The sequence below is a fragment of the Catharus ustulatus genome, chromosome 11, assembly GCF_009819885.2.
Source record: "Catharus ustulatus isolate bCatUst1 chromosome 11, bCatUst1.pri.v2, whole genome shotgun sequence".
Taxonomy (NCBI): Eukaryota; Metazoa; Chordata; class Aves; order Passeriformes; family Turdidae; genus Catharus; species Catharus ustulatus.
Window position 1 is genome coordinate 4,701,042 of NC_046231.1, and position 121,897 is coordinate 4,822,938.

General features: G+C 46.1%; 1 protein-coding gene across 1 annotated transcript; it reads left to right on the forward strand.

Moving 5' to 3' along the window:
• The first annotated feature begins 25,555 nt into the window (after positions 1 to 25,555).
• On the forward strand, positions 25,556 to 104,849 carry LOC117001523 (hydrocephalus-inducing protein-like). Its single transcript, XM_033069938.1, has 67 exons — positions 25,556 to 25,723; positions 35,703 to 35,819; positions 36,895 to 37,014; positions 38,894 to 39,016; positions 41,162 to 41,296; positions 42,688 to 42,887; positions 45,382 to 45,506; positions 46,778 to 46,982; positions 49,497 to 49,686; positions 50,771 to 50,870; positions 51,719 to 51,837; positions 53,015 to 53,238; positions 54,614 to 54,681; positions 56,855 to 57,087; positions 57,874 to 57,974; positions 58,824 to 58,959; positions 59,407 to 59,727; positions 60,447 to 60,599; positions 62,374 to 62,612; positions 63,686 to 63,926; positions 64,184 to 64,324; positions 65,649 to 65,789; positions 66,250 to 66,566; positions 68,116 to 68,278; positions 68,761 to 68,856; positions 69,560 to 69,769; positions 70,614 to 70,742; positions 73,027 to 73,204; positions 73,733 to 73,917; positions 74,643 to 74,776; positions 75,733 to 75,869; positions 76,944 to 77,065; positions 77,153 to 77,344; positions 77,741 to 77,893; positions 78,961 to 79,200; positions 79,453 to 79,657; positions 80,117 to 80,284; positions 80,584 to 80,748; positions 82,343 to 82,659; positions 83,103 to 83,231; positions 83,531 to 83,735; positions 84,787 to 84,928; positions 86,160 to 87,348; positions 87,828 to 87,986; positions 88,421 to 88,608; positions 88,783 to 88,965; positions 89,201 to 89,320; positions 90,531 to 90,690; positions 90,796 to 90,968; positions 91,097 to 91,295; positions 91,961 to 92,060; positions 93,037 to 93,136; positions 93,628 to 93,796; positions 94,085 to 94,311; positions 94,624 to 94,681; positions 95,298 to 95,502; positions 95,876 to 96,108; positions 96,688 to 96,839; positions 97,771 to 97,963; positions 98,518 to 98,626; positions 99,220 to 99,474; positions 99,805 to 99,947; positions 100,287 to 100,508; positions 101,677 to 101,837; positions 102,336 to 102,436; positions 103,014 to 103,785; positions 104,563 to 104,849. The coding sequence occupies exons 2-67, from the start codon at positions 35,748 to 35,750 to the stop codon at positions 104,723 to 104,725; spliced, it is 12,708 nt and encodes a 4,235-aa protein (XP_032925829.1). The 5' UTR covers positions 25,556 to 25,723; positions 35,703 to 35,747; the 3' UTR covers positions 104,726 to 104,849.
• The last annotated feature ends 17,048 nt before the right edge of the window (positions 104,850 to 121,897 follow it).

A 121,897-nucleotide genomic window follows, 5' to 3' on the forward strand; every position in this document is an offset into this window, starting at 1 on the left:
TGCTTGTGGTAGACATAGTCCCTTATCCCACCCAACGTTATTGCTGCTGTGTTAATAAGCACTTGGAGACCCACATTGCAGCAATTTTCAAAATGAAAAGAACACATTGCTAGGTGACATCAGATATAGTCCAGCTGCAGTATCCAAAGTCCTCATATTTTCTCTGAGATCCAAATCCTTACATGTTGTCTCTGCAGTGTGATGACTTTGGTGGTTACATTAAAACCATACAATCCTTAGGTATTGCCCAGGGCCTTTAAAACTACAAAATAAGCCCAATAGAAAGGTACCCATTCTCAAATAATTTGTCTCTACTTGCTAAAGGACCTCTACAGCAGGAGCAGCTGTTGATCACTCTCCTAGGCACTGAGGTATTTGCAGCCTCTAAAGCTCCACAGACACTTCACAACAGCACTTCAGATCTCTCAGATTTTAGGTCTCGTCAATCATAGAACAAAAACATCACCCTAATGACTGTGTTCTTTTCTTACAACATCTTCCAGTCTTTAGGATTGGAACTGACTAGTTCATGTCATGAAGAGAAAGCAGTCATCAAAAAACCAGCAATCTGTAAAGAACACTGAATAGGATGGGCTTTTCTTGACCTTGGAAAACATTCTGGCAATCATAGACAAGTGACTGTTAATTACAAAGGGGTTTTTTTAAAGAGTAACAGCATGGTAAAGATCAACATGAATCCATTCCTATGGAGCTGATTTGGGCATCAGAAAAATAAAAAACAATCAACTCGACCAGAGGCTGCCAGGACTAAGTTAGGCATGTGACTATAAACAAGTTAGTTATGAGAAAAGCCTTTTATTATGTAGTTGTCTATAGAATTTTCCTTCCCTCTGCCCGTAGCAAGGGTCACCATTTGCATGCTAAAATGCAGAGAATTGTTGACTCTTCTGGGTTTGGGTTTTTTTTTTTTTTTTTTTTTTTTTTTTTTTTTTTACTGGAATAACATCAGTAAAACTCTGCAAGCCTGAAATTTTTCCTCACATTTATACCCACACCCCAAGTGTCAGCTTTTGACTGTTGTGATAAATGCTGAGACCTGGAATTCTGACTCTTCTGAAAAATCCTCAATCTCTAATATGATGTATTTGCCAATTATATCAGTTTAAACTAAGGCTGTGCTTCTCTGACCTTTGTCGCCTCACAGGACCAGTGTGATAAGCTTTCTTAAAACATATCTTACAGATGAGAACTGCAAAAGGGAAATGATCCAGTGAAATACATTCCTTTTAAGCAACCTACCTTCCCCTGTAATTAAAGGCAATTCCAAATGCAACAGTGTAATCCAAGGAAAATGCTGCCACTCCACTCACTTGTTAAGCATACAAAACCCTGCAACCATCTGTCACTTACAATTATAACTGTGCTTTGTGCTGCACTTTTTTGAAGTACTGTAGGTTATAGATGTCAATTTATATTGTGTCACCCATTACAGACTCAATGCATACATTTTCATGTCAACAGAAGGCTGTTTGCTTTAATGGGCATCCCTACAACTGTGAAAACACAACTCTGCAATCAAATGATCAGTGTCTGTCTGAAGCAAGATCTCAAACTCCAAAAATTTGCTTACAGATGGCATTCCAGTAAATTTGTTTGGTTTGCCTGATTGGTTGGTTGGAATACTTAGGGGTCTCACTTGTGGAGTTTGGGTGTGATTTGGAAGAATGGAAGCTTGTTCGTATTTACAGCTACAGATGTGCCTGTCAAATCCTCTCTCAGAAACATTCCAAGGTTTACAGAATGATTGGTAGAGCAGAGAAGAGCTCTCACACAAGACTCACCTAGGGAATGATTTCTGCTAAGCCTCAGTTCTGGTCTTGGCTCTCCCTCCTCCTGCACTGCCCCTGCTGGGGTTGGCCATGGCATCTGTTCAGCTATGTTGGTTTAGAAGCCTCAGGGATTGTGCTCTTCCCACTGTTCAGTTTTTGTTCAGTGCAGGGAAGGTTTTGCTCAGTGATTGCCCCTGGATATTCTGCAGTACCAAATCATTGCCTTTCCTCCTCCCAAAGCATAGTTCCTGCCGAAATAACCTGAGGAAATGATTGAGAATGTTTTCCTCCAGGAAAGATTGAGAATCCAGGACCTCAGCAGCTCAAAATTCAGAACCTAGGCAGGGAAACGCTTCTGTTTCATAGCTGAGGGTGACTGCTTGGGAACCCAATGATCCTTGTGTTTGGAACAGCTGGGATTGGCATTTATTGACAAGCGTTATCAGGGCCTGACATGGCTTTTCTTGAACTTCCTAACAAGGCTGTACTTGAAAAATCTCCAAAATATTGCCTTCAGTACTGCAAAGTCTTTGATTTTATATAATTTTATCCTTGTAATAGTGGTGTTTCTGTGAAATTAAATGAGTATAGAAGAGTCTACAGAAACCAATATAATAAAGACACAGTGTTCACAATAGATGCAGGATTTTGGTACAATAAAAGGTAGGTATTTAAATATGAAAAAAACACTCTTTGTTTAATTCTATTCTAAAACTTCTAAGGTATGATTTGTAGAAATATATATACATATATATATAGCAGTGTCTAAAAAACCCCAAAGATAACTGAATTTATGATGTAAGATTTTTGGAGAAAGAAAGACTTTAAGGGTTGAAATACAAATGAGCTGATGTAATTGGTTCAGTTTCAGGTAATTGAGAAATTCAGTATGTGCTAAAGATTTAACACCACCACTTTGTTTAGTTTTTTAAATATTTTATTTCCTTTTACTTTCTATTTTATGGTTAACTGTATTGTGTTTGAATTGCTTGCTTGACATGATGGCATTTCAGTGGGGGCTCGTGGGGGAGTTTTATAACATTTTAAATAATTAATAGTAATTAATAGAGTACCTTAAATCAAGCTCTCCTAATATTTTCTATAGCTTCTGTGTACACCAATGTTTTCACATGAGTTTAGCTCATCTTTTATGGCATTTTGGGCTATTTATTTTTCCCCCATAAAATGTGAAATACTTTAGGAATCTTATTTCTGTAATATGTTGTCCTTTATACTCCAGAACAGCTTCAAATGCATTGGAGACATTTTTATATCCCATTTAATTTTTAATGAGAATGCCACACTGGAAAAATAAGCTCTTATAATTTGGGAAAGCCAAATTTTGTCATCCTTATATAAATAAAACTAACTGATACTGATTAAATAAGTGGGGATCTGCTTCAATTCATTCTTATGGTCTAAACCAGATCATGGAAGTCCAACTTTTACTTCCTGCTCAAACCCACAGAAATCAGCAAGCTTTGTTATTGGTGGAATGGCCTGAGATAACCCAATTGCAGTAAGGAAATCTTGTACTTGAAGCTAAATCTGCTTGGTGTCTCAAAGTCACTAAAATTTACTTAATTATGATTTGCCAGAGCCTTGACCCACTGTATGTGAGTATTTGATTAAACTGCATTTACATGTTCAGCCCTGGGACTTCTTTTATAAAGTGCTTTCCTACATTCAGCTGAAACATCTGATAGGAACCCAAAGTTTATTCCTGGCCAGTAAGATCTTTAAAATACTTGCCTACACTATTGCATACAACCACCTAATAACTCATATTTCTTTCACACAAGCAAAAATAAAGTGACAGAAAACTCCCTCTCATTTTGTCTTTCTGGGTGATGTTTATAGTTGAACTTGGAAAAAATCTAATTTTTCTTATTTTCAGATGTGTTTATTATAATCTACAAGGCATTCATGGAGTATTTCAGCTGTCAGATTAATTTTTGCCACTGGTAAAATATTGGATGCCAAAATCAACCGTACTTTCTTAAAACTACAGATCTCTGTTTATATAAACTGTATTACTATTTTCTTGTGCTTTTAAAACTCAGAGATTAATGTACTAAAGGCTCAAAGGCGACACATGTGGGTAACCTCAACATCAAGGTCTCTCCTGTTTTCTTCAGTTTTCAATAAGGATACACAGGGTCTTTTCTGAGTTGTTTGTATTTCCTTATTTCTTGTATTTCAAAATACACCTCTGTCCTACTTTCCTTTTTTTGTACCAAACTATGCCTACATAATATCTCTTTGTTTAGTAATTAAAGCTCCTTACTAGAATAAACTTGAAGAATAAATAATAACATCTGAAAAGTCTGTGTAGCCACATTCAACTCAGAAAAAATATCACTCAATCACAGAAAAAATTCAGTCAGTCACAGAAAAAATTAGATTGAAAGTGATCTCATGATGTTTGCAGTCCAACCTCTTTCTCTAAGCAAGACTAATCCCAAAGTTAGGTCATGCTCTTAAGGGCTTTGTCCCATCAAGCCTGAAAATCCCCACGGATGGAGATGCAGCATCTTCTTCAGCAATCTATTCTGGTGCTTAACCACACACATGGCAGTGAGATTTTTCTTATAGCCAACTGCAAAGTCCCCAAGCTTTTTCATCCTCTGTGCTTCTTTTGAAGAAAGAAGCCACAGACGAGGAAACAGAAAACTAGGAAACAATGTTAAGATGCTTCACCCAAAAATGAAATGCTGAAAAGACTGTTTAGAAATGCTTAATGAAGTAAAAATCTATGAAGTGGCATGAGTTCTTTTAAATTAATTTAATTACAGAATCATGGAATCATTTGGGTTGGAAGGGACCTCAAAGCCCACCCAGTGCCCCCCCAGCCATGGCAGGGACACCTCCCACTGTCCCAGGCTACTCCAGCCCCAGTGTCCACCCTGGCCTTGGGCACTGCCAGGGATCCAGGGGCAGCCACAGCTGCTCTGGGCACCCTGTGCCAGCCCTGCCCACCCTGCCAGGGAACAATTCCTGCCCAAGATCCCATCCATTCCTGCCCTCTGGCACTGGGAGCCATTCCCTGGCTCCTGGCACTGCAGCCCTTGTCAATTGTTTCTCTCCATCCTTCCTGCAGTTCCCTCTGTAAGGACAGAAGTGCATTTCCTGCAGGACCAAGGACTGAGGTCAGTCAGGTGTACCCCAGATTTAAAACACCAATTAGGTTGTTGAAAGGCAGAGGTACCCAGAACTGACATAAGAAGTGAAAAACAAAGATAAACCTTCAGGTCCTGTGACTAAGAGAAAAACAGAGCAGCATTTTATAAGAGGTTTTCAGACTTTCATGAATATGTGTTGTGAGTGCTTGGGGTATACTCAGTCACATGCCAGTTTTCCTTAATATAGCCTACCTTTACATTTTTTGCCAAGGTAAAGGGATCTTTCCCTTGAATACTTCTTTTCTTGCAACACTTAAGTTCATCCCTTTATCAGAACTTTCTTTTGTGTGACAGAATTCAGACTTTGTTCAGCTGCCTCATCGACTTCAAATTGGAGAAATATTTAATGCATTGCTTCTATTTTTAAACAATGCTGCTGAATAATTTGAGTGATTGGATGCTGAGCAGAGCATTTTTTAAAAATAACACTTTTCAAGTGGTATCATTAGAAAGAGAATAATCCCTATAAGGTATCACATATAAACTCATCTCTTTTTTTTCAACTTGCAGAAAATTCAAGCAAGCCATTGTTCACAAAATGAGTGTATACATAATACTCTGCTTATGAATATAAAGCAAAAAACCACTGAGAAAATGGTCTGTCTCAGGATGAGTTCTGCATCTCCCTGTGATTTTATGCAGCTTCAAAAATAGTGCAAAAACAGGAAATCTGTTTCTTAATTTATGGAAAAGATGGCTTAACTTCCATCTTGATATAAATAGGACAATTTTTAGAGTGAAATAACCATTCCCTGGAACAACCTCCCCAGGGAGGTGGCAGAGTCCCCATCACTGGAGGTTTTAAAATGTGATGGGATAGTGGGATAGATAAAACTCCTTTTCCCATTAAAGTCTGAGCACAAGGATCTTTCAAGGTCCACCGCAAACATCAAACCTGGGCTGTTTTAGGCTTCTAGGAGTTACCACAGCCAGTTTCACCTGCTCCCCTCTTTCACCACAGCCACCTCCAGAGTAACAGGTATATGGGTCCTTAAGTCTTAATTACTCCTTAAGTCTTAATTATAACCTTCATTAGACTAAGAAACACATGGCTACCAGAAAGATAAAAGAATAACCTGAATTTTTGTCTGCACTTTGGCCATTTCTTCTGGTTTTCTTAAAGATATAAACAAATAAGGAGGTAACTCTCCCTTCAGGGATATGTGTAAGATCTCCAGGCATAATTTTTAAAATTAAAAGCTGCACCAAATTCTTCCTTTTACAGAGGAGGTATGCTCAGAACTTCAGACAACGTTTTCAGGCTCCTGGTCATGTACAAGTTATAAATAATGGCACTGATGGATCAGCTGAGCTCAACAGCCATGTAATTGTTGAAAATTACCAGACATCCCAAGGAAAGAGCAATGTCTGGAATGGTAGAGAAAAAACAAAGGCAAACAAACCCAGACTGAAATAAGAAAGTTGGGAAAAGTGGGCGTTTTGGAAGGGTGAAAGATACAAAGCAATGAAAAGAAGATTCTTGTAAATTGTACCTGATTTTGTCCACCCTCTTTGTCCGTGTTGCTCAGAATTGTGGGGTTTTTTCTCTGAATTTGTCACAATATTTTGCAAAAAAAAACCTTAAACCCAGATTGACATAATCATGTAGACCCTATCATCAGTTACAGCACACGTGGGGAAAACATTCTATCTCCAGCCCCGTGTTTAGAACTTGCCAAGGAAGGGAGTAAAATAATGCCACAGAAGCTCCCTGAGGAAGGACAGCTCCTCCTTCCCTGCTTTAAGGCCCAAGCTCAATTCACAGCCTGGCTACATAAATTACAGGCTCTTTCCTAGCAAAGTCAACAAGGGGAAAAGACAGCAGCCATCTATCTGTGAAATGTAAAATACTAATGGAGAGTATATAAGGCTTTTTTACATAGACTACACACCATTAACCTACTCTCCTCCATATTATTTTATCATGCTAAATTCAGCTGCTGCCTTTACTCAAATGTTTTTATTTGCTGTTGCTCGCTTGAAAGAGGGGTAAAATACCAGGTTATCCTAATCACCAAGGAAAAAAAGCTGCTTTTAAGGAAGTCAAAGTTCTGAAGACTGCCCTCATAATTCATATGATACAAAAGGCATTATAATTACAATATCTCATTCCTTTGACAAAGATTATAGCAAGGACAGAAAATGCCCATGGATTAATCCATCATTCTGACACCATTTTTAATGAGTGGGAAATGCCAAAAATATGATCCATTACCTTTAAAATTCAAAATATGTACTATCATGGACCAGTTTGAACTACTTAGATCTGGCATTCCTGCCCAGGAGCTTGCCAGTCATCAGACTTTTTAAAACATATTGCACATCACCCTGCACAGATTAGAAATTAGACATGCATGATTTTTATTGTATTGTACAGCAAGAACAAGAGGATTTTCCATCTTCATTGCTTTTGAAATATCTTTCATTTGAACAAAACTGTAATGTCCCAGTGTCCCCTAGTGGGCACATGAATTCAGAGGTAACAAGCTCATTTCATACCTGTCTGTGCCCATCAGCATCAAAACCTTCAGAAAAATTGTGTTGGGATATTGCATGAGTTTGAAACTTTTTTCCACTATAAAAACACACCATGAAGACTAGGACTGATAAATTGTTGTGAAGAAATAGTTAATTCAGAGAAGACAAAACCAGATACAATTACCTGGGGTATCCAATGGGACAGGAAGAGAGAATAGATTTGAACAACTACTTCTGTTTACTCCTCTATGTTGGTTAGGGTGATCTTGGGAAGGTTATTTCACGTACATGGGTTTCAGTTTTGCTTGGAGATAGAGATATTTACAGACTCTTAATAGATCACCTTCTCATGGAAGCACTGCACTGTGGCTATACTCTTGTTTCAGTATTAGGTGCTGGTTAAATAACAGTTACTCTATTTTTTCAAGTGTGTGTCAATCATCTTCCTTCTCACTTGAATTACCTGTAAGAGTCTGGACAGATCACAAGAAAGAAGCCTAATGAAATGTTTAAATTAATGATGACTGAAATAGGGATCTATCTCAAAACTCACTTTTCTTGTACATGAATGTAGTCCTTATGAATTTGAGGAATTCAGAAGTAATTTCTTGATTAGGGGAAGTGAACTTCTTGGGCTTCCAATTGCATTGGAACTCTCAGATTCTTTTAAGAAACTATTTTCAGTCATATTTGAGTTTCACTAGCACAAAATGGGCAAAAGTAGTAACAATCAAGTTCACAACTTAAAAGTAGCACAAATATTCCCTTGTGTCTTTTCCTTTTGGCATCCAGACATAAATAGCAAAGTTGCAGTCTCCCTACCACTGGGTGAAGAGCTGGACCCAGAGTGTCAGGGATGGGTATTGAGATGAAGGAAATTCAGGATGTGGATTTTGAAGAAATTCAGCATTATTTTCACTGAAAATCAGACACAGTTTGGGAGTAGGGACTGAACAGCCTTCAGTAGGATTTACCTCAACAATAAAACCCAAAAGCGCAACATGTCCTGGCTATGTGTGCTGGGACCCCAAATGCCCCCTGCCCTGGGCTGGGCCAGAGTGGGCAGCAGGGCAGGGGGGATTGTGCCCCTCTGCCCCTCAGGTGAGACCCTGAGCACCTGCAGAGCTGCCCCAGCCCTGGGCCAGCACAGCAAGGAGCTGGAGCTGCTGCAGAGAGCCCAGAGGAGGCTCCAGGATGAGCAGAGCATGGAGCAGCTCTGCTGGCAGGAAAGGCTGGCACAGCTGGGATTGTTCACCTGCACAGGAGAAGCTTTGGACTGAGCTCAGGGTGGCCTTGCAGGGCCTGAAGGAGCTGCAGGAAAGATGGAAAGAGACAATTGGCAGGGGCTAGAGGGACAGGACCCAGGGAATGGCTCCCAGTGCCAGAGGGCAGGAATGGATGGGATCTTGGGCAGGAATTGTTCCCTGGCAGGGTGGGCAGGGCTGGCACAGGGTGCCCAGAGCAGCTGTGGCTGCCCCTGGATCCCTGGCAGTGCCCAAGGCCAGGTTGGACACTGGGGCTGGAGCAGCCTGGGACAGTGGGAGGTGTCCCATTGTTGAAATTTCTTTCAGCTGGGGTGAGGTGATTTTTAAGGTCTATTCCAACACAAACAATTCTATGATTCCATAATAAGGAGTAAAAAAAGCACAGATTTCTTATTCCCAACTTAGCAAATTCTTCTCATGCAATAACATTTTTACAAACATAGGGAAAAAAGCACATATAATTAATGTCACAATTTTAATGATATACTTACACTTCTAAATACTTCTAAAGCAAATACTACCTGGTAGAATGGCTCCTCAAGAATATTACTCTCAAAACTAATGTTGAGGGAGATGCAGATTAAGACTTTCTCCCTAAAATCCCTTTGTGTAAATCATGGTAAAATAATTTCATCTCTCTGGGCATCAGTTGTGTCCTGCAAATTGCATAAAGCTTCCACTGCATGCTTTTTAAGAGCTGCTGATTTTGTGTGCTTTTGAACTCTCCAAGCCCTTGGTTAGGATCTGGCTCTATGCAGGTACACCAGGGGAATCTGTGCCTATGCATCAAATAATAGATAACTTTCTCCTCAGCTTATTTCTTTGACCATTGCTTTGATATTCCAGCATTTATTTGTTTCACAGGAATGGCTTCATCTGCCTTGCAAGATAACCTTCAACCTTCCCAAAGCCAGAACCTCAAACCTGTTCAGTTACAAATGAATAGCTACAGCACTGCATGCACATTCTGCAGTCACAGAAATCAATACAAGATAATTTCAACATTTCTGTACAGAAATGGAATTCTGTTCAAACATTCCTATCAAAATATGTTTCATTACAAAAGAAAGCTGCAAAAAGCCAACATTATTGTTCTTCTGAATTTATACATGTGCTAAATCACCTTTTTTTCACAGAGGGTATCTTTCTAACAGAAAACACAGTTTTATAAAGAGATGAAAGACAGGAGAGCAATGAGTGAACAGCAGAAGTGCCACTACCTGCCTTATCTTGCATCTTTAACCTCTCAAGAGATTAACCAAGCCAGGAAAATACTGCTGGGTCACAGTCCCCAGTCATTCAAACTGGGCTTAGTCCAAGCAGGGAACCCTTGCCAACCACCCTCTGTTGTGAGACACCTCATGATCAGTGTGACATAGCCTCAATCTTACAAAGATTAATAACTTTAAAAGGATCAAAACACAGATATCGAGAATCTTCTGAGCTCAGGGTGACACATTTTGTTCTGTAATCCCAGCACAGAGAAGAAATCCAATAGTAGTGGAGGGCAATTGTTCTCTCATTCCCAAGGAAAAATGCAGCAGGTTCTCTCTTTCCCAAGGAAAAATGCAGCAGGTTCCAGCATTTCATCAAAACATCAGTTACATTATATTGCCCTCCTAATCACACTTACCTGCATCCTGCATATTCAAACCATCTTCATATTTGCATATCTGACAAAGTGCCCCTCCAAGGAGCCATAACGAAGATATAACAAAGCCATAATTGTGCCAGGGTGGGGAGGGGCAGACAAAGCACTGAGGGCAGTAATGTGGATTCCCAAAGAATATATTCCAATGCAAAAACAGCAGTAAAAGTGTCCAGGCTAGCTTTAGTTATTATTAGAAGTATCTAGACTTGATATCTAATATGTTTGACAACCAGCTGCTTTGTTTAAAGAGTTTGGTCTTGATTCCAGACTCCTCACTAAATCTACTTTCAGAACTCTGTGGAATATCTGAATGTCTTTTTCCTTCCAGTATGGCATGCACTACAGTGTTTATAAAGAGGAAAAGACAGTTTTAAGTATCTGAGATTTTAAAATTTGTTCAGAGTTGAAGTTATAAATTAATAGTGCAACACTTTCCATAAGAAGTTCCATATCTAGTGACAAATCCTTCCAGTGCAGCTTCAATGGAGTTAAACTCCCAGTTGGAACCCTTCACAGTCTGAAAATACCACTCCCTTCCCAAATCTGATCTGCCTACCAAAGCAAATTTGCTCAATAAAGCTATCACATACCAAGAGGAAAACAATCCAGGCTGGTGAGGGTGTTCTGAGAACAAATTGTCTTTGCTTGAGATTAAGTGATAGAGAAAAAACTCTTTCTGGCATCATAACCAGAAAAGGAAGCAAGGAGAAAAAGACAAAGAAAATCATGGTCTTTTTAATTTCATCACTCACCAGATTTTGAAAGACATTTATAACCTGTACAGCTGATTTTAAAGGAGTGCTTTGTGGTTGCTACTGAGCACAAGTGTAAACACAAAAACAAGCAGAGAGGACTTGGCGAGGGAGGCAGAGATGGGTGGGAGAGTGAAATGAAACCCCTGCCAAGTCCATCCTTGCTCTATTTTCTGGATTACCCTGGAATCCAAATATGCTATTTACTTTTTGGATGAAGGGGCAGGAAAAGGACAGGTAGGGTTAACACATCCATTCTAAATGACTATTTTTTTTCTCAAGTACACAAGGAAATATGCAATAGGTTCTCAGTGTTATTGACCCTTTCCTTCCCACAGGAGCTGAGTGGTTTAATGAAATCTCCCCTCATTTTTTTAACGTTAACAATCCTTTGATTAAACCTCTATTTGTGTCTTTCTCTCAAATCTCTGTCTAATACAGAACACCCCAGTCTCCAATGAAAATTTATACTTCAATAACGAAACAAGTTCTTGTACTGTGGGTGAGTCAGGGTCTGTTCATAATTAAGAAACACTAAATATGACAGATTACTTGCAATTAATTATTACTTCATCCCCTCAGAGAATATAAACTAGAACAGAATTCTTTCACACAAAGACCTGAATTTCTGAGCTCCCCAACTGCTACAAACTAATGCATTTTGTTTACCTACTGCCTATGAAATAGGTTTGTTTGAAACCTGACCTGGGAGATAAAATTGTCCAATATCAGTGAAGTGCTGTAGCCAGAACAGAATGCTGATTTTTGGGGGTTTTTACATAAAATGACATCTTTCTGCCCATATAATTATTTTTAAAAGACAGGAAGAAAAGAAAAATAAAAGGCAGCAGGATCTAAATAACTTTCTCTCATCATCTTCTCTGCAGTCACTGGATTATCCAGCCTTCTGAGGTTGAATCAATGTGCATTAGGAATGCTCCCAATTTCAAATACAAAAATACCAACGTCAGAATGGGAGAGTACCCACAAGAGTCTAAACTGAGGCTTGTCCAAATCTGTTTGCAGCAGAAGGGTCATGGAAAGCAATCGCCTTCTGCACACTGGCTCAGAGGCACTGCAGTCTTAATGAATTTCAGGCTCAGACCAGTTTACTTTTTCTGGCACTTGATACCTCAGTGGCATCTGGGGGGGGTTATTTATTTATTTTGTAAAATTTTCTCTGCAGCATAAGCCTCAGTAAATTTGCAAGGTTTTTGCAATTAAGTTTGAAGGACTAGTTCACTAGACCTTGAATTATCAGTAAATGCTCAAAATTAGTTGTCAGTTTCAAGTAGCATAGAAAATCCACTGGCATTGGAACAAATCCTAGTCCTCAGTGCTTTGAGGGCACTCTGGAAGCTTTGAGCAGAGTACTTCTGGGTTTCCAGCTGAATTCAGGGAGGGCAGTGTTGTCCAAGCTTTTGCTTCATCACTGCACCTCAGCAGGAGGAGAGATCTGTCATCCCACAGAGCAGCCTCTGTACTAGTGGTGGCACAGGCAGTTTGGCCTTCATTTATCAAAGGAAAACATTTACCTTCAGCCTTTTAAATCTCCTGCACAAGTCATTTTTGCTGAATTCACCTGTTACTTCTCTTACTGTTTTCTCCAAAACATCATCTCTAGTTCTAATTCTGTAACAGCGGGAAAGAGTGCAGTGGGATATTGAAGATGAGAAACAGGCCAAGAAAGGCAAATTCATAAATATACGCTACAAAACATCAGTGGTAAACACAGAAAGGCCTCAGTTACAGACTCATGTGTGAGGATGTAAATATTAAGTTTATAAAATCAAGACTTAGAAGCCAGGAAGTGCTAGAATTCACCTCAGCCTTAACTTCTTCTATTTGAAAATATATATCCCACTTTCTGTATAATTCATAATATCTGGTAATGTCTGTGGTGATATTAGAATTTAATGTCCTCATGTCTAATCTCTTCCAAAAGACCAACTCCTCCCAAAGTCTGAGTTCAAGTTATTGGACTTGAGGAACTTAAATATTTCCGTGTTCACCACCTAGATTATCAGAATACTTTCAGATGTACATTTTTTTCTAAGCCTTACAAACAGCAATGCTGCTTTGGCTAAAACCTTGCAAACACCTGTGGAGGGAAATCCCTGAAAAAATTACAACTAAAAATATGCAGCAATACACATGAAGAGAAAGAAGTTTAAAATGCATGGTTTAAAAAAAAGCGGGGGAAAGGCAGCACTGCATATATTCAAAATATTTTAGCAAGCTAATCCCAAAATAGCCCCTTAAAGTTGGTAGAAAAATGTGAAAAATGGTAGCAGACATCAATTAAATAACTTAATCATGCAGTCCGTAACAAAGGAGATGTTGCATTCCACATTTCTCCTGCTCTCAAACCAATGTCAAACCAGATCCCAACCGTGGTTGCAATCTCTTTAAGCTACATGAAAAAAACAAAGGATATCTATACAAACAGAACAGACAATTAAGTCTGAAAATACCCATTTCACATTTGTAAATGCATCCTGGTGAGGTTTCAGGTAAACAAATTTTTAGAAAATTGGCAAGTGAAAAATCCCTCCGAGCAAGTGGTAATTTGGTCTACCTTGGACACTTTTAGAGCTATGGAATTGTATGTCACCGCACTGCAACCTATAATTCACTATATGCTCTGTTTTCCATAAGTGTTTGGTAAGGCAAGGAAGCACACAAACAGAACAGCAAGTAGGATCACTTCTCATTTCAGGCTTTTATATCAGAGAATTATATTTTCAATCCCAACATAGGTCGCAATAGTCAAAATGGCAGTTTGTAACTTGCTTTCCAGGCACGTCATGTGGTTGGGACTTTTACATAATCAAAGTTGGATATTTCTAGAGAGATCAAAAGAGTCTGTGAAGTGGAGAGCAAGTGTTACAGATATCTTAGAGGATCTGATAATGCAATTAACCAGCAAATGAGCCTTGGAAAACCAGTCTTGCTGAACAGATGAGCACAATAAAAGCCACTGAGAAATGAGATGGTATCTTGGTTTGAAAGACAGGTGTCTGTTAAGGAAGGCAGAAGCCTTTTTTGAAATGGAAAATGTAAACCTTCCTCTCTCCAAATTATTATAATTTTGAAATTAAGGAGCTCTTAGACAAAGACACAGGAAGAGGAATAACAGTTCTTTACTAGGAAAATAAAAAAAGATAAATACAATTTAATGCAAAGTAATGCAAAAAAAAAAAAAAAAAAAAAAGCACTGACATTGTCAGAATACAACCTGACACCCCGTCAGTCAGGGTGCTGGTAAATGGTGGTTGCATCCTCCTGCAGTGACAGATGTGATTCAGTCAGAGCAGTGCTCCTGTACAAGGTGCAGTTTTCCTCCAAAGGTCCAGTGATGGTGTAGAAGGGTCTGGTTTTCCTCTGGAATCCAGTGGAAAAGGCTGCTCTCATGTTTCAAATCTCAGATCTAGGTAGGAAATGCTTGGCTCCTCCCTCGGCTGGAGCATCTCACAATGGGATGATGTAATTTTATCAGTCATACAGTGGGACTCAATGGCCCATTAGCAGGAGACATCACCTTGGAGGAAGGATGGGTTGTGGAAAATATAAAGAACACTGCCCCACCTGGTTTAACAGCTGGTGATAGAATACATACTTTTAGTCACAGCCCACATTGCACCCAAGACGGATGGCCAAAGCACACTAATAACAGCAGAAGCATAGAGACATCTGCCCTGCACCTTAACCTTCAGGAAAAGCGAGCAGATCCCACACAGAGAAGGAAGTAGGGACAATTACATAAATTTCTGGGGCTCCTGGAGGAGATGGAAGTTTATTGCTTGCTTTCACAGAGGCTTAGTTTAGCAGAGCACCCCTGGCTTCTCTCTGTTGACTCCAGTGGATTGGTACTTGGGATGGCTGGTGCTGGAGGAAACGGGACAAGTGGCTTCCACAAGATTATGAAACCCAAGTGGTTTTACCCCTCAGCATTTAGGCAGCAACTTTTCACAATTATATTCTGACTGCCAGCCTTAAAGTTGAGCAGTGGGAAGTGTTTAATAAGCTTTCTGGAAATCTGCAGCCTTTAACATTTGGACAAATGTAACATGGCTCAGGACAAATTAAAATAATCCATTTGAACAATTTCTGCTGATCCCAAATTTCATACAGGGCTTATTTCAACAATGGAAAAGTAAGGTCTCAAACTTTGAAAATAGGTCAGACTTTCTATAATTCAATTTTTTTCAGGCTTCTATAATACACACTGCAGTGGCTTGTATTTACAGGGTACTAATCACAAAAACCATCACATGTCAAGCCTAGTATGGATTTTATAGGCATTCAGGTTAAAAGGGGGATTTTCTGCTCTGACACAGAGGATCTCTGACAGGGCCATAAAATGTGCTCTCTTATGAAGAGAGGAAAAATTCAAAATGGGAGCATGGGAATGAAGTATAATGTCACTCACCTTGGGATGGGCCATGAGATGCAGGTGGACCATCAACTTTAAACTACAACTGCTAAAAAATGCTTCACAATATAGAATTACTGAATATCTTCTTATTTCAGCTTCCAACAACTCTGAAGCCTTACAGAGCTTTGTCTACCTCACCACTTAAGCTTGCTGTGACTTGCTGAAACAGGAGACATAGGTGGGGTAACCTCCAGCCCCACCAGCCAGCAGGGCCAGGTTGTGCAGCACCCCTGGGAAGATGAAGTAACAATTATTTTTTAATCCTTTTGATTTGTTTGCTTGATCATTTTTTGCTACATTTTTAAGTGTGAGGACCTGGACCTCAGGTTGACACCAGATAATTTTTCCTTCCCTTTTTTAAAACTAATGATTTTTAGCACTTCACAGTCTACAAAATACACAGAATTTTGTTATAGTGCTCAAAGGATTCTTAAATAGCACCTAAGACACTTCTGAGCCCAGTTCTTACATACTTCCCACTACTAGATTTAAGAACTTTCTCCCGCCTTGGTTAACCGTGTAGCGATTCAAATATCCCTCCCTGAACTGAGAATGAGCTTCACAGACACCCTTATGTACAGTAAATTCACGAATACAAGCCGCACGGAATATAAGCCACACTGCTGGTGTGCTGGCAACATTGTTGCCTTTGTTAATAGATAAGCCGCACCCGGAATATTAGCCGCACTTTAGTTCGCAGCGAACTTTCACAAAGTTGTCATTTAGTAACACAATCGCGGGATCGCCGGGGCTTACTGGCTTACTGCCGACCTCGGAAACATTGTTTCCAAGTGAAAAAAGACACACCCTTTATTTACAAGCTGAAAAAGACAGGAACAATAGTGTGGTCATTTTGCGAGCATTCCCAATGGATCCGCGTTGCCTTTAAACAGCCGCTCAGCCGCGCGGGCAGGCAGCTGAGCTCCGAGCGGAGCCACATCTCCGTGCTGGCACAGGAGCAGCTGTTGTAGCCCTCGCAGCCCGCGGGGGGGAGCGGCCGTTGTAGCCCTCGCGGCCCCGCGGGGGAGCGGCCGTTGTAGCCCTTGCAGCCGGGCGGGGGGAGCGGCCGTTGTAGCCCTCGCAGCCCGCGGGGGGAGCGGCCGTTGTAGCCCTCGCGGCCCCGCGGGGGAGCGGCCGTTGTAGCCCTCGCAGCCCGCGGGGGGAGCGGCCGTTGTAGCCCTCGCAGCCCGCGGGGGGGAGCGGCCGTTGTAGCCCTCTCCCTGCGAGCTGAGTGGCCGTTCTACCCCTCTCCCTCAGGGGAGAGAGGCTCCCCCAGCCCTCTCCCTGCGAGCCCAGCCAGCCCTGTAGCCGCACAAGACTGAAAACACTTTAAAAAGTACAGAGAAATATCACACACTTTTATCGAACTGCCGAGGTAACTCACCCCGATAACAACCCCCGCCCCTCAGTAACGCCGCCATCCACAGGCAGGCAATAAGCTGTTCTCTGATTGGTTCATCGTCGGAACAACGGGAAACCATGGATTTCAGACTGTTTTGGCTCGGGACTGGACCAGCATGATACTAGGTAAGGGCAGATATCACATTTTTGTCCATAGATTAGCCACACCGGAATATTGGCCGCATTTCCGGGTTTCCACCAAAATTTTAGTCTTCTTGCTGCGGCTTGTATTCGTGAAATTACTGTAAGTTTGTTGGCTTAAATACAGCTGAACCTTAAATTACCATATCCCTGGTGAATGGAAGTGTCAAACCATGTGCTGCCCCCAGCTTTGAAATGCTTTATTTTCATATTGCTGTTTCCACTTCTTTCCATTGCATGATACGCAGTTTGAAAAGAAATTGCTATTTCCACTCCTTATGCTTTTCAGTTTGTTTGTTTGTTCTTAGGTTTGTTTGGGGTTTTTTTGGGGGGAGTGGTTCTTTGGTTTTTTGGGGGGGTTTTTTGTATACGCTCAATAATTTATTAAAACAAAGATAGCAGTATAGCACCAGTGACTTCAGAGATCCTCACTGGCTTGGTTTTTGCAGTAGGATGGTTAAGGCATGATTATTGTCTCCTGTAATTTATTAAGAATTTAAAGAAAATTTAAATCTTGCAGCCATGAAATTGATATTTAGAGGTCATAATTTAGAGGCACATTTAGAAAGGCATTCAGAAATAATTTCTGATTCATGCTTGGAGAAAAATCTTACCCTTATTATTAATTACCACCATGCGACGAGGAATTCTCTTCAGGTTTTATTTCTTCACTTGTGGATAAAAGTCTTAAATTTAATTCACTCATTTTCACTCAGAGGTAGCTGTCTGGGCACTGCTTCCCTGAAATTACCCCTTCTCTCAGCATTGCTTTTCTACATTTTTCCTCCTTTTTTAAATATGTTGGTTTGGCAAGGGTGTAGCTGAAAGGAATTTAATGTCCATGAAACATTCAGGGTGCTTCAGCAACTACAGTTACATTTATCATCACATTGTAATTTTTCACTCTGGCCATCACCTCTTTTAATTTTCTACTGGTTCCTGATTTTTTTTTCCTTTTAATTTCTTTGCTAATATTGATGTTTTAAAGATCTGGACAATAAAAAGGATCAATTTTTACCTGAGTCAAACACAATCATGTGGCCCTGGCACTTCTGCCTATGATGATTATTTGGGAAGTAATTATAATGTTTACTCCTCCAATTATGCTGTGTATTTTTTCAGAATTCTCTGATGTGAACCAACACAGCGGCGCCTTTGAAATAAGAACTAACATTGAATCAGATGCAGAACCCACTACTTTGTTCACCCTTCTCTTAGAATGTGAACATTTAGACCCAAATCACAGTGAGTTACATTATATTGGATTACGACCAATTCTTACCTTGTTCCTCTCCCATGGCATGTCAAATTCCCATGAACACTTCATGAAGAAAGAGTGCAAGAATTCTATTTCTCAGTCAAAGACAAAAGAGTGATATGGGCTTCTGCAAGAGGAGGAGTTAATCTAATCACACTCCTAAAGGGTTGCCATGGATTGGTTTGAATTCTCCTGAATACCAGCAGCAAAAAGTGACTCCTTGGGACTGAAGAGAACAGGAATTAGGTAGAGTGGAGGTCACACATCACACCTGTGCAATTCTAACTTCTTCCTGATGATTAAAAATATTCTGTATTTCAATATATTACAGATTTTGATCAGTGTTTTCTTCCATACAATTTCTTCATCATTTGAGATTTAAACTGCTTCAATCTGAAATCTTTAGGGAGAAAATATTAACCCTGCTAGAGGGAAAAAAATCAAAATACTGTAGGAGTTCTGAAAGTAGTTGTCCCTTAGGTATTGCTCTTGTATATAATGATGACAGATTTTGTTGGAGAATTCCAGAGTTTCATTTAGGCTGCATAGCAAGGTCTCTGTGGTGCTGCAAGTGGGACGTTGCCAAGCAGTCATTGCAGCCAGGAGACAAATTCAAATAGACTTTAGGACTGACTCAAGGTTTGTGAGCAGAGAACAGTGATCAATGGGAGTTTTTGGCTCTTATCAGATATGACATGTCATATTTATCACAAAGATAGAAATCACTTGCCCTGTTTTCCTTCTGTCTTTAATCTGATTCTCTTTATGTCACTTTTCAACTTTTGCATGTGATAACACAACAGAGTTGAAGCCTTCTCTTCTAGTTCCCTACAAAAATATCACTAAATTCACATTGGTGCTGGCATTGTAGCTGCCTTGTCTTCATCTCTCACCTTCATTCTAGAAGCAGCCCAAACCACTAGATAGCCAGCGTATTATTAATTGTGTTTTCCAAAGATTTATTAATTGAACAGGGGAGCAGTACATCTGGCAACATTTACATTTGCAATTAGGAAATCAGATCCTCCATAGCAGAAGTCTAATTTTATTTGGCTAATCTTAGACATAGCTGGCTCAGATATGAAGAAATTTGCATTACTGAGGGACAGAGAAATCTGAAGACAAAGAATCTATTCTTTTTGTAGAATACACTGAGCCAAATTTGTTAAATTTATGCACATTCATGGCACCGCATTGGGTCTCTAAAATGCTTCCATACACATTTTTTCACCTTCTGCTTAAATTGATTGCAGATCAGCTTAAAGTACCAGACATGCTGCTGGCTTCCACCTTTTTCAGACTTCATATATATGATCTGGGAATAGTAGCTTGACCTCTGTGTTGTTTGGGCAGGTATTTGGATAGGGTTACATTTTGACCAAAAATAATACAAGTATGAATTGAATATTAATTAATACCAATGTAAATACAAGGAGGGGTGGAAAGAAATGGTATTTAAGGTCCCTTCCAGCCCAGTCCTCTCCAGGATTCCATGATTACAAAGTTAAGAGTGATCATGCTTGGGAAAGCAGGACAGCACACAGCAAAGAGGAAGGTCTATCTCCTCCCTAATATGGCCTAAAACATGGACAAGTCTGTCAAACTTCTCTCATAATTAATTTCAGTTGCAAACTGCCAGGATATCAGAGAAGTCAAAATGAGAGCCACCTTAGGCCAAAAATCCATCCCTAATCATCTGCCAGGATGTGGGAGTCACCCCTGTTAGGAGGGATATGGGAGATAAATTAAATTGAAGCACTTTCTCCTTCCCTGTCTTTACACAGGAACCCTGTTCAAGCACCCACCCACACAGAGCTCTCAATGGAAATTTCATTCCAATTTCACTCTGCCAGCTCTTTGTCACCTATGTTGCACACACCTCTGTCAAGGTGTGTATGTATTACAACATGATATGTCACTGCTGCCATAGGAGATCCACAAATATGTGTTTCACTGTTGACTGAAGAACATTATAGAAGTCCATACAGCAGCCCAAAACACTCCTGCCTATTCCAGTTTTTATGCCACCACATTTCCATAAGTGCTTGGCCTTCTCTGGTCTTTAATATTTCAGATTGTCATGAAGTCTTTTCAAAAAACGCCTGAAAAAACACTACAATAATATTTGATCTGTAATTTAATTATCAGATTTGATTTAAATTGATGAGATGTAGCATGGTTAGAGTGAAGGTTTTGGAATTATCCCCCACCATGTATAGGGAATATAATTCAAAGCCTTAAAGAGATTAGGCTTGAATTTTGAAGGCGCCACAGACTTGTTTTATTCAACCTAATCTCTAGAAAAGTATGTTTGGCATTGCTTTAAATGGAAAAGTGCCATTTGTTTCTCAGATCCAAGTTTTGTTCCTCTGGACAATCTTTAGATGCACCAAAGAGTGGGGAAAATAGTGTACTGATTAAAACCAGGGTTTGTGATTAAGTGGGGTAATGGTGTTGAAATTGATAAAAGTGAAGCACCCAAACATCTGATAAATCCTTTTAAAAGGAACCACAGTACCTGTTTTAATCCTTCCCACACCTAACACCTGGAACCTTGCTAGGGAAGGGTTTGATTAATACATAACACAGTCCTTAATATAGGTAATATCTTTCAAATTTAAAGCTTTCAGAAGTTTCTTGGAAGTAGGCAGGTATGAAGATGTTCTACCTACTGATGAAATGTCCTACAACATTTGTATAGAGCAATTTCTACCAGACAGAAATTAATTAATTATTTGTAAAGACACCAGATTCCATGATTTTTTTCCTTTGGTTTAAAAGAAACAATCGTCAATACAAACAATAAATATATGTCTTTGTCCGAAATAAAACCAACCCATAGCTTATAGTACCTGTCACTAATGCATCAAACATAATTTTCTGATTTCTTACACTTTCCCCCCCATTTGACATTGATCAGACCTGATGTACTCAATATGGGTATTTTCAGGTTAGCACTGCTTCATAATTTTAAATTATTTTATTAGTAGAGATGGATAATTCCCAGTACTTTCCTGTCAGTTTGATCATTATCCTTTATTCAGCTGGTTAAAAGCCACAGTTCACAAGTAACTGAGTGGTCAGCTTGTCAGTAGCTCCTTCTCTCAAGTGATTGTCCCATATCTGTTCTTTATTAAAACAGAACCCTGCAATTCAGCCCAATTTTGATTTTGTCACCAGGTTATAACACCTGATTTAGCAAAAACATTATTTCCAGCAGAAATTATTTATTTTGTCCCCACTTCAGATACACCACTGGGAAGTGCAAAACTGAATTAAAACCAATCAAAAGCACAGAGGATTTTCTTCTAAGCCTTTACTTGCCACTTAACCAAGGCGTGCAAGTCACAGGATTGGGCAGCAGCTTTTCGTACTGTCCAGTCACTCAGGACATGGCAGCAAACCAGGGCTGTCCATCAGCAGTTCTGTTTCAAACTTTCTAAAAATTTCATTTAGCTCTTTCTAAAGGCTACATTATGAAAAATAACAGTATTAAGAAACCAAACAAAACCAACCAAACAAAAAAACATCCTAAACAAAATCCAAACCTCAAAAAAATAGTAACTTGCATCAACTTTTGTTTGCTATCAATAGGATTCCTTAACCAAACAGCAATTAATTACTATTTTATGACTAAGTGTTAGAAGATTGAGGGAAATCCACTAAAGTTGAGGTACGGGTATTTAGCTTTTCAGTATTTACAAACATTTTCTTTTTAATATTCTCCATTTGGATTGCCTTTTTCTCCTTCTGTCTCTGTTCTTCATCCGGCGGGGATGGTTTTGACGGCTGAATACTAATGAATGAATTTTTGGCCCAACTTATGACTGTTTGTTCTGAATTATTCAGTTTGAAAAACATCTGAACTGAGTAGGAAACAACTGAGATAACCTCATGCAGGGCCAGTGGAAGATGCTGACGGAAATGCATGTGTGCAGAAAACACTTGTGAATGTGCAATATTCTGCCCAAGGTTTCCTCACGTTTTCCTCTTGGATGCACCTTTTCCAGCAAGAACATTATCTGTGTTCCTGTTGCTTGTGCAAGCTCCTCAGTATCTCCAGTACTTTTCTTGAAATGCAGCAGAGAAATTAAACATCTGGCAAGTCACCAAGCCAGGGTCACTGGGAAAAGCTGAAAAATCCTTTGGAGAGGAAGCAACATCTGCTCGATAGGCAGTGAAAAATGAAGTAGCAATAAACTCATTTTAACAGCAAATAAAAGGTACATGAGTCTAGGGGAAGGTTTTCTAGAAATGCTGATTACTCACATTATGCAATTAAATTGGCATTATTGTGTTTGACAGTTATAGAAAAGCAATTGTGAAAAGATTATGTGCTCAAAGAAACTGATATAAGGACTCAATTTTCTACTCGTATAGCAAGAAAATCTGCCTTTTAAAGTCTCCTGTGTATTTTCTGGGCAAGAACCTATGAACTTTATCTACTGCAACCCCGTAAAAGCTGTAAAAGAAACACTGTGCTCATTTGGGTCTGAACAAACACCAAGTCCAAATGTTCCATGTTCTGTAGAAATGCTATGTCAAAAGATGAAAAAAAATAAACCTCCACCTCACTTAATGAACAGATCAGCTAATTCACCACTTAAAATTAAAGACAACTAAACTATTATCATTTATTGCAAAATTCACCATGATTCTAGATAAATTAACTGGAAACTATTTGTGTGTAAAAGCTGTGCCCAGTGAGGGTTATCCAATGGGAGATAAATGCAAGAATATAGAAGTGAGTAAGCGGACAATACTTAAGTTATGTACTTAAGAAATATGCTGAGTGATAATAAAAAAATCCAAACTTCCTAACAAGGTACAAGGTGCTGTTTTTTTCATGCACAGATTTAAATCTGTTTGTGCTGCAGTTTGCTTAGGAATCAGCAAGTGAATCCTTTCTTTAGTAACATGCTATGAAATAAGGCTGAAAACTGCAAGGAATCATCCCTAAATCACAGCTACGTCATTGATTTTATCAGATTTGCACCTTTGGGTTACATGGGAAATGTGTAGAAGAAATGGGATCATGTCCTATAGAACTGCAGGCTGATGCAGTTGAGGAAGCACAAGGTATGTCAAGAGACAGTTCTCAAAAATCAAGATGAAAGTTTCCTTTGCACTGTTCTCGTGAATCACTGTATGACCATGAACAAGGGCAACGTAGGATGTCCAGCACTCATAAATTCCACTGAAAAAGGCAAAGCAGTGGGAAATAGAAACTGTCTGAGGAAGTGCTCACAGCTGAACACAGACAGCAACAGGAGCACTGCAGCAGTTAAGCTCTAAAAAACAGCACCCAGGGTTCTACCTTCTCCCGATGCATTTAATTCCTGGGCAGTCATGAAGATGTCTTAAAGGGGAGTCATATGGGAAAACCTTATCCTGACTGCCAGAGGTCTCTCACCATAACTTCAGAGGCCAACTATTCTTCATAACCACCATGAAATGTTTAAAAGAAAGCAGAGACACCACTCTTAACTGCAAGAAGCCAGTGTGTTTCATTAAGTAAAATGACCTTTAAGAACTGAGACTACATTTCTGTCTTTTGAGTTCCTAAAGGTAGTCCTATTTCAAGAAATACTGATTCATTTCTGAAACCACAAGTTTTTTTTAAAGCCTGGAAGTACTTATGAATGGTTAATGTGAGTTAGTTACAATAATTTCTTACTTCAACCTACATTATTCACTGAAAGGATCTAAATGAAAAATTTCTCCCACACCACATAAATGGTTCATTAAAACTAATTTCGTTACTTGGTTAGTTATATGTGAACTGATGGATTTTGTTTGTACTTGGAAGACAAAGAAAAAAGTAATTTTTAAAAAGATCAGTTAATGATTCTCATTGATCTGAACAAGCTGAGCCACACATAAAAAAAGGCCTTGAAAGGTCCGAATGAAAAGATGAAAGCTACAATAGCTGGCTAGAGATTTATTTGTGTTAGTGGCATTTCCAGCTACCTGCACTGGGCAAGCAGCACAAGTCTTTTATGCCTATAGAAGGCACAGAGATCAGGACTGACAATGGGTGCTATCATCATGTGAGGAGATGTGGAGAGCAAAGAATTAATCACATTCCAGACCACTCCTGCAGTATATTGGCATGTATAAATCCACTGTTCCCACTTATCCCCATCTGTTACCATACTGTTCTGACCAGAACAGCCCAAAGTCACAGGTTGTTTTAGTGGCTATATAATCATGAAGCCTTCCTTCCTTAATAAAAACAATATTGCAGTGTACTAAAACAAAATTATAATAATAAAAAGATAAAAGATTTAGAATAGATTTAGAAACCAATAGATTCCACACAGGATAAATTGGCTTCCAGTTTACAGAAAGCTCTGAAATATATTTTTGCCTTTTCAACATAAAATAGATTAAATTCTTCACAGTGAAAACCTGGCAGAGGCTTTTAAGACAGGTTTCTTTACCTTGCTGGTATGCTTTAATTCTCTTGTCACTTCACTTACCACACCTAAAATTGTTGTTATTGATACATGTCACCGTTCTGATTTAAGGACTCCAGAGAATTCTGCCACAGCGATGGAGATTTTAGCTATTCCTCTGAGTGAAAAAAACCATTTAACTTTAGTGGATGAAACTGCCAGCAAAGACAGAGACACTAAACACATGTGACATTGCCCTTGAAACCACGAGTAATTACTGCCACAAATGCCACTCATGCACTAATATGCAAGAGACACTTATATGAAAATGCAGTAACAGACCACCAAGAATATATACAGGCAATCTCCATTAGAGAAAAGAAATTTAGTAAACCTTTCCCAGCTAAAAATCCTACGTGAGGTAACATATTTCTCTGTGCCCTTGAATTTGAACTTTTGCCTAAGGTTCACCTGTGTATCTGAGCACTGATAACACCAGTCATATTGGCAGATCCCTTGGACTCCAAAAAGTATTGAGTAGTGGTTTAAGATCGAGGGGAGACCGAGGGGTGAACGAGGCGAGATCGAGAGGGGAACTCGGCGCTATCGAGACGGGATCGAGGGGGAAACGAGAGGGGAACCAAAGGGGGTGTGAGGCGAGATGGAAGGAAGGAGCGAGGCCCGCCCAGCTCCGCCGTCCCCAGCCCGGCCCGGCCCGGCCCGGCCCCGCCCCGCCTGCCGGGTGCCGTGGTTGCCCGGTTACCGCGAACGCGGCCCCCGCGTCTGTGGCGTCCCTGCGGCCTCCGCTCCCGCTGAACGCGCTCCTGGCTCGCGGTTCGCAGCCGGAGCGTGTGCGGGCGGCTAATCTGCGTCAGTTGCCAGTTGTTCTCAGAGCTTTGGTCTCTGCGAGCGAACCATGAATTCGCAGAGCTTTGGTCTCTGCGAACGAGTCCTGAATTTCACTTGAAGGTAAAGACTGACTAAAGTTGTACTTTTTGGTTTTGTCACATCTGTGCTCTGAAAGAGAATGCCAAAGGGAAATACAGGATGGGATAATGCCAGTCTTTGGGTGCAGCTGTTCAGTGGCATGTACAGCTGAGTGGTCTACTGATAAGGCTTTTTTTTTTTTTCACTGAAGGAATGCAGTATTTCCTAAATATACTAGTCTATACGTTTTTTTCCCTATAGTGATTACTTAAACTGCTTAAAGGTGGATGAGTTCTGTTCAAGTTTCAGTGGATTGCTATGATCTGGTTATTAAAATTATTAAGGAGATGCCTCTGAATTAAGGTGCAAATGAGACCATATGCCAAAGTCAAAAGTCTGAATTTTATGAAACAGTAAATGTGAGTGCCAGGAAAATTAATCCACAAACACTAGAGGTTTATGTCCCAAAAGGAGACAGAGGCGTCCCTTTTGATTTATTCGAATAAAAGGAGAGGCCATGGGGCATCCCCTGGGATCTCTCAGATTTCTGGAGGATGCAACCTCCTTTTTATCTTGTTTCCCGGGCCGCATTTCCGTCTCTCTTTCCCCTTTGACTGAGGTACTTGAGAGGCACAGACTTCCCAGAACGCCTGAGACCTGAGATTGCCCTCTAATGTATAACCCTTCCTTTTAATTTTTAATTCTTATAGAATTCATGGTTTCCCCCCATTGTTTCTTTCATCTTCCAATACCCAGTTTCATTCATCAACAAACCTACAGTTGTTTGTAAAGGCAAATGTCTTTTCCCATTCATCAATCAGTGGAATAAATCCCATTGTTTCTTCTGTCTCCCAGTGCTAGTCTTATCTACCAGCAGACCCACAGCTTGTTTGTAAAGACATGAGGAAGAGAGAGAAAGAAAGAAACTGAAAAAGATGGGGGTGGGGTTGGAGGGGGAGAATAGGAAGGGAGGGAGAAAGAGAGTGATAGAGACAGATTAAGTAGAGAATATCACCTTTCCATGGATCCCACTGGCATACAATTAAATCCTCTTCTGGTCTTTTTTCTGGTGAGGTCCGGCAAAATAGGACTCCAATGGATTAGTACAGACTTGGGCAAGGTGGGACTGCCCACGTACCTCCCTGGGGTGGGGCAAGTTTGGCTGTCTCTTGCTACTTTCAAATAATAAAAAATCTTTAGCACCAGTACATCTGGAGTCTGCCATGAATTGGGTTCTGGATTTTCAGATCTGTTGTGTTGCTTTGCATTCCATGCAGTCATCTGGTCCAAGGCCTCAGGCATGGTCTGGGGGCACTGTGATGGGTTATGACACCCCCTCAGCTGTCCCTCACGGGAATGTCCCCTGGATGTGGCCTTCTGGGGGTGGGGAATTTTAGAGCCAAGCCAGTTTGTGTGAGGGAGGATGGATGTCCGCTGCCTGTTACCAGAGGTTATGCCACACACCCAAAATTTCCTTCTTCTCCCTCTGTCGATAAAAGGTTCATGTACAAACCTGGTCTCAGCAGATGAGTCTGTGGCTATGATTTCCCCACCCTGAACCCAGACAGAACTGATTTTCAGGACAGCTGCTGGGTTTGGCTTTGTTGTGGATAACTGACGGCGGTGTAAAAGAAGGGACGCGGTCTTCATGATTTGCAAGGTGCCATGAAGCCGTTTATTGATTCACAAAGCAAAGTTTATATACTTTTTCTATTGATACTAAAAATAGCCCACCAATAATATTCGTGTAACTAAGGTATTTTGCTTACATGTAACTAGATAACATTGCTCAATCTAGGCTTCATCTAAGCTAGCCAGGTAGATAAAATATTTCTCATAAATCCCCTAGAAATTGCAGGCTAAGCACTCTGTACCAAGCACCTTCTTATCTCCTTGCATTCCTTCTCCAAAATCCCACTTTCTTCTGCCAAGGCTTGGCCTACTCACTCCTGCCAAGGCTTGCGGCCTACTACGGCTAACAGATCCACATCAGTAGTGACCAGCTGAGCAGTACTAGCAGTTCTACTCTCTAGCAGTATTCCCACATCTCCCCCTTTCTGTTCTACCAATAAGATTTTCTTTGTTGACTTATCAATCAGTTTTTGCACACATTGCAAGATACAGGGCAAACATATAACTAAAAGAAGTAGCATAGCTAATACATAAAATCCAGTTTTTACTAAATGCTTAAGCCAGCCAGTAAGTCCCCACCCTCCGAGTATACTGCCAAGCTAGTCATTGTCATCTACAACTCTTAGTTTGTTAACACTGTCTCAGAGAGCTTGTATACTAGCATGAATGGACAGAGAGTTATCAGAAAGATTCATGCAGCACATACCTTCAAAATCTTCACAGCCATGCCCATGCGCTAAAAGTAAAACTCAATAGCAGCTCTATTCTGAAGTGTAGCATGCCTTACACTATCAACATCTGTTAGTAAGCTGGTTAAAGCAGAGCTAGTAGCATTAGTTTGTTTTGCAAGCCAACAGCCAAGATTATTTAAAGTTTTCAAAGCATGTGCAGTTCCAATGGATGGGATAATTGAAGCAAAAATTCTAGCCCCCAGATTCCAAGCTTCTACATTATCATCACAATTTGGGCTGTAGGTGTGGGTGCTGCGCTTTTCTTGCACTATGCTGTGCAGAGCTGTCAGATTATGTTGCAGGGTATGAAACATGGTCAGTCGGCCAAATGTACAAGGCCCTCCTACAGCCTTTCCTGGAATTCCTTTCCAGGCTCTATTTCCACATATTAAAAAGATGTTATCAATTAATCTAATTGCACCGTTTCCAGGTTAAATGTGCTGAGGCAGAATGTGATTACACCAAGCAGAAGCATTAGAGTAAATTCCAGTACCTGTGACATCAAGGCCAAATCCTAGTTGGGCAGAGGGTCTACCAGAAAAATCAAAAAAGAAACATGCAAAAGATTGCATGTATCCAAAAATGTCTAATTCTTGGGGCTGCAGGGGTATAGGATAAAAGTCTCCTATTTTGTTCACACCTAAATAGCTCTCATTTGCTAAATACCATCCAGCTGGTTCACCCTTATTCTTTCTGTGTTTGTCCTGACACCACCCTATGGGTTCCATTCGACCTGGGGCATCGCAATTTTTGTGCATAGTTAGATTATATAAAGCATCCCATTCATATTTTTCTAAAGGCACAGCTATTAAGCAAGTTTGAAAAGGATTACCTGGAGAAGTCATAGATAGGCACAGTGTAGATTCATTTAGAGCATCAGCAAGCGTAAGCCAAACATTACGTTCTGGAAGGGGTGGCAGTATTGCCACTTGTCCTTCGTGAAGGCCGAGTCCTAATATAAGGACTAGCTTTAGGAGTCGAATACGGCTCCCAGAAATATTGATGCGGAAGCCAGCCATGGTTTTGCCCACACACAAATTTCAAGACAGCACAATTACCAAAGGAATACCGCAAAGGAGCACACTTAGGACAATGACCACAGCGGCGGCTGGCAACACAGTACCGCTGTACATGGCACTTACGACACCTGCACAAAACCCACACCTGATGCCAGCTTTCCTTACAAATAAAACAAGGTATAGGGTTGCATTCAAGTCCAAGTTCCCGCTCTAGCTGTTCCAGTTGTCGTTCTCGACGAGTTATCTGTATTTTAATGATGTCTTCAACTGTGTCTGGAGTCAGATGATCACGGAATTCAAAGAGCAGTGTGAAGTTGATGAGCCCTCTCATATCAAGGAGAAGCTGATCCAGACGATGGTCCGGCAGGATCTGGGTTTGGAGCCGAGGATGGCTGGGTCGGGATCTCTGGTGAGATGCCAGGACTACAGTGGTCCTCTTTCTGAGGAAGTTACAAGGATTCTCGGAATGGTCTCACGTTCCTGGCCGGGATCCACCTTGGGCCATTCTCTGTGGAAACACAAGCATACCCTTTTCCCCAGGTGACAAGGGGATAGGGTCCCCTGATCTTACCTGTTTCTGGGTCCTTTATAAGGACTGGAGTCTTCTGTTTGACCTCTAACTGAGGATTGTTGCCAAAATGCCTAACAATTGGAGGATTAGGATCCATTAGAGAGCAATTTAAAAAGTTAAAGACATACAATGCTTTTTGCAACCTTTCAGCTGGGGTGGCATTCCCCATTCCCCCTTTCTGTTGTAACAAAAGACGCTTAAGTGAACGGTGAGCTCTTTCAATGATAGCTTGGCCTGTGGGGGAATGAGGAATCCCTGTTTTGTGAGACACTCCCCAGAGAGCAAGGAAACTTGCAACTCTTTGTGAAATGTATGCAGGGCCGTTATCAGTTTTAATTTCAGAGGGAATCCCCAAGACTGCAAATGCATTCGCAAAGTGGCGACATACATCTTTTGCAGATTCTCCAGTGTGGCAGGATGCAAACAAGGCATCGGAAAATGTGTCAATGGAAGAATGAATATATTTAAGTCGGCCGAATTCAGGAAAATGAGTAACATCTATTTGCCAAATTTGAAGGCTTTGGAGACCTCTAGGGTTAACACCTCCTGCAAGGGAGGGAAAGGAATGTCTTTGACAGTCTGGGCACACAGCCACAATACTGGAGGCTTGGCAAGTGCTCAAATCAAAGGTGCGTGCAAGTGCAGCAGCATTTTGGTGAAAAAATGAATGACTGAGTTTTGCTTGAGCAAAGCAGTCTGGTAATACAGGCTGAGTTGTTTGAACTGGCATAGTAAGTAAATCTGCTTGCCGATTCCCTTCTGTAATAAAACCAGGTAACGTTGTGTGAGAACGAACATGCGTTACAAAATATAGATGTTGTCTAGTATCTAAAAAGAAAAACAAGCTGTTGTAACCATTGAAACAATTCTGCATTAGGTACCTCCTTAAGTACAGCAGCTTCAGCTCAACTCCACAAATCCTGCAACATAAGCAGAGTCAGTTACTAAATTGAAAGGGGTAGGAAATTTTTGAAAGGCCCGCACAACAGCTGCTAATTCAGCTATTTGGGGAGAACCTGAAACAGTAGTAATATCTGAGTTCCATAGTTTGAGGTCATCATCCCACCAAAGTAACACTGATTTGTGGGTGCGGCCAGATCCGTCTGTGAAGACAGTTAAAGCTTGCAACGGAATCTCGCTCCTTTTGGGCTGCATCAGGAGATTGAAGCTTGCTGTCACGAGCTTGTACTTTGGTGGATGTGAAGAAAGCTGTCCGAAAAAATTTGCAAGAGCCATTTGAAACGTATCCGACTGCTGCAGTAGCCACTGCAAATAAACATTAGTAACAGGTAGACAGATTAGATTGAAATCCACACCTGCAAGTGTGGTGAACCTGTCTTGAGCTTTGATAATAAGTAATGCCATCATTTCATGTTGAGTACTGATTGTTTTGGACATTTGATGTGACAGAAAAATCCACTCAATAATCAACAGTGGGTCTGGCGCTTTAGGATCCCATTGAAAAATTAAAGCGTGTGGTTGCTTAGCTGGATTTAGAATGATTAAAGAGAAAGGCAGCTCAGGGGCCCATCGGGCAGCTTGCCTGCTTGAGATAGCATCAGCTACTTTCTGCAGCGCCTGGCAAGCCTCTGGAGTGAGCTGACAAGGGGACTGGAGATTTGAGTCTCCCTTTAACAGATTAAACAAGGGGTTTAGGTCTGCATTTGAAATTCCCAATAGGCAACGAACCCAATTAATTGTTCCCAAAAGTTTTTGAGCATCATGCAAAGTACGAATGTTTGTGTGAATTTGCAAAGGCTGAGGAGTGATGGATTGGGTCCTAATGCGCCAGCCGAGGTATTTCCAAGGAGGTAGTTGTATTTTTTCTGAGGCAAGACTAAGTCCTGCCTGCGTCACAGCAACAATGACAAGGGCTAGGGTTTCCTCCATCACCTCCTGTTTTTCTGCTGCAATTAGAATGTCATCCATGTAGTGATACAACAAAGCAGCAGGCATTTTTTGGCAAACAGGACTGAGGACTTTTGCAACAAACCACTGGCAAATAGTAGGGCTGTTTTTCATTCCTTGTGGAAGCACAACCCAGTGGTATCACTGCAAGGGAGCTTGCATGTTTGTGCTAGGTACAGAAAAAGCAAACTTAGGAGCATCATCAGGGTGCAAAGGAATATCAAAAAAGCAATCTTTAAAATCAATGACTGTTAAATCATGGTAGGGAAGGGAAGGCTGGGCTGCAAAGCCCCCATTTGCTCCATCACAGCAATTTATTTTAAGGAGTTCCTGGAGCAAACGCCACTTGTCAGATTGTTTTTTAATTACAAACACAGGGGAATTCCAGGGACTGGTGGATGGGACTATGTGTCCCTTTTGAAGTTGTTCTTGGACAAGATCAGTGAGTGCATGCAATTTAACTAATGGCAGGGGCCATTGATCTACCCAGACGGGTGTTGTGGTTTTCCAGGTTAGTTTCAGGGTGTTGCACACCTCAATGGCCCCAACTAAAAATCAGACTGAATTTTGAAACCCCATTGAGAGAGTACATCACGTCCCCATAACACCATAGGTACAGACAAAACAAATGGCTTAACAGAAGCAATGAGACCTTCTGGTCCTGTGATTTGAATGAGATTTTGGCTTTGAAAGCTTTTGCTGACCCCCCCAATTCCAGTGAGGGCATGGGGTACTTCAGTGAGGGGCCAATTAGAAGGCCATTTATCTTGAGAAATGACAGTTACATCAGCCCTGGTATCTATGATACCAGTGATTACTACTTTTTGTCCCTGTAGTGACAGGGTGCATTTGCAAGTGGGGCACTTATCAGAAATTGTCTGTACCCATAATATTTGTGAAGTTCGCGTAGGATTAGATTCTTCCCCCTCCTCCCCTTTTTGTGCCCCAGCAGCAAGCCCTGAATAATGTGAGAAAGGGATTAACTGTGCAATGCAGGTTCCCTTAGGGATAGTACAGGGGGGAAAGGGTGTAAATGCCATGATTTTTATTTCTCCAGTATAGTTAGAGTCTATTACTTCACGGAGAACAAAAGGTCTTGCAGGGTTACTTGAAGCTTTCCCTATCAGCAAAACGCCTTTTTGCAGTCCAGGTGATACGAAGATTCCTGTAGGGAGGAAATTAATAGAAGAATCAAGTAACGTTACTGTGACTGATGTGGCCAAGTCCATTCTGGCACTACTTGAGGCTGCTGGTCGAACACTTGAGGAGACGCTACGTGGGACACCTGCGGTGGTGGCACTTGTGATGGCATCTGCTGCGGTGGCACTTGCGATGGCATCTGCTGTGGAGGCGGCCGGAGCATTTGTGTCGGAGCGTGGCGGCGCCATCCCGCGCTTTGGGACCAGTTTCCCTGGATCGGGCGACCTTCAGAATCATACTTAGAATGACATTTGTTAGCAAAATGCCATCCCTTTCGACATCATGGACACAAAGTTGGTGCTTTTTTCAGAGCCAAACAGTCTTTCTTAAAGTGGCCAGGCTTGCCACACCCATAACAGACTTCTGCAGACTCAGAGGGACCTCTTATGACAGCAAGAGCTTTGGCCATAGTTTCATATTGATGTTCTAAAGTCCCGATACTGTTAAAGTTGGGTTTTGATTTGGCAAAGACTTAAGGAGTTTTTTGCAGTCTGTGTAAGCATTTTCAACAGCAAGTTTCAAAAGTAAGATTTCACGAGCTTCTGCATTTTCGATTTGGCGTTCGAGTGCTTGCTTAAGGCAGTCCACAAAATGCATGTATGGCTCTTGTGCCTCCTGAGTGATGGAGGTAAAAGCTTTCTGGGGTCTTTTAGTATCAGGGACCTTAAAGAACGCCTGCCGAGCTGCTTCCCGGGTTCCATCTAAGGCTTCCCTCGGGCAGTCTCGGGCTTGGGCAGCAGGATCAGTATGTGGCCCCGTCCCCATGAGCTGTCTGATTGTGAGGTTTGCCAGAGCCGTATTAGCATGACCCACATAAGTAACAAGCAAATTCTGCACACCTCTCTCCCACTCTTTCTTCCATAAAGCAAATTGGGCAGGTGTTAGCAGCAACCGAGCAAGTATCCTTAAATCATGCGGGGTCATTGTGTGGGCAGCAAGCACGGATTCCAGAATGCTCGTAAAAAATGGAGAGCCAATGCCATGATCAGTAATTGCCCGTCGGAGCTCCTTAATTTCTTGGAAAAAAAGTGGTTCCCATTGGGCTGTCTGCTTTCGCGTTCCCGAATAAACAACCGGAGCAACAATATTTTCAGCAATGTCCAGATCCCCCTGTATTAATGCTTGTTGTTTCAAACGAACCCAGTTTTCGTGAGGGTCAGGGGGAAAAAAATTTGGCTCATCATTAGGATCAACAGTCCCAGGATCAAAGGGATCCTCCTCTCCTTCTTCTTCGCTGACCTCTGGGCCGTAGCCAGCAGCAAAAGCCCCAATGGCTTGTGAAAAGCCTCTCACCCTTATGGCTGGGCCAGTGGGGGCTGCGAGAGGGGGTGCCGTGGGTTGCGCAGAGAGAGATGGAACAGTCTCTCCTGTCTCTGGATTGCGAAGAGCTCTGAGTGTCTGCGGCAGAGGGGGTGGGAGCATCCCCCTTATTTTGAGCCTGTGATTTTTCTTGGGCTTTTAAAGTTTCAAAGACGACCCTCCAAGAGGGAATCATATTTGCAGCCACTTTGTCTCCTTTAGTTACAGCATTCCAAAGTTTCACTCCCACTTCATTCCACAGATCTGTTGTAAAGATTGTGGTTCGGGAAACTCCCGGCAGCTTTAATGATGTCCATTTTAATAAAGTTCTTAACTGATTTGAAGGCAGATATCTGCCATGCTGCTGTAACAGTTTTAGCATAAGTTCAAAAACGTCCCTTTCATCGCTGGACATTGCCTGTCCCATGTGTCCCCGTAGCAAATTAGAATTCAGGGGAACCAGCCCCTGTGGCTCACCTCTTTTCCAGAGGGGTTGAAGACTTGTTGCTGGCCAGCATCTCCCGCTTCTCTGAGCGTCTCCCGCTTCTCCAAGCGTATCCTCCCTCCTGCTCTTCCGAGCGGAGTCTCGTCCTACTGGGGACTCCGCCATCCGGTAGTTGCAGTCCTCACACAGGGCACCATTTGACGGCGGTGTAAAAGAAGGGACAGGGTCTTCATGATTTGCAAGGTGCCATGAAGCCGTTTATTGATTCACAAAGCAAAGTTTATATACTTTTTCTATTGATACTAAAAATAGCCCACCAATAATATTTGTGTAACTAAGGTATATTGCTTACATGTAACTAGATAGCATTGCTCAATCTAGGCCTCATCTAAGCTAGCCAGGTAGATAAAATATTTCTCATAAATCCCCTAGAAGTTGCAGGCTAAGCACTCTGTACCAAGCACCTTCTTATCTCCTTACATTCCATCTCCAAAATCCCGCTTTCTTCTGCCAAGGCTTGGCCTACTCGCTCCTGCCAAGGCTTGCGGCCTACTACGGCTAACAGATCCACATCGGTAGTGACCAGCTGAGCAGTACTAGCAGTTCTGCTCTCTAGCTGTATTCCCACAGGTAACTTTTTCTCCCTCAGCCTTGTTTACTTCTCCCCAGACCTGAGATAATAGGACCATAGTGTCACTGTTATCTTGGCTTAAGTTCCCTTAGGCGGCTTAACTCACAGTCCAAAGTTCCAGTCAGGAGGCATTTTCAGGGAGGGGTGGGCTTTGGTGGTCACAGCTTATTTTTTACACTTTTGTCACATTAAGCAAAAAGTCTTTTATAACAATATTTAAGCCATTAGGCATAACATTCCAGTCTCTCACAAGTCCTGTGAGGAGCAACTGAGACAGCAGGGGTTGTTTAGCCTAAAGAAGAGGAGGTCCACTTAAAAATATTTAAGTAATATTCAAGTTACAGCTTTGTCTGTTCTATTATTAATGTTCAGGTCCAGGTTTCAGTATGATCCATCTTTGAATTGCACAACATAGCCATATAGTTCAAATAAAGTCCAACGAGAGGCCTAACAATACTATCTACTTACGCCAAACAAGTACTTAGCTACTTTCAAATAATATAAAATTTTTAGCGCCAGTATATCCCTTGAGTCTGCCATGAATTGGGTTCTGGATTTTCAAAGTTCCATTATTGCTTCTTCCAGGTTTGTTGAGGCATTGTCACTCATCTGTGACATCCTCCCTCCAAAATGGCTTCTGCATTCCCGAAAAAGACACCGACACCTCGACTTTTGTCCAGGGAAAGACTGAGCTCTCTTACTGTAAGTACCCACTGGGGCTGTGTTGAGGTTGGAAACTCCCCCTGTGAAGCTGCAGACTCCTTCCCCACCTCTCTGTGCCGTGCTCCTGTCGGTGGGGGCTGTCCTGCTGCAGTAGGGAACACCGTGTGTTGCTTCAGGGACAGTCCAGCACCTTGCCTGGCTGTGCCACCGGAGCCAAGTTAAGCCAGGTTCAGCCAATGTAAAGCTGAAGCCCTGAGCACATGCTGCTTTCCCTTTCCCTTTGTCACAGTAATTCCTTCTGTCAGACTGGACACTCACCTGTGCTGCTCTGACCAACCTGCCCTCGGGCATGTGAGACGGGGGAAGCTCCAACTCTGCCCAAAGCCTTGAGAGACATGGCTGGTCCCAGCTAGAAGAGGTTCCAAGCCAGCTGCTGTCTCTCATCTCCTGTGTGGGGCACAGATCCAGCCCTGCAGACAGCAGTGGAGTCAGGGCCATAAAGGTCCCCTGGGTGGCTGGAGCTCACTTGACTGAAGATGCCCCAGTGCTGAGGCTCTGTCAAGGAGATGCCTTTGGTTTCTGCTGTGGAGGGGTCTGTGAGCCAAGGAGGAGAACACAAATGCTAATTAACAAAACTAAAACTTGGACACATTCCTGTGCGCCTCACTCTTGATACAACTTTGCTTTCTTGTGTCTCTTGGACTCACCCAGCAGTGCTCTCTCCTCGCTGTGAGTTTTGAGTGTTGTGCAGGGATGGATTTAGGGGAGTTCTGAGAGCTCCTTCCCACTCTCTGAAAAGGTCACTGCCTCAATGCAATGACACTAAAGAGGAAACAAATACCCAAAGAGCAGAAATCCCCGAACGTGTCACATCAAATCACGGGGAAGCCAATGGGACAGAGCCATGTGGTTGGAGTATGTGCATTGCAGTCTGTATTATTAATTTATTGATGCTAAGTATTTCAGCAGGTAACTTCCAGGGCTTCCAGAACTGTCCTAGACAATGAGATCACAAATTACTCATCAGTAGCAAGTGACCAAGAAAAGCCTCTGTGATCAAGGGCATTGCTGAGGCTCTAGCTGGTTTTGGTTTGTTTTTTTTTTTGCCTTTCAGCTGCTTCCCTCTGCCTTCCTAAAGGAGAAGTTTCTCAACAGGAAGAAGCAGGCCAGCACTGAGGGGAGTTTTCTGCCCAAAATTCACTCACTTTTAGAAGCGAGTAAGACTGGTCAAAAGGTAGGCTTTTCTTGCTCTTTTCCTTTCTGTTTGATACGGAAGTTTGAAGAGGGTGTGTGCTTTTGACAGGCTTGCCTCCAACAAAATACCTACGTGTCCAGGTCCTCTTGTCACTGCAAACTGCAGGTAGTGGTTGACTTGGAGTCCTGATCTGCACTAAGCCAACACAAATAACCTCTGCTGAAGCTGCTGGGCTTTGCTGGAGAGTTGCTGCCATTGCTAAACCAATGAGGGGAAGGCTGGGGACACAAAGATAGAGACCCAAAATTGCCATTTGCCATTCTCCTGCTGAAATAGCCACCTCTTGCTTTGGTGTGGTCACCATCAAGGGACCTGCAGGAATTCCTTCAGATATAACAGAACTAATTGCATTAATGCTTTGGGTTGGAACAATGTATTGAGACCCTGATGGGGTATTAGATTTTGCAGGCTGCCAGGGGACTCACCCTGGGCAGAGAGGAATAGATGTGCTTTATCTGGATCAGTGCCTACTTAGAGGTGTGTTTAAAGTGCTTTTCTTGCAGGACTGGCTCAGTATAAAGTACTGTCCAAATAGGTAGATGTCTGAGGTGGGCTGTTGAGCAGGAAATTGTCAGTAAGAGACATGTAACACACTGGTTAAGGATTGCCCGGGACAGGGGCCTTAGGAACACCTCAGAGAGGGGCACAGCTAAGGGACAAGTGTGCTGCAGCCACTCCCTTCAGCAGACTGTGTCTCCTGTGAAATCACACAGGGGACCTGCTTGTGTCTGGAGTGACAGCAGTGTGGCTGGAGAAGACAGACAAAGCAGGGGAGTTTTCTCCAATGTTCCAGAAGCATTTGCTGTTGTTGTGTCATTCCACATGTGCCTCCACAATGGTATTAAATAAAATGGCCACAATCGATTATAAGAGAGCACCCACTTAAAGTTCATGGAAAAAGGAGTACCAACTCTGCTTTTACCCAAGTTGCTGACAAAAGAAATGAACCTTATTTCTCAATCAGCATTCACTTCATTTGTCTTTTTCCCAACTTCTGTGTTACTTTATTTTTGCCTTTGCCTCTGTTAGAAATGCAGTAACATTTAAATATAAAGGGAACAAAATCACAGAAGCAAAAGAAAACTGTTTATTAGTAACGACTCAACTGAGCCGGGTGTGTCTCCCTCCTCCCCTTTGCCATTGGATGGCTACTGGGGAACTCACATTCTCTCGGGCCTGCCAGCTTTTTCTGTCCCCTCCCCTCTCATCCTACTTCCTTTTGGTCAGGTCTTCAAGCCTGTCCCTCTCCCAGCTCACAGCAACACCCAACAAACCAACCTGGACAAATCCAAACAATCCAAACAACAACACAGAGAACCAAAAACTTTCATTCTTTCACTTAACAACGTTTTAGCTTCAGCAAAATTTTGCCTCATCTCTCACATCTCCTCTGGTACTGTTCTCTTCTTACAAATGTCTAGATCAAAAATGGTATTTGCAGTTGTGTGGGCCTAGGTTTTCCTATGTCAGAGTACAAGACATCGCAAAATCGTTTCCCATGGAGTCTGATGTAAATTGTGGGTTTTACTTGCTCCATGAATGCTCAGTCAGTGCCCTAGAACTATGTGACCACATGGGCACAGAGCTGTGCTTAAGGTAAGCGCTGCCTGGCATGCTGGAGAAGGAAACCTGGAGAAATACAAGCCAAAAGAGCAGTTTGGCTTGAGCTTTCTCTGTGTGGCCCAGCAGGTCTTGATCAGCTCAGAGTGGAGGTGGGTGAGCTGCTGTTTCTCCAGTGTGGCCTGGGCAGATATGCTCACCCAGAGTTTGTACTTCACTGGGGATTGGTGTAAGATTCTCCTTCATGAACCTTCCTCCCAGCAGCTGAACCTCTCCCTGCTCTCTTTTGCCTCTCCAGTTGTCATCAGCTCCCCTGAAAAAGAGCTGCTTGTTCCAGGTTTCCCCATCAGAGATAGTATTTCAGAACTTCGTCGCTCATGAAGTCTCTGAAATGGTACTGTTTCTCATAAATAAGGACAAGGTAAGTGCTGGGATGTGGAGTTTTAACACTGTGCTGAAAGAGGAGAGTGGTATAATTCCCATAGCGTGCAGCAAAGCCAAGTTATCTGCTGCAGCACATCCAGAAGAAAATGTCTCGGCACCTTTGTTCTGCAAGATGGTGGAAGTCTTCCTGTGCTGGGAATTTTGGCATGGGCCCAGGAACAAAGACAAAAGGAAAGTGAAAGGTCCAGGTTTAAATATGGGGAACAGGGGGCAGAGCAGAGCATCAGGGCCAACGGGCTGAGTGCTCAGGGGTGGTACAAAGGCAGGGCAAAGGGTGACAACCAGTAGGGTAGAGGGGATGGGACACTGTAGCAAAATGGGCCCAATGGGTAAGCAGAGAAGGGAGAACATTCTAGGGAACATACATATAAGGGGAAAAGGGATGGAGAGGCCAGTAGGCCAGTAGGCCAGCCAGGGAAGTACAACTGGGGTACATTAACATAAAACTGCAAAGGACTGGGGGAAGAAGCTGTTCTTCTCTAGACCCTTAATGTCCCTCTCACAACTGAGGGCCTTTCTCTCCAGAACATGGAAATTACTGCCTCTCAGGCAGGCTCCAGGGCCTCCAGAGTTGATGACATCTATCCTAAAGGAGTGTCCTTCTCTTGAAAGCTCTGAATTGATAGGAATGTTGAGGGTTGTACAGCTCTTACATGTCTTCCTACCTTGCCTTGAGTATATACCACATCCTGTGTCTCCTTGGCTAGTCTTAGTTCCTGGTAGGAATCTCTGCCTCTCTCAGCCTGTCTGGCTCCCTTTGTGCAGGTCACAGTCAAAGCTAAAGGGGCTCCACTTTATGCTGGAATCACTTATAATTAATGGCATTGGTACTGCAGGAAATGTGTTCTGAAACAGTTCTGGAATCAGATTGATGTAGCAGAAGCAGCAGGAGGCCTTTAGGTGCCACTTCAGGCTCTTGCTAAGCTTCATCCAACTCTGCTCAGGTTTTCCAAAAGCAGCATGGCTCTCTGCTTTCCCTTTGGAGAAAAACAGCACATTCAAGGCTATGTGCTCCTGAGGTTTTCACCTTCACTTGAAGAAATTGTGATTGTTTTGCAGTTTCCCAAGCTGAGAGGGAAAGAGCTGAAAAACATCAACAGTTATGTTCCAATGTAAAAAGGAAAACTAAAAATCGGAGACCATTTGAATTTCAGTAATGGAAACATTTTCTCAAATGAGGCTTGTGCCAAGAGTGGGCTGGTGGGAAGAGACAGGAGAGAGTCAAATTCATCCAGTTTAGACTTTTTGAGAGCATTTTGGTGCTCAGAGTGTGACAGCTGTGTGCTAGAAAATGTATGTTTGCTGTGTCTGTGTATCCTAAAGGGATATCCAGCAGCCCAGCTAGGCTGCATAGGCAGCAAGAACCCCTGGAGAGCCAAGACTGGCTTTTAATACTGGAACCACACTGTGAGTGAGTGTTTCTCCAGGCAGAAAATGCCTTTGAAGCTCACAGTCAGTAGGCATAGCCTGTCTGTGTTTTTGTCACCTTTGGCAAGCTGATTGCTCTCATTGTTTTGTGATTCTTCCTTGCTACTTTATTGCCCATTTAAATTCTCTGTTCCAACTCCTTGTTTTAGGAATTGTCTTGCTGTGTTCCTTCTGCTTTTAAGGTTTGCTTTTATTCCCAGTAAGGCCACAGTGTTTGGTCTCCTGTCTTGCTGGTCTGCCTGCATGACTGTATCCCAAGAACTGCCTTACCCAAACCTGATCTGCTAGAAGGGAATTTCTTCCTTCCCCCAGGATAATGTGCTGTTTTGCTTTCAGGTAGCACATTCCTCCTTTGGAACACAACTGTTTGACTGACTACAAACAGAAGCCAGCAGGTTTTTTGGCCTTGTTGAGTATGCAGATTACTTGGTTCTGGTGCTCTGTCTCCATCCTGCTGGTGCTGACCTGTTCAGCCCATCCTTCCTACCAGGCACTGCCCTACTGCCCCTAGCCAAAATGCTGGACCCAGACAGAAGGGATTCAAGTTCATCCTTGTGAACTACGTGCCTGTACCTCCACAGCTGCAAGTGCTTTGGAAAAGGGGTCAAGGAAGGATGTCACCAGGGCACAGACAGGTCTTCTCTCATCCTGTTTCCACAAGAGGCAAAATCTTCATTTTATCTCTTTTCTGCAGTTTAATCGGCTGGTGAAGATCTCCATGGCGAGATCGCCTTATTTCGAGCTGGCGTGCCCCAATGAAGCATACCACATCATACCACCAGGCACATCTTCCCCTGTGCGCATCCGCTTCACCCCTCACAAGAACCAGGTGAGACTGGAGGAGCCAAAACAGAATTATCTCCAAAGCCAATGTTTTCCTTGCACTCTGGGTATGGCCCATCCCATGCTGTGAGCTTAGCTCCAGGCTGTGGGCAGGCAGCCTGCAGCCAGTCACACCTTGGCTTGTGCTGTCAGGCACTGCACCCAGGCCTGACAGGCTCTGCCTCCCCTCCTTGCACATTGCTGAGCATTTCCAAGGGAATATGCACAGGGAACAGTATGAAAATGACAGAGGTGTGTTGATAGATGTTCGGCCATCTCTAGGTACAGTGAAAGGGGTTTAATTATTATGGAAAATAGTAGAGGATAAAAGAGGTCAGAGAACTTTCCTCCTTCCTGACTGGCACCAGCTTCCCTGCCTCGCCCTGGGCTGGAGCAAAGAAGGTGCTTTTTCCCACCCTCTGTTCTCCCGCCTTGCAGTTGTTCTGTCCCAGAGCACAAGCAACCATGATACAGCTGCAAGGCCAGGGCAGAGGATGTGCTGTGCCCGTGAACCCAGCCTGGCACAGGCACACTGAGCTCTAGGGGCCCTTAGTCAGCAGGAGGTTGGTGAGCTTCAGGAACTTGGACACCTGCCTGAAAGAGCTCGTGTAGTGCAGGTACAACCTGCAGGCAGACCTGTGACCCCAGAGCCTGTGACAGTGACACTGCTGTGGCTCTGTCTTCGTGCCTGTCACTGTGGTTGCTGTTAACTGGAACCCATTCCGTGCCAAACGTGCTTTTGTGTGGAGGTTTGAATACCAGTGCTGAGGCCCTGGCAAGTCTGATCTCAGTGCTATGATCTGGAGGCTTGTTCATGCAGAAGGATTTAGGACGTGGCATGGAAGGAAAGAGGGAAACAAAGATAGGCTCTTTGGTATCTCTTAGCACTGTTCTTCTCCTGCCTTGGTAGGAGAGGCAAAGTTAGAGGGGAGTTCTGAGCCAAGTGATGTTTCTACACCAGGCCAGAGGTGCAGGAGCTCTTTGGGTACAGCTGTTTTCTCATCTTCCTTTTGCTGCTTAGAGTCAGTTTAACACTTTGTCCTATTCTCAAACAGCTGGAATATAGAAACCTAAAGAGGAATGTCCTGTGCTCCCTAGCTTCATGTTCCTTAGAAGGGACTTAGGAATTATTTAACATCATTAAAATATAGAGTAAAAATTATGGTGGCCTAAGGCAGTTCTCTGTATGACCCAAGTGACACAAGAGCTTAATACCACTGAGATAGGTTTTGTAAAGTACATTGGTGCCTTTAAAATGTGACATATTAGTAGAACTTAGTGTTCATTTTGGGGTGGAATAGGTAAATTGATGCCCTTGAAGGGTTATAGGAAATGGGGCTTTTTCTGCCATGGGGATGCACTGAATGCCCTGTGCTGAGCTAGTTTCTTTTCCTATAGGATTATTCCCATGAGCTCATCTGCATCACTGGAATGGAAAGGATAGTTGTGCCAATTCGGGCCATTGGTACCCAAGCTACGCTGGAGATCCCTGACCAGCTGGACTTCTCCAAGTGCCCAGTCAAGTACAGCACCCAGAAGACTCTGATGGTTTACAATGATTGTAACCTGGAAACTCAATACCACCTGTACACCGAAAGGTGAGGCAGCTCATCTGTCCTTGTGCAAAACACCTTTGGGTGATAACGGAGCTGGTAAAGAGAAACAAAAAAAACAGAGCATGCTAGCTGCTGCCCTGCAGCCCTGGCTGGGAATGGGCAGGACATGTGGGGTTTGCTGTTGCTTCTCATGTTTTATGCAGGATGCAGCCTTTGAGCTTTCTCTGTCCCACATTTCTTGGAGGCTGCTGGACCATGTGCCCTCCTGGGCACAAGCAGCTTCTGAAATGGTTCCTCACCTCTGTCAGCCAAATAGACCCATTCTCTGGGAGGCCACAGGCATGTGGCTTTCCCGTGGTCCCTGCATCAGATGCCCAACATGAGCTGTGTTGTGGGCAGCCACTGCAGTTCCTCTTACTTAAAGATGATCTGATTTCCCTTGCCAGCCTCTTCTGTTCTATGACGAACCTTTAAAAGGCACTTCAAAATTTCAAACAGATTATTGAAGTCTCTGAACATGGTCATGTCCCCTTTCATTGAGATATCTTTTTAAATACTCTGAAGTTCCTGTGTTTCTGCTGTTTTTTCATTTTGGTTTTGTTCAATGTTTGGCAAAAGATCCTGAATTCTTCACTGGGAACTTTCATAAAGGTTGAGCTCCTGTTATTCCTATCAATATACTACATGCCCATAGGTATGTGCACAGGTGTATAGGAAATATGAGACATTTAGTGAATATGTGACAAGCAATTGGGCTGATTTAGAAGATAAAAGTATAAAATAACTTTTGCTTATTTTGAAAATAAGAAGATATGTTCTTTCTCAGGCAACCCCTGAATTTCCCCCCAGGACTGTTATTCCCATCCTGCCATCTGAGGGCAGGAGTAGGTAACATGGGGCAGGAGTGGGAATGGAATGGAATGGAATGGAATGGAATGGAATGGAATGGAATGGAATGGAATGGAATGGAATGGAATGGAATGGAATGGAGGGCAGAAGTTTGGCCAGGGATTCCCTTAACTGGCAGCTTCTCTGTTTGGTGAAATTTCTGGTAAAAGAATAAGAAAAAAATCCTTGCCCGCTCCAAGCCCCATCAGAGACCTGTAGCAGTCCTGGCGTCTCCCCAGGGCAGGTGTGGGAGCACACACAGTAATCCGGCTCTGGGGTTGGTGGGGCCTTGTCTTTCCTCCCCTCTCTCCAAAGTCTCTCGTCCAGCACATAAACATTGGTGGCCTAAGGCTTCTCCATCAGCCAGTAGTGATGTTCTCACTGGTGGTAATGGGAACAGGTCAGGCCCATAACTGCAGCAGTAGGTCCTTAATGACCAGAACCTGAAGCAAGTTCATCAGCTGTCACTGCTGACATGAATAAAGTTCAGCTTGCCAGATGTTCTCTTTATTTTTGCGTGTGATGCATTCATCACCAAACTCCACAGAACACACTCGTAAGTGACAGATTGACCACCAGCAAATCCCCAAGGCCAGGAACTTTTGTTTCCTCAGTGGGGCTGTAAAAGAGCACAAAGCCCAGCAGCTGCTGGGCAGAAGCACATTTCATCTGAGCTGTCCCTGAGCATCAAAGAACGGAGTCTTGTGTTTGTCAGACAAGAGCTGTTTACCTGGTGACCAATCCTAATTGCTCCTGTTAAATCCAAAGTGCACACAACAATTTGCATAATTATTTCCAACACATTGCACAAAGTTTGTCTGGTGGGACAAGCAAACAGTCACCAGCCTGGATGAGAACCCAGAGTCCCAGACTGCATTGCTGGTAAATACACAGTGTTCTGCTTCTTTGATGTGCTCCTGCTAATGATGCTTCATTTAGTTGGGATCTGTCCTTCAGACTGTAAATGACATCCTCCTTTTGGGTCTTGTTTCCATGTCACTGTATTGCTCTAATCTGCATTTGCACTCTTTCAGAGTTTTGATTGCTCCTTTTCTTAGAGCAACTGTCATTGACATGCTGATAAAATGTGCCCTTTTTAGGCTAAATCAGGATGTCTTCAAGGTAAAATAAAGCAAAGAATCACACTACAAATTCAACAGTAACTATTCCTTGGTCTTCAAGGAAAAGTTCCTTCTCCCTGTCTGGTTCCTAACCTGTAATCTCACAGGACAGGTAGTGCCCTAATATTTGCATCTCTTGAGATGAAGTTTAGAGACAGCAGAAAAAGAGAAATTCCTGAGGCAGTCAGTGTCAAGCTGTGCATGCAGATAGCTCTTAACCCTCTCTGTGCTTTTCACAAACCATTCTCTGATGGGATTCCTGACAGTTGCACCCTTGAGTCTCATTGCAAAGGGCTGGATGCAGAGTATGGGGAAGATGAGGTCATTTTATCCCCCAGGATCTTCTGAGGGCTGAATCTCCTCAGAAGTGGGTCAGTAGCTGTTTCTGATCCTGTCTGTTCTGTCTTCTGTTGACTGTGATCTGTTTGCTCCTTGCTTGCCCAAGCAAGCTGAAGGGACCTGCACTGCAGAAGGAGTATCATCCCCAGATGTGTCTCTGAGTCCTGATCCCTGTCTTTGTGTTGCAGTCCTTTCTCTGTGGATCCAGACACAGGAACTCTGGGTGCTGGTGACACCATGGAGGTGACAGTGGAATTTCACCCGCGGAAGGTTGGTGACCATTCCGACATCCTGGAAGTGTACCGCGTCATAGGTGAGTGCTGGGCACTGCACGGGGCACAGGACAGTTCTCCACCATCACTCCCTGTTGTCCCATCCCCCTCAATTCCCTCTAGATGTACATCCCCTGTTCCAGCTTTACCCCAAAAATACTGAGAACTCATTGGTGCTTAGGGGGTTGATAAATTGGATCCCCTCTAACAGGGCTAAGATTTTTGGAATCTTGTTTTGCCGGGAGTTGCTAAGTGGAGGAAGGAGGAACCTTGATTCTCCGCTACCATGTGGCCATGCCTGGGTGAAGTTTTATTTTATTGCTGGGCAGTGCTGTATGTGAGGTGTGCGGTCTCCAGCAGATTCTCTCCAATGCAATGTATTTCTTGCACACCTCTGTCCTGTATGCTGCCTCTCCATTGGCTTGTCACAGACCCTTTTTCTGTGTTGCCCTCTACACATATATATAGTTTCTGTCTAAACATTTCCAGGCCCTCGAGTTCCTGTTTGGTGACAAATTTTTTCCACATCCCCATTTCCCAGGCCGTTCATGCTGTTGCAAACCTCATTTCTATCTCCTATTTGATTTCTAGACTGAGGAATCCTATTCAATTTCCATATAGAAGCTGCTCTGTACTTACTAATCTTTCCTTTTGTCCCTTGTTTATTTAATTTGAAATGCTCAAGCTTGGTTTTTGTGATCAGAACAATATAATGTATTTCAAGACTGATGTGTCTGTGAGTTTGGAGAGGGAGATGATGATGATTTTCATGGTGTTCATATTGCAGAGCCAGCTGGTTGTGTTTCCTTGCCTATGTCCCCTCCTGCTGTGGGCTGTCCCTTCACTTGTTCCTCTGGGCTTTCTTATTCAGCCCACATGCTCCCAGGCATAGTTGCTTGTCAGCAACAAGGGCTCCAAGGGATCAGGAGAGACAGGGGTCTCATGGGATGCCCAGAGCAGACCCACCCATGGCGAGCCAGGACTGGAAAGGGCTCCCCAGCGTCATCTGAAGGACTTTGATGCAGAAATTCCAGAGATCTGAGTGGGTGACCTGAGCACATCTGACCAATCTCCCTGTACATACTGTCACCTTGGGGCCAAATCTCTACAAACACACTCAGAAATAAGGTGTCTAAGGAAGTGCCCGTGCTGTACACGCAGAGCAGTCACGATGTGATAAATGTACTGATCCATAGAACTGCTCATTCAGCTAAAAGCTATGACACTTTCTTCTGTAATCTGTGGTTTACTCTGTTCCTTGTGCTTCCATCAGCAACTAAGCTGAGCAAAGACTCCTCTTTGCTTTTTCCAGATGAAAAATGCATCCACACAAAAGTTCAAGGAGAAGCTGTAGATGTCGACGTTGTGTTGAGCACAAATTCCCTGAAGTTTGGGAAGACTTTCATCACCACATCAAACTACAAAATCATGTTAATTGAAAACAGGAGTAACATCACAGCCCACTTCCAGTGGAAGGCTTTTCTTACTGAGGAAGAAGAGTATAAAGAGAGGAGGAGGTTGGTTTGAAAGATGCATTTCAGTGTGATACATGGCCCAAGACTAAAACTAATGTATGGCCTCAGGGGGGTGTTGGTACTTTTGAATGGTTTAGGCCAAGTAAACCATCCCTGGCACTAGGGTGTGTGTTCTAGGCTTCAGGAGCTCAGCACTTAGCATTGCAGTTCTATTTACATTCCAACCAAGGATGGCATTTTAAGAAAGGTTGATTGCAGATTGCAATAACTGGATTTCCTCAAGTTCTAATTGGGCTTTTGCCTCTCTAATCTTCTTCCTACCTGACCTGGCAACATCCTTAAACATTTCCTGAGTTGCCAGACCCCCTTTCCAAAGGTGATACACCACTTTTTTTTTTTTTCCCCCTTAGTTCCTTCAGAAGCTTCTTGCCCATCCAGGCTGGTTGTCTTCCCTGTCAGCTCATCTTTCAGCACACAGGGACAGTCTGTTCCTGTGCCTTCAAGACTTCTTTCTTGAAGTATGTCCATCTTTCCTGGACCCCTTTGTTCTTAAGGGCTGTTTCCCAAGATACTCATCAAATCAGTCTCTTGAACAGGCCCAGGTCTGCCCTCCAGAAGTCCAGAGACGAAGTTTTGTTGATGCCCCTCCTTGTTTCACTGAATATTGAGAATTCTATTATTTCACAGTCACTGTACCCCAGACAGTGGTGAACAGATGAAGTTAATTAGTTATTAAGGAATCTCCCGGTGATATCCAGTACCTGGATCCCAGGGAGGCAGCAGAATTCCCTGTGGAATGGATCTGGTTGATACACAGGGCCCTCAGTTCCCCTTAGAGGGGAGTCACCTACTACCACTACTGTTCTTTTCTTAATACTTGAGGCTGTGATCAGCTGTGATCTATCTGACAGATGAAGTGCAACTGGGAGACTCTCCAGACAGAATTTTTTCTTTAGTGTCATCTGCCTGACTCTCTGGATCCAGGGGCTGTCTCTTGCACTATCCTCTGATATTAACACCAGGCTCAGACCCTCCCTGCAGCCAGGGGCCTGGAAGGTTCTGTTTGAGTTAGTACACTCTTGCTGGCAGCAGCAGCAAAGGCTTTTGATCATTTCTAAACCATTGCTGGGAAGAAAAAAAAAAAAAAAAAACCAGAAAGAAGAAAGAAAAAATAAAAGGCAATTACCTCACTACCAGCCACCAAAAGACACAGCGCACTACACAAGGAGGGTAGGTGGCTGCACCCTTTCTGCTCAGCCTGCTTGCATGAACTGCTGTGCAAAAACTGGAAAAACACCACGCAAACTGCCGTGCCAAAACTGCTGTGCCCAAATTGCCATGGCAAGCCCCTGTTTCCTTTGGGCCAGGTCGGTCCACTCCCCAGAGCCATTTTAAATCACCTGCAAAGGACCAGATCCACCCTCATTGGCTTGAATGGCTGGCAAGAGAGTCCTTTAGTGCCCTGGGCTTTTTGATTTTCCAGTGTTATCTATCTAAAGTGTCTGACTTCCATGCAAACTCTCTGTGTTAAAAGAAAATCCCATTACCTTTCCTGGGCTGCTTATTTCCATTTTTTCCCACTTGGCTGCCTCAACCTGCACCCCAGGTGATCCAGTTTTACCTCTGAGACAATTAAGTTTCCAAACTTCAAATCAGTTTTGGTTTTGTGGGGCTTTTTCCAATTACCTCTGTTTTCATGCCAATTTGTGTCCTAGACTGTCACCAGGACATTTTGTTCTTCCTTACTTCCAGTCTTAGGGATGGTTTTAGCTCCAAGGCCACTGCACTCCTGTCACAGAAGCTTTTGAGATCTCAGAGCAGAGAGGATTTTTTCATGAGAGGAGATAGTGGAGGATCCTTTCCCTCTTAGGGACATTCTGCCTCCATGCACTGGGATGGGACCCAAAAAACTCTGGATCATGAAAAGGTCTCTTCAGGAGTTTGCTGTCTCCCTCCTGCACAACAAAGACCCTCCCCCTCTCAGAGCCTCTGTTTTCCTGCCCATAAAACCTTGAATGTCACTGAAGGGATGTGGTGCCTGAATTAATCCATTTCCTTTGGGAGTGCTCTGGGATGCTCTTGTGAAAGACAGAGTAAGGAACAAGGGAGGTCCAAAATGGAAGAAACAAAGAGTGATGCTGGTAACAAGTAGCTACAACCCAGCTTTGTCTCCCCTTCCCAGGGAATTCCTGCAGTGGGTGCTCCGTGATCTTTATCTGCCTCCCCTGAGCAGCTCAGTGGTAGGAAAAGCCAGCTGAGGTGGCTGGTGGATTCTCCCTCGGTTTTGGCAGAGGCTTTGAGCCAGGAGGTTCTCTTGGGGAGTGCTGGCTTTCCAAAACTCTCCTGAGCTTGCAAGTTGGAGTAAAACTACCTGCTGTGCCAGTGAACAAGTTATCCTCTGATCCATTTAGGGCCCCCATGGCTTGGGGTCAGCGCTTTCTGGGGAGCTGTTGCTGCTTCTCCCCCAGAGCTTTGCTGTCCTGCACTTACACTTCTCTCTGCAAATATGTGGCTTATTAAAAAATCTGCTGGCTTTGTCTCTCCCTGTGGCTGCAGGCAGCGCTATTTGCTGCGGCCACAGAATAAGGTGTGGCTGGAAAACTTCATTGAGGAGGAAAATATAGAGAAGAAGGACTACGGTGAAGATAACACTGCCATCCTGAGCCACATGGTCCAGGAGGAGACAGCAAAGGTGCAAGAAGACCCCATGCTGTTCTCCGATGATGTTTTTTCTATTGAGCCAATGGTAAGTGATAGCTGAGAGCCTCATTTTCCTCCTCTTCCTCCTCTTCCTCTTCCTTCTCCCACTCAGCATCCCCCCAGATGCAGTCACTTGGAAGATCCTCAGCTGGCTCCATGTGCTGAGAGGGAAAACATCAAGTTTCTGGTTCGGCTGCAGAGCTCGCTGCTAAAAGCATTTCTGCCCTGCAGGCTCAAGGCAGGACTGGGAGCCTGACAAAGCTGAGCTCTGCTGCCAGGGCTCGAGCTCAAGGGCACTCCATGTGTGTCCTTGCAGTGCCCACAGGGATCAGTTATTGGAGGTAGGGGCTCCCCTGGCACGTGGTGTGTAGGGTTTAGCAGAGGGTGTTGGAGCACTGCCAGTTCACATATTGACCTGAAGTATGCAATGGTTCCTTGGGAAAAGGAGGCCAAATTCAACCCAAGGTTAATCATAGAAATGCCAATCCCTTCCTGTAACCATGACTTGCACTATTTCTGAGTCTCCCTTCCAGGGTCATCTGTGAGCCTGGACACAAGGGTGGAAGGTTTAGATGAGCCTTTTATATTCTCCTGCACACAGGGACAGAAAACCATTTCCTTTGCTGTTACACAAGCAAACCCCCACATCCCCCCATCACCCATCACCCAGATTCTGAGTATTGGCATTGCGAGAGATGATGAACGCCTGGTGTCTGCACAGTGCAAAATCCCTTCTCATCTTGGAGTAAATCCTAGAATAATCCCAACCTCTGCTTTCTTTCAAAACAAGTTAAACTAATATTTTTATTTCCAAGGAAAGGGGATCATGTTCTCTTGTTGGGAAGAGCCACCAGTGCACAGTGGCAGTTCCACACCACTGTAGCTGACAGCAGCATGATGTGACCAAAAGCTTGTGTCAGAGCAGTAGGAATGTTGTGGAGAGTGGGAGCTGATCAGCTGAGCATTAAGAGCTTCCAGCAGTGTGTTGAGCTGGGTTTGGAGTGTTGCCTTGGGCTCTTTGTGTTGTTCACTCATTATTGACGCTCTGAATAAAGTCTTACAGGACTGTCATTGAAAACAAGAAGTTTGAAGTTTGAAGAGAAATGTTTTGCTGTCTGTTTCTGTTTTAGGAGGGAGAGATCGGGCCGAATTGTTCGGCTGAAGTCAAGGTGACCTTTAAACCCCTAGAAGCTCTAGAGTATCAATGTGTGGCTTACTGCAACATCTCAGGTGAGTTAGAAATGTGCTCCCTGACCCTGGATCACATCCCACTGTCCAGACACCACCACACCAGAGGTGGCTGAACCCTGGCTGAGCCATAGGTGTTTGTAGAAGGACCACCCTTAGCCAGCAGCTCCTTCTCTCCCTATGTGGGAATTGTCACCTTGCAGTTCTGTCTGTGGAAATAGAACACAGTGCTGAGTGTCAGAAGTTGAGGACATTGGCAACAAAGTTGTGTGCTGCTGGGCCAGGTAGTTTGGCAATTGCCAAACTCTTTATGAGCTTTGTGCTTTCACTGAATGGATTTCAAAGCTCCTCTAAGTGCATAGGAAGGAAACCACAGAATCATAGTACGTTAAGGATGGAATGGACCTTGAAGATTGTCTGGTGCCAAGGCTCCTGCTATGGGCACGGACACCATCCACTAGACCAGGTTTCTCCAAGACCCATCCATGCTGAACTTTGAACACTTCGGGGCTGGAATCTCCACAACTCCCCTGGGGAACCTGTTCCAGTGTCTCACCTCCCTCACAGTAAAAAATTTCTTCCTAATGTCTAACTTAAATTTCCTTCCTTTCAATTTATACCCATTACTTCTGTCACTACAAGACATCAGAGATGTTTTAAACTCAGCAAACTGGTGGCTAAAATTGGAAAGCAACCCAAGGAATGGGTTAGAAATTGGAAGTCAGCCCCAAGGGATATCTCCTGAGGGAAGAGAAGGGTCCATATCTTCTCCTGCAGCATCAGGAGCTGGTTGCATCCAGCTCAGAGTCAGGGCCTAGCATGGAGGCATCCTGGAAAATACAGTATAACAGAGGGAATTATTGTACTGAAATGGACGTCTCTCCCCCCAGGCCGTGAGAGCAGGCTGCCCCTGCACCTCACAGCACAAGGTCAAGGACCTTTGGTTGAACTCAGCTATAATACACTGGACCTTGGGGACATTTTAGTCGACACCTGCCACATCTCTGAGGTGAGCAGCAGGGCTTGGGACGGATCCTGATGGCTCCTGAGGCAGCCTGGTGGATCTGTGGAATTCCTGCCAACCTGGGCAGTTGTGAGCAGGGAGTATTTGATGGACTGATCAAATCTGGGGGGGCAGTCAGGAAGGTGTGTCTGTTGTTCATGAAGCCCCAATCCCTGCTTTTGGGCAGCCTTCCTTGGGGATCAGCCGGGAGGCTTCCTGCAAAACAATCACCTGGCATATGAAAACAACACTGGGTCAAAAAGCTGCATGTTCAGAGGCTTTTGTGGCAAGTCCAGACACAAGGCACCTTTGTGCTGAGCTGTTCAGAAGCAACTGGAACAAACTGGCTACGTTTGAGCTTCAGTCCATTGCAAACAATTTTCAGTCAAGTGTCTCCTGCTTATTCCTGGAAGCCACAGGAAAGCTATCCAGCTTCCTGGCTCAGCACTGGCCCTTACAAAGGGCTTGGGAGTTCTTCCCCTTGCTGACCAGTCCCTCGCTATATTTCAGCCTTGGTGCATCTCTGGCTCTGGAAAAAGAGTGTTCCTGGGAATAAAGCAAAGGATTTTTCTATTTGCCTCTCCTGCAATAGTATCAAGTTTGGAGGAAAAAAAACAAAAAAAACCAAAAAAAAGAGAGCAACTGAAAGAGGTAGAAAGGGAGGCACTACATCATGCCAGACACTTTCAAGAGCTTGGCTGTGGAAGAGAAAGACATGCTGAGTTTTCCTACCAAAAGATGGTGCTGTCTATACATTTTGATGCTGATGCCTCATATCAATGTATTGTTTTCATGATATGGGAGAAGGTGAATGAGTAGATGGTACTGTTGGAGCTGTGCTAACTGGGGCAGCAGCAGCTCTGTGGTGATTCACTACACAGCTGCGATCGCCCCATGTTGCTCTCAGGGCCAGGTCTGAATGAGCTCGGTGGTGCTGACCAGAGGTGGACTGCTCTGTGTCCATGGGAAAACCCCAGGGTAGCTCTGCTTATGTGGAGCTACCACTGCTTTGTATGAAAACCCAAAGGCAGAACTTGTCCTGTTCTATTTTTTGACTTCTGGCATTCAGTAGCACAAAGCATCTTCTGCCTTTTCTGGGTGTTAATTGCATCATTAGACAATAATTCACACAAAGAGAAGAAGATTCCACATGTATTTCCATTTTGCTTTCTTGCTGCTGCAGGTGAAACTGATTAACCGAGGAGCTATTGATGCTTCCTTCCGCTATATCCCTTCAACCAAAAACTTGGGCTACTGCTTCAAGTTTGTACCTGAGGAGGGCATCATTGCACCAGGTCGGATCCAGACCATCCAGATCTCATTCAATGCTACCACAGTGGGGACATTTGAGGAAGAATTCCAGTTCAGGGTGGCTGGATCTCCTACTCCTGCTATCCTGACAATCAAGTAAGGACTCTAGGAGCTTGCTGGGCACATCTGTACCTGTCTCTGGGACATGCCCCCCACCCCACCTCATTCTGTGGTGGAGCAGAGAAAACGGGTGTTGCCTGAAGTCCTAATCTTGGCTCTGGTTGTGGCATCCCTTTAGTGTGGGGATGCCTGCTGCTCTGTGTGGGTACCCGGGAGCTGGAGTGACTACTCCCTGCAGGGATGTCTCCTGCTTAGGCTGTGGCCCGCAGTGGGATGGATCAGCTTTGGGCAGTAGCTGCTCTGGGATGTCCCACCTGAACAGCCAGCAAGGCCCCCAGGGCTTTGGAGATGGGCCAGCCTGGGTGATTTGGCAGCAGCAGCAGCAGCAGTGGTTTTCAAAACTTCCCTTAATAATCCATCGCCAATGGGCAGCAGCAGCCTCACCTCACCTCTCATGGCCATGCTGTGGGGGACAAGCTGTGCTCCCAGCTCCTGAGCAGGGAGTGCTCTGGTACCTCCTTTCCACAGCCAGGAAAGGGCTGATGTGGGAGACAGGGAACTGTGCAGCAGGAACTGTCCCAAGGACATGGGCATCATCCTGTGGGCTCGTGCCAGTGCAAGAGGTAATCCTGGCCCAGCAAAAGGGAGAAGGGGAGATAATAGGGAAGCAGATCTCAGTCCTCAGGACCACAGCAGCATGAGGGCTTGTCCCTGCCAGTCTGAGCCATGTGCTAGTAGGATAATGTAGTGTAAGCAGGAAAGCTGATGGTGGCTGCTCTGGAGCTTTGGAGCTAGGCTGTTTCTGTTGGGAGGCCCTGGATCAAGACAGTAAAGAAACGAAAACAATCTGCACTGGATTATACCAGCAAGATAAGGGAGATAGATTTAAAAAAAAAACCCAAGAAAGTTATTACTTAGCAAGAGAAAAGTGGCGACTAAGTCTGCTCATAGTAGAAAAGCAATTATGCCGGCTTTGTTTTTGTAAGAAAAGTGCTTTTTTTTTTATTTTGGAAATAAGATGGAACCTTCCACCATCAAATAAACGCTGGTTGCAGAAGTTTGTGGGGACACCTTTATGTCTTTCACATTACAGATGGGGAAACTGAGGCACGGAGCCATGTCTGGGTGTGTGTTCAGGGTCCTTCATGCGACCATCAGCTACTCAGGGGCTTTTCCCACCTGACCTGTGCCCAAAGCCCCATCAGTGGCTGTTGGCTGCTGGCCACTGGGCTTTGGCTGCTGGCCACTGGGCTTTGGCTGCCTCCTGTCCACATGGACACTGTGCTGGTGGTGTGTTGATCTGAAACCCACAATGCCCCTGACCAGGTTTTATGCCCTCAAGCCATGACAGCTGGATGCTTTGCAGTTCCCTTTAACCAAGCCATTTCCTCCTCTGTCCTCTTCATTGCAGGGGATGTGTCTGTGCAGCAACTGTACACTTCAACATCAATGAACTGGACTTTGGCAACGTTTCCTTTGGTGAGTGCTCCCTGGGCTTGGACACAGCATGAGGGATCTGAGCGTTCCAAAATGGACCATGTGAGCATGAAAGCATCTGTCACTCATGTTCTGCCACAGCAGCCTCTTCAGGGTGCGAGCTCCAGGGCTGCAGGTGCCTCAAGTAGCATTTTGCCATTGTGAGATAAAATAGTACCAAGGAATAGACAGGCAGTATTTTCTGGTGTCTCTGTCCTGGTTTAAAGGACAGATGTCTGCCAAGAAAGGCGGGAATCTTCCTGGAATGGAAAGATGACCCCCTCCCTCCAAATTATTGTACCTTTGAAATTACAGGGCTTCCAGGCAAAAATATGGGAAAAGACTAACAGTTCTTTACTAGAATATATCAGGACAGCACAGACAACAAGGCAATAATAGAAGTTTCCAGCCCACCAAGTACTGTTTTTCCCTTTTGGTGTAGTTACGATCACAGGCAGCAGGAGCTGTGGGCTCTGGCAGGGCAGTGATCCCCTCCCAGCTGGCACTGGCAGGGAAGGCAGGAAGGAAGGAAGGCAGGAAGGAGGGAAGGAAAGAAATTGCTGCTTCTGCAAACTCACGGGCAACAGGAGATCTCGGCAGTGCCAAATGGCAACAGGCAGAAGCGGGGAAGGCAGGCAGGTTCAATCACGGTGCTGAGCTGCAGCCTAGTGAGGTGCCGGGGCCAAGCACACAAACCTCCCTAAGCACCATGGGGCTGGGTTTCCCTATCCCTGAGCAGAAGGAAGGAGAGGTCTGCTCCCTGCAAAACCTCAGGTCCAACTTCACAACCGCCCATGGCATCACGCCACAACTCCCATAAAACCCTGAACAGAAAAGCCAACCCCCAACAGCCAAAACCCCCCAAAACTCTATCGCCCTTCCCAGACCAAGGGGAAAATTCACTACGTAGCCTAAACCCATAACAGTGAAGTCCATGAACTTTTTAAGAAAACCAATTGCCTTTCCTGAGTTGCTTCTTACCCACCCTCCATCACCACTGAGGCACTTAAGTTGCCTTTTGAATAAATGAAATAAGAAAGGCAACAGGTAGAAATACTGTTCTGTAACAGGAGATTCATCCTGCTTAATCCGATTTCATTCCTAAGGTCTCTTCAGCTGAAGGCAGCTATTTTATCTTTGCTTCTTTTTAACTGCTGATTGTTGTCTGCATATGGTTATTTGAGGTTTTAACATCCGTGTTTGTCCATTTTATGCCTCGCTTGCCTCCCTGCTGCAGTCACTGCTGGAACTGGCAGTGATCACTGTTGATGGTCACTGGGAAGCTCTGGCCTGTGCCTGCAGTTGGTTTTCCTTCCATCTGTGTTCAAATGACTCTTGGTGAGCAGGCCCAGGGAGAAGTCTCCTCCACACAGAGCTGGCCAGCCAAACCAGATGTCCACTGCAGAGCAGGTTGTGGCTGGTGTCTGGGCTCTGCAGGACATCCCCACCATGCATGGCTTTTCAGTATGAAAAGCAAATCTCAGAGCTAAAGCCGGGTAAACCCTTGGAGGCAGCAATCCCAGTGAGCAGTATGGGTGCGATGTCCAGGTTTCTGGGTGAGGTGGGACATGGTTACTAATTGCTAATCTCAAAGCAAAGCTCGGGTTTGCCTCCAGTTGAGTGGGCTCTGAGCTGTCACCTGCTCAGTCTGTTTGGCCCAAAGCAAGAGATGCCTTAAGGATCCTGCAGAGAGAAACTGCTTTAGAGCTGTTTGCATCATGTTCTAGTTCCTAATTCCATCCTCACTTTCTTTTGCTGTAGCTTCTCTCAATGACGACTCATTGTTTCTATATCTTGAAAATGGTGGGAGTGTTGGCAGACTTAACAGGGAATTTTACAGCTTGAATTTTCAGAGAAAATGCTCGGTGTGGGTGCACACTCATAAGAGAGAAATGACTGGTGCTGGTTTGGGGCAGGTGAGGAAGCTCCTCCCCATCAGAAAGAGAGAAGCTTGCAGTTTTCAGCAGGGCTAAGAGTGGGCATTTTCAAGGCTACTGTCTGGAATCAGTGTCAAAGGGATCTAAGTGATGGTTCATTTCTCATGCAGCTTCTCAGAGAGCTGTAATTCAGATAATAAAGAGCTAAACTCCAATCACATTTTTATCTAACCAAGATATTCCCACCAAGAGTTGTGACATAATTGGTACCAAAATGGGTATTTGTCTCCTTTTCCTAGGCTTTCCCTGCACCAGGAAGTGTCACCTCATTAATGCCTCACCAGGGTCCCTGACATTCAATATCCGCATTTCTCAGGATGGAAGGCAGCCTGCTGTTAGTAGCTTTGATCAAATACACAAGCATAATGACCCATCCTGGAGGGACGGAATTCATTTTTATTTGGAGCCAAGGGAGTTTACAGTGAATCCCAGCCAAGGGACCATCCTTCCCCACGGATACCAGGATATTGAGGTATGGGAAGAGTCCAGCTGAAGCTTCACTGCAGTGTGGCAGGGCTTCAGCTTTGCTGCCAGCTTTGAGCATCGTCTGAGGGAGAGATCTGCACTGGCCTGAGGCTTCTGTTAGCTGGGTTACTCGGGATATTTCTCAAGGAGCACTGTTTTGTTTCCAAAATCACAAGCTGTGAAATCATGTACCAGATGGTCAAGTACTGCAGCTATTCTTATGTTTATGAGAGCAATTTCTTTGATTGCAAGGGGGCAGAGGAAGGATGAAGACACAAGGTGGCTGTTAGAGAAATGTCACTGTATAAAGCAGTTTGCTTTTCTTCTTGGTCTCATTTGTTTTCTCCTGGGGAGCAGAATGATTTGTGTTCACTGCAGGGATCTCCAGTGGAGACAAAACAAACACTCTGCAGCCATGAACTGGTCAGCACCTGCTGGGCCACACTTTTCCTTCAGTTTCCTGCTGTAAAGTTGAATTCAGTCTGTTCAAGTCAGCAGATTTCCTCTGCATTTATGTCATTGTAGTCCAATGAAAAAATTGGCGCCTTAATTTGAATACAGTGCGTAAAGCTTTTGTCTAATGTTTTAATTTAGCTGACCTATGCCCTGAGAGCAAGGTGTGTTTAACAAATATGGTATTGCCAGAAGGCTTTTGTTACTCTCAGAGACTGGAGCAGCAGAAGAATTAAGGCAAAATCCTCCCTTTCTTTGCCATGAAACAAGAAATGGAGGATATCACATGTAGGTAATGATCTTTTGTAAGGAAGAATTTACTGCTCTTCTCTTCCACCAGGTGACCCTGTGTGCCAACACCATGATGACATTCTACCGGAGATTGCTGGTGGACCTGGAGGGTTATGGCAATGAAGTGACATCACTGACTGTCACAGCCAGGTATCAGCAACTTCCCTGGCCTCCCTCTGCATACTGCCTTGACCAGGGTTTGCTGGCTGCAGCTCCCAGCGAGGGGCTGTTTAATGACCTCATGTTCTGCCCAGCTGGATGTGAAAAGAGCAGTGCTTGGAAAGCAGCCTGTGGTGAAAAGCACTCCTGCTCACAGCTCAGCACGGTCCTGGGCCTTTTTCTAAAGGGACCAGGAATGACGTACAGTAATTTCATGACTGTAAGGCGCACCCTTTTGACTAAAATTTTGGTCCGAACCCGGAAGTGCGCCTCATAGTCTGGTGCACCTTCTATATGCACAAAGTTCGGAAATTTGCCAACCCAGAATTGCGAGCTTGCAGCAGCCCCGAGCCCAGCGGAGCCCACCCGGTGGCAGGTGGTGTCTCATGCCCTCCAAGGCTGGGGCAAACAGCTGAGTTCTCAGGCAGCCCAAGTGCCATGGGAGAGAAGGGAGTAATTTTTACTGAGACACTAGTTGTGTGTTCCTCGAGTCTTGGTGAGCACTGATCCTTGTTGGGAAGGCTCTCCTAGAGCTCATGGATCACTGGGAACTGTTACAGGAGTCCTTGCAAGCCTTCTTGGGTAAAGGAGGGGCTGAGGCAGCTGTGGGACAAAGTGCTCTGCCTAGGGCACTTGGCAGCCTCTGGGTGCTGCCTCTCAGGGTTTGCCCCTCCTTGACAAGACATGTTTGAGTGGACAGACTTTGAAGGCAATTTATCACTGTAGGGCTGTGAAATTTCTGTTTGACAGTGACAAATGTCTTATGCTCCATTTCACAATCTTCAAGGGTAAACATTCTCTCAGCATCTCTGATTCCCTTGGGGTCACCTCTTTGCCCAGATGTGTCGTTCCTGAGCTGCGAGTGTGCCCCCAAATCCAGGACTACTCTGACTGCCTCCTGAAGGTGCCATACAAGAGGAAGTTCTTCATTAGGAATTCCGGTGACTTTCCTGGCTGCTACGGGCTTGTTCCCCAGGTTTGGCATCGCATCTACCTCCTCCTCGCAAATACTATTGAGGAAATTATTAAGGAAAAAAAGGGTTTGAATCAGACATTGCTGGTTTCTATTCATTCTTAAACATCTGCTGAGAAGAGGATCCTACATAAATGTAAACTTTAGGATGCAGTGTAACCTCCTGAGGAAACAGTTTATGTTCTAGTCTTCAGAGTGTTTTCCTGTGGGCGATCTTAGAGGGCTGTGAAAAGCTGCTGCCTCCACAGATTCCTCTAACTGTGTTGACAGCCTCCTTGCAGGACCCCCTGAGAATGCTAAGCCAACAATTCTTGCATCTTATTTGTGCCTTTTACCTTTGTCCTGGGTATTTTTAAAAATGTGTGTAAGTTGTTGTTATGGTGGATGTTAAGGAGTTTAAAGTTTCTTCAGAGGTCCCTCTGAAATTGCATTTGATTCTGTCCCTTCTAGGATCGCGAGGAGGACACTCCTGTGTTCTACTCCAGCCCCAAACCCTGTGGGATTGTCCAGCCTCACAGCATTGCAGAGATTCCAGTTGTGATCGAAGTCCAAACACGGGGCGAGCATCGGACCGATGGTCTTATCGGCGTGTTTGGGGATCATAAAAACCCACGGGTGAGTGCAAGGGGAGTGTGTGCCTTTGTGCAACTCGTCCTGGCAGGGTGCAAAGTGTACAGGGATTCTTCTGGGGAAAACAGGCACAGGCTGCTGTGGCAGACAGAAGGGATTGGTAGCATAAACAGTTCATGCCTTATAGGTGGTAATCTCAGTGTCTGACACAGAATGTAGTTCATCTAAACTGGAATCAAGGATAAATTTAGTTAATTAATCTTTTAAATGCTATTAACCTTGGAAACATCTCTTTTTAAATGTCTTATCATCTTTCTGAACACAAAAGAGAATGTCAGAAGACTTCTGGGAATCTTGAGCTTTCTGTAAAAGAAAGGAAAGCTGGCATTTGAAGAGTAGTTACAAGGATTTAAATTTATATTAAAACATATGGAAATGATGATGCCAAATTCCCTGGATGACACCAAACATCTGAACCTGGGCCATTGTGGCACTGCATGTAAATCAGTCAACAGGAAGGACAGGCAGTGTAGACTGTGCCAGGGAACCTGAAGTTTGACAAAACAGTTGCTTTCAACTATCAGGCTACTTACCTTAATGAGGAGGGTTTCTCCCCACCAGCATAATCAGTTGTTTAATTGTAGCCTGGTCTTAACTAGAAATTTCTTGCAAAGCTTTTACCTTGGGGCCAACAATTTCTAGTTTGAAAGTTTCTCTTACGTTAATCAATTTTAATTTGGAGGTGAACAAGTTATTCTTTTTTTTTTTTTTCCCAGAAGCCCAGCATTCCAGCTGGAGAGAGGTAGCTGTCCCTAAAGAAATAACTAAAGCGGGGTTGAGCTGTTTAAGCTTTTTTAGGTTTACCTGTTGGTTTGTTTTGTTTGTTTTTTTTAATCATTCTTGCCTGCTTCCTGGAACAGAATATAATATTACGGAGCTCTGGACGGCTGGCAGACATCTACACAGTTCCAAAAGATATAGACTTTGGCAGGATCCAAGCACTAGAGCCTAATTCACAATGTTTAACCCTCTTCAACGAAGGTCTTGCCCCTGTAGACTTCAGGATACAGGTGGTAAGTATCTGTGGGGCTGTTTTCCAGGGAAATTGACTGCTCAGTAGCAGCCATGACTTGGTTTTTATATGCAAGATTTCCATATCACCCTCCGTGAGAGGAGGCAAGATACTCCAATATTCCATCTGAGTGAGGCAAGAGGAACCTGGCTCTAGAGTGGTTTTGGCTGGGGCATCCCTCAGTGAAATCAAGTGCAGAGATGTTTGAGCAGAAATTAGTCTGGATTGTGTTCACAAGTTCTCCCTTAATTTTATGGAAGGTCTTTAGCTGTGCATGTCACATTTTTGGAGCTCTGAGATCAAGAGAAACCTGTGGTCCTTTGCTCCCCAGGGAGCATGAATTTCCCTGTGGTTTCCCTGTTCCATCTACATTTGCTTTGTGCCAAAGTGCTGTTCATAGTAGAGAGCAGGGTGCAAGCTCTGTCCTCAGACTGTTTATCCACACAAAGACATGTGGGGGTTGTGCACCCCCACAGCTTCTGATCTCTGTGCTGTTGAAGAGCATCTTTGGGGACCAGGTGCAGAGAAAGGCTGCTTAATATGTGGAGGCTGCGTAGGGCAGAAGGAGCTGGGCTACTCCCCTGGCAGGGGGAGCAGGGCTGGTGCAGCCAGGAAGGGCTTGTAGGCTGGGTCTGGGTGAGATGTCTGCTAGAGGGGGAGATCTGTGAGGGTCTTGAGATTTGTTCTTCTTCATGTTGGGTGTGTTGAACTTGCGGAGCTGGTTAAAATCTGATACTGTGGACTTATTTGTGTCCCTCGATAAAGCATCAGGCCATGTGGGAGAGCCCAGGCTTAGCCTCCTGGGCCAAGGAGGAGGGGCATGAAATTTCCTCTCTCTAGATGCTTTCCCAGCTGTTAGGGGATAATGCAACCTTAAAGTGGGGATTTTTCCAGGACAGCTTTCCCTAACTCCACAATGAAATCCTGCCCTCAGCCTCTGCAGGGAGCAATGCACCTTGGCTGGGTGCGCCTGGCATGTAAAAAGGATGCGTTTCACATGCTCGTACCAGGGCTGGACCTGCAGAGCTGTGTCTGTGCAGCTGTGCTGGTGCAAGGCCTTTCCTCCCTCCCTTGCAGCTCTCTTGTCCCATCTGTAGAGGGAGGTGCATGAGAAACCAGAGGACAAGATGCTTGGGAAGGCCACACCATGGCCAGAGGGCTTGTCTTGCAGGGCTTTTTCTGCTTCCTGCTTACCTGCTCTGCTATAACCATTCAGAGGTGACTTTTCCAAAGCAGAGCGTGCTGGGGCACCTTTCTACAGCTGATGATGGGTGAGAAGTGAGGGCTTCAGTCCTTTAGGGGATGTTGAGAAGCACTGATGGCCCCTCAGGAAAGAATTGTTTGGTGTTGGGGTTTTGCTCAAGTGGTTTTGCAGAGTTATTCTTCAGGCTCTCAGCAGGGTCCTCCAGCTATGTGTTTTCTGGATTGGGATTTGAGCAGTCCTGGCTTCCTCTGGCCTTGAGCCTTTTGAGAAGCCAGGAGAGAGAAAGCAGCTTTCCTTGGCACATACTCCAGAGGAATACTAGGGAAGGAGCACTCTCCTGAGGATAAGCATCTCTCGGGTTGGCCAAAAGTGGGTGAATTAGGTGAGTCCATTAAAGGAGGGCAAAATACAGGTTGTGTAAACTCTGCTGTTGCCTAATACTGTAGCTTAAATTTAGAGAAGGCTTTATGACTTTTATCCTCCCCCACTTTAGTCTTTCCTTTTCTTATGTCCCACAAGAGACCAGGGTGTATGGTTTCCATCCTAAATGCATATTATGCTTGTCTCACAGGCTTACAAACCCCACTGCTACGTCATTGAACCCAGAGAAGGAGTGATCCCTGCTAGGGGTGAGGTTCCTGTGACTGTCACAGCAACCCTGGATGACACTGGGGTTTTTACTGATGCTATCCAGCTGTTCATTTGGAACACCCTTTGGATGGCCTGCTCAGTCCGGGCTGTGGGCATTGGCACCACAATTGTCACAGACAAACCATTCAGCCCAGTACTCAACTTGGGATATCAATTCAGGTAGGAGATCTCTCCACTCCCACCACTCCTCCTGTCTCAACAAGGAGTAGTTTTCCTGTAGTCCTTCAGGAAAGATCTGCTTCAGTGTTCAAAGCCCTGACTCCTTCCACAAAGGCAGATGTTCCTTTAGATACCCTCAAAAGCCCCTGAAGGGGAAACCAGTTGCTAAATAGCCACTGAATTGTCTTTAGTTCAAATAAATTTATGTCCTGACTTGATCAAGTAATGCTCTCGCAGGCTTTTCCCAGAAGAGAAGGTTCCCAAAATGGCATCTGGATGAGGCAGTCCCTCCATGTGGCTGAGGGACACCCTTCCCTTCCTAAATGGAGCCTCCCAGGCAAGCAGGGCCTCTGGGAACAAAGAGACAGGAGAGCAACAACCCCCACCAGGAAGGCAGGAGCCCGCAGAGCAGTTCCAGAGCAGATGGAAACTTGCTGGTTTGTGTGGGGTCTGCAGTACTGCTGCCGCTGCTTCCTTGTGCTGTTCATGGGCTCTGCTGTGGCCATGCTCTGCCCAGGACCTGTCTAGGTTTTTCACTGCCAGCAGAGTTTGCAAAGTTCACTTCAAAACAGTTTCAAAGTGAAGTTTATACAAATGGCTACCAGTGCAAAACCAAAGGTGCTAGGAACTGGAGAGGCCCTGCTCCCCTCGTTTCCTTTCCTGGAGCAGGCAGAAACTGCCTTCGAGCTGGTTTTTAAAAATGCCTGCAATCATACCCCCACACACAAGGTCCCCAAGTGCAGGATCTCAAACATTCAGTAACAGCTTTGCGCACAGATTAATACAAAATACAGTAACAGTATGAATCATCTCAGAACAAACCTTTTGGAGGAAAACACCAGGTCCTGTCAGCCTGGCCTGGAAAATGCTACATTACCATTATAAACATATTTCTCTTTGCAATAATGACTTCAGAAGAGCGGCTTATCAGACACTCTTTCTGATCCACATTAAGAGCTGGAAATGAAGACAGTCTCCAAGCTATTAACCCCTCAGATTGCTCATTGCTAGCAATCTGATGACCAGGGAAATAGCTACTCCCATACTATTTTCCATCCTGGCTTCTATTCTAGCTTCCTTCCCTGTATTCATCGGTTCAAAGTAACAAACAGGGGCCACCATTTCCATCGGCTCTTCTGGAGTGTGAAACATCACAGCCACAGCATCTCAGCTCTCAGTAGCCCCAAGACTGAAGATCATTCCCAGAACTCCAAACATACCAGCCCCGTATTTGGGCTGGAGCCATCATCGATGGAGCTGCAGCCAGGCGAGTCTGCGGACGTGGTGCTGCAAGGCTTCTCCTGCAGGGCGCAGGTGAGGTCCCCACCAAGGACTGAACTTGGAAAACCATCAGATTCCCTCCCTGGGCTTGTCCCTTGATGTTGGAGTGCAGTGTTACAGACAATTGAGTGCAGAATAAAGAAGCTGCATCACAGGAAGAAAAGGGAGCAGTGACCGTAATGCTGAGGCAACAACAGGGCCTGTGGTGGGTGGTGGGTGCTGAGCCAATGCAGGGTATCTGCTGGATGCCCTGCCACCACCTACTGGTGACAAGTGACTCTTGCATGCAGGAGGTGCAGGCTTCTGTGGTGTGTGGAGCTGTCATGAAAGGCAGAAGGAAGGAGAAGATAATAGAAACAACCGTTACCTGCAAGTTTATTGATCCTTCCATAGAAATATCAGCCAGACAAATCTCTTTCCGGGTGGAGAAGGTAAGTCCCTGTATTGCATCCTGGCATTTAACAGCATGACTGAGCAGGAGGTGTGCTTGTGTTAAAGCCCCTCTTTAGTCTTCCTGAGGCACTTTGTAAAGTGAGTGTGAAGATGCTTTTAGAGATGAGACTGGCATTTAACTTCCCCAATGTAAAATTGCAGTTATAGATACACTGCCAAGGGGGTTCATGGCCACTTTCAGAGAAATGCCAGTTTCTCTGCTCACTGTACAGGGAGGTTTTTGAGGATCATCCAAGGCATGGTGATGTCTGTACACTGATGCTGTAGGAAAGCTGGGAAAAATGGAGATCCCTGTGAATTCCTCAGGCTGACAAGAAAAAACCAATAATCTCCTGTGTCTCTTTGCCTTTCTCTGTTGTTGGCATGGATTCTTTACAGTATAGCTATATGGTATAGCTCTATGCATTTCCCTAAGCCTCACCTGCTTCAAAGGACCCACAGGCATCCTGTAGCTGCAGTGATGGCAGGTGCCCTTTAGTCTCTGGATTCCAACTCCAGCATCATCTTTACCCCTGCTGCAAATTGTCTGAAAAAGAGATGAGGTTTTGTGATTTGTTTTCTGTAGTTTCAGGCCTCTCCTCTGGTTCCCATGTTTCCACTGAAGTACAGAATCCCTGGAACAGGCAGTTCAAGTGTAACAAGAAGCTTTTCAGCTCTCCCTGATTCTGCCTGGGTTCTGCTCGATGCCACACACACAAACTGATTTATTGCATACGATGGCACAGCACCTGCCTGATATCAGTACATCCAGAACTAGTTTCCCAAAGTCTCTGGTTTCTCTAAACCATGCAGGAAGACCAGCACAATGCATAGAGAGGGAGGAGCTTAGGCTGATCACAGCTTTGAGACCAGACACCTTGTCCCTGCAGCAGGGGCTGCAGGACACATTTTGCAGATGAACTGCTTTTATGAGGCTGCTAGAGGTTGCAAGGTTGTAAGGTTGTCTGTGTGTGAGTGACAATCATGTAAGTGCTGTTCTGCCCAACAGAGAGACAAAACTGGAGACAAAATGCTCTGGATTCACTTTCTGCTTTAGATCTTGTTCAAGCAGCCACCTCCTCTCAGGGACCTAGTCCCTCACCTGTACATGGCAATGTTTCTCTGTCCCCTAGAGGATGCTGTAGTTTCTGAACACAAAAAGCATCTACTACCAAAGAACAATCTCCTGGAAAGGTAGACACAAATAGAAAGGTTAAATAGAGATATATGCAGTTCTGGGGCTGAAAAATGTGAGCTACAGCAGAAGCAAAAAGAGGTCTGTGGCTAGTTGAGGCTGTTGTTCCTTGTCTCCTGTCTCCATAGAAAGCCAGTGATGTCCTGGCTCTGCAGTACAAGCCTTTGGCTTTAACAAACACCTGCTCCCTGCCACTTGATCTCATGCTGGACTTGGAGCCGCCCTTTCTGGTGTGCGATGCGGACCGGCAGCCCCTCCCAGATGGCCAGGTGAGCAGACTGGTGGACTCCTCCAGTGGGGTCTGAAGAGGAGGGATGTAGTGGTGCCTTTCTGTTGGAAGCTCCTTGAGTCAAGAAGTTTATTTTGTAGCATCAGTAGTGGGCTGCATCAGCAGAGCTGCTGAAGGAATCAAAATCTTATCTGAATTGAGAAGATCCATCCTGGCTTTAAGCCACAAGGAGAAGGGAGCAGGCAACTAGGTCTGGGCCAGCCAAAGGTGTCTCCTGGAAAGCATCCCAGCTCTCCAGCAGCCACACCCTTGTATTGCTGCTGAGCACAGAAACATAGGCCTGAGGGAATCCTGGACTGGACAGTGGTGCCTGCAGTCAGACCCTTGCTGTAAAGAAATGAACGATGAACTGAGAAGCCCATGCTGGGGTCACACTTCAAGCATTTACTGTTTCATGCTGTCAGACCACAGGTGAGTAATTACTCTTCATCTCCTTGCAGCCTGTGACAGTGGATGTAGGGCAGACCTGTCATCTCTACATCGCATTTGACCCAGCTTATAAAATGGGTTTTCATAGCTGGAAAGAGAAGAAGGATCTGAAGATAAACATGGTCAAGGACCATCCTTATGTGGAGCGTATCACCATTCTGGGAGAAGTCCACTTCCCAAATCTCCAAATCCAGCCCAGCGCCCTGGAGTTTGGCTGCATCCTGGCTGGCACCAAAGAAGTGCGTTCTGTGCAGATGACCAACTGCAGCCCACTGCCTGTCCAGTACCACTGGTCATTCCATGTGGACAGCCAAGTGAACAGGCTGAGGTATGTGCACTTCTGCCCTCTCCTTAAAGCTCTTCTTCCTGGTGTCCTGTTTGTCCTTTGGAAACAACAAAGCAGCTTACCTAGGATCTGGCAGACTCTTCTGACTTTTCCTTGTGCAAATAATACTGACCAGCAGTGGCCAAGCTGGAAGCTCAGGGAATAGGTTTTCCACCAATCTGGTGTTGCATAGCCCCCACAGTGGTTTCCCCTGGGAAGGAAAGCTGGGGTGAAAGCTGCTTTCTCAGACCTCTGTGGCCTGAGGCAATGCCCACCTTGATGAAGGGCTCCTAGTCCCGGCTCCCACTGCTGCAAGCCCTTTTGGCCCCTCTGCTTGGGATGGGTCCTCTCTGCAGGAGCTGCTCTCTTTGCCATCCTCCCTTGCATTGTGCTGGAGGATGCCCAGAAAGTCCCAACACCAGAGAAAGAGCAACTTAGTGCCTGGGCTGATGCTGAACATCTTGTTACCTTCCCTTTCCTTCTTTTCTGAGACAATTCCTTTGGTGCCAGGACGATTTCTTTCCCAGGGGTCAGCCTTCAGTGGACACCTTGGACTCTTCACTCCCTTTTTCTGTGACACTTGTTACTCATTTTGACTTTTCCCCACTGCAACATGTCCCTTATGGGTTCTATACTGCTTGACAGCAGGACTTGTTCATCACATCATCTCTTATCCCTGCTTCCCAGAGAGTTTCTACTTTAGAGTGAAAAATGTAATTTCCCACAGTCCTGGGAAGTTGCCTCAAACCATTCATCAGTGGAATAGATGATTAGGGATCTCGGGGGTTATGATGAGAGAGCCCCTCATCCAGAAATGAAACCCAGCCTTAAGTAACAAGCTACAAAACTGAAGACAGTGATTCTTTGGCGAGCAGGTCATTATAGGCACTGAATGCCTGTCTGGGAATGGAGGATCCAGGTTGTGTTTGACTGTGTGGGGAGCACTTGCAGCTCAACAGGGTGACAGGCAGGCATGGCTCAATTGTGTCCCTCACGTGGCATTAGAAACACAAGCAGAGTTACCCTGAGCACCTATTTCAATTTAACATGGGGAATGTGACCTGCATCACCTGGGAGTGTTGGAAAATGTCAACCAACACCCCCAACACTGTCAGGGAAACATCCCTGATAAATATCTGACAGAGCTGCAGAGTTTATGGCGTTGGGCACTGGGAGGGCTGTGCTGGCTCATCACTGGCCAGGTGTGACCCTTGGTGCCTCAGATCTCACCTTTTTGGTGAGATTGCCTTCTCTGTCTTTTCTTCTCCCACTGTGCTTTTTTGCATCCCCACAAGGTGTTAATCCCTGTCCTCTGTAGTTCCTCAATGCAAGCAGTTGCAGCTGCTTGCACCACTGCTACCTCAGTGTCATCATCCCTGGGCTGCCTTTAGAACAGACCTGCTCCAGCTAGATTGGGAAGGGCTGGATCAAACCGTTTCTCAGTTCAACCCACTAGCACCCACCCAGCAGCTGCATCTTGACCAGGAGCTACTCGTGCAGGTGTCCCTTCTTCCCACAGCAGGTCCCTGTTCGTCATTATGTTATTTTCCAGACATGAGGTTTACCCACCTAAGTTCCAGCCCCAACCACCAAGGGTGAAGAGAACCTGTTTGCCTTTGTCATCTCAATTGAGACGCTTCAAGATGATAAAAAGGGAGGAGACAGCCTCACCCCTGAAAGAACTGCAGGATCTTGCCCAACCTTTAGGAGCAGAGGTAGATTTTCTTGTACACCTACTCCTTGTGTTGCCTCCCAAGCCTGCCACCAACAAGTCCTGCTTGTGCTGACCTCCCTTTTTGCTGCCCTGCTGTCCTGTGCCCTGAGAGAGGGCTGGGCAGCAGGGCCGGTGGCTGGACATGGCGTGTGTGGGAGGGAGAAATGGGAGAGTTTTCTTTGGAGAAGACTGCAGACCTGTGTGGAGTGTGGGGTGTTTTTGCCATGTTTTCTTCACAATGTAAGATGAGGCTTTTATCTGCATCATGACGATAAGACCTCCAGCTTCCTTCCCAGAGCAAGCTGTGATGAGTCCTCATCTCCATGTGCCCTCTTCCCAATACAGCCAGACCACCTGTTTCCAGGTCTCTGCTTTCACCGGAGAGCTGGTATTGCAGTGGTGGTCCTGAAGCTGTCTTATAAACTGAGACTTTGCAAAGTGGCTGTCTCTTCCTCCTAGCATAGAAAATGGCTTGTTTTGCAGGTGCCACCATGTACTGCTGAAAGCCATTGCCCACTAGACTTGGAGAAATTCAGGTTATCCACAGATGTACCATACCCTCCCCTCAAAGTGGAGAAGGTAAGAGGGAATCTGTCTCACTTCCACATTTTCAGTGTGGCAAGCAGGGCTCTAACTCCCAGTCTCATTGGTGGCCCTCAGCATTGCCCACAGAGGGGCCTCACATCCCTCCAGACCCATCACAAAGTGCTGCTGAAGCAACCAGTTGTTGGAAAGGCTGTACAGGACATGTTGTAGGGTTGCCCAAGGACGCTGTGCAGCACCTATGGAGGGCATTGCTTCCCCTGGACCTCATCAGGTGGTCCATAGGACACTGTGGAGGAGCTTTTGCTGTAGCACCTTGAGAATGCAGCATAGAAATCAGAGAGCGAGGGGAAAAGCTTCAAGGCTCAGATGAGCTGGGCTGGAATCCTTCACTGAGATCCCTGAGCTCCAAGAGCTCTGAGTCTCCTCCTTTTCTAAACACAGTAAGAAATGCTTTTTAAAGGCAAGTTGGGCATCAGAGAGAATTTCTACTGCCAAGAGACATCCCAGTTCACTTTAGTGTAGTGTATTAATTAATGTATTGATCAGTGAGTATGGGAGATTTTCCCCATGGTCCCTCCACTGGTCAGTGGCATGGACACAGCATGAGATTAGGGTGATTCTGGCTTGGTGTTTGGAGAACAGGCCCCTCCAGCTATGACTGTACTTTACTCCAAGGCACAGCTGCTCTTCTGCATCCATTTCCACACTCAATCTATCAATTTCTCCTGTCCTCCAGGCTTTCAGTATCCTGCCGCAGTTGGGTAAGCTGCAGCCGGGAAAGAGACAGAAGGTGTTCTTCACCTTCTCTGGCCACCTCAACACCATGGCCAATGTCACGGCGCTGTGCCACGTGGAGGGAGGGCCAACCTACAAGGTGAAGCTGACTGGGGAGGCCTCACGCATCAGCTACTCCCTGAGCCTCCGGGAGATCAGCTGTGGCTCTCAGGTACCACACTTGTGCCCTGGCACAGCTCCCTGCCTTGGAACCACAGCCAGCGGGTTCCTGCCCACCTTGGTCCAGGGCTCCCTCCCCTTCCCAGCCCCTTTGTTGGCTCTGGGACTCAGAATTACAACATTTGAGGGACACATCCGGCATCCAAGTTGGTTTAAAATGGCCTCTTTGGGAATGCCTTTGTTCCAGGGTACCTAATACTGCCTCCTGGGGCAGGCAGGGTCCCAGTGGGGATGCTCTGAGGAGCATGTCCCTGAGACATCCCTTTGCTGATCTGCTCCTAGAGCCTGATCTCCCAAGGAGATCCTCTTGTCTAAAGCTCTTGCTTAATCCGCACAATAATCAAGTGAAGAAGTTGGGCTTCCAGTCACTATAGTTGGAGAGACTGTCCCAAATAATCCCCACTTCACTCTTTCAGTTGAAAGCCCACAGATATTTCCAGCTGCTGGCCCTGTTAGAGTTGCCCTGTGACTCCTTTGTTGCATGTATGTTGCTTGCCAATACTTGCATGTAGGTGCCTTTTCTTCTGGGATGTCTCAGTGATGTCTTTGTTTCTCTTGACTGTTGGTGACCCCTCAGAGTGCAGAGGGCCTGTGTCCCCTGGTTCATTTATTACTGGCCCTCACATGGTTGTTACCACACCTCTGTGTGCTGCCAGAGCTCCCTGGTCCTGTGCAGGTGCCTTGTGCCAGGGGATTCCTTAGGTTCTCAAGTGCCCAAATCTCCTCCCTGGTCCCTGCTCCCAGGATGTGTCTGCTTTCAACCCCAGGAGAGAGGAAGGAGATTCCCAGCAGCAGGCCTGGGTCTGTAACTTCCCACTCCTATGCCTTCTCTCCAGGTGTTTAATGAAATTCATCACAGCAGCGTTACACTGGCAAACACTGGCAAGATTGAATTCAACTGGGTGCTAAACCTTAGCACTGCAGAGCAACATCTGCCTGGCGTGTTTCTGGTCAAGCCCACCCATGTAAGTAGCACAAGTGACCGACCCCAGCCCTGTGTCAGGTGGCCCGGAAGTGTTAAAGGGAAAAAAGGGAGGGAAAAGTTAGAGGGGAAAACCCCAAACCCAGCAATGAGAGAGGACTGTAACTGATTTCTGCTGGGGGCAGAGAAGGTCAAACAAGTGATCTCCTGATAGGTTCCCCCATAGCCTTGGCTGGTGGGTGGCTCTGCTGTCACAGGGCAGACACACAAGTTTGTTGGTTACTGTCCTCTCCCTCTGTAAGGAGAGTAGAGTTCTTTTTGATAGATTTCTTGGATTTGGTGAGACACAAATGCAGCAAGTATTATATCTGAAATGTGTTTATTGTTAAAGAAAGGGTATGGTCCCGACCAGAAGGGGAAAGAAAAGAGCAGAGAGAGAAAGTGAGAAACGGAGAGAGTAGCAGAGGGCAGGGACAGAGCGGTGCTACTGTAACCCTGGGTGCTCTGTCTGTGTCCTGCTCGCACACGGAGCGTGTGTGCAGCCAGCCGCCCCGAGCGGGCGTGCCTGCCGCGGACTGGCCATGACCCGCAGCCAGCGGCAGGCGTGGCTCGCCCGTGGGCAAACAGCCCAGCACTAGGGTGCCATGGGGAGCGGGGAAGCGGCGACAGCAGGGTAGACAGGCAGGGAGAGTGGCTCTGCAGGGAGCCAGACTCTCTAGGTGGTCCCAGTCCAACAAAAAAACCAAAAATGGCAGGGGAAAAACTGGCAGCGTTGACTTCTTTCGTATGCTAAGATTCCTCCCATAACTCAGCCCTTTTAGGAAGACTACTGGTCAGATGGGCACAATTTCGCCGGGCTTCGGGGTCTGCCCACCTCCACGGGGGAGGTCGCTTGCAGCCCCCCAGAGGCAGAGCCTGCCTGCATTTTCTCCTCGCAACCTTCTTTACACGTGGGGTGTGTTAAGGGTCCGAGCACGTGTACAGCTCCTATAGTAACTTTTCACCCCATGTCAGAAAGTGGATTTATAACATACGCTGAGGCATAAATTAAAATTTAATTGGTTCCTCACAGTGACTCTGGGGACCCTGACGGCTGAGATCTCAGGCTGTGCTGGCACCGGAGTTTTGCTGAGGGTCACCTTAGCCAGGCTGTGTGATCACACAGGACATACACAGTCCTTGGCTCTGCCTCCCCGCTGCCAGTGCTAAGCACCACTTACATATCCCTTACTAGCTTGCACTCCCTGCCTCCTCCAGCTTTGATGCTGTGCAGCGGCTTTGTGGGGCAGTGAGGGGGCCAGGGAGCAGCAGGGCTGGAAGAGCAAAGAGAAAAATTAGCAGCATCCCAACACTGTCCAAGGTTCTCAGTCCTGCCTGGATGTCTTTGAGCCAAAGCAGCACTCCTGCCTTTGTCTCTCCTTGCAGTGGGAAGAGGAAGCCGACTGACTTTCCCATTTCTTCATGCCTGTATCCTACAAGGGATGAGAGGAGGTGCTGGCCCTGCTGAGTGCAGGGACTTCTCTTCCACAGCAGCAAAAGAGCTTTTTTGTATTGAGATGGGCTTTTGCTGGCAGAGGGCAAACCCCATTAGCAGCAGAGCTGTGCTCACATGAGGTTGTGCTGGGGATGCAACCTTATGAGACCTTGGGGAAACACACTCCAACCCGAAGTCCGAGGCTCGACCTTTTAGGCACAAGGAATATGCAGAAGGTGTGAAAAGCAAAGCCCACTCCTCAGTTACAATTTAAAGAAAATTTAGTAAGAGACAACAGGAGACAAAGTTAGTAAAGCAGAAGTAACAGTGCCGGATGCTTAGCCACATTAGCTGTAGCCAGAGGCACACCAGTCAACACATGAACACCCTTTATATACCCTGGGTATTGCATTAGACTCAAACATATTTACAAATGATTATATGTATTCAAACATTTTAATATAGTTCCTCCTCCATCCTGCCTTTTTTGGAGTGTGTGCAGTTGTCCCAGTGGTGGTCATTTTTGACACATTCAACAAGTTTCCATTCTTTCATTGGTTAAATGTTAATATTACATCAATTCTTCACCAGCATTGGTATCACAACACAGCAAAATGTTCACATTAAAAGAACTCTGAACTTTAGCAAAACTTCTTTTGCAAAAGTCAACATTTAAAAGACACATAGTATTTAACAATTGCAAAAGTCAACACTGTAATGTATTTATCATGAAGATGATGTGGTGTGATGGTTCCTTCTAGATGAGAACCTGTCCTCTCAGCCTGTCTGTCCCCTGAGCCATCCCCCATCAAACACTCTGATGCATTCCCTCCCTCCTCTCCCATCCCTGCAGGGCTCCATTGCATGTGGTGAGAAGCAAGTACTGAAATTCTCTTACATGCCAGGAGTACCAGGACCCTTCAGCAGGACTTTCCAGCTTAAAGTGGCAGAACTGGACCCAGATAATATCTACCTGAAAGGAGAAGCATCCTTTCCCATGATCAGTGTGAACCTACCCTGGAACATCGAAGGTGGGCACTTCCCATCTGCCCCTAGGAAGGGCCCCTCTGGTTTTGTTCCCTACCATATGCACATAGGGTAGCTCATGCCCACCTCCACCAAGCCTGGAGGGTTGCAGGACTCCCAGGCCAACTCAAGCCCTCTGGTTGCTTTATGAGTCTTGAGCAGAGGATCCCATGTGGTCTTTGTCCCAGGAACCGTCCTGCAGAGCTTGCCAGCAGATCTGGCAGGGTCCTGAAGGACGATGGCTAGACTGAAAGACTTGGGAAAGCTGTAAGAGAGGCTGGCAGGGCTTCTGGCAGGGTTACATTTGTGTAACATTGCAGGCAATGAGGTGCTCCTCTGTAGGGAAGAAGGTAAGTGGGAGCAAACATGAGGATTCAGAGAGGAGCAGCAGCATCCACTTTGTATAGATGGCTTCTTTCTGGAAGAAGGATTTCTTTCTGGAAGAAATCAGTGTTGGGAGGGAGGGACTTCCCAGCTTAAATGGGACTGGCACTTTGCTCACACTTCTCATTGTGGATGCTTTCTTTTTTCAGGAAATGAAAAATATAAGAAGCGACTGAAACAGCATGCAAAATCCCTGAAACAACACAGTCAGAGAAATAAATTAGTTGTTCAGAAGAAGACTCGGAGCTCAAAGACCTTGAAGTCTCAGATCCCGAAGACTCGGACCTTGAAGACTCAGAACCGGAATCCCCAAGTGCTTGGCTCTGGCACTGTAGTAAGATCAGCTGCAGCCCTGTTTGGCACATGGCACCATCTCCATGGCACCTGAGCCCCTTGCAGCCCACAGTACCTTCCTGGTGCCCTGATGGCACCTGGGACCTCTCTGCCCACTTACAACCATGTGTCACCTCAGCACTGCCCCTAGGGCTTCCACTCTGGGCATGGTCTCTTCTGGGGTTGCACCAGCTTCTTGGGTACCCCAGGGAGAGATCCTGAAGGCCATGCTCAAGGGAAGGAGTTGATGGTGCTTTGAAGGAGATGCAGGTCGTTGCTGGGGAGTTTGTTGGTCCCAACCCAAGCCCTGCCAGATTTACAGACCTGAGCAGCAGCTGCTTGATTGTGCCCTAGGACTGTGCTGGTGGTGCTCATCTCCCAGAGGCACCAGCTTGGTCACGGTTCCCTTTCAAGACAGCTTCTGTCCAAGGTGCCTTGGTACTGGCTGGGGGCAGGCAAGTATCTGGAGCTCTGGAAGGTTCCTGGTTTGTCTGCCTGGCCAGATCAGGCAAACTTTGCTAACAGTGGCTGGGCAGGTGAAGATGCTGGAAGTTACATCTGTGGAGATGAGATTCTGGCTAAGAGAGCAGGAGGCGTCACCGACACTGAGCAGCCAGACAGGAGGACCCTACAACCCCTCTCAACAAGAGCAGGGTGGGATCCTTTCTCAGATGCAAACCTTGAGAAAGACCTTTGCTAACCAGGCACTGTCTTCTCTTTCCTCAGTCAAATATTCAGCTGCAGATGGAGTTGGTGATGAACCTGGTAAGGAAGCCTGCTCTGGAGCTGCAGAGAAAGTTGCAATCCCATCGCTCAAAAAGCAGGTTCCCAAACAAGAAGCTGTGCCAGAATCTTGTCAAGTGAGTAGGGACTCCCATCCCCATCTCCAGGTGCCCCATGAGGAACACCCAGCAATGTCCCCTTGTCCTGAGAACTCCTTGTGTCTGCAGAGCTGGGAATAGCCTGGACTTCAGAAAGGGAGTGGTCCTGGTGGCTGTGACACACTTGATGTGAGCAGCAGAGTGTCCTCCCTTCTCCCACACCATGCTGAGCTTTGGACTGCTCAGCTCCCCACAGGTGTGGGGTTCTGCTCCCAGAGCTGAGGGGACCCAGTGCAGACCTTCAAGCCCTTCCAGACAGCATAAATTCTGTCCCTGCTCATTAGGCTCTCAAAGAGACAACTCCCAGATGATGTCTTGGTTCCAGACAACAGAGCACACTCAACAAAAAACAGAAGGGAACTGCACATGTCAGCAAACCCTTTAAAACCCAAAATCAGATGGCTCAAATCCTGGTGGGGTTGCAGGGCTTATCTAGGTAACTTGATCTGTCCCTTTACACCATCATGATGCAGCACAAGTACAGGACGCTTCAATTCAGAAAGAAGTTGCTCTGCAGAACAGATCATGTGAACTGGCTGCAGAGCAGTGAAGACTTCCTGTGCAGGCAAATCTTATTCCTAGGCCCCAAAGCAATTTCAGGCTCAGGCTGTGCACCAGATTAAGCAGTTTCATTGAGACCAGTGGAGGCTCAGTGTACTCACCTATACTGTCTTTTCATGGCAGAGGAGCTGTGGCCAGGGTCCATTTGAAACAAATTTTATTTTCAGGTACCATTAGTAGCTGATAAAACCTAGGACCTGCACTCCTTCTGACTTCTCAAAGTCATTGCCAGGTGATCAGGCCATGGGTTTCATGGGCTTGAGCTGAGTTTTTACAGCAGTGAATAAAGAACTGACCACTTTATTTGTATCCTCCATCTACTTGGACATGTAGCCAGGCTGTGTTTTAAGGACTGTCCTTACTCCTCCTTGCAGAGTTAAGCTGCCTGAGTATGTCCTGGACATGGGCACTGTCCTTAAGGGTAACACTGAGACACGCACTCTGGTGATCACCAACCCTGGGCAGATCCCAGTGTCCTTCCAGGCTGATATATCTGCCCTGCAGAACACAGGTAAGCAGTGCTGGAGACACTTCCTGTGGGCTTGAAGGAGGTGTCTCAGACAGATTAGCTTAAGCCACTGAACTTGGTGAGGTATTTGTGCTTTTTCTTCCTAGTGCACCTGCTGGGAGCTTTAGAGCAGAATTCTCCTGGCTAGCCATGTCCAGGGACCTGGACTGCCTGTGATGGCCCTAATGCTTCAGTGCAGGGGCCAGATGAGCTCACCACCCTGGTCACCTCTCAGCATCTTCTGCCCTTGGCTCCCATGATCATCAGGTCCCTCTGGGCACTCTGAGGGCTTGTTTTGCAAACCAGCGGGGTCTGCTGTGTTTTGGAAGTGCTTTGTTTGGAGTTCACACTATCACAGCACTTGTATTCAGCCTTTATTGAGGAAACAGCCTGTGAGATCCTCTGGTGGATCAAAAGAGGCTTCCAAAAGAGGCCTTGAAGCAAGGCTGCATTTCCATCACACAGTGGCTCACTGTGTCTGACGGGTGTTCAGGCGCACCCTTAAGTTTTTGTCCAGGTCACAGCATTGAGGGCAGTGGAAAAGAAGGGACGGGGTCTTCACGATTTGCAAGGAGCCATGAAGCCGTTTATTGATTCACAAAGCAAAGTTTATATACTTTTTCTATTGTTACTAAAAATAGTGCACCAATAATATTTGTGTAACTAAGGTATATTGCTTAATTGTAACTAGATAACATTGCTCAATCTGGGCCTCGTTTCAGCTACCAAGGTAGATACAATATTTCTCGCAAATCCCCATAGAAACTACATACTAAGCACTCTGTACTGAGCACCTTCTTACCTTTTGCATTCCTTCTCCAAAATCCCGCTTTCTTCTGCCAAGGCTTGGCCTACTCACTCCTGCCAAGGCTTGCGGCCTACTACGGCTAACAGATCCACATCGGTAGTGACAAGCTGAGCAGTACTAGCAGTTCTGCTCTCTAGTTGAATTCTCACACAGCATGGCACGGGGTTTTTCCCAGACCTCTCAGCCAGGACACCTTAAGGCCTTAACATGCTTATGACACATTTCATGTTTCTCATGTATCTCAGCTGTTTTGTTTTCATTTGTTCAAGGTTTCAAAGTGAATCCGGACCAGGTGCAGGGCCTGCCCCCCCTCCAGACCAGAATGCTTGAAGTGTGCTTTGAGAGTGCTCACCGGGCAGAGGGTGGCATGGATGTGCTGCTGCCCATAGAGGTACCACAGCTCTTGGGGCAGGCAGCAGGCTGGGCACAGCAGCAGATGTCACCTGCACCCTCTGCTGACTTCTCTGTCCTTCTCCAGGTGGCAAAAGGCCCCACATATAAAATCCGCCTCCGTGCCGCTGTGTTGGAACTGTCACTCAGCCTCTCCAAGAACACTTTGCAATTCTCTGATATCCTCGTTGGACAGTGCCAGATTGAAACAGTCCGGCTCTACAACAGGTTCCAAGTACCCTGCAAATGGTTCATTAAGGGCGTCGAGCCTGTTACGAAGGTAAAGCACAGGCGACATTAAACATGTAACTTCTTGGTTGGGTTTTCTTTGTGTCTCTTGTCCTTTTTCGTCCTGTGGCTGCCTGAGCACTTGGATCTACAGCATGTTTGAGGAAGCTTCTGAGGGTCTAGATCAAGACTGGTTTGCCTGGACCTGTTCCATTAGCTAATGCTTTGCTTTTCTGCCATCTTCACCCATTCTTCTTCCTCTGAGGACAGTAGTTCCCCATCTGCCTGCCTGTCTACAGGTTTTCCCCCCAGCTCCAGGCTATGGGGGCCACATTTGGTTTGGCTGTGGGTGCTCTCAGCACCGTATCAGTGTCTCAGAGCACTACAGGAACTGAAGCTCTGTCCTCACAGACTGAGGTGCCCTCATGAGATTTTTTTCTGTGCCCAGTACAAGCAAGGCAAATACACGACACCAGCTATGGGTCGGAAGCAGCAGGCACTGGAGGATGAGCCCTGTCCCTTTGAAGTGATACCCTCCAAAGGAACCCTTGATCCAGGAAAGTGGCAGAACTTGCAAATCCAGTTTACACCCAAGGAGCAGGTGAGACTGGCAGGTGTCAGCACAGGAGGCCTGTCAGGGCTATCTGGAAATGAGGGCCTAGTGCAGAGAGTGTGGTATGAACTCTGCTTTCACAAGGAGGTTTCTGCAAGCCCCGTTCTCAGTGTGGCTCAGTTCACCTCACAGAGCACTCCTGTGAGAGAGATGTGCTTTGAAATGCCCACAGGGAGCTTGCACAGAGAGCATCAGAACTCTGTGGCTGCCTCCTGGCACATGGGGGGATGTGCCCAACTCCCCTCAGCCTCTCCCTTGTTTGGCTGTATTTGCAGCTGCGACACTCGGTGCAGAGCAGCTGCACACTTGCAGAGGATAATCCTGGAATGGCCAGTCGAGGCTCATTCTACTGCAGAACTGACAGACAAAACAGCCACCAGACACCTTCCTGGGCACAGCAGGACAGTCACCTGTAGTGGTGTGCTGCCAGCAGTCCCTGGGGCTCTGGCCTGCCTGCACATTCCCATGCAGCTGGATATTCAACTTAAAAGATGGAGTATTCTCAAAAGTAGTTTGCCTGTGGCTGCTGACTGACAGCGTGTTCCAGTATGGACACAAGGGGCTCCTGTGCCCGCTAACAGTCCCACTGATCTTTAATTGCTCAAGAGATGTAACCATCTTGTGTCTGGCTTTGACCAGAGCCAAACACTAAGCAAAGAAGATGACCCTTGTTTCTAGCCAGCAAGAACTCATTTGCTTCTCTCCTGGAGCTGGCGTTTGCCTGATGCAGCAGTGCCAGGAATGTGTCTGGACACTGTAACCCCGAGGGCCCTTCTCATGAGCATTGTACTCCTGCATGACTAGGTGAAACTCCTGACAGTCTATTGTACATCCATCTGATACCCAAATACCCAGTTAGAGTGCACACTAGGATTCATCCCAGTTACTCAGACCCAGGACACAGATGCTGTACTCTCTAGCATAAGTAAATGATACCTGGTTTCCATTCATCTTGGAGGGACTGATTAACAGCCTGACCTTGGGGCAAGCATTGTATTTGGGGTCCTGTCACATGGGATTTCATGGATAAATTTTCTGCACTTTTCTCTTTTCAGAGGTCTTACAAGAATGAGCTGAAGCTTTACATTTGTGACAGCAGACATCGCTTAAAGCTGCACCTCTCAGGACAAGGTCTGGAGGCACGGTTGGAGTTCAGCCCCCCAGCACTAAAGATGGAATGGGTGCTGGTGAACAGTGATGGGGTGGACACCACAGTGGTGGTGAAGAACCCATGCAACTTCCCTGTTGAGTTTTACTCACTGGATTTTGATGAGCAATACCTTGAGGAGGAGAAGGTGAGAAGGCAGGTCTGGTCCCCACAGACACGCTGCCCAAGCTTCACAGCACTCCAGCATTCCCAGGCTTGTGCCAGGGAGATGGAGGCAATTCCCAGGGCAAAGCCAACTCTGCTGATGTGCTGTGGGAGGACTTAAATAGTTTATGTTGTTGGGAGGAAGGGAGGAGACACAAAATGGGTTTGTTGAGTGTGTGTGATGAGAAGTGAGAAAAGGAATCTTGCGTATGGTTTCTCTTCCCTACGTGCACAGATCCTGCGGATGGCAGTGGGGTCTGAGTACCAAAAGAACTTTTTGATGCCTCCACGTGCCGTGGGTGGGACACTGCCCCCAGAGGTGCTGGATGACTATGAAGCACAGAAGAGGCTGAAAGCTCAACAGGCAGAGCTCAGGGCCATGGCAGAGACCAAGGCCACAGCTGAGGCTGAGGCTGAGGCCATGGACAAGGCAGCACCAGGTCAGAAAAACAGCGAGGGTTTGGCGGTGTCTGTCTTGATTGTGGTCACAGCAGGGAGTCCAGCCCACACACCTGAAATCTCTGCCACCTTGTTTTCCAGGGAAAGCCCATGCTCTCAGCAGCTGTCTGCTCCCCAGCTTGGTGGAGGAACTTTTGGGTGAAGGGCTGTGGCATCCTCTACCAACCCTAAGTGTAGCCAAAGCAAGCTCCTATCTGCCTGCCACAGACTGGGGAAATAACTGGGATATTCCCTTGTGTCCCCTAGCCACTAAGACTAGGATTGTTTGAGTTCTTCAGACAGTAGGACCAGGTCTACTATTTGCACCTTCCTAGCAACAAAAGAACAAGCTCATGTTGCTTTCACCAAGTCTCCTTTCCTGGGATCTGAGGAGATGGGGAGGATGATGAGGATCAAAAGTAGGCAGGAGGCTGACTTTTTCCCCTGGTTTTGCACTGCAGTTTATCACGGGGCTGTCACACCCTCTCCTGAGCCCATGGTGGAAGTGACTGGGAATCCTGTGTCTCGGGCTGTCATGCGGCACCTGGGCATTGACTCATCTTCAGACAGGTGTGAAGCACAGCAGGACAGAGGGATTGTTGTCATCATCCATGGGCCACCCCAGACAGGTATGTGAGCTGCAGCCTTGGGCTGCAGGGAGAGGGTCAGGCAGGAGGAACACATCCTGGTGGAGCATGGCGCTTAAGGCAAAGTCCTCAGCTAAACAGGAGGTAGAGATGACCCTCTGGGCTCTAGAATTCAGGGCTTGTACCCACGCTCCAGCTGCCTCTCTCATGGCCTCCCCAGAGGAACACTTGCTTTCCCATTGTCCTTTTAACTTTGAAATCTTGTTCAAGATTTTTCCAGGGCCTGTCCCTGTAATGCTTCATATGCAACTGTCCCCAAGCAGTCCTCCTCTCTCTCTCAGGAAAGACAGAGGTAGCAGCAGCCTTGTGTCACTATTACGACGCTGCGCACTTGTCCATTGACACCGTGGTGAAAGAGGCCATTGCCAATGACCAGAGCAAAGCAGGGTGCTGTGCCCGGGAGCTTTGCACCAACGCTGCCATGGAGCTGAAAAGTGAAGATGAAGGTAATGCTGGTGAGGAGAAATGCTGCACTCAGAGTCAGTGCTTGAGAAACCCACCATGACTTTCCACTTCTGCTTACTCAGAGCAGTTTTTTAATCCTTATGTCTCTTAGGGAACAGGGGTGAAGTCAGATCTCTGACCTGTCCAAAAACAAAAACAGAAATAAATTTTAAGGGCACAGTCAGGGGTTCTTTCATAGCCCATTTGCCACCATTCTTGGCACATGTTTGTTTTTCTAGGAGTGGTGAAGTACATCTGTCTCTTTCCCAAATATATTTCCTCTAAGCTGAATCGAGCTTGCTCCTCATGGGCAGCAGGCAGAACAGCTGCACACTTTAACAAGCAAAAAGCCTTCTGCAGTGGCTGATTAAGCACTAGAGGACTGACTATGACTGTAACCTTGCAAACGAGAGGAAGGAAAGGACAGCCTCCCAGAGAAATTTCCAATGAGTGACATGCTACAGATGAACTCTTTTCTCCAAACATTTACCTGTGCCCACTGCCAGGGTACACATCTCGTGTGTGTTGGGCTGTTCTCCCTGTGACACTGGAGACTTTAATGAACTCACTGGGCAGTTGGTACCCTGAGCTCTGCAGGGTGAGGCAGACCTGGCTCAGTGCAGGGGGAATGACACGGGCTGCTGGAGCCCAGGCTAGCTCTTTGGAGCACACCGGCGCCATGCTGGGAACTGCCCCGGGGTGACATTTCCCAGAACAGAACCCTAAGAGCTGGCAGCTCTTCGGTGTGGCCCACGTCAAGGACTGGGTAAAGGAGGCCATGAAGGCTCTCTGCTTCTGGGGTTTCAAAGAGCTTATCGAACTTGGAGGGTCCAGGGCCACAGAGCCCCGAGCACTCGTGTGCTCAGGATAGATTAGAGGGTGGATACGAACAACTGACCAATAAGGGATCCCTAGGGAAGGAGTGGAGGGCAGGGTTTTACAGGGTTACAACCAATGAGGGAAGCAGGGGGAGGAGAAAGGGTCACATGGACCAATGGGACATCGAATAATAGGGGATTTCCAAAGGGGTGGAACAACTAGGGATTGGCCCGGGGTAAGACTGACAAGGAAGGTGCTGGAAAAGGGGTGGGGTTACAGTGATGGACAACAAAGGGGCTGGAACAAGGGGCAGGGCTACAATGGTGGACAAGGAGCAGGGAATGGCAAATGAGGTAGTTTCAGGGCTGGATACAGTTTAGGGACAGATCAACTGGGGAAAGCATAGGAGAACATAGGAAGAAACTATTATAACAATAAACTGAATACAATAAAATAAAATAAACATGCGCTGCAGCAGGGGAAGTTTTGCATTGCTCAGTTTTGAACCTGGCTGGGTTGGGAGCTGGTGGAAGGAAGAAGAGTCTGGGTCCCAGCTGGGGTTTTCCCACAAGGAGGATTTAGCTTCAGTGGAGACAGATGATGCAAGTGGGGTAGGGCTGCAGGTCTCCACATGAGAATGCAGGATGGATGCAGTGTATGAAAAAATGGTCCTGGAGGACAAATCTTTGGCTTGATCTGTAGGGGAACTGCTGTGCAAGCAGTGTCACCTGCATGGCCAGTTGTTAGGACGGACATAGTGCTGGCTTTGAAATCAAGTGTGGGATGGCGTGCTTTACCATGCTGGTAAGAGAAGCAGGGAAGAAGTTGCTTCTGGGAAACAGTGCTGCCCTGCAGACTGGGGGAAAAGTGCCATGCTCCTTCCAGGGCCCAAGGTTGTGCCCATCATGGGGAAAGGTTTCCTACTTGCTTTTCAAAGACCCCCTGAACCATCTGTCCCCTGTGCAGGAATAAAGTCTCAGCTCACTGATCAGAACAAGAATAAACTAGCCTCTGGGGAAAAAAACAAGAATGCCAAAGGCAAGTCTCCTTCAGCACAAAAGAGGAAGGAGCCAGCCAGCAAACTCGACAAAAAGGTAAACACGATCTGCCCTGGCTGATGCCTGGACCTTTGCATTGTGTTTGAGAGGGACAGGGGCTGGTTACAGTGGAGGCTGTGTGCCAACCAGGTCTGGTATGTGAGTCCATAGTGCCAAGCCCAGCTGGTAGGCTGGATATGACTTGGGCTGGGAATGTGCTGCCCTGGTTCTCAGTGGTTTGCTGGTGAAGTGTAGTCCTGGCTAGTGTGGCTGCAGGCAGTGACCAAAGTTCTGGGAGGCTGCACTGGAGGCTTGCAAGCTTGGGTCTCTGCTGGCCAAGGCATGGGTCCTCCAGGACCATCCCCTGGGGCCCCCGCAGCCTGCAGTGTAGGATTGTTCTAGTCTCCACTAGTGAGGAGCCCCAGCTCCAAGACCAGCAGTGGGAGTTGTTCAGGGCTTTCCACCATGGTTTATTTTCCTTAAAATGGTCCACATTCCAGTTCACAGTTTCCACTGCTCCTGCGCCGCAGCAGCTGAACATCATCAGCAGTCGTAGGGAAGAGCTGAACTGCTTGAGCTGTGTGCTGCCTGAGGACCTGCTGGTGGACATCCTCTGTGAGAGGCTGAAGGTTTGTGGGGTGGGGGAAAAGAAGACATTCCTGCTCTGGAGAGACAGGCAGTGAGGTATGACTCGGAGAGGAGGAGGAGGAGGTCTGTCCATGCTGTTGGAGCATCCTGGACTGTGTGCAGGGAACCCTGGGGGAAACTGCACATGCCCTTAGTTGGTAGGGCCTAAGGACATATCCAAATTGGTCTTAGCTAATGCACTTGGAACAAGGATAGCTGGTGCCCTGTGACATCTGGGTTTACTGTCCAGCTGCGAGCGCCCTGTGTGCAATGGCTGACTTGCTCTTCCCTTTATTCACAGCGTGAAGACTGCTACAAGGGAGTGGTCTTTGATGGCTTGGAGAGCCTCTTTGCAAGCCGCCTGGAATCTTCTCTGCTCTGTGTATTCAAAGCTGTCAAGAATCGTCATCATATCTATATGGTGAACCTGCATCAGGATTGTGCTTCTTGGATAACTAAGGAAGAAAATGAAAGAAAGAAGAGGGAAGCTAAAAGAGAGAAGGAAGGTGAGATATCTCCTTCCCTCTCAAATCTTTTTTGTCAAGCCCTCAGCCTTATCTCTGTGTATCTGGATTTGCAGCAGAGCTTGGAAGAAACGTTTTTATTAATCTTTCCACCTTCTGCCTCAGTGTATATTGGGGTTGAGGGTGGTTCCCGACAATCTCTTTTAGGGTTTGCAGATATTAGGGCAAAAATAAAAGAAGAGCAATATGACTTAGTAACATAAAGCACTTTAATAATAATGAAGGTAAATGTGGGACAAGGCCTAAAAATCTGAATATATGTATTAACCAAGGGGATGAGATTTCTTCAGGAGCCAGTGGTCGAAGACCAAGATTAAGGGAGGTCCAGAGTATAAATGTGGGGCAAGAGAGGGGGTGGAGTTGAGGTTAGGTTCCAATGGGTACAGGGGAAAGTGGTGCAGAGGCAGAGCAAGGGAAGGTAGGGTTCAATGGGGTAGGTTGGGTGGAACACTGCTTCAGCTGAGGACCAATGGGGATACAAGGAAGGGAGAACATTCTAAGAACTGGGAGTGACGATAATTAAGTGGGAAATGAGTATGGAATATGTATGATGTATTAACATAGGCAATCTCATAACCCTGAAAATTTTTTTGGGGGTCACCACAACTTAAACAAATGCCCCCCAAGGTTTAGGGTTGGGATACAGCCCCTCTTCGGCGATGGTTGCCTGACCTGGAATACTGGTCAGGCAGACTCTTACAAGCGTAAACAGAACTCAGAGTTGCAGGAGATGTGAATTTTTAAGACTTTCCCTAATCTCTAACATTAAAGCTTGAGCACAAGTGCAAGCTGCTGTAGCTCAGTAACAAATGACTGTCCTCAGCCTTGGTGCACTTATGCCAGGCAAAGCACAGGAACTCACTGCCCAGTCATAGTTGGGGGATTGTCTGAATTTTGCAGCAGGCATATGAGCTCCCAACATCTCCTGATATGATAGGCTAGGTTGGGAAAAGCTGTGAATCCTTGCAGCTGACCCAGAGCACCCAGCTCTGCTTGGAATCGCTCATGGTTTCTCCTCTGGTTTGTGCTAAAGAACTGCAGCGCAAAAAAGCTTTTCAGAGGAATGTGGGACATATCTTGAAAATGGATGATGATGAGTATTATGCCCTTCCTGAGGAGAAGAAAGCTCTAGTGGATAAAATAATCCAGGGAAGGAAGCATCTACGGAGTGAGAGGTGAGTAAGCCTTCCATGAGTTACTGCTCAGGGTAGTGTCCCTGAAGGGTTGCCCTGCTCCAAGGACTGAGCTCAGAGGTGTTTGATAGCAAAGGCCACAAGCAACACAGCGATGGCCACTCTTAGCTCCCTGGCTCTCAAAAGAGGAAGAACCTTCTTCTGTTGAGATAGAACATCTCTATTTTATTGGTGAGCACTCCTGGTTTAGATGCTGCCTGCAGGGAGCTGGGCTGTGGGGCTTGCCTTGGCACTGCCTGTAGAAGTGTCTTTAAGTCTATGATTTTGATTTGCACCTTCTTCATCATCTTTTTCTTCACCAAAACAGTGGGATGGTGGTACGGGCAGGTGTGGGGCATAGGCAAACACTTGATTTGGGTCCTGGTCCTGCTACGGATAAAGTCTATGCAATGCTGATCTGCCACAGTTCTCCTTGTGGTGGGACACCACCCATAAAAGCTGATGTGATTTAGGCTTCCTTGCAGCTGCAGAAGTAGGCAAGCTCTGCTCCAGCAAGGCAGCCCAGCTCAGGACACACAGCAAGAGTGTAGAGCTGGGAGGTGATGCTGCTTGAAGCAAGCCTGTGTATCAGGACTTCTTTCAGCTCAGGTTGAAGTTGGTTTCATGGGGAGGAGCTGGATGAGGCTGCTTCAAATCATTTCCATGCCAGATAGCACTCGTTTGCCTTGGTCACAGCTAGGATCCAGCAGGAAATCTGGCTGTCAAGAGTCTGTCTTACAGGAGAGAAGTTCCTACAACCTTTGCTTTCTGACTGATAGGATTATTCTTATTAAGGAGCGTGCTATGCCCAGGGAGAAGGGGGCTGAATGAATTGAGAAAGAATTGTAGGAGGGACAAGCAGATGTTAGCAATTTGGGATGTGGTTTAAACTGGGAAATCAAGAGGCAAAGGACGTTTCCAGGCATCAGTGCAGAGAGCTGGTGGATCAGCCTTGGGCAGTGGGCTGGAGGTGTCTGGGTGTGCCTTAAGAGGGAGGTTGCACAGTTGAGACCTTATAACGGCAAGGCTTAGGTTTGGCTGGTCCTAGAGGTCCCCTTCCACAATTCACTTGGGATGTTCCCAACCTCTGTGGGTTGAGGAAAATGCGGGGGAATGGCCTCGCGGTTCTGCCTGGCCTCAGGGCCAAGGAATAAAGTGCAGGGCCAGCCAGGACTAGTGAGCCCAGGTTTGTGGTAGTGAGTCTCAGAGATGTTTTTTATTTTGTTTGCTGAAGGGAGCTGAAGCAGCTGGCTCAAAAGCTTGAGGAGGAGGCAAAAGCCTTAGAGGAGGAAGAGAGGCAGAAGGAGGAAGAGAGGCAGAAGGAGGAAGAGAGGCAGAAGAAGCAAAAGAAGCTTGTCTCCTTGGGGAAGGAGCCTGAAAAACCAGAGAAGAAGGAAAGCAAATCTCCAGAGAAGAAAACCAAGCCTCCAGATAAGATGGAAGCCAAAGCCCTGGAGAAGAAGGAAACCAAAGCCCTGGAGAAGAAGGAAATCAAATCTCCAGAGAAGGGGGTACCCAAAGCCCCAGAGGAGAGAGAAACCAAAAACCTAGAGGATGAGATAACCAAAATGCTAGAGGATGCGATAAACAAAATTCTAGAGGATGAGATAACCGAAATCCTAGAGGAGGAAACCAAATCCCCAGAAGAGGAGGAACCCAAAGCCCCAGAGAAGGGGGAACCCAAAGGTTCAGAGAAGGGGAAAACCAAAGCTTCAAAGAAGGGGGAACCCAAAGCCCCTGGGAAGCGGGAACCCAAAGCCGCAAAGAGGGGGGTACCCAAAGCCCCAGAGAAGGGGGAAACCAAAGCCCCTGGGAAGAGAGAACATGAAGTCCCTGAGAAGCGGGAACCCAAAGCCACAGGGAAGGGGGAACTCGAAGCCCCTGAGAAGGGGAAGCCTGAAGCCCCAAAGAAGGGGGAAACCAAAACCCCAGAGAAGGGGGAACCCAAAGCCCCAAAGAAGGGGGATACCAGAGCCCCTGGGAAGGGGGAAACCAAAGCCCCTGACAAGGGGGAAGCCGAAATCCCAGAGTACCCCGCTGAGATGGATAAGAACTTGATCCAGAGGTTTCAGATCTATGAGCTATCGCAGCGGGACATTGCACAGGTTCTCACCTACTTTGACAGGGTTCAGGGTACTGTGCAGTTACCTGTAATCCAAAACGGAAACACATCCCAGTCTTCAGCTGAAAACAAAGGTCAGAAGACCAATAAGCCTCAGGAAAAGGCGGAGAAGAAGCCTGAACAAAAAAGTGGAGGCCAAAGGAGTCTTCAATCATCTCAGCTAGAGACACAAAGTGAAGTTGCAGAAGAAGGAGTCAGAGACAAGCATGTCAAGGTGCCGTGCTTGGACATCCAGGTCACAGATCCGAAGGCCATGTTTAGCGAGATCCTGAGGGATGGGAGGCTGCCAACGAAAGACGAGGTAAAATCTTGCAAGGCTCAGATTTTGAGCTTGCTGTGGTCTTGGGCCCTAGAGCATTGTGTACCCCCAGTGATAATGGCACAGAGCCTTGTCCGCGCCCCTGATGACATTCCACAGTAACTCTCTAGCATCTGTGTGGATGGGGAGGTTATCACCATCCCTAAGTGGGCAGAAAGTGGGAGTGCTCTGTGTACAAGTATCCCATCTGTTCAGAGTTTCCCAACCTGGAAATCATTCTAAGCGGTCCCAGGACAGGGCAGCTCATGGTCATTGTTTTCTTCAGCTGAGTCACTTAGGAGAGGTTTCTCTCCCCGTCCTTTTTGTAGCTCTTGCCTCTGCTCTGGAGCCTGCTCACCCCACTGGGCATAACAAAGTACTTGTATTTCATATAAATCAAAAACCTCATTGCCAAAAGCTCAGTGCTTTCAAAGGGGATGAAGGTGAGAGAAGTATAAACAGGATTTTCTCTTCTGTTTTAGATGCTGAGATATCTGGGACTGCATCCCGAAGGGCCTCCCCTTCCCCCTGCTGCTGTCTTCTCTGTAGTCAGCTACCCAGAGGAGCGGTTGGGCTCTGCAGAGCATGTGAAGCCCTTCACCGTTGCTGCACCGAAAGGTGCTGCTATGGAAGACAAGCTGGTGGGTGCTGCAGTGGTGCTGGCACTGAAGGTGCCAGGGCGGGGACCAGGCTAGATGGGGGCATGGGGGACAGGCTGGATGGAGAAGGATCATTGCAGAGAGGTAGTGAAGATGTGATGGGGCCCCGTGTCTGCAGGTCTCCTTTCTGTCAGGGAGGGGACAAAAGAGACAGCTCTGAGGGATACAGAGAAGTTCTGTAAGATGAGGGGGAAAAAATCACCTAAAACCATTAACTTCCTTTGAGGAGAGAGTTCTGAGTGAGAAGGGGTGTCCTAGGTAAAACAAACACCAATAAGAAAGACCAAGTCCCTGGGCACGTGGACTGACTTATTTATTGTCTCTTCCATTGGTTACCAAACACCCACTTTGCTTTCCAGGATGGGGATGTCTCAGGGGATGTCTCACCTCTCCCTCCCTTGTCTCTCTCCCCTTAGGCCAAGGCCCCAGATGCGAAGGGCGGTTCTGCTGCGGGCCGACCAAAGACAGGTAAAGCGGCCAGCAGAGACAGCTCTCCAAAAGAGAAACAGATCTCCACACAGGGAACAGAAAGTCCCCAGGATTCCTGTGCAACAAGATGCAAAAGTGTGCTGAAAAGAGCCTCAATCCCCACAGAATTCCTCAGGTGAGCCACACGGGAGCAGGTGATGCATCTGCTTCTTGGTCCTCTTGCTAAATACAGTGCATCATCTCCAGCTGCACAGCGACCCTGTGCCAGTGCCTCCATGGGATGGCCAGTGCACCCTCCTTGTGTCATTTGCTCCTTAGCAATATCTGAAGCCCTTTCTTTAATTGCCAGGCTGAAACGGTACCGGTGGATAGTGCCTAGCCACGGTGAGGTGGAACTGAAGGTCCACTTCTCCCCCAGAAAGCCAGGGAAGTTTGAGCAGACATTGAGGTTTGAGCTTGTGGAGTCAAAGCGCCAGTACGAGCTGCCCTGCAGTGGCACCGGCCTGTACCCCAGCATCATCCAGAACCCACGGTAAAGTTGGCCCCTGGTAGCCTCCCACTCTCCCTCTGCACTCACAGCCAAGGCTGCCCCTTGGGGCTTCTGGCCTGGACAGATCGTGCTGCCTGAGGTTGCCCAGCATCTCTTCCTGTGCTGGCAGCTGGGAAGGCAGATGGTACCTCAGCCACCAGGAAGGGTTATGGCTTTCTGACTACATTTCCTTCTTAGAGCATCTCATAGCTCCTTCTTCCCCACTTTTTCTGCCCAGGCGGGTTTTTCCAAAGTGCAGGGAGACCATGGAGGCAGATGAAATCATCTTCAAGGAATATGTTGAGAGCACAAAGCAATTCCACTTTGGACCTCTGCTGTGTGGGAAATCAAGAGAGTGGTATGTGCTCCCTGCTGGGCCTTGTACCTTTCTGGACATGCTTGGAGAGACATGCTGTCCTGGTGGCACAATCCAGGGCAGTCCCTGGCAGAGTCCTAGGAGACACATGGCTTTGAAGGACCACAGATGTGTGAACTTGAGAAGATAAGAGGCAAACGAGCCTTGGAGGAGCTGTTTTGCCTACCCGGTGGGTGCCTTGGTGGCCAGAGCCACATGCTGCTGCCAGTCCAAAGGTGACTTCTGTCCCCTCCATATCTCAGCTTTTGAAGCTTTTGAACTTTTCTGAAGTGCTTTGAGCTCTGCAGGTAGCCTGATCAAGCAATTATTCTGTAGATGGTTTTGTAAATCTTTCATTAATCTGTAATTATTAATAAGATTTTATGGTTGACCTGCCAGTTGATGTCAGGGAGAATGTACAGCAGGAATTTCCTGTAATGACATTGCATCCTCTCTGCTGGCTAAAGTCTGCCTAAACATATTGTCATTGAAACTATTGTGTATTTCTACTTTTACTGTCACCTGTTTTTTAATAAAATTTAACATGAAGTTCTTGTCTCCATGGGAGCTTGGGAGGGCTAGGTCTATTTTGGCAGCCAAAGGAAATTAAATGGAAATAGTTTAAAAAAACATATAATCTTTAGCCAGGTTGATGGATGGACTGGGATTTCTGTTTTCCTTTTCAACCCTTTCACTCCAAAATAATTTCCACACCTGAGAGAAGGGTCATTTGTTATCTTTTTGCATTCCTCTTGGGAAATGATGCTTTCCATTTCTTTCTCAGACTTTGAGCTAACCCATGAAATCCAAAGCAGTTTCATGATTTTTATAAAAGAGATTAGCTAAACTCTTTATCCAACAGCCTTTCTTTATACCCTGCAGGGAAGGCACCCCAAGAAAGAAGGGGAAAGAACCCATGTACCTGGTGTATTGTTGCTTTTCTAGGCGCCTTTGAATTTACATTGTATTAAAATCTCTTGAAGTGGCCTGAGCATCATCAGGCTTCTGGGGTGGAGGCACCAAGTCCAGGGGAAGGCATCAAAGTAAGGCAAGGACAAGCACGTGTCCATGCCCCTGACAGGGATCCATTTCCCTCATTTATTTGTTAGAACTGGGTCTTGCAGCACCACTTCTTTGGGTGCACATGGTGCGCTCCTTGACGTATGGCAAAGGCAACAGTCTCCTCTGCAGCCTTTTCCCCTTTTGTGGACAGGTACAAGGTCCAGAACTGTCCTGGCAACTCAGAGAATATAACCATCCTCAACAACTCCCCCATGGATGTAGAGGTCCAGTTCTCCTTTGAGAATTATGGAAAAGCAGACACGTTCCTTTTGAACCCTCCCAGAATGTCACTGAAACCAAAGGAGAAGCAGGTAGGAGAAGGGCAGGTAGAGCAGGCACTGTAGAAGTGCCCAAGAGCTTCTCCTCCTGCTCATGCACAGTGCTCTTTGTATTTCTTTCTGTGGGGCCACGTCCAGGAGCTGACCATTTGGGCATACCCCACTTCCCCTGGCTTGCTGGAAGACAAACTCATCTGCTGCATTGAGAAGAACCCAGACCCAGTGGTCTTCAGCTTCTGCTGCCATGGGGTGCACGTGAAGCTGGAGGTCAGCCCCCTGAAGCTGTCTTTTGACAAGCTGCTTCTGCACAGGTCAGTCATCCCACAAGCACTCCAAGGCTTGTGACAGGGCATGGATGGAGCTGCTCCGAGTTGCATTCAGTGGTGAGGCTGGTGTGACCATCCAGCAGCTAATGCCAAGTGCCTTCCTGTCTCTGCAGGACTGACAGCAGGACCTTGGTCTTGAGAAACGACACCCTACTGCCCATGGCCTGGCAGTTCAGTGGGCTGGATGACCTTTTTGAGGCCTTCTCCTTGTCACAAGATAACGGCATCGTTGATCCCGGCTCAGAGTTTGAAGTGACACTGAATTTCAAGGCCGAGAGGATTGGCATCATCGAGAAGATCCTCCGACTAGAGGTGAGAGGGACTGTGCCCTGCCCTGCAGCCAGTGCTGTTAGGGACAGGGTCAGGAAGAGCTGTACCTGACAGACACAAGGGTGCTGTGACCCCAAACTCTGCCTCTACAGTGTTTGCCTGGATGTGCAGTGCATCCACATCTGCCCAGATAACCAGACACTGCATCCTGAGTCTGTACCACAATCACCTTGTGGTTGAAGATTGTTGTTTGGTTGTACAGACTGCAGTGTTATCTCTACATTCCTCCTGGAATTTGTATGAACCTTTGCATGATGCAACAAATTCTCCCCTTGGGATTTTGTTCCCCATGGTTTAGGGGCTGCATTTCAGAGAGGGTGCTAGGTGATTGGAGAGGGTTGTCAATGCCATCTCATCTGAGATACCTCACACTTCTCATGATTGTTCTTACATCCCTGTGCTTCTCAAGGATGCTTTAGCAGCAGCATTCCCTGCTTCAGGAGCACAGGATTGGGCTGATAAGGCTTTTTACTGCAGCAGAATCCCACTGGGGCAGCCCATGAGATGAACAGGTTAACAAAACTTAGGAGTCCACCAACAGTTGTGAAGCCAGGGAGGCCACAGAAGAAGCAGCCAGCAGAGACAAGGACTTACAGGCTGTCTACCAAAAGAATTATCTGAACAGTGTTTTTTTCTTGCTGCCTCAGGTTTCAGATACAGAAAACATCCTGGGGATTGTTCAGGCTGAAAACATCGAAATCTCTGCAGAGGTCTACGATGTTTCTCTGAACATCGACATGCCTGAAGGTCAGTGGATGCCTCCCAAACAAAGCAGTCCAGGTGCACTGCATTACCTTGGGAGGTGGGTGACCAAAACTGGGATCCGATGGGATGGGACTGGATGGGATGGGATGGATACATCAAGCACATACCCTGCAAGCTGCGTGGAATAAAACATTGCCAGGGCTCTGACAGCTTTGAGTGTCTCCCCTCTGGACTTTGAAGTGTGTAGCTTCATGTGCAGATTGCATCTGGGGGCTTTGAAACAGCAGTGACATGAACAGGCAGTTGGCAACTGCCACAGGCCCACCACAGCATATAAAGTGCAGTAATTTCATGCGTATAAGGCACACCCTTTTGACTAAAATTTTGGTCCGAACCCAGAAATGCGCCTTATACCCTGGAGCGCCTTATATATGGACAAAGTTGGGAAATTTGCAAACCTGAAAGTGCGAGGACACAGCACCCCGATCCGGGTGGGGGCCGGCCAGCCCTGGGCGGGAACGCCAGGCGAGGCTGAGCCCGCAGCAGCCCCAAGCAAGGCCGAGCCCGCCCAGCCCCGAGCCGAGCCAGTAAACCCCGCGATCATGCAATTCGTTACTAATTGGTTACTTTGTTGCGCGCGGATGCTCGCTGCAAAAAAAAAAGTGCGCCTTATACGCCAGTGCGCCTTATATATGGACAAATTTTGAAAATTTGTGGACATCCGGAAGTGCACCTTAGACTCCGGTGCGCCTTATACTCATGAAATTACTGTAATTGAATTTGTGCTCAGAAGTGAGGAAATGGAAGCAGAGCTACTTAGGTACTATGCCTGCAGATATTTTGAGTGAGAAAGGGCAGACAAGTAGCTGGAAAACACTTTCAAGAAAACACTTTCAACACTTTCAGATATTTGCTGAAAGGGGTTTTGTGTCGAGACCTCCATGTAGCTTGTGACCTGGTGTATTCTGCAGCAGCTCACAAATACCATGTTTGACCTTGTTCTGGGGGTTTTCTGCAGGTCCAGATGGAAGCTTGGAATTTGGAACTATTAATGTCCTGGATAATGTGAAGAAAGTCCTGACTCTAAAGAACAAAGGGCTATACAACATTGGGTACCGGTGAGTCCACCTGCCTGGTAGTGAACATTCTCTCAGGTTCCCAGACCTGCCTTCTCCCTCTGTCAATGGCTAGAACCTGTTTACATGCTGGCTACTTCTTGGAAAATACAAAACCTGGGCTCTCTAATCTCAACTGTTTTCCCAGAGAATTCAGCCACAAACCAGCAGTTCTTCACAACTCAGCAGGAACCCACAGGAGAGCCCCAGATATTTCAGCCACTGAAATGCTGAGATTCATTGCCTTTCTTTGATGCTCACCTCATTTCTCTTTCTGAGACTCTGTAAAGGAGTGAATGAAAAATTTCAGTCTCAAGGTTTCTTGCAGTAACCTCACGATTATCTGCACTCTCTATCAAGATCCAGGAGTCCCTGAGCAGAGTTAGACACTCCCTTGGCTATTTTTTTCTGGTCCTATGTGAAGTCCTGGCCGTGCTGGTGGCACCTATACTTTTAACTGCAGAGATCTCCATTTCTTCCTTTCTCCCCTTCAGTTTCATGCTGAAAGGTGCAGGTCCCAGGACACGAGATGTGACATCCCACTTCACTGTCGAGCCTCAGTCGGGCATGCTGATTGCCTCCCAGCCTGGTGTGAATATTGAGATGCTCTTCCAGCCCAAAAGGGAAATGCTCCTCAAGAACAAACCCATCCTGTACTGCCAGGTGAGCCACGTGCGCCGGGCTCTGTTATCACACGGTGTTTTGAGAGCGTAAACAGGAGAGGTGTCTAATGGAAGGAGGGCTTTAACTGGAGAATCCTCTCTCCTACATACATGAACAAAGACTTTCAAAACCATTGGGAGGCTTCCTAAGTGGAGCTGAGAATCTGACTCTGGAGGAGGTACTTAAATACAGGGAGGGGTAAACTGACGGAGGCCTGGGGTGGAGGCTGGGGACTGGGGTAGAGGCTGGCCTCTTTGCTTTGTTTATCACCCCTTCCTGTGGACACAGGTGACAGATGCCAGGTCAAGGAAAGGAGGCCAGACTGTTGCCACCATCCCACTGAGAGTGTCGGCGAAAGCTGTGTACAGCAAGTACAGTATTGAGCCTGCTCCACCCATCAACTTTGGGGCCATGATCAAGGGCTCCAGGAAGACCCAGATTGTCGTGCTGGAGAACAAAGGCATGCTCAACTTCAAATTCCGCATCCACCAAGCCCCCAGGGATGCATCTGCAAGGTACGAGAAGCCCTGCACCACCCTTCCTCTCTGAGAAGGCATCACCCCATGGCTGGTACGTGGCAGGCTGCCAGGAGACCTGGGCCCATCTGCATCCCTGGCTTGGAGAGGGAGTGAAAAAACACCTCGGTATCCCCATGTGTAGTATGAAGCTGGTGATAGAGCTGCTCTGTCCAGCAGTGGGTGCTGCAGGCTGCTCCCTGGGAGCCATCAGGAGCAGGAAGGCTTTCCTCTGTGGGGAGGAATGCCAGCTTTGGCCTCAGAGAAAGGCAGGGGAGCTCAGCATGACAGATACCTCTGCTTTCTCCACAGCTCAAAGCAAGGAGAATCTGCTGCATTGGCTACAAAGCTGAAATCAAGCTCCTCACAGGTGGGTGACTCCTGCTCCCCAACAGTGCTGCTGCAGGGGATGTGAGAAGATGCTGCTGTGCCCAGGCTGGGGGCTCATGGCCATAGGGTGGCATGTGGTCTGCAGGATGGAGTCCAGTATCTGCTCAGTCCCACTGACAGTCCTGTACTCTGGCTCTGACCTGGAGTTGTGGAGTCAACACAGGGGAGCAGGTCCTATGTTTGGTAGCTGCTAGCCAGCATAGGTGTGTGAACACCACAGAAGAAAAACATCCCCCATTGAACTCCTAGTCCACAGAGCTCAGACAACATTGCTTTTTCTTCTTCCCAGTTCCTTACCTCTCTCCTTTCATTTCTCACAGCTATTTCTGTTTTCCTGTGTTACCTCTAGAGGTTGAATGATCATAGCTACCACCTTCATTCTTTACACTCAAACTCATTTCTCTCTGCCACTTGTGACAGGTTTGCAGCTCCTCTTGTCGTACTGGTCTCAGCCTGGGGCTGCCTTTGGGCCATCCTTCACTGCCCTGGGACTGGGTGCTTGGGCCCAGCTGGAGGCCAAGGCAGGATATACTCTTTGCTGGGATGCTCAAGGCACAGCTGTTAGCCATCAGCCTCTCCTGGAACTTTTTCTGCAGGATCACCTCACTCTTGGCATGTTCATGGTGTCCCCCTGCTCTGGCTCCATCGCTCCATGGGGCCAACAGAAGATCACCGTGGATTGCCTTGCTGGGCAGGAGGGGACATGTGAGGAGCAGCTCTACATTGACATCACGGGCAGAAACCCCAAGGACAATCCCCTGGGCATTCCCTTTACCCTGATTGCTGAGTCCTGCCTCCCAGGTACGTACTGGCCACAGGTTCCCTTGGTCCCACCTGCTGCTCATCAGCACCTAAACTTGCTGATAGAGATAGAGAGGCACACTAGCCCTGGTGTCCCACCTTAAAATCCTCAGACATTTCAGCCCTCTTCAGGTCCACCAGTGGATTCATCCCTCCCAGGCTGAGAGGGATGCATGGAAGGATAAAAGGAAACAATGCTCTCTAAGACTGAGGTTGACTGAGCTCCATCCTCACAGCCAGCTCCCCCACCCAAGCCTGGCTTTAGCAATCATGGGAGCAGAAAGGACTTATCAAGCCTGCTGAGAGGCCTGCAGGGTCCAGATAAAATCATCAGGGAGGTATCTCCATGCTCATCCCTGTGGTCTCTCCACAGCATTTATTGAGGATGTCATGTTAACTTTTGAGGAGTACCCGATCTGCAGCAGCACCAACCTCAGCCACAGGCTGCAGTCAGTGAAAGGCACAGGCCTGTTTGTCAGAGATGAGAACAAATTCATCTTCACCAAGGTTCTGGTTGGGCAAGAGTCTGAAGCTCATTTCAATATCTACAATGCAAGTGGTCTGCCATGTGACGTGGTCCTCTCCATCAAACCCCTGCCTGGAAAGGTAAGAACAGGAGGCCAAGGTGATGGTTGCCCTCTAAGGGCTGTGTGAGAGCCTGTTTTGTTCTCCAGATGTATTGCTTCCTGTGGCCCAGACAAGTCTAGCTCAGTACAGGTCAAACTGCAGGGGAGAGCAGCAGAGCCAGGGAGCAGTTGTGTTGAATTTTGCATGTCCTGGGCAAGGTTTTGGCTCACACATCTGGGTCTTCAGTGGGAGAAGGGAATCCTTCTGAACCTCTCTTGGAAGCACACTCAGAGAGGGGCTATCATGAACTGACATGCCAGGGTTCAAAGCAGAGCATTTCCTTGGGCTCCTTGGCTTTTCCTTCTCTTTGAAGGCCAGTTCTAGGTTATTTGCAGGCTTTTCCATGCAGTGCCCACCTCCCATATATGCTGAGCAGCTGCCAGCACCCAAAACACACAATGCTTTAGCACAAGGACAGCATTCCCTGGGAGGGAGCCTGCCCAGGGAAGCAGGAATGAAGACACACTGTCTGAGGCTGTTCTCGGTAATGCATTTGTGAATAAAACTGTCACGTTGAAAGGTGTTTTCTCCTAACACTGCTCTCTGGATTCCCCCAAGGTGAAAAGCCATATCAACAACATTTTCAAGTTGTATCCAGCCACGATGTCCATTCCCGGCTCATCCAAGGCTGTTGCTACGGTGACCTTCACCCCACCAGACCAGCAGAACTACGAATGCACTTTCAAGGCTTCCCTTGTCATCCCAAAAAGGTAACTGACCCTGTGAAATATTGGGACAGGCCTCACTGAAAGCTGCCTCTCCACTGGGAAGGCACAGATCTCTTGTTAGCTCTAATGCTTTCAGTAGCCTTAGGCAGAGTACTTGGCGTGAGTTGATCTCGGAGGCAGTAACTGTTGGAGCAGAATAATGAGGCTGATGGTTTAGCCTGTAGGAGGAACCATGAAGAAAGGGAAATATTAGGTAGCCAAGTGGAAGGTACTGAGATGTGCTGCAGCTGAGCTGCAGGTTTCCAAGTACAAAGGCTTAGATGAAGCAGTTTTGATACCAGCAAGTCAGCAGTCACAAGTTCCTCTTTGTTTCTGTAAAATTAAGTGATCCTCTGTAATTCCCTGACATTCATTAAGCTGTTCATGTGAGAGATTGGACCTGGTATGAAAGAGGAGCTCAGTTCCTCTGCCCTGGGACCTGTGGGGCTTTGACTTGCCCTTCCTCAACCCTTTAGTGGCAGAATTGGAACAAGAGAAGTCTTAATTGCTAATAAGCAATTGCTTTTTTACTGTTCTTGGAAATGATCTTTACTGGTGGTGACGATGATTTGGTTTTGCCTTCTTGCTTTTTTGTACTGCTTTCCTGCTGTGCTTTTGCTTGTTGCATATGTCTCATCTCACTGCAGCCAGGGGATTTGCCATATCTCATCTAGTGCCTCATTATTTACCTGCTGTACTGCATGATTCAATTAAGTGAAATTATTAACTGTTATTGTGGAAGGTTCTGGCTCTTTGGAGCAGATTCCTCTTGTGAATGGCCCTGCGTGGATTGGGAAGAAGCTGGTGGGGATCTGTCTTGTGGGGTACAGGAGCAGCAGGCACGGAAAACCTTGTGGGTGGCCCTTGCTGCTTCACTGGCCCAGTGAAAAATGGGTTAGTGCCAGCTGAAATTATTTCTGTGCCTCTCTTGCAGCTTTGTGAAAATTAAACCCCAAACCCTGACCTTCACCATCAGTGGGAAGGGGCATGAGCCACAGGTGGCAGTCGTGTGCCCAAGTGCTCGCAGCAAGAGGGGAAATGCTGTGCTGCGCTTCAAGAGGCTCCAGGTGGGGGATTCAGAGATGCTCCCCCTGGTCATCCGTAACAATGGCAGCATACCTGTCAAGGTGAGAACCTGCTCAAGGAATGGCCTGGTTTGGGAACAAGTGCTTGTGGCACAGGGGAAGGGTCCCAAAAAACATGGCAGACCTAGGAAGAGGTGTCGGAAATTCTTTTGAAGCAAGTGACTGACATCCAAGAAGGGAGTTCTTGGAAGTTTTCCATCCCGTCTTTCTTCTTTAAGTTGAACACAGGAAAGGTGGTGGAGTATTTTCCCCGCGTCTCAGGTCGCCTTTTGTTCTCATGAACATTGTGTGCGATTTCCCAGTTCCATTAGATTGTATTTGATCCCAGTTTACTATGTTTTAAGTAAACTTAGTTGTGGTTTAATTACCTTCTGCTCATTACTTTCTGTCCTGTTTGGTTCTGTCTCAGTTCTATCCAAATGCCTCTGAAGGCCCCTTTTTTTCCTGGCTGATTTGACTGAACTGTTGTGCTAAGAGCTGTTTGTAGTGGGAGAGGTGCTGACTTCCCGTGCGGGACCAACAGCACTGCAGTGTCAGTCCTTGTGCCATCCTGTACTCACACCAGTATCATTGTGCTCTGTGTTCCCTTTTCTCAGTTTATGTTACACCTGGAGGATGAGCACGGAGCATTCTTCTTGAAAGGCAGGGCCTCCACACTTGAGTATTTCCACAATGGAGATGTGGAAGAGGACTGCGCTGGAAACGGTAAATTCATTAACCATGAAGTGTGATTATGCACAGAGGGAAAACGTGTGCCCTGCTCTTGGCTTCTCTGAGCAGCAGCCAGGTGTTAGACACAGTTTCTTTCCTTGGGCTCTCTGTCTGCCAAGCTTTTCTTGGGGACTTTTTGCAGGGTTTCCTCCTAGCAAGTTGTAGGAAGTTCCTCTGTTCCTCTAGAATGGTGGGTTGAGTTGTGGGAGACTGTCCCTACCTCAGTGGACCCTCTGAGGTATTTCCTGCATTGGGAAGGTACCAGCCTGAAGGGATGCAACCCTCAAGGGTTGCACACAGACAGCCAGGAGAAGCCAAAAGCACTCTGGCTCAGCTTTCCGTATGGCTGGAGCTGGCTGGAAGCAGATGGAATGAGGGCTAGGCATCAACACAAGGTTAAGCTGCTTAAGTGGTGATGTGCCTGGAGGTGGCAGTCTTGTGAACATACGAAGAGCATCTGGAAGCAGTGGGGGTAGAACCTGTGCTTAGAAGGCAGCTGGTTTTAACCTCTTATTGCTCATATATCCTTTGGAAATATTTCCTCTGTACAGCTGTATCACTTAACTCTGATTTCCACTGCTGTGCAGAGAGCAAGCCCCCAAAGAAGCCTTTCCTGCTTCTGCTTCGTGGGCAATCAACAGAGTTTGATGCCATTTTCAAACCTACCCTGGCTCAACGTCTGGAAGGGAAGATTCGTGTGTTAGTGGGGGACATCTACTCTAACAAGACCCTAATAGAGCTCGTGGGTGAAGGCCACAAGGATGAATTCACCCTTGATGGACTAGAGGAAGACACAGAGGAGAGGAATGCTGACAGCAGTCTGAAGAAAGACATCATTGATGGTAAGAGAGGGAAGGCTGCCAAGGTGGAGCAAGGAAGAGCAAAATGTCTAATCATGTGTGTCCTCTCTCTAGCCAGGCCTGGGCTGTCACACACAGGACTTGATGGCCTCTGGGCATGGCAACCATGCATGCAGAGCAGTGTGTGCTGGCTTAGGGATGTGTCAGGGTGTTTCCCTGAAAGTGATGGGATGGGGAGTGGCCTGGGGAACTCCCTCCAAGAGGGAGGAAGGCTTGGAGCAAGGAAAGGTTGAATGTACAGGTGTCTGTGCATGTGAGGGGGGCGGGTGGAGTTCCCTGAATGCTGAGATCCCTTGCTCTCCTTCTTAACAGCTGTCAGAGTGAATCACATCCAGTTTGGGGACTGCCCTGTTGGGAAGCCCTGCCGCAGGACCTTCACCGTCACCAACCACAGCCGTAGGCAGGCCATGCGCTTTCAGTGGGAGGCAGATGCTGCATTCCAGTTCTCCCCCAAGGTGAGAGTGGACTGCTCTGCCTTTCCCCATTGCTCAAGCCCTGCCCTGCTGTTCCTGGGAGCTGGCAGGGAGTCCTCGCATAGCAGGGATAGCCCATTTCAGTGCCATGTAGGAGATGCAGTCCCTGGCTTGGCTGGGCCAAGGCTGCCAGCCTTGCAGAAAAACCTTCACGTTATGGGAGGTGGCACCTTCTGTTCATACTTTGTCTATCAAATTTCACATAAATCCACACTGAAATGCAGATTCCGGCACAACTGCTCACCACATCAGTCCCTTTTGCTGTCAGTCCTGCCCTTGGCAGTGCTTCCAGTTTGGTCTTGACTCCCTGATTCTCCCTAGATGGGACACCTCCATCCTGGCTGTGCCAAGGACATCACAGTGACCTTGAAATCTGATGTCCCAGCTGTCTTCAGGAGGCACCTTGTAAAATGTAAGGTGACCAAGATCAACTTTGTGCTGCCACAAAGGAAAGTTCAAGACTGGGATGACCAAATGTCCATTGTCACATGGAAGGATACCACCAGGAAAGACCGGGCAGCCAGCTGGCCTAAAAAAGAGAAGGTAAGGCACAAAAGAGCAAAAAAAACCAGCCCAGCTTTTTCAAAAAACCCACCATAACACCAGCAGTGCTGGCTGAGCAGCTCCTGCTCCCTCTGGACATTGGACAGCCATGGGTTCACCAGCAGTGCATTCCAGGGGAGAGGTGGATGCGCAGTGACCAAATACACTCACACAAGAGCCTTTTGACAAGAGAACTTGAGTCACACACAAACTATCAGTCTATGCCACAAGCGCAAGTGTTGCAGCCCATGTTGAATGGAAGGCAACATTTTATGATTTTATCCCATTTTTCTGGGTTAGAAATCTCCTCATCTCATTTGGTGCCTTTTCACCAACAAGGAGTTCAGTCTGTTGTTGCACTTTGTCTCTTCTTTTGAAGTGGAGAGAAATAACACTTCTCCTGCATATGCTGAACTCCAGGTTTTGTCTCCATAGATACCAGCGATTTTGGTTGTGGTTTCTGTATTCTGTAGGATATCTCATCGTGGAGTAGCCCAGGCACTGTACACAAGTATGGAGGAGTCTGGAGAAGGATCATCTCCAGAGACTCCTGCTTTTATTGTCATTATTGCCAAACACACTCATCTTGGCTGAAGGTTCTTTCAGAGTTTCTGGACCATTTTAAAGCTTCTAAACCATCCTTTTTTCTATGAGAATATCTGCAGTTGGAGACTTTCCTAGTGAGATCTTTCACACCCCAAAATGCCCATCCCCAGCTCCCAGCAGTGTGACTGTTGCTCCACACATGACATCTGGAGAGCACTTGCTCCTAAGACACAAAGAAAAAGGGGCTTTCTAGACTTCTTCAGTCTTGGGGGTCTCCATCTATAGAGCTCCAGCATGGGAACTTAGCCCCAGTTTTGAGACCTGCTGGATTTACAGGGGACCAGGAAAAAGGCCAGTCCCTCTAAAAGGTTGAAGTACAGGCACTGGAATGCAGCTTTAGTCTCCATCGATATATTAACAGTTGTGGTAGTCACTGCTTTGATCAGTGGGTAGAAACAACTACTGTAGCAGATCAGTCCCGATTTTGTTATCTTTCCAGGGAAGTAAAAGTGAATGGTCCTTTCTAGTCCCTCTATGAGGCTGCTCTTGGAGGCCAAAAGATGCCCTTCTCAGCCTGACTTTCTGGGCTCTTCTCAGTGATTCTCACCTCCTCTGTTTTCAGATTGTTGAGACAGCCCTGGAACCAGCTTACACAGTGGTGGAGGAGAGCAGCCAGGAGGCTGAGGTGTACCTCAGTGCCTTTGTTGCCTACACCCAGTTCAAACTGAACACGATCGTGGTTCAGCTCAAGGATACCTTGCCCAACCAGACAAGTGCAGCCACGTGAGTGCTGGAGGCCAACGGGGCCCTGTGAGTGGGAGCTGCCTTTGCAGGGCTGACCCAGTGCCTGCTTCCCAGAAATCTACCACAGCCAAAACCAGCACAGGCCCATTTACGTGCAGACAAAGCCAAGCAGGAGATGGTGGTCAGGAGAGGTTCAATGCTGCCATATCTTTCTGCTGGGAACAGCCATGGGTTTGCTTTCACTGCATGTCACCTGTCCTCATCTGCTCAAGAATAAGTTTGCATAAAGTCCAGAGAAAGACTCTTAGCTTCAATGTCATGGGTGCTGTGTTGGCCTTTTCATCTTAAACTTCCAGACTTGGAAATTCTTTTTTGGGCTACCAAGGACAGCAGTCTGAGCATGGCAGGGTTGCCTGGGGAAGAAGATGCTCCTCAGGAGAAGTGGTGCCAGGAGTCCATCAGACAATGTTACTGTACTATATGCTTTATATTTATTGGACATTTTTATTATTACTGTTCCTCCTTCTTGCTTTTCAGTTTCAGCATGCGCAACACGGGGAAGGTAGCCCTGGAATACACTTGGATGGAAGCTAGAGATAGTGAAGCAGTGACAAAGCCATACTCAACCACTCTGATGCGTAAGGGCATTTTTCACTTGGTGGCTGAGGGCCTGGGGAGAAGACCCTGCCACTTCACCCCAAAACATGAATTGCTTTGCATCCTTGCACTTGCACTTTCATCAGTATCTGCCCTACTGCAGCTGGAGACTTTTCTCCTTGCCCCCCTCTGCCTTTCAGCCCCTTCTGTTCTTGCTCTGGCACTTCTGCTCTGCAAAGGAGCTGAGCCAGGCTCTGGGGAGAGCCACATGCTGGGTCAGGACTGGGAAGGGGAACATCACGTCAAATCTTTGAGAAGTCTGAGACTGGAAAAAACAATGGTGTAATGAGTGAGCTGCCCTGCAGCCACTGTCTGTGTGCAGTTCCACACTCCAGGGCAAATGCAAAGTCACTGTCTAAAACCAACTCTACTGTTCTGGCACAGGAGTGTGTGCTGCAGGCAGAGACCCTGCTCCCAGACACTCTGGTTCCTGCTGAAAGTATTTGGCTAGACATGCTCCAAGTGCATCCCAGCTGTGTTCCACCTACTGCAGCAGGAGGCAGAGTTGCTGAGAACACAGGATTTTGTCTTTGAAAGGTGTGCTCCTCCTCTCTGCAGGTCAGTTCCTCTCCCCTGCTACTCTAAGGAATCGCAAAAAGCTTCTGCGTCGTTTCTGGTGGGAGCAGGAGCATCCTTTTGAGACACATCCTTCTGAGTTGCGGCGGCTGCAGCAGCTTGCCAAGCAGCAGCAGGATTCTGAGCAACAGCAGCAGGATTCCAACGAGCAGCAGCAACCTTCTGAGCAGCAGCAGCCTTCTGAGGAGGAGCAGCTGGATTCCAAGCAGAAGAAGCATTCCAAGAAGCAGGGCCGCTCCAAGGAACAGCATCTCTCTGAGCAGCAGCAGCCTTCTGAGCAGCAGCAGCAGCCTTCTGAGCAGCAGCAGCAGCAGCCTTCTGAGCAGCAGCAGCAGCAGCCTTCTGAGCAGCAGCATTCTTCTGAGGAGCAGCTGGATTCCAAGCAGAAGAAGCATTCCAAGAAACAGCAGCACTCCAAGGAACAGCATCTCTCTGAGCAGCAGCAGCTTTCTGAGCAGCAGGAGGAGCAGCCCAAGCAGCAGGAGGAACAGCCCAAGCAGGAGGAAGAGCAGTCCGAGAAGCAGCAGCCCAAGCAGCGAGACCATGCCAAGAAGCTACGCCGCTTGAAGCAAAAGCACCTCTCTCTGCAGCGTGTCAGTTCCTCCCTGGAAATCTTCCCAGATGTCATCCATGACCTGCCACTCTTCTCCATCAATCCCTACCACGGCGTCATTGCTCCTGGCCAGAAGCAGATCTTTCACGTCCTGTTCTCCCCAAAGTGCACAGGAATGTTTGAGACCACCATGCTGTGCAGGTGAGAAATGTCTACACACTTTCCCAGAACTCACGCTTCTGATGGGTACCACTGAGTCACAGGGTGGGACAGGGTGGAAGGGACCACAGTAGGTCATCTGGTCCCACTTCCCTGCTCAAGCAGAGTCATCCCAGGGCACATGGCACAGGGTGGTGTCCACAAGGCTCTGGAATAATTCCAGTGAGGGACACTCTGCATCCTCTCTGGGTAACCTGTCACCTGCACAGGAAGGAAGTTCTTCCTCAGGTTCAGGTGGAATTTCCTGGGCTCTGCCCGTTGCCTCTTGTCCTATTGCTGGGCATCACCAAGCCACAGCCTGGTTCCTCCCCTAACACCCTCCCTGCAGTCCCTCTGACTGGGATGGGGAGGTGGGCCTGCAGATAGGCAGCCCCAGAAAGGCAGCGAAACACCCAGAGGAGTACAGGAAGATCATCATCTGGCCTTGGTAGGGAGATGCTGAGAAAAGACACTGTATGAAATATTAAGCTCTTGGAGGGTTGCAAAATCTGTAACTAGGTCCCTGTAACCAGGGACCAGCCAGTCCCTAGCTCTGCTTCCAGCCAGTCCCTAACTCTGCTTCCTTTTGGGACAGGGCCTACTTCTCTACATGGAACCCCATGTGCTGTGGTTGGTCCCCAGGCACTTAGCTGCTCATGTTGTTTAATTTGCTGCTCGCTGCTTGCACAGAGAGAAAATGCAACACTGTGCTCTCAAGGAAAAAGAAAAGCAGCTGGCTGGAAATGTTCATCTGGCTAATACCAGTCCCTGTCTTCCTAGGACTCCTAACCTGAAGCCAGCTCTGAAGAAGGCACGGGTGATTGTGAAAGGCAGAGCCCGGGAGCAGGAGCGTCTTGACAAACTGAAACGCTCTGCATTACGACAGACAGAGAAAGGTCAGGGACCCAAGAAACAGGTGCACTGGAAACCAACACTTGAGTGACAGCCTACCCTTGAGTGCAGCTACCCTTCCAAGCTCCAGTGAATACCTTTCTCTTATCTTTAATTACCTACATTAATTAACGAATTGTTAATTCATTGTTAATTAAAAAATTGGTAATAAATCATTAATTGTCAGCTTGTCTTGGTTGGAAGGACAGGTGTCTGCGGGACCTCTCTGGAATGGAGAATGTGATCTCCTTCCCTCCAAATTATTATAACTTTGAAATTAAGGGGCTTTCAGGCAAAGATATGGGAAAAGGAGTAACAGTTTTTTACTAGTATGTATAACAAGGCAAACGAACAGCAGCACTGGCAGCAACAGCAAACAGAACCAGATACCCCAGCACAGCCTTCTCTCGGCTGCAGGCACTTTCCCTTTGGTGTGGTTCCAGTCACAGCTGGGCAGGGAAGGGAGGCAAATAATGAATAAAACAATTGCTAGAAAAATTATAATTAAGCTACACCAAGGAATACAAGGGAACCCAAGCACTGTGTGATCAATTCTTAAGAGCTTATTGCTGTGAGGGAGTATCTACAACAGCCAAATAGCGACTCAGTATTGCTTGGTTTGTCAAAGAGATTGCACTGAGTTCACCAAAACACAGAAATGGACGTAACTTCTTCTAATAGTTGATCATCTCACCCACTGGCTAGAAGCCTTTCCTACCTCAGCTGCAATTACCTCCAAAGTGATTAAGATGCTGTTAGAACAAATCCTTCCCAGATATGGGATAATTGAAAGAATGCACTCAGATTAGGGAACATACTTTATTTCAAAAATTTGACATTCTATATGTGTTGTATTAGACATGAATTGGAAATTTCATACCCCGTGGCAACCTCAATGCGCTGGATGTGTGGAGAGAATGAATGCTATCCCTAAGAACAATATTACCAAATTAATGACTGAAACCAGACTAGCATTTTTACAGATCAGAACTGCTCCAAGAAAGGACATAGGAGTTTCCCCCTATGAAATGTTATTTGGGTTACCTTATCTGGGAAGGGAGGGAGGGCTGCCAACGGCTGAAACTAATGAAACTTATACCTCAGAAATTATTTGCAAGCAATTACACTTTCTTTTTACACGGTTCTTAGAAGAAAAGGGTTGTTATCCTCAACATCACTTCTAGACTTTCACATACACCAGGTAAAAAACCAGGAGATTTGATTCTAATAAAATTTTGGAAAGATGATACCTTAACACCAGCATGGGAAGGTCCCTTTCAGGTACTTTTAACAACTAAAACAGTTACCAAGACTGCAGAAAAAGAGTGGTCTCACGCCTCTCCAAACTTGGACAGTGGTACAAGGAAGTGATCCTTTAAAGTTAATCTTCAAAAGATGATTTAATAGTAAAGAGTCAAGGCCAAGACTGGAGTGACCTCTGTACCTGCCACCAGAGAGACTTTGGCTCCACTGTGGCCTGCAATCCCTCAGGTGTTGAGCAGTGGGAATAGAAATCATACGAGACCTTGACAGAAGAGGAATAGGAAATGATGTTCTAAGACTCTGGAAATCACTGCATGGAGTGTCACAGCTTCTGTGCTTCATCTCCATATCCCTACAGTGTGCTGTTCTAGTGCACAGAACTTAGGAAGCAGGTATGGATAATGAGGAAGGTAGTCTTTGCTGCCACAGCTATGATCTGAGCTTTGCTTCATCCGAGCAAGCACAGATGGAACTGCTGATGGGAGACACTGCACACAAGTATACCTACAACTCACTTTACTTGAGTTGGAGGAGAACTATGGGCAGCAATGTGAACTGACAAATCAGGAACTTTTAAATAGACTGAATTTAACACCAACCTAATAAAAGATTGATAATAAATATTAACCTAATAAAAGATCTTATTTATTACAGAATCTGTAATTTATTTTTCTTACCTTTTCTCAACTGATCAATGGCCCTGGGGATTTATTTGTAGGAAGAACTGTGGAGTGTAAATACACACATGTACAAAACACTTCTTCAGATTTAAAGCTGGATCAACATACTATACCTATAAATGCCTTTGCAAACAAGAATACGAAGTACAGGAGCCCTTTAAAATCACTACATTCAAAATAAAAGTGCATTGAAATAGATTTCAGTAGTATTTGGGTGTAACACGACACTAGTGAGAGAGAGCCCTTTTAAGTTTACTTTGTTTAGGAGGGGCACAAGGTTGGAGGATTCATGTTCTAGTTCTTGCTCCAAAAACTGTGGAAGAATTTTATCCAAAGATTGCCTAAGGAAAGAATTTCCCTTTAGTAAATGTATGACTTTCAGGAATGCAGTTTTACTAACAAACACTTTAATTATTTTTATGCTCAAAGTAGTTTTTTGGGCACTCAGATCCCAGATGGATATCGAAATAAAGACTGAGTATTTTGAGTTAACAAAGTACTTCCTAAATATCCAAATTAATGTCAATAAAACTGTGTAAGATGCACAGTGAGAAGCATGAATGCCCAATGGTTTTACTGCAAATCATCCTGCGGTTGGACCTCTGTTTACTTTTGGTTTTCAACTGGTCCAAATGGTTAATTCAATTAAAAAATGAACACTATTTACGTTTGCTAAAAGGAGCATCAGCTGAACTGCTACTGCTGTGCTGACAGTTCTACACAATAATGTTTAAAGTAGAGAAGGAAAACCAAACATCGATTTGAATCTGTGCAATGTGTACCATTTCTGTGCAGATCAGGTTGAGAAATGAAAAGGCTGGGACCAAAAGACGACTGTAATTAATTATGTCTCTTGGTACCTGTTTTGTTTACCAATCAAAGGTCTAATTGATTTACTCTATTTTAATTAAAAATATTCTTATTTTAATTATCTACTTTTCCTGCATACATTAGCAGTGAGAGAAAGCATTGAGTTTGCACCTAATATGATGAAGAGATTGAAGTAAAGTTTTTAAAAATTTGTTTTAACAGTTTCACAAGTGGTTAATACTGGGAAAAAAAAAAAAAAAAAAAAACCACCCACTGTTCTTTGTACATGCGAGTTCTACTTCTCCAAGGATTTCATCCTTGGAGCCAAAAAAATCAAGTTCTCTTTTCTTTTAACTTAAAAAGTCAATTGATATCAAACATAATGAATGGAGGATATTAACAACATAACATTGCCCAAAGGAGCTAACAGAGGAATAGGAAAGGTTTGATGGCAGTTACTGCACATGCACAGGAACTGCCGTCAGCTTTTATTTATCTCACACTCTCATCTGTCAGTGACTGGAGCAGGGGCAGCACAAGTGCAAACACCCACAGGAGCAGCTGAGGGTTTTCTTCATCTTACTGCAGCCTTGCACTCGGGCACAAGGTTCTGAGAGACACCAAATGCTTCCAGCTCACCTCGGGATTCAGATCAGCTGTTCAGATCTGGTGACACGCAGAGCTGCGTGGCAGATCTCAAATCCAGACTAAATCGCTCGAACTTTTAAAATATCACCATTTGCAGTGAAGTCCTGACCACTGTACACGAGCTACCAGTTCAACAGCAATAAGGGAACAAGGATTTTCAGCACAAGGAACACCACGTGTCTGACACTGCCAGGATGTCTGGTCAACTACACAAAGGCATTTCTGTCCTTGTGAATCCTCACCTTCACTTTTCTTTCCTGGAGAAGTCTCCTGCCAGCAGCTGAGTGAGGCTTGATAACAAGATGGTGAGAGACAAACTTCAGTCCTGTTGCCTGTATCCTAAGTTTTCCATAGCCTACAGAACTGCCTTATAAGAAATACTAAATTGACCAAAATTTATCGCACATATTACCTCGCCGCCTTCCCTCCACAAGAAAAACAAAAGAAGATTGTGACAGCACCAGAAACCTTTTGTATTTTTAGTGTTCTGTAAGTGTTTCAAGATGCCACGCAAGACTGTATGGCACACGTAAGAGAGAGACAAATCCCCTGAAGTTTTCATAGGGTAACTCAAACAGACACAAATTACAGTAATTTCACAAATACAAGCCGCATCGTTTTGACCAAAATTTTGGTGGAAACCCGGAAGTGCAGCTAATACTCCAGGGTAGCTAATTTATTAACAAAAATGTGATATCTGCTCTTACCTGGTACCATGCCAGTCCTGTCCAGAGCCAAAACAGTTTGAAATCCATGGTTTCCCGTTGTTCCGACGATGAACCAATCAGAGAACAGCTTATTGCCTGCCTGTGGATGACGGCTTTACTGAGGGGCGGGGGGGTATTTTATCAGGGTGAGTTCCCGAGGTGCGTTCTCTTTTCGGCGCGTTCTCTTCTTGGTGCATTCTACTCTTGGCGCATTCTACCCTCAACGCATTCTCCCCTCGGCAAGTTCTTCCCTCGGCATGGATGCGGAGAAGAGACTAGCATACAACGTGGAATTTAAATTGAAAGCAATTGACTATGCAAAAGAACATGGGAATAGACCTGCAGCTAGAGAATTCAGCATTAATGAATGCATGGTATGCAGATGGAGACAGCAGGAGGATGAACTTCGTCTTACAAAAAAGACAAAGAAAAGTTTCCGTGACCATAAAGCAAGATGGTCAGAGCTGGAAGACAGACTTTACCATGGATTTCTGAGTGAAGGGCAGCTGGCCGAAGCTTATCAACTGTCGCCATTCAGATACAAGCCAAAGCAATTGCAAATCAGTTGCATATAGAAGAATTTAAAGCAGGAGCGTCTTGGTGCTTCCGTTTCATGAAGCGACGGCAGTTCTCCATTCATACAAGGACCACAGTGTGTCAGCAGTTGCCGGTGGACTACAAGGAAAATTTAGCCACCTTTCGGAGTTACTGCAAAAACAAGATCTCTGAAAAAAATATACAACCACCTTGTATAATCAACATGGACGAAGTCCCCCTCACATTCGATATGTCGTTGATGAGGACTGTGGAGCACACTGGAACACCAATGGTACCGATAAGAACTACAGGGAATGAAAAGACTTCATTTACAGTCGTCCTCGGCTTTTCGTCAGATGGGCAGAAATTACGACCCATGGTAATTTTTAAAAGAAAAACCCTCCCTAAAGACAAATTTCCAAATGGAATAAGGTTGCTGTTAATTCAAAAGGCTGGATGGATGAAGACGTAATGCGGACTTGGCTAACGGAAGTTTATGGTGGCACACTGGATAGGTTCTTTAATCAGTTGCTGGGACTGCTAATTTTTGATTCCATGTGTGTCCACATGATGGAAAGCGTGAAATAAATCGTGAAAAAGAAGAACTCAGAGCTTGCTGTAATACCGGGTGGTTTGACCAAAGAACAGCAGCCTCTGGACATAGGTATTATTCGTTCCTTCAAGGCTAAAGTGTGACTTCTGTGGGAAAAGTGGATGATGGAAGGCGAGCATTCCTACACCAACACTGGGAGGCTGCGCAGAGCAAGTTATGCTACAGTCTGCCAGTGGATACTGGATGCCTGGGATGAAGTAACTGCCACAACTATCATCCGAGGGTTCACCAAAGCTGACATCATTCCTGGACTGATCAGCAATGCCATCGTGAGTACTGAAAGTGATAACTCTGACGGTGAAGATACGGGCGATACTGGTTTGGGTTCGCTGGATCCCACCATTGCTCAACTGCTGATTTCCGATATGGAGGACGAAGAGTTCGAAGGTTTCATGGAAGATGAAGCCGCTGATGAAGCGGCTGATGAATGAAAAATGAAGCTGTTTAAAAGTTTAATAAAAGTGTGTGATATTTCTCTGTATTTTTTAAGTGTTTTCAGTCTTGTGCGGCTGCGTGGCTGGTCGTCCTTGTGCGGCTACGCGTCTGGCTAGGTTCACGTGGGGTGGGGGGGCGCTGAGCTCGGGGGCGCTGAGCTCACACAGGAGGTGGGGCGGCGCTGAGCTCACGCAGGGGGCAGGCAGCGCTGAGCTCACATGGGGGGTGGGGAGGCGCTGGCCTCAGATGGGGGGCGGGGCCCTGGGCTCGCGCAGATGAGCAGGGGGAGATGCGGCTCCACTCAGAGCTCCGCTGCCCGCTGTGTGGCTGAGCGGTTGTTTAAAGGCAACGCGGATCCGTTGGGAATGCTCACAAAATGACCACACTATTGTTCGTGTCTTTTTCAGCTTGTAAATAAAACTTGCAGGGAACGCTGCTGCAGCTATTGTATGTGTCTTTTTTCACTTGGAAATAATGTTTCCAAGGTTGGCAGTAAACCAGTAAGCCCTGGCGATCCGCGGTTGTGTTACTAAATGACGATTTTGTTAAAGTTCGCTGCAAACGAAAGTGCGGCTAATATTTGGGTGCGACTTTTTTATTGACAAAGACATCAACATTGTCGGCGCACCGGAAGTGCAGCTTATACTCCGTGCAGCTTGTATTCATGAAACTACTGTACATCAAATAGTCATCATACCTCATTATTGACAAGGCAAACCGCAGGAAGTACTTCCGATCAAACAGAGCAAGGGCAGTGAAACTCAGAAGGAACTGAAACAGACCTTTTAAAAGTCCATTTCACAAAAAATATTGTGTGCTTCTTGAAACTCTTAAAAGTCATTCAAAATTACATTAATCTGGACAGGCACTGTCAACCTGAGTTCCCAATTCAGAAGAAATTCAAATATAGCTTTCAAAAAATTAGGTACAAAGGAAACAAACAAACCTCCTCATATCTCTTTCAAAATAAATTAATTGCCAGACTAAGTTATCAGAGATTACTTTTCTTTCTTTCATATATAAATGCATACAAATTAATGAAGTAATTCTCAGAGGATGGCATTAAGTTTCCAAGATCATAATCCACTTCAAAGGTGGGTTTCTCTCCAAAAATTACAAGAGCAAGAAATACAGCAAAGTGTGCAGTCAGTCCCCATATCTTGAATGACCTTTTATGTTCCTGGTCATCATATGTAAAGCATTGTATCCGAGTTAAATAACCTGAGGAGGTTTCAGAAGTGGAGGCCTTGTAATTTAAGGGCTTGACAAAGTACTCCAAAGGCACAACAAAAACCTCGCTCACTTCATCTGGATTAGGAGTGACCTGGAATGTATCCTCTATAAATCCTACAACTGGTGTCACCAAGTTATTCATCTAAAAAGACAGAAAAAAAACCAATAAATAAATAAACTTTTAAAAAATCAACAAAACCCTCAAACACATTTGTAACAAGTAAAAGTGCACATTTTCTAACAAAATTTTTCATTGTTACAAAATGAGTACAAGATGCCTATGAACTATTTTTGACTGGAATGCAATTTAGTCCCCCTAATGGCAAGCTATTTATTTGACTTGGAGAATTTGAAATCATATTTTTGCATTTGTCAAAAATGATTTTACAAATGCTCTGTTCATCCTGTATAATTATAGAGTAGTTAAAAAGGCCTGCCAGTTTGGTACAGAGGTAAAAAAAGTATGCATGCTTTCTCATGGGTCTTCCTTATTTATTTTTTTAAATTATGATTTTAATCCAGATTTTCCATATCCTTCATCATATTTCTGTATTGTTTTCCTGGGATAGAGGAATTTTCCAGAATATGGAAGTATTTTTCTATAGGTATTAAAATATTAATGCAATATATTTGAGTGTAAAATATAACACTTTTTGAAAGAGTTTAATTATGGACATTTTAATTCTAAATATAATCCCTTCTTCTATAGGAAGGCAAAATCTACTGAAATCACAGTTTACATCAATGGAACACCAAATTCTTTAGGATACCTTGCTGGTTCTATTTATTCACACTAACAAAGGAGGTAGAAAGGAGGAAGAGCAAAACAGTGTTTGTGGTATTCAGGTCTGGAAAGACTCTGTCCAAGTCAGAAGCACCTGGAATGTATATATTGAGGAGAAAAAGTATCATCTGACACATACAATATTTGTGGTCCAAAACCCACATCATCTCTCCTACTGACTGAGGTAATTGGCTGGAAAACGATAAGTTTGATCCTTTTACACACTGCCTCTGAACTATGTGGCTTTAAGGTTACCTGTACAGAATTATAATTTAAGAAGGTAGCCAAGGGTACCAATGGTGCCAGAACATTCACAGGGAGGGGTGGGTGTATATTACATGTATATATAATATGTATATTATACATAATATAGATACATAAATTACAGACATAAACATGAAAAATATTAATAGAAAAAAAATTTAAATATAGTTTAAAATCAAGGGGGTTTTGTTTCTGTTTGGTTAGAGTTTTTAAATAAATAATATTTAAAATATAAACATACAAATATAAATACATAAATATATATACATAAAATATAAATAAATATTAGTAATATAAATATCTATAATAAAAATTACTTTGTATATATGTTGTAATATAAATTAAAATATAAAATGTATAGATTATTAATTTAAATTAAATATGAAGAAATATGTATAATTTTTTTAATCTCTAAAGGGAGGGGGTTATGTTTTCCTTTGGTTAGAGGCAGAGGTTTTTTTAGTTTTGGTCGGGGTTTTTTGGGGCATTCATTTGGGAAGATTTTTTGAAGGGATGGAACCCGTTTCTTTTTGCTTTCTCTTGTCTGTGTCCCGCAGCCCGGGTTGAGCTGGACGGCAGTGCTGCCACCATGTGGACACAGCGCGGTACTGCAGCCATTGCTGAGGCGGTGCTGCCGCCGTGTGGACACCGCGTGGTACTGCAGCCATTGCTGAGGCGGTGCTGCCCTGGGTGATTCGGGGGTGACCAAGGGGAGCGGGGAGTCGCTCCGCGGCTACCAAGCGTGGGGAGGGGGCGAGGGCCGGGAGAGAGCAGGGGGTGTCTGTCAGTAGAGGGCAGGGGGGAAGGGAAGTTGGGGCTGCAAAGGGACGCCGTGGCTGCGAAGGATGACAGCGGGGCGGGGGGCGGCAGAGGCGCTGTCGCAACGTGCCACGGGCCAGGGGCAGCGGGTGGGCAAGCGTTGCCCCCCTTTTTACTGCTACTGTAGGGGACTGAATGGAATGGGTGAAAACATTTATTTTCCCCTTTAAGGTGAGGTGATCGCTCCCTGTTGCCTCAGGGGTTCACCTGAAGGAAACTCCAGCTTACCCAGCATTTAAGGGATTTAAACCCGGCTGTGCCGCTGCATTTGATGGTGCTTCTGTCCGGCGCTTCTGCCTGAGGACACTGCCAGCCTTCATTGCCCGGGGAATTGCTGGGGTGGGACGGGAATTTGGCAGCTGAGCTGCTTCTGGGGACTGACGGAGCTGTGTCGGTGTGAGCCGTGCGGAGCCAAGTCAAGCCCGTCCCGCTCCCTCCTTTCTGGGCTCTGGCGGGGCCCCCTGGGCTCGATGTCGGCCCCGCTGGGTGGGCATGGCCGGGCGGGGCTGTCCCAGCGCGGCGCAGCCCCTGCCTGACGGAGGAGCCGCCCCAGGAGCGGCTTTCCTTTCCTGCCGGGAGCCACCCGGGAGCAACTGTGGCATGGCTTTTCTTGGTGGCAGTTTGGTTTTTTTGCATTGGAGTAAAGGAGTAAAGTTGATTAGTTTTAGAAGAAGAAGTTAGAGATTTGGCAGATTTTTTCATTTTGGCTAATAAATGAAAAGTTAGTTTAAAAAGTAAAACCTGTTTTGGTTTTTTTTGTCTATTTTATTTCTTTTTTTTTTTTTTTCTTTCTGTGTTAGCCAATAGTGTTCAGAAATTTTGGAAGAGGATGATAGAGGATATCCTATTATAATTTATAATATAATTCTGGGACAATTTATTATTTTATATCATCATTGTTTCTGGCCTTATTTTGCTTTGGATTTGCTTTGGGTTTTGTTTTTATTTTCAGTTTTGTCAGGGTTTTTCATTATTTTCTTTTGATGGATTTTTTTTAAAAACTTTCTTTTCAGTTATTCCCCCCAAAATTTCCCGCTACCAGGAGATGCTGGAGGGTAGCCAGAGTCCTGGGGACTCCCCCGGGGACCCCTGAGACAGAGTAGGAAGTGCCCCAAAAATTCTGGAGACAACCCTCCCCCCCTCAAATCATTAAATCCCCCCGTAAAGCTTTTCCTATGTCCATGTGAATTTTTTTGGAAATTATTTCGGAATTTTTTGGGGGTGTTTTGGGAATTGGGGGACGAGAAGAGGTTAATAAATAAAAACAAAAACAAAAGGTTTGAGGAGAAATTGGGGAATATCACCACAAAACTATGCAAGGGTGCTCCAGAAATCCACGTGGGATGAGGCAGTTTTAGCCAAAACAGGAGATTTGGCCCCAAACTCTCCCCACATTTCGAGACTCACCCCCAAAATGCACCTGGGACATCCTGATTTCACCCCAAACCCCAAATTTAGCCCCCAATTCCACCCACATCACCTCAATATTCACTTGGAAAACCCCAAAATCCACCAGATTCACCACAAGTTTCACCCAAATCCCCCTCAAATTCCCTCGAGACAAAAAACCTCTGGATGTAGCCCCACAATCGCCACAAATTCCACCAAAATCACCCCAAAAATCCACCAGATTGACCCCCAAATCCACCCAAAACTTCCCAAAATCCCCCTGGGATACCTCAAAACCCCGAATTTAGCCCCAAATTCCACTCCAAAATGCCCCCAAATTCCCCCATGATGCCCCAAAATCCACCAGATTCACCCCAAAAATCAACTCAGTTACACCCTAATTACACCCCAAAACCCGAATTCAGCCCACATTTTGCCTCCAAACCTCCAAAATTCACTCAGGAAACCCCAGAATTGCCTCACGACACCCCCATTTTACCAAAATCCCCAAATTTAGCCCCAATTACAGCCACAAATTCCACCCGAATCACCCCAACATCCAACCAAAATCCCCCACAATCCACTCAGGACACCCCAAACAAGCCCAAACTGCCCCAAATTCCATGCACATAACCCCAAAACTCACTGTGGCCAGGCCAAAACGCTGAATTTTGGCACAGAACAGTCTCCAATGTGGGGATTCCACCCAACCCCCCAGGTGGGCGAGGCCAGTCCCTCTCCATGCCCATATTTGGTAAAAGGGGGCAGGGCCATACCTCTCCATGCCCATATTTGGTAAAAGGGGGCAGGGCCAGACCCGCTCAATGCCTGTATTTGGTAAAAGGGGCAGGGTCTGTCCCATCCACGCCCATATTTTGGATAGGGGGCACGGCCAGTCCACCCCCATGCCCATATTGGGTGAAATGCGGCGTGACCAAGGGGGGCGGGGCTCAGGGAACCCCGAGATCCCCAAAGCGAGGCTGGGAAACCCCAAAAGCTGCCCCTAAGAACTTCCAAAATCCCCCAACATCCCCCAAATATCCCCAAATCAGCCCGTCCCCGCATGTCTCAACCGATCCCGATTGGGGTCACACTGCTGGTGCTGCTGCATGGTAAGCTCGAGGAAATTTCTGGGATTTTGGGGTTTTTTGGGGTGTTTTTTAGGATTTTTTGGGGGGTTTTTAAAAGCTTTTTGGAGGTTTTTAAGGGGAATTATGGGTGTTTTTTGGGGAGGCCTTTGGGGTTTTTTAGGGGATTTAAAACAGAGGGTTTGTGTTTTCTATAGGGGAATTTTCTGGGTTTTTTGGAGGTTTTTAAAAGAGTTTTTCGGGGGTTTCTAAGCGAGTTTGAAGGTTATGTAATGGGTTTTTTGGTGGGGGTTTCAGGGGAACTTTGAAGGTTTTTGTTTGTTTTGTATTTTTTCCTAAGAGGACTTTAAGTGGGTTTTTGGGTTTTTAAAAAAGTTTTTTAAAAGAGTCTTTTGGAGGAATTTGGGAGTTATTAAGGGTGTTTCATGATTTTTCTAGAATTTCTTAAAGGATTTTTGGGTGATTTAGAGGGGAATTTTGGAGCCTTTCGAGGTTCTTTTTAGGATTTCTTTCTACGGGTTTTTGAAGGGGGTTTGGGCTTTTTTGGAGGATTTCTAAGGTCCTTTGAGAGTATTCTTTAGAGATTTTTAAAAATTTTGGGAGTTTCTTTTTTAGCTGATTTGGAATTTTTTGAAGGTTTTTTGAATTTTTGGGGTGTAATATTTAGGGCTTTTTATTGAGGGTTTCAGGCTTTTTTGACATTATTAGGGGGGCTTTGAGGGATTTTTTGGGGTTCTTTCGCATCTGTTGGGGAGTGTTTTGGGGGTTTTGGATTTTTGGAGGGTTTGATGTTTTGGGGGTTTTTCTGGATTTGTGTGGTTTCTTTGTTTTATTTTCTTGGTTTTGGCCTTATTTTGCTTTGGTTTGGGTTTGGGGTTTTTTCAGTTTTTTCAGAGCTTTTCATTCTGTTCTTTTATTGGATTTTTTTTCTATTTTTCACTTTCTTTTCAATTTTTCCCCCCAGAATTTCCCTCCCCAGGTTGGTTTTTCCAAACACCGCTACAAGGAGATGCTGGAGGGCACCGAAAACCCCAGGGACCCCCCAGGGACCCCAGGGACTGAGCAGGGAGCACCTCAAAAATTTTGGGGATCCCCCCACCAACAAATCAATAAAACCCCCGCAAAGCTTTCCCTGTGTCCGTGTGGATTTTTTTGGAAATTATTTTGGAATTTTTTGGCAGGGTTTTCGGAATTTGGGGATGAGGAGAAGCTAATGAATAAAAATCTAAAACAAAAAAGATTTGAGGAAAGAAAATGGGGGTATGTCACCCCAAAACTAGAAAACGGTGCTCCAAAAATCCACGTGGGATGAGGCAGTTTTAGCCAAAATGGAGGATTTGGCCCTAAATTCTCCCCATATCTGGGGACTCACGCCCAAAAAATGCACCTGGGAAAACTCAATTTCCCCAAAAACCCTGAATTTAGCCCCCAATTCCACCCAAATCACCTCCATATTCACTTGGAAAACCCCCAAATCCACCAGATTCACCACACATTTCACCCAAATCACCCCCCAAATTCCCCTCCAGACACCCCAAAAACTCCTGAATTAGCCCCAAAACCACCACAAATACCACCTGAATCACCCCAAAATCCACCCTAAACTTCCCAAAATCCACCCGGGACACCCCAAAACCCCGAAATCAGCCCCAAATTCCACCCCCAAATGCCCCCAGATTCCCCCAGGACACCCCAAAGTCCACTCAAGACACCCCAATTTTACTCCAAATCCTGTATTTAGCCCCAGATTTTTACCCAAAATCCCCACAATTCACTGAGGACACTCCAAAATTCCCTCAGGACACTCCCATTTCACCAAAATCCCCAAATTTAGCCCCAAAGTCGCCACAAATTCCACCTGAATCAGCTCAAAATTCCCCCAGGACTCCCCAAAATCTACTTGGGCCACCCCAAAATTTGCCAGGTTCACCCCAAAATCCACTCGGGACACGCCAGTTTCACACCAAACCCCAAATTTAGCCCCAGATTCTGCATCAAACCCGCTACACTTCCTTCAGAACACCCCAACTTTACCCCAAAATCCCCAAATTTATCCCCAAATTCTACCCAAAATCCTCTCGGGACTCCACAAGAAACCCCAGGTTACCCCAAATTCCACCCGAATCAGCCCAAAATTCCCTCGGGCCATGCCAAAACCCCAAATTTTGCCCCAAACAGCCTCAAATGCGGGGATTCTGCCCCAAATCTCTGAGGTGGGCGTGGCCTGTCCCTCCCCATGCCCATATAGGGTAAAAGGGGTTTGGCGAGGAGTTCCCATGTCCCTATTTGGTAAAAGGGGCCTTGCCTGTCCCAACCATGCCCATATTTGGTAAACGGGGGGTGGGCCTTGTCCTCTCCATTCCCATGATGGGCAGAAAGGGCGGGGCTAGTCCTTCCCCGCGCCTATTTGGCAAAAGGGGAGGGATCTGTTCCACCCACGCCCATATATGGCAAAAGGGGCGGGCCCTGCCAGCTCCATGCCCATCTTTGGTAAAAGGAGCGTGGGCTGGCCCTCTCCACGCCCATATTTTGCAAAAGGGGCGGGGCCAGTCCACCCCCCATGCACATATTTGCTCAAATGGGGCGTGACCAAAAAGATCGGGGCTCGGGGAGCCCCGAGATCCCCAAAGCGAGGCCGAGAAACCTCAAAAGCCGCCCCAAACAACCCCCCAAAAAACCCCAAAATACCCCAAAAATCCACAAATCGACCTCGCCCTCCCTGTAACCACAGGTCTCAACCAGGCTCCTGCTGCTGGCGCTGCTGCTCGGTAAATTTGGGAAAATTGCTGGGATTTTGGGATTGTGTGGGGGATTATTTTACGATTTTTTTACCGGGTTTTTATAAGCTTTTTTGGGGGGTTTTAAGGGGAATTTTTGGAGTGTTTTGGGTAGGGGGTTGGGGATATTTTTAAGGGGGTTTTAAAGGGATTTTTGGGGAGGGATTGGGTTTTTTGGGGGGTTTTTATAAGGGAATTTTAGGGTATTTTGGGAGGGTTCCAAAGGATTTTTTAGCGGGGTTTCTAAGAGAGCTTTAGGGGTTTATAAAGGGTTTTTTGGGGGGTTTTTCACGTGGAATTTTGGGGCTTTTTTTTTTTTTTTAAGGGGATATTAAGTGGGATTTTGGTTTATTAAAAAGGTTTTTTTCAGAGTACTTTAGAGAAATTTTGGAGTTTATAGAGGGGTTTTGTATTTTTTAAATGGCTTTTTCAAAGTTTTTTGGGGGATTTTAAAGGTCGTTAGAGGGTATTCTTTAGCCATTTTAAAAGTTTTTGGAGTTTCTTTTTCAGGTGTAGTTTGGATTTTTTGGAATATTTTTTGTATTTTTGAGGCGGTTTTTTGTATTTTGTGGGTTTTTTTAGTGTTTTGGAGGGGTTTTTTGAGATTTTGGGGGGGCTTTGGAGAAATTTTTGGGGTTCTTTTGGGTCTTCTGAGGAGTGTTTTGGGTGTTTTTAATTTTTAAAGGGTTAGGGGTTTTGCAGGTTTTTGGGGGTGGTTGTGTGGCTTCTTTGTTTTACTTTCTTGTGTTTGGCCTTCTTTCGGTTTGATTTGGGTTTGGGTTTTTTTTCAGTTTTGTCAGGGTTTTTCATTCTGTTTTTTTAATGGATTTTTTTTAATCTATATTTCACTTCCTTTTCAATCTTTTCCCCCAGAATTTCCCTCCCCAGGTTGGTTTTTCCAAACACCGCTACCAGGAGATGCTGGAGGGCACCCAGACTCCTGGGAAACCCCCCAAGGACCCCTGGGACTAAGCAGAAAGTGCTCCAAAAATTTTGGGGACACCCCTCCCCCCCCCACAAATCATTAAACCCTACCTGAAGCTGTGTGTCCATGTGGATTTTTGGGGAAATATTTTGGAATTTTTGGGGGGGTTCTTAGGAATTTGGGGACGAGGGGAGGCTAATAAATAAAAACAAAAAATTAAAACAAAAGATTTGAGGAAAGAAATTGGGGAATATCACGCCAAAACTATGCAAGGGTGCTCCAAAAATCCACGTGGGATGAGGTGGTTTTAGCAAAAATGGAGGATTTGGCCCTAAATTCTCCCCACATCTGGGGACTCACCCCCAAAAAAGCACCTGAGACACCCCGATTTCACCCCAAATCCCAAATTTAGCCCTGAATTCCACCCAAATCACCTCCATATTCACTTGGAAAACCCCCAAATTCCCTCCAGACACCCCCAAAACTCCTGAATTAGCCCCAAACTCGCCAGAAATACCACCTGAATCACCCCAAAATCTGTTGGTTTGGTTCCTCTCATGTGGCACCATTTGTTGCTTTGTGCTCAACCCCCCCAAGAGAGACAACATGCACACCATGATCCTTTCGACCAAAAAAGAGAGTCTTTATTCTTCTTCCCTGTTCCTTTTATCACCTCCTAAATGTATCTCTTTAAGCTCCTGTAACTGGCCCAAAGTCTGGCTGTCCAGCTCCCTTTTGAGCAATTCTGGCTTCTTGCAGCCAGGCAGGGACCATCGGACCAACACCCTAACTTTTCTGAACTTTTCTCCTGGTGGGCTGTGTCCCACCAGTGTCCTTTCCCAAAGCTTATACTTTGACAATTCCTGGGTTCTTTTTTATTAATTTGAAAAAATTTTGAAAATGCAAATATGCAGCTTGTTCTTTGTTATCTTACCTGCAAGGATCCTGTTGCATGCAAGATGACATTGACAGCGTATTTCAAATTTTGCCAAATTTAGTTTTCTTGGTTGTCAATGGATTTCCCATACCTGAGGCGGCAATACTTATGAATAGGAATTATTTGGTCTTTTTAACAACAAGATTATAACTTAAAACATTTAACCTTAGAACTGTACAACATTTCAACTTAGCCAAACAATTTATAAACAGGAAGATATTTTGTAAACAAGCAACTTTGTTATTTCAATGTCCTTCAACTCTGCAGTAGGAGATAAATTCAGTTTTCTGACAGGTGACCTGGGATCTGCTGTTATACATTCCAGTTTTTCTTGCTGTGTAAATCCAGGGGTCTTGTCTAGGTTCTGGTGTCTCTTCTTGTTGTTATTTTCACAAACAAGTGTGGAAGATATATCCTCCTTTTGATCACTGATATGTGCTAAGTCACTGAAATCTAAAGTGTCAGTTATCAGCAATTTCTGAGATATGTACTATCTCTATTACTCATATTACAGGTTCAATTACAGTAATTTCACGAATACAAGCCGCACCATTTTGACTAAAATTTTGCTCCCACACCAGAAATGCAGCTAACACTCAGGAGCAGCTAATACGTGAATAATTTTCTGACATTTACAACCCCAGAAGTGCCAGCCAGGGTGCTGAGCCGAGCACCTGCCAGTAAAAGCCGGCATTTCACGGTTGTTACAAATTGTTGCTCTGTTGCGCCGCGGGTGGAGCCTGGCTCCCTGCAGGCAGCACGCGGGGCAGGGAGAGAGGCGGGAGAGCTCTCTCCTTCCCTCCTCTGCCACAGCCCGGGGGAGAGACGGGGGGGGCCCGTACTGCCATCCCCACGGCTCGGGGAGGAGGCAGCGGCTCCATGCTGCCATCCCCGCGGCCCATGGGATAAGCGGGGGGCTCCTGTCCCCGCCCGCCGCCGCTGCCGCCGCGGGAGCGGAGGGGGCTCTGTCCCTCCCTGCCACCACGGGGCAGCGCCGGGCCAGGGCGAGTGAGCCCAGAGGCAGCAGCCGGCCCCGAGCAGCCCCGCCGAGCGGCAGCGCCGAGCTGGGCCACCTGGCACCGTCGGCAGCCCTGAGCGGGCCAAGCCTGCACAGCCCGAGCCGAGCCAGTAAACGCCCTGCCCTGCCGTGATTCTGTTACTATTTGGCAACTTTGTTGCACATGGGTCTTCACTGCGAATGACAGAGCGGCTTATACTCAGGTGCGGCTTATTTATGGACAAAGAACGAAATGTTTGCCTACACCCAGACATGTGGCTTATCTTCGTGAAATTACTGTACTCAGTAATTATAATG

Bases quoted from the DNA above. Each gene is read 5' to 3' on its own strand.
- LOC117001523 (XM_033069938.1), top strand. From the start codon at position 35,748: ATGGCTTCTGCATTCCCGAAAAAGACACCGACACCTCGACTTTTGTCC. The intron at 68,279-68,760 runs GTAGATTTTCTT...CTTGTTTTGCAG, and splicing joins CCCAACCTTTAGGAGCAGAG to GTGCCACCATGTACTGCTGA. The intron at 80,285-80,583 runs GTATGTGAGCTG...TCTCTCTCTCAG, and splicing joins CCATGGGCCACCCCAGACAG to GAAAGACAGAGGTAGCAGCA.